Source organism: Mustela nivalis, assembly GCF_964662115.1.
Source record: "Mustela nivalis genome assembly, chromosome: 7".
Classification (NCBI taxonomy): domain Eukaryota; kingdom Metazoa; phylum Chordata; class Mammalia; order Carnivora; family Mustelidae; genus Mustela; species Mustela nivalis.
This window is the reverse complement of record NC_139026.1, coordinates 15,132,800-15,276,978: the sequence shown is the minus strand read 5'-3', so window position 1 is coordinate 15,276,978 and position 144,179 is coordinate 15,132,800. Positions and strand designations below refer to the sequence as shown.

At 47.4% G+C, this 144,179-nt stretch overlaps 2 protein-coding genes and 1 long non-coding RNA gene across 4 annotated transcripts in view; 1 reads left to right on the top strand and 2 right to left on the bottom strand.

Annotated features, from left to right (window-relative positions):
- LOC309868693 overlaps nt 1-7,992 on the bottom strand; it is a 151,415-nt gene extending 143,423 nt beyond the window's left edge. For both annotated transcript variants that reach the window (XR_014313787.1, XR_014313788.1), the window contains exon 1: nt 7,907-7,992. This is a non-coding gene — a long non-coding RNA (uncharacterized lncRNA). The remainder of the gene's footprint in view (nt 1-7,906) is intronic.
- Nucleotides 7,993-36,222: 28,230 nt separating this feature from the next.
- NUAK1 (NUAK family kinase 1) lies at nt 36,223-108,321 on the bottom strand. The gene is made up of 7 exons (XM_082740568.1): nt 107,511-108,321; nt 75,995-76,115; nt 57,926-58,077; nt 54,938-55,003; nt 45,679-45,798; nt 43,599-43,731; nt 36,223-40,851 (listed from the first exon to the last, which is right to left on the bottom strand). Exons 1-7 carry the CDS (start codon nt 107,769-107,771, stop codon nt 39,698-39,700), a joined length of 2,007 nt encoding a protein of 668 aa, XP_082596694.1. The 5' UTR covers nt 107,772-108,321; the 3' UTR covers nt 36,223-39,697.
- On the top strand, nt 107,770-110,335 carry LOC309870200 (uncharacterized protein; the record flags this gene model as incomplete). The annotated part of the gene is made up of 3 exons (XM_082742412.1): nt 107,770-108,045; nt 108,320-109,061; nt 110,256-110,335. The coding sequence occupies 3 exons, from the start codon at nt 107,770-107,772 to the stop codon at nt 110,333-110,335; spliced, it is 1,098 nt and encodes a 365-aa protein (XP_082598538.1).
- Between the last annotated feature and the right edge of the window lie 33,844 nt (nt 110,336-144,179).

Sequence of the window (144,179 nt, the reverse complement as noted above, 5' to 3'; positions counted from 1 at the left end):
ACACATGCAAACGTCCATGCAAACACGTGACAAACATGTAAACAGAAAGACATCCCCACACATTCACCTCTAGCGGAGTTCAGTAACCTTGGCACATTTTTTTAGTCAAGTTCATAAAACTGATGCCTGCATTCCTCCACTGAGCCCAGTCACTGAGCCTGTAAATCCCCTCCCTGCACCCCCCAGATTCCAGTGATTTCATCCAGGATGAAGATCTGAGGGTTGTTTTTTGTTTTTTGTTTTTTTTTTTTTTTCCCACTTACAGCCTCTCACTGATGCTCCAAAGATACATTCTGTCATGACAGCCGGAACAAAATCTGTCACTAACATATGTGGAAATGCAACAGAGAGGAGGTAGGATCCCTTGAAAAGATGAGGGACTCGCTTGTGCTAAAAACTAGACAAGGAAACTACACAAATAGAAAAAAAACCATAGTCCATATTCACCAAAAGAGATCATAAATGAATGAATTAATGTTAACAGATCAGATTCAGCACTGTAATAAGAGAAATACAAGAATCATGAAGTAAGATGTCTTTTATTGTAATTCACTCCATTAACATTCAAAAATGTTTATTGTGCTATTTGAATACACATTCTTTGCCAATGTACTATTGGCCCAATTACAGAGAAGTAGAGCAAAATAGATGGATGAACATGATTGATCCTATAAATATATAAATGGAACAGGAGATTCTAGACATAGACCCATACGGAGAGAGTAACTTCAATGGTAAAGGTGACAATTAAATCAGAAAGAAAAAAGGAAAGACCATCCAGTGGCACTGATACAACCCCTCATTTGCAAGGGGAAAAATAAAATTAGAACCTGCTCAACGTCATTGTAAACAATAGATCCCAGATGCATGAAGCTTCAACATAAAAACCCAAACCAAGAAACAGACTCTTAACCATAAGGAACAAACTGATGGTTACCAGAGGGGAGATGGCTGGGATGGGGTTGGGTGAACTGGGTGATAGAGATTCAGGAGTGCCATTGTGATGAGCACTGGGTTATGTATGGAAGTGTTGAATCATGGTATTGTATGCCTAAAACTAATACTACACTGTATATTAACAAACTGGAATTTAAATAAAAACTTTTAAAAATCCAAAAAACCTGAAACTGCAGAGTATGCCCTATAGCAAATGAATTCATATAACACAACTAGGGCTTGCCCATTAGTTCTCCCTTTCAGCACGGTAACACTGACCCCACATTTTGAGTGATAATACATTGGGCCCCACTTCCAGCATTATGATGGGGTTTTAGGACACTAGGAGAGAACATGGGAAAACATTCTTACAAGTTTGAGAGGTGGAGAAGCTCTTCCTAAGCAAGATGCAAAACTCAGAGCTACAGAAGGAAGATTAAAAGATGTGACTAAATCAATAATTAAAGTTCTATTAGGGGCATCTGGGTGGCTCAGTGGGTCATGATCTCAGGGTCCTGGGACCAAGCCCCACATCAGGCTCTCTGCTCAGCGGGGAGTCTGCTTCTCCCTTTTACTCTTCCTCTGTGATCTCTCTCTCAAATAAATAAATAAAATCTTAAAAAAAAAAATAAAACAAAGTTCTATGAAATTAAAGACCAAGTGAAAGTTCAAATGTGAAACACTACAAACATTCCATTTTTTAACAGAAAAATCATTAATCACTGTGATTACATTATTTATCATAGATACATTTTTTTAAAGATCTTTATTTATTTATTTGACAGACAGAGATCACAAGTAGGCAGAGAGGCAGGCAGAGAGAGAGAGTAGGAAGCAGGCTCCCTGCTGAGCAGAGAGCCTGATGCGGGGCACGATCCAAGGACCCTGGGATCATGACCTGACCCGAAGGCAGAGGCTTTAACCCACTGAGCTACCCAAGCACCCCCATTTATCATAGATACGTTTTATGGAATCTTAAGTAGTCATTACGAAAAAAGGAGCAAAGCTACACATACAGCTTTGGTAAAAATTCCACAATACAGAGCTAAGGGTCCAAGACAGGTCCCGGAACTGGCTCCATAGACAGAGGAATCCCATTCATGTCTTAAAAGTGCATGTGAAATTTCTTATAAAACATCATGGAAAATGAACTACCCTCCTCTGTAATGAACTATTCATGGTGGTTTATCTCTGAGGAGAAGGATGGGGTCCGTGGGAGAAGGATGAATTTCACTTCCTAGCCTATAAGCTTCTGAATTGGCAAATTTTTGCAAGGAGAATGAATTCATGCGTTTCCTTTGTGTCATATGTAAGAGACAAAGAAAATCATAACATTTGGAATCAGATCATCAGGCTGTCGCCCTGGCTCTCATGTACTTCAGATTTGTCACCTGTGGCAACTGGTTCAGTCAAACTCCGGCAACAACACCTGCCTCATCATAACGTTATGAGCACTGAGTAAGATAAATTGTAACTACTGTTTACTGAGCACCTACTGTACACCAGGCTTTTTAGATGCACTACTGCCTTTTTTTTTTTAATCTTGAATTTTGTTTTCATTTTTGTCACCTATTGTTATTAATCTATTTGATGGAATATTTAGTATTTCCTTTTTTTTTTTTAAAGATTTATTTATTTATTTGACAGAGAGAGATCACAAGCAGGCAGAGAGGCAGGCAGAGAGAGAGGAGGAAGCAGGCTCCCTGCTGAGCAGAGAGCCCGATGCGGGACTCGATCCCAGGACCCTGAGATCATGACCTGAGCCGAAGGCAGCGGCTTAACCCACTGAGCCACCCAGGCTCCCTAGTATTTCCTTTTTTATTATTATTATGTTAAGTTAACCACCATACAGTACATCATTCCTTCTCTAAAGACATTATCATGGTGATCCACAATGGCAGCCTCATAAGTAGCTATTGCTAGTGATTCACATGTAAGGAAACAGAGGCCCAGAGAAGTGAACTAACTTGTCCGAGGTCAAGAGCGGGGGTTGGGGGATGGAGACCTGATTCTTTGGACTCTAAGACCAAGCCAATATTCCCCATGTTCCTCACTCATGGTCTCTTCATTTTCTCTCTCAAAATGGTGCTGGCCCTGGGCTTAGGCAACACCCAGGAATCAACTTTGGACCAGCTCCCACACAGCCCCCAGGCTGGACCCTGCAGAAAGGGGACCAGGAATTCCTGACTCATAGCCGCAGCCGATTGCTCACAGGCTGTGTCTGGAAGTGCCCATCTCCCACTTCCTCTGAAATAGATAACAGCAATCGTAACCTCAAATGATCCTGTTCATGAATTACATGAACAGTAATAAATCTGGAGTGGAAAAAAAAAAAAACCCATGTCCTTGTAAAATAGCTGCCAAGGACTTGCATTATAATACTCTCTACCTCAGTGCAGCCTGTGGGGACCCCCACTCTGAGGACTCCTGCCAAAGAAAGGGAAGGAAGAAGAGAAGACCAGGAGACAGTTACCACGGTCAGTAAGGGCTAATTAGAACCATCAGTGGCAGAGACTAAGCAGATGCTAAAGATGAGGAATGGATAATTGGGTGTTTGAATTGTTGACAGCAGGGTACACAATCTGATTTCTCTCTGTGAACCTGAAATTTTCAGTAAAGCCCAATATACCTACAAATATTAGCTAAGCCCTTTTAAAGGCTTACTATGTGGGGTGCCTGGGTGGCTCAGTGGGTTGGGGCCTCTGCCTTCCACTTAGGTCATGATCTCAGGGTTCTGGGATCGAGCCCTGCATCGGGCTCTCTGCTCAGCGGGGAGCCTGCTTCCCCTTCTCTCTATGCCTGCTTCTCTGCCTGCTTGTGATCTCTGTCTGTCAAATAAATAAATAAAATCTTTAAAAATTAAATAAATAAATAAATAAATAAATAAATAAATAAATAAATAAAGGTTTACTATGTGCCAGCAACTCTTTTGGAAATTTCCACAAATTAACCTGGGAAATTGTTTGCCTTGAGATCAAGGAAGGAGCTGGAAGTCAGGTCTGGATTTACGTAGTGAGAAAGGTTAACCTCAACACAAAACTGACCTTGAAGATATCAAGATACGCAGAACTCTGAAGAAGAGAGTTGGACTTCCCAGGGAGTGGAATGAACTTTCAAACTGATCTGATCTAGATCAGAGGATTCCCAGACCCAGCTGTCATCTGGGTTATTTTTTTGAAAGATGTTACCACTTCCTCTCCCCCAGATCCTGCTCAGGGGTCAAGAAGTCCAGATGTGTGCTGAGCCTGGCATCCTCTGGTCCTTGGCGGTTGGGGTTCTGTCCCAGTTCTACTACTGTCTTTGCTTGGTTGCACTGGGACTTAATCTCACCCCTGCCCTGCCCCATCACCCCAAAGGCAAAACACATCTAGAACTATAAGTGCAGAAAAGTCAGGCAGGGGATCAACTGCCAGCTGTATTACTGGGATTGCCTGAATGGAGAACATGACTGATACTCTCTTGGCTAATTGGTTTCCGTCACCTTTCCTGGAAGTCAAGCCCAGTGCTGTCCAACAGAACTTTCTGTGATAAAGACAATGTCCTATATCCATTCTGTCCAAGGGGAAGCCACAAGCCACTTGTGGCTATTGAGTAGCTGAAGAGTGTCTAGTGCAACTGAAGAAGTAAATTTTAATTTTGTACTTAATTTCAATTCTACATGCTACACATGGCTAGTGGCTACTATTTGGGACAACACAGCTCTAGACCTTGGAGCACACCCTCTGGGGAGGAGCCAGAGAGCATGGCAGCAAGAAGGGGAATGAGTCTGTATTTGTTTCCTATTGCTGTTGTAATAAATTACCAAAACATGGTGACTTAAAGCAACACAAATATATTACTTATGGTCCTGGTTGTCAGAAACTCAACACATATTTACTTCACGGGGCTAAAACCATGGTGTCACAGGACTGCATCCTTTCTAGAAGCTCTAAAGGAGAATCTTTTCTTCATTCCTTGTCCCATGGCCCCTTCTGCCATCTTCACAGCTAGCAGCACTACGGGTTCTACTCTCTCTCTTTCCTTATCACATCACCTTCTCTCATATAAGTATGTTGTGATTATACTGAGCCCACCCACAGAATCCAGGATAAGTGTCTCATCTCAAAATCTTTAACTGAATCATATCTGCAAAGTTCCTTTTGCCATGTAAGATAATATATTCAAAGATTCTGGGAATTAGAATATGGACATCTCTGGGAATGGGAGGTCATTATTCTGCCTACCACAGAGCCCTATACTGGGACAGTGAGAACTGGACTTCCAGATCTGCCTCTGAAGCCAGTCTCTGGGGCCTGACCCAGAGGTGTTTACCACTTTGGGGGCTGGAACTGGAAGAGAACGCAAGGCATCCTGGTCAACCATAGGAGGTGCCATTTGCTCCTTTTATGCAGATGATACCCCATGGAGTTTTGCAGTGCACAACCTGAGCAGCTGTATATGGGGCTCTGGGAGAAAGCTTCTATCTTGCAGACAGGCCATCATAAAATGGGAGAGAGAGGAAAGGTGAGCATATATACTCAATTCCTTCTCCTGGTTTGGATAATCGGATTAGGCTTTCTTCATTCTTTGGTGGAAGATTCAGTGAACAAAAAGTAGGAAATGATTCATTGCCAAGTACTTTTCACCTTCTAGAAAGTGGGGTAAAATTTCCTCATAGAAACATGAGGATGGGAGAAGAAGTTTCCCCTAGGGCTGTCTAGCTCACAGCATCCAGCTCCTAGTTGGCTGGAGTAAAAATTCCTCCCCACACCACAACACATATCCATCATCTCCCCAGCCCAAATGTTTCTGGACCGATGCAACCAGAAGACTGATAAGACCAAAAGTCCCTCCTGGGCAAGGATTGCCCTTTATAACAAGACCACAAAAATGTCCTGTGAGGTTGACCTTTCCCCACTGTGGAGGGCTGAGTGAAATCAGCATTCTTTATGGCTTTCTCTGACTTAGTCCAGTTACCCATGCCCCTGCTCCCTTAAAGAAGAGGATTTGTCATTTTAGCCACAATTTTCCCCTTTACCTAGTACCAGTAATATAATTTCTCTGGTTCTACCCCCACACAGTTGGGGAAGCCCCAACTATCATTAGACTTCCCCCAGGGAGTTCTGAAAGTCCTGGGGTGGGGAAGGCAATCACGTGTATTCACCAATGTCACCTCCCAGCCACCAGGTAGCATGGGACATTCTTTCTCTGCTGCTCCAGCAATGGCATCTTGCGGTCCCTCCAATGGTCTGGGTAAATTCCAGCCTCTCCTACTTCTCTGAGGGTGTTGCAAGCGGGACCACTTACAGCCTGACCACTCTTTGTTCCAGCTCTTCCTGCAAAGGCTACCACCCCAGGCTGCCTTGAGTCACCAGGGTCTGGCAAGAGCAGCTGGCATGGTTCCCTTAACATTGCCTCCTACTTTGTTACCATCGCCTCCTCCTGGGGCTCTGCTTTAGACAGTAATGGGTGTCAGGAAGATGGTGAAACACAGAGATATGTGTGTCCCTTGAGGGTCACAGGAGGGGAACTTTAATGGGGTGGGCATGACATCTTTGAGAAATAAGGTTTGAGCTCTCCCTTAACCTGATGGATGAGAAGAGCCAGCTGTGCAAAGGGCTTAGAGCAAGAGTGACCCAGGCAGAGGAGAGGTTGTGCAGAATCCCCAAGGCCAAGGCAAGCTGGCTTTTGTCTGAGGAACAGAAAGGAAAGCAGTGTGACTGGCACTAAGTGATCAAGGCCAGGGGCCCAGAGACAAAGTAGGAAAGTGCCAGAGTAGAAAGGGGTCAGATCATGAGGGCTTTGCCAGCCATAGCAAGACATTTGAGCAACTCCTAAGTTCGGGGGTCTCCAAAACTGGGTAGATGTGGCACCATTCACTGAGGTGGAGAAGTGGGAGAGGAGGGGAATGGGCTTACAAAGGGTATGAGGTAGAGCCAGCAGGACTGGCCATCAGGAGGCTGGACACTTGGAACCATTTGCCCAGTACAAGACATGATTTGAGCAAGTTGCATATTGTCTGCCCGGAGATCTCTCTGGAAGTGGCCTAACAGCCTCCTGGCTGCAGAAACAGAATGAGACTCACAGAGGCACTGACAAATGACATTCTCACTCCCTTCATTAATCCCACACTCACTAAGTCAGCTACAGACTACTGTTTTCGAAATAGTATATCAGCCACAATTTAGATCAGGTGGTATTGTTCTCCTGCTGAAAATCTACTACTGGGCTCCCATGATATTTAAGGGGAAAAAAAAAATTCATGTTCCTGATCCAGGTGTTAAGGCAGGACTAGCACCTGAATCAGGGGCATCCCCAAATCTCAGCAGCCAAACCCAATAGAAGTTTGCTTCTTGCAAATATGCTTTGGACTGAATGTCTGTGTGCCCCCAAAAGTCATATGTTGAAGCCATCATCACCAGTGTGATGGTATTAGGAAGTGGGCCCTTTGGGAGGTAATTAGGTTCAGAGGAGGTCATGAGGATGGAGCCCTCATTATGGGATTAGTGTACTTCTAAGAAGAGACTAGAGCTCTCTCTCTCTCGCTCACTCATGCTCTCTCTCTCTCTCTCTCTTTCTTCCACAAGAGGATACAGCAAGAAGGCAGCCATCTGCAAGAGGGCTAGCACCTGATCTTGGGCTTCCCAGCTGAGAAATAAATATCTTTGTTAAAGCTACTCAGTATGGGGGTGCCTGGGTGGTTCAGTTGGTTAAGCCTCTGCCTTAGGCTCAGGTCATGACCTCGGGGTCCTGAGATCAAGCCCCACATTGGGCTCCTTGCTCAGCAAGGATCCTGCTTCTCCCTCTCCCTCTGCCCCACCCCCCTGCTTATGTGCACGCCATCTCTCTCTCTCTCTCAAATAAATAAAATCTTTAAAACAAAAAAACAAAACAAAAAACCTACCCAGCATGGTATTCCTTATAGCAGGCCACGCAGACTAAGATAATACATAAAGTCCAGACAAGTGATTCTGATGAATGGGCAACTGACCTTCTAGCAGTGATTCAAGGACTCAGGCTCCTGCCCTCTATGGCTCTACCATCTTAAACAGCTTACTTTTAAGGTCAACATATTGGAGAAAGACCGGCAAGCACTGCACCATTGAAAATCCATTGGCTAGTATTGTCACATGACCACACCTGACTGCAAGGAAGCCTGGGAAATGTAGTCTAGCTCTGTGGCCAGGAGGGTGAGGAAGACAATACCTAATGGGCTCTGCCCTCCATGCTTTCAGAGTTCCTCACAATTTGGCCCCTGTCTACATCTCCAACCTCACCTCCCACAATTCTCCCCTCACCTGCCATCTTTCTTTCTGCCTTCTTTCTGTTTCTTGAACACCAAAACCCAAAACTCCCAAGCTTATTTCTGCCTCAGAACTTTTGTACTGCCTGCTCGTCTGACCTCTCACTGGCTGATTCTTCCCATCATGCTCCCCTTCATTCGGAGATCACATCCTTCACCCCATGAGACCCCAACCTCCCCCATCAGTTCCCAGTCCTTTACCTGATTTTTATTTTCTTTATTCCATTTTGCACTATCTGAAACTATATTATTTATTTGCTTATTTATTGTCTTTTCCCTATTAAAATGGAAACATCAACTTTGTGTTGTTCTCTATTGTACAGAGATTAGGGACTCAATAAATATATGTTGAACCAAAGGAGGAATATCGCCAGGATTGCATCTCTATCAATGGTCCTCTCGGCTGTTTCAAGGCAGCCGGAAGCACGGTTTAGCAACCCGGCAGCCGGGAATCAAGTCTCATTTCCACATGATCTGGAATGATAAATTCACAAGGCTCTAAAGTCTTAGTTCCCTCAGCTGTAAATCATAATTATCCTGACCTTGGTTGTTGTGAAGATTAGAAATAATGTCTCTAAGATGCCTGAGACTTTGTAGGAGCTCAAATAAGTGGTAGGTGCCTGCAAAGGCAGGTGTCAAGAGAAATGAATTGCTATTTTAATTAACTTTTATAGAGGTCCCGCTCCATGCCAGCCACTGGGCTGCTGACCTCCATGGGTGATCATGGTGATCATATCATGATCATGAGAGTTGGGGTTGCTGTTATTTCCTCTGTACAAAGGAATGGGGTTGCCAAATTTAGCAACTAAAAACACAGCATACTTGGTTAAATTTGGGTTTCAGACAAACAAATGATTGTTCAGCATAAGTGTGTCCCTACATACATACCCATGTTTTTTAAAAAAATGAAGCATGATTGTATAACTGTGTTTTATAGTGAAATATGTATTCATATTTCTAATAGATGCCAGGCATGATCCAGTAAACAAAAGTAGTAAAACAGAATACTAACCCTGGAGGACTAATGTTGCCCCAACTGAGAGCATATGGATCAGTCTTTTTTTTTTTTAAGATTTTATTTATTTATTTGACAGAGATCATAAGTAGGCAGAGAGGCAGGCAGGGAGAGAGGAGGAAGAAGGCTCCCTGCTGAGCAGAGAGCCCAATGTGGGGCTTAATCCCAGGACCCTGGGCTCATGACTTGAGCCGAAGGCAGAGGGTTTAACCCACTGAGCCAACCAGGCGCCCCCAGTCTTTTGAGGGGAAATTTTGCAATGAATGTCAAGTGTCTTAAAAATATTCTTATTCCTTGACCTAGAAATCCCACTGTATATGAATTTCTGAAGTATTAGCTGATGTTCTATGTCCTTAGTATATTTCACAATTTTTTGGCACAGCAGGTTACAATTGCAAAACATCACTAATTTCATCAAGAAAAATAAAAAAGAAACAATCTGGAAACAAATGGACGGCTGCTTGAGGGGAGGGGGCGAGGGAGATGCGGTAACTGGGTGATGGGCATTAAGGACACGTGATGGAATGAGCACTGGGTGTTATATGCAACTGATGAATCACTAAATTCTACCTCTGAAACATACAAACAAATTAATAAACTTTCAAAAAACAAAGAAATGATCTGGACTAATGTCCTTATGGTGATAATTGGGAACTCTTATGGATTAAGATAGAATCTTTACAGAGGCAATCAAGGTAACATGAGATCATTAGGGTGGACTCTAATTCAATATAACTAGAGTCCTTATAAAAATGGAGACCCAGAGGCAGACACAGGAGAGGGATGAGGATGGGGAGAGTCACAAGGAGAAGGTGGCCATCCACAAGCCCAGGAGAGAGTCTGGGTCCTTCCCTCACAGCCCTCAGAAGGAACAACCCTGCTGACACCTTGATTTTGGACTTACAGCCTCTAGGACCATGAGACAGCAAACGTTGTTGTCTAAGCCTTTCACTGTGCAGTATCTTGTTATGGCAGCCCTTGGCAACCTAACACCAGAACATTGTAGCTCAATTTTCAAATTCTGGAATGTAACAGATCATGAGTTTCTTTTTCCTCTATTTTGTTTAATTTGGCACATGATTTGAAACCTGTCTGCCCCTTGGGTTAAATGAATTGTGGTACGATAGAAAACTTCGCAGCCATGACTATGAACAAAAGATTAGGATGGCAAGATATTCCCGTCTATCATTAAATGAAAAAAGTTTGGGTTCAAGCTGCCAAGATTCAAATACTGGCTTCATTGCTGATGGGACCTTATTTAACCTCCCCATGACTCAGTTTCCTCATCCCTAAATTGGGGATGGTCATATTCATCCCTACCTCATAGTATTATTTTTGAGGATTAAGCAATCTAGAACAAAGACATTAGAAAAACACCTGCACATGGATGGTCCTCTATAAATATCAGCTATTACAATTAGTAGTACAGTTTGATTCCATATCTGGAGTCAAAAATCACTTATATAAATTATATAGAGGGTGTCAGGAAGATAAATAGATAAATAACAACTAATAATTCTGAATGGTTAGGTTATAGGTGATTCCTTTTTTATATCTTCTTTTTCTTTTATTTATTAACTATTCTTTTTCTTTATATTTATTAACTATTCTACAAGAAGCATGTGTTATTTATATGACACGTTTTAAGGAATGTTTTTATTATTTTAGAAGTGTTCTGTGTTTTGACAGTCTTAAAATTATATTGCAACACAATGATCTACAAGGAGTTGATCAACAGCCAGTTAACGAAAGAACATTTTCATCCCGGTGACCTGAGCGTGGGCTTTTGGTGGCAGGGAAGGAGAGACCTGCAAGTTTGCCATTGACCAAATTTAGCTCTTCTTCCTGTTCTGGTCCTGTTTAGCCCCCGGAGGAGGGCTGCGGTTACAAAAGGAAAGAGCTTATAGACCACAGCCCATGAACAGAGGGAAAAGGTAACCTCTGCCAGTAGGTGACTTGACTTTTGCTGATGGCTTTGTCTGCATATGGTGTGTGTCTCAGTTAGCAAGGCTCCACGTGTTCACTCAACTTCGGTTCGTTCTATTGATGCATTCAAGAAACATTAATGAAGTACCTACTACACACCAGGCCCTGTGTAAAGGATCCAAAAGATGATTCAGAGGTAGTCCCCACTCTCAAAAAGCTCACAGCCCAATGCCAAAGACAGATGACAGATCCTACACCATGAGCAGTGACAGTACACACAGAGAGCTTAAGTGATGACCCACGCAAGAACACAAAGATACTTAGCAAGGGCAATTGAGCCACAGAAGCTGTGGCCAGACTTACTTCTCCAGGACCCCTTCAGAGCCCGCTTGGTTGATTTTGAGTTGTTATGCCCCATATCAAATCTCCTGCACTGCTAGCCCAGGGGAAGGGTCAAACATTGCCCTTGACAATTTGGTCTTTGATATTTACACAACCAGAGGAGGGGAGGAACCCAGACATCTGAGAATAAAAAACATTCCCTTCCCACAAAACACAAATGTTCCATTTTCTGACACAGGTATTATTATTAACCTGTTAGGTTAATAATAGCTAATTTAAAAAAATTGTAAAGAGCTTGGCCAATTCCATAAAAGGCATTAAAAAGCCCTGCCAATGTTGAGAGATATGTAAATTTAATAACTAGATAGCATTCTATAAACTCACTCCAGAATCTCAGGCCTCAGGCCAAGAAGACACCACTGCTTCACCTCATCATCTCTGGGGCCCTACCTTCCTCCCAAAGGCTGAGCCGCCTCCTTCAAAAAAGTTCCCCCTGCGGTTTGTGTTCTTTGCAACCCACACTGCCTGTTATCCTCAAGATGCCTGCAAGGCCCAGGGAGGGGCTCTGAAGCTGAGGTACGTCAGAAAAGAAAAAGAAGAGAAAAGAAAAGAAGAGAAGAGAAGAGAAAAGAAGAGAAAAGAAAAGAAGAGAAAAGAAAAAAGATCTGAGCTTGGGAAGGAGGGAGATCAATGAGTCCTCCTCATCACTGCCAATGTCCTTGTCACCTTCACCATCGTCATCCTCTCCTGGAGGATTTCATTGAGCACCAACACGGTGCTCAGCCCTATTGCATGCGCAAGATGGAGAAGCTTTCTGCCCTCGTGGAATTCCCATGCTCATGGAAGAGAGACAATAAAAAGTTTTCAGAAAATTCCAGACAGATGATAAATGTTTGAGAAGAGGTAGGACAAGGTGATGTGTTAGAGAAGAGCTTGGGCAAGGAGAAACTTCAATAAGGAGATGAGAAGTATATCCTTGGAGGTAAGAGCCTAGTGATAAGAAGGGGCCATGAGGCCAAAAACCCAGGAGGAGAGCTCTCAGTATAGATGGAACAGCATGTGCAAAGGCCCTGAGGTAGGAAGAGGCTTGGCATGTTTGAGGATCCAAAGGAAGATTATTGTGTTTGCACAGTGCACAATAAACTGCTAGGAGAGGGTAGGAGACAGGGCAGGGGACAGACACAGGGCCAGATTACGTGGGGTTTGTAGACCATGACCAGGAGATTGGATGTTGCTCACAGCTTTATTGAGCACACCTACTGTGTTTCAGGCCTTTTACAGACACTGTCTCTTTAAATCCTCACATTAACCACCCAGTTTTGAGGTAACGATCGCCACGTTAGAGATGACAACACTATGACATAAGAGCTCACAGGATGTGTCTTATCTCCTGCAGCAAATGACAGAGCTGGAATTTAAATCCACATTTGTCAGACTCCAAAGCCCAAGCAGCTAACCACTACCTCCTGCTTGGTAAAAAGGTGGGATTTTCACGGTGACAGGGCCTCTGTGGGTTCCTCCTCCTCCCTCCTCTTCACAGCCCTCAAATGCCTGCCCCTCCTCGTTTCCCCTGCTCTTCCCCTCAGACGTCTGTGGTATGTGAATAATGGGAGGGCCAGGGCAAGACAGCCTCCCTAGAACCTTACATGACTCCCAGAGTCAGGACTCTGCATCAATATACAATCCTGATATTTCTCACCATTCAGTGCAGGAGCTCCCCTAGGGTAACTCTCTCAGCTTCTGTGGACCCCTCTCTCCCCTCCCTGCAGGGAAGAAGGGGTGACATAACATGCCCAGAGAGGTTGAAAAGAAGCCCCGTTCCTTCCCTTCGCTCCTCTCCCCTCTCACTTCTCCTTCCCTTTCCTTCCCCCACAGGGCCCTTTGGTCATGCACGATATCCATTCTGTTCTCCTACAACACGGTAGGCTCTCCCCTCAGCAGGCAGGTACTCCTAGCTGCCTGTGGTAAGTGGGTAAATTTGTCTGGTGCATGGTTAGTATCAGGACACACGAGTTGGCCATCTGACCCACAGCTAGCTCACTTCATGCTGCTTCCTGAGGAACAAATAGCATAGGAGACAATTCATGTTCAAGGGTGTGATGCCATTATGAGGCAGCCACTGCAGGCCATCATCATCCACGGGCCTCTGCTTCGGTCCCCTGAGCAGTAGGTGGCACAACAGTAACAGTTGAGTTAATAATCTTAGCTCTGCTTACCTCCCTAAGTGATTGTGAGAACCAGCTGAAACAAGATAGGAAATGACAAGGTGGTCCATGAACCAAGAAACCCTATTAATTAGGGTGGAGGGAGAAGAATATGGTTAGTACAAAGATACAGACATCCTAAAAGGAAAGGATCTCCAAGCCAGAAGTAGCCAGAGAGTGTGAGGAGGAGAGATGAGGGGCAGTACTACATAGCAGAGCGGCGGAACATTGGGGTTCAAGATCTGGGTCAGCAGTTTGGTGGCTTCCCTTATCAGCTGTGATTTAAGATAATGGTCTAAGTCTCGGTTTCTTCATCTGTGAAATGGGTGAAGCATCTGTTCTTCTGCCCAGCCAGCATCCATGCCCCTCTTCTAGTAAGAGGCTCCTGATTATCCTTGAAAACTACCCACCCCCACCCCCTCAGGCCATGGTCTAAAGCTGATCTCACCCTCGGGTCCAAGGTGGACATTTGACAGAGATCTGAACTTGAGCATGACATTATGCCCAAAACCAAACTGAGCAGCTCAGAAACAGACACGAATGTAGTTTCATTCTGAGACTTTTACTGAAACTCTTAAGAAGAGGGAATGTCTTCTGATTTTGAAGTGGGTGGATTATAAAACTGGAGCTGCTGGAAGAAAGTTTGTCAGCCTGATTGGGGCAGGCAGCCTGATTGAGAAGCAAATCCAACGGATGAAGAAAATAAGAGTAGGACTTGATGACATTTTCTAACATCTTGGATCTAGCCATACCTAAAGCACAAAACTTTTCCAATGCAAATAAATAAATTATCTTTATTTTGATGAAACCAATTGAAGATGTCACCTGTTACTGAAGGTTTCAACTAATAAAGCATTTAATTTAATAGTAGATTCCAAGTGCTTAAAGCCATGCCTGGTACACAGAATCCACTCAGTATCTGCAAGCCATTATCCTCAAGCTCATATGAGTCCACCTTAGTGATTAAAGCCTGAACTGAAGGTCTCAAGGAAACTTAAGTCTGTGTTATATAAAGCAAAGGGAGTAACTACGTGGAGTCTGTGAAGCATCTTTGATCCTGGAGCCCATGGCAGCCGACTGAACACTGTCACACTACGTTTTCCCATCCTCAGGTCACTGAAGGAAAGGTCTCACCCCTTCTCATGCCCCAAAGCAGAGCCAGGGACTTCCTTCCTCAGTTGCCTCAAAGTCAGTGTTTCTTAACTTTGGCACAATTAACGTTTCGTGCCAAGTAATTCTTTGTTATAGAGACCTTCTTATTCCTTGTCGGATGTTCAGAACATCTCTAGCCTCCACCCCCTGGATATCAGTAGCACCCCTAGAACTGGGACAACCAAACTGTCTCCAGACCTTGAAAAATGTCCCCTTGGGCAGAAGTCATCTCTGTTGGAAACCACTAATCTAGGCCAAAGATATGAATGTTCATTCCACTGAGAGTAACCTTGATGGTGAAATGTACAACCCAAAGACCCCACAAATTCCAAAGACACAAGCAGTGTGAAGTTTGGAGAGTTTAATGGACAGCTTAGAAATGCAAATTACATGATAGTGATGTGAACAGCAATATGGGCAAAAAATATACAAGTTTCTAAAGCAGCGTCATTGTCTGACTAAGTAGGAATTCAACAAACACATAGCAAGGAATGACTATCACAGGGAAGAAGACGCATTTTAAGTATTAGCACAGAGATGTGGAAGCAAATAATGTATTAAGAATGCTTGATGTGGCTCTGTCAGTTAAGCCTCTGTCTTCGGATCAGGTCATGATTCCAGGGTCTTGGGATTGAGCCCTGAGTCAGGCTCCCTGCTCAGCAGAGAGTCTGCTTCTCCCTCTCTCTGTGTATGCGCTCTCTTTCTCTCTCACTCCCTTTTACTGTCTCAAATAAATAAATAAAATCCTTTTTAAAAAATTAATTTATTTTTTAAAAAGGAATGTTTGATACAATGTGTTTAGATTGAACACTAAGGAAATAAGACTAGAAAGGCTGATTGGAAATGTGATAAGGGGCCTGACTTTATCTGGAAAGCCAGTGGTTCCCAAACTATTTTGCCAACACATCCCATCAGGAACAAAATTTTGAGCATGCACCCACCCCTAATGTGTGTGTGTGTGTGTGTGTGTGTGTGTGTATTTATATATTTATATATACATTTGTTTATGTATAATTAAATTATACCAAGAACTACTTTCTAATATGCTACACTCATTAGGAAACAAACACAAAAAGAGAAATGTGTAGAAGATAAAAATGAAGTAAGTAATATTTTCCATCAATGGAATTATTTTTCATTAATTAATATCTATTAATGTAGACCAATGTTACTGATCAATAACTTGTGTAACTTCCATAATCAACAAATGAATATGCTATGCTTCTGTTAACAAGAAAAATTTAAAAATTAAAAAATAAAGACTGTCATTGTCACCATCATTATCATCACAAACTAACATGTATTGGGTGTTACCAGACACTTTCCACTTACTATCTTTTATAATCCTCACAACAACCTCATAAGAGGGACAAATATTTGACATAAATCACAGATAGGTAAACAGAGGTGTAGAGAAGTCAAGTAACCTGGCCAAGATCACACAGCCAGCAAGGACAAAAGTTTTAACCACCATGCCATCCTTAGATTTTTTTCCTTCCATCAACTGAGTTCTAAATTTATTTGATAATAATCATAGGTAACATCTAAGGAATTTCTGAGACATAAGCCCAGATAAGATGGATGGATGGATGGATGGATGGATGGATGGATGGATGGATGGATAGAGAGACAAATAGAACCAGAACTATGGAGCCCGAAAAGGTGCTAGATGTCATCAAGGTCTGTGAGTCCCATCTCAGAGTGTGGGCATGCTGACAGCTTACCAGATGCTGATTAGAAGCCCCATTTGACTATCAGAGTCATCATAAAAATTCCTAAAATGTGATTTTATTATATAATGAGAAATATTTTTATATCTGAATAATAGATAGCTGGAAAGAAAATTGGTTACTATGTAGCAAATAGCCCAGAAGACAGTATCTTTCAAAACATGGGAAGGAAAGGAATCAGGGAAAAAAAAAAAAAAGGCCCAGGGACTAAAAAGTTTGGGACCTTCTTCCAGTCCAATCTTGTTACTCCTAATGAAGATGGGAAATTATGTGAATCACTTGGACAAAACCATAAATGGGAAAATACAACTTTCCTAAATTCGTAGTTCTGAGGACACTGTCAGAGGAAGAAGTGTGCATATAAATGTATTTCTTTTTTCTAGTTCTATGTGGATAGAACTTTCCAAAGAACTTCTTACTGGGGCCACCCAGTTGGCCAACCTCTCTAGAAATGGAAACACTCCCATAGAGCCTCATAAGATGATCATGGGACCAGCAGGTAGATCTGGAGAAGGCAAACCAACAGAATCACCAGCCTCCTGCTTCCTGCCCAGACAGGGGCAAGAGTCGGAAGAAAAGCTGTCTTGTCCAGTTCACACAGACCACCCGTGTGATACACACATATCTAACAGAAGAAAACTATAAATCCTAACTGTTTTGCCTGTTTACTGATCTCCCCTCTGTAGGAAGACTATAGCCTCCTCTTTGTATCTCCAGTGCCCAGCACATTTCTTGCCATAGAGAAAGTACTCCATAAATGTTGGCTGAATAAACTCATTTCCGTAGAAATGTATATTGCATTAGTCAACAATGATTAATATGGACTTAAAGGCCCAGGGATTCAAAGCCCGACTCTTACTGGAAAATTCTGTGATGCCATCAAGGCCTCCTTGCCTTATCTGCAAAATGGGTAAATTCATAAAGTAAAAACTCTATGGCATTTTGGTGGAAAGGTCAAGGATTACGGACACTTCAGGAAGCAACCCACCAGCCCTAAGTGAAATAGAATGTGTGTATGTCCCACTGCATACATATATCCCAGAGAAATTCTGGCTCATGGTAATGGGTGACGCCGGAGGGGGGGTGGGAGGGAGGCGGGGAAAGAAAGTTAAATGTAATGAATATGGTCTGTAGGAAGCAGTGGTGCAAAAAGAAACAAGGAACTAGAGATTCCTAGACCAAGGTGGAGAGATGTCAGCTCAGTATTAACGGGTAAAACAGGCAAGCAGCCAGAAACATATGGAGAACCCTATACGAATAAACAGATCAGAAGCAACCCAAACTCCAACAACAGGAAATGGGGGTAAGAAACGATCGTGCTGTGTCCCAGTGCAGCACCAGGCAACCATAGAAAGAATGAAGATCTCAATCTACCAATTTGAAGTAACTCCAGGACATATGAAGTGGGGGAAAAAAAAAAAAAACCATAAACAGTGTTTATATAAGCACTACATTTCATATAATAAGAAAAAGAAATATGAATGTATATATACACATATGTAGATGTGTTGCTTTTTGCCAAAAACCATCACCACAAAGAAAAACCAATATTAATAATGGTTACTCTTCATGGGAATGGGAGCCAGCAGATAGGATCTAGGGGGAGGAATGGAAGGAAGATACTTCCTAGTGGAATTTGTAAGTTGCTTTTGTCTTTTCAACCATGTTTTACATAGTCAAGAAATAAAGCAAAAAGGTGGGGGAGACACACTTCAAAATGGAAAGCAGGCTTTTAAACACAATGTCCTAACTCTTCATCCTGAGTGGACTTTATTCTAAGAACCACAACAACCCAAGAACTTTACAAAGAATTCTTAAATTTTACTCAGTAGCTTTATTGTGAGTAATAATATTTGTGTTTTTTTTTTAAATAACATAGTTGAGGTGAGAAAATTAGGAAAGAAGAAGATTTATAGCATAACACCATTTGTGAAAATTAGAAACACATATACTAGTACTATTTTACAAGGACATACCCCCATTTGAGGATGGAGTTAGACGGGATGCCATTGTAGGAAGTGAGGAGCTCACGGGTGTTAGGAAAAAGGGGGGAAATGGATCAAGAGAGTCTTTGCACGGACTACTGGTGACCATGTGCTATGCGCCGAGAGGAATGACTCATAAGAGTCTTTGAGCATGAAGGGAGAGGTAGGACGGACATGAAATCAAGTGAAATGGATGAGTTGACTTGAGTATTGGCTGGAGTAATTTCTCCTTGCTCACATCTAAATTTTAAATAAAGAAAAATCAAGAAGGCTGTGAGCAACATCATGTCATTCTTTTGTTTCCAGAACCACAACTACTCATTACATGTTCATGGAGTAGATGTACATCAGCTATGAAGTGCACTTGACTGCCACACAGAAGTTGTCTAGAGGGAGGTGGTGAGGGTCAAGGAGGGTGGATCCCTGGTCATGAGGGACACAGACATTTATCTTTCTGCTCCACTGACCCCATCCTATAGTTTTGTCTCAAGGTCCCTCCTTGGCCCAATATGAATGCCAGAGTACCAGCCATTTCATCTACCTTAGAGCCAGACAAAGGGGGAAGTGTGAAAGACCAAAAGGAAAGAACGGTTTGTCCACTCCCTTTTAAGGAAACTTCCCAGAAGTACTAAACAATATTTTCCATTCCATTTCATTTGATATAACTTAGTCACTTGGTCACCCCTAGATATAAGAGAAGTTGGAAAGTAAGGGAAGTTGGAAAACATCGTCCCTTATTCTGGATGATGTGCCCAGCTGGAAACTGTGGTCTGAGGAAAGATAGTGATAGTTAATAGGAGTTGGTAGGCAGCCAGTAGTCTCTGCCTCTGGAGAAGGAAATAAGACTTTTTTGAGTATCAACTATGTGCTAGGTGTTTAACAGAATTCATACACCCATCATACAGTCATATTGCATGGGAAAACTTATACTAAAAATTTGTTTATCTGAAATTCAAATTGCACTGGACATGCTATTTGGTTAGCAAGATCTGGTAATCCTATACCTTCAAGATGTAGTAAAGGTTAGCATTGACTGGGAGGTGAATGGCCTAGTGGTAAAGCAAGAAGCCTCCAGAGTCTGAATGCCGGGGTTGAAGTCCACACTGATGATATGAACTTGAGTCATTTCTAATTCTTGCTGGTACTACTGGTCACCCTCTCAAATGGCTTTTATTGGGGTTGAGCATGGCTTGTTTCCACGTAGCCTGGTACTCACACCAATGTAGTCAACTCAAGTCTCTTCTGATTAATGGTCTGTGCCTGGAGGTGCTCCAGAAAGATCCTGAGTCCAGAAATGGGCTCCAAATTAGAGCTTTTCTGGTTTGTTTGTTGGGGTTTGTTTGTTTGTTTGTTTGTTTTGTGGTGTTAGCCTGGCTCAAAGCTAAGGGGATATAGGGCAGAAGAGATAACTGCACGAAGGTTGTCAGAGGATGCTCAGAGCACTGGACGCACCATGACCCACGAATGCTGGGATTTGGTGCTGGCATGACCAGGCACAATCCTGACTGAGTGGGCTTCTTGGGACTCCATCTCACCTCCTGTGCAAGGCCAGGTGGAGAAGGATAGTGAGCAGGAGAAGAGAGCTGATATCTGGCGTGGTGTGTGGGGCGGAGAGAATAGTAAGACCTCCCCATGGCGGTCTCACCAGAAGGGCTCAGACATCCCTTGCCTACGTGTGGGGTTGACAGAGGGCAGACCTATGTCACACAATAAATAGTAACAAAAAGGGGACCGATTCAGAGTAGACGTTAGAAGGCCTATTTCATCAAATATGGAAAATCAAGTTCTGCCATGCCTGGGCTGCACAAGCAAACAGGTCAGGACCCCATTCCATCCTTCTCCCCAGAGTCCTCTGAGCCAAGGGCGAAACAGAGTCCACCTAGCTCCCCTTTCCTTCAAAGGGGATCTGAACCTTGACTTTCACCCAGCTGAAGTCTGCAAAGACATCCCATGTGATGAGCTCAAGACTCAGGTGAGCTGAATTCAAGGAGCTTTATCTCCCCAATGAGACTCAGTTCCTCCCCTACTGAATGGGGATAATAAGAGCCCCCTGCTGGGTCATTAGGTGGATTCAATGAGAGGACATTGGATGATGTATCATTCCTTGCGGGTCATTTTTGGCTTCCCAGCACCTGAAACTTCTAAGTCTATGACCCAGGTCAGACCAAGCAGACACATCTGCACAGGATTTCAAATCTCAGAATAAGGATCCCCAGAAGTAGGGTAAGGGAGGGGTTTGCTTTGTCCGTTCTGACCTGGGCCATCTCATTTCCTAGGGCAGCAGTGCCCCATGGCCAGAGGTCTGACCTGGGGTCCAATTTTGGCTGAGGTCTGACTATTTGCTTCCTTTATATCCCCAGCCTTTAGCTTGCCAAGTCTTATTTCCCAGACTTTCTGGAGATTCTGGGGAGCTGCTTCATATTCTTTCATAAATTCCTTTTCTGCTGAGATCAACTGGAGCCCCTTTCCGCTGCTTGGTGTTCAGGGCCCGGTCTGGCCCAACAGTGGGAAGGACCGGCCACAGCGCCTGGTCAGCAGCAGGTGGGCCGGGTGCGCTCCTTTCCCTGGGAACTGGCCTCCTGTTTGCATGACTTTGCTAGGTCTGCCAGAGCAAAGGACCACAAATTGAGGGGCTTGACACAGCACCCATTTGCTGTCTCACAGCTCCGTCGTCCCGACGTCTGGCTTGACGTGGCTGACCTCTCTGCTCAGGGGCTCACAAGGCGGTAGGCGAGGTGCTGACAGAGCTGCATTCCTTTCTGGAAGCTCTAGGGAAGAACCCACTTCCGAGCTCATTCGCAGTGTTGACAGAACACAGTTCCTTGCAGCTGTAGGCCTGGGATTCCCATTTCCTTGACCTGTGGCCCCTCCATCCTCGAGCCAGCCATGGCGGCCACTGAATCCATCTCCTACTTCACATTTCCGTGGCTTTCCCTTAGACTTCCTCGGCTGCTGGGAAGGGTTCATGTGATCGCCCCCAGACCCACTTGGGTGGTCCAGAATCATCTCCCTGTCTTAAGGTCAACTGATTCTCACCTAAATCACATGTCCCAGTCGGAATCTCATGGTGGGGGGGCCCCCAGTGTGTCCACCATACCCTCTTTCCCAAAGCCCACTTTGCAAGGTGTCAAATTCCCCTCCTTGCTAAGACTGTTGATGTCAACTAGGAGAGGTTTGGAAGTGAGGTCTGATCTGTGTTCTCGAAAGACAACTCCCTCCCAAGGCAGCCTTGCAGGAGAGAGGGGAGAAGGGGTACAGCAGTTGGGGAGATCAGCTCCCAAGAAAGAAGATGAAGGTGGAAACGAAGGTGGTGGCAGTGTGGAGACAGAGAGGGGGAGGGGGAGGAGAGGCAGGAAGCAGGACTGGCTCTCCCTGGGTTTCTATCCTGTGCTCAACCAGGGCCATTAAGCAAAATGGGAACCCAACAAGAACTCGGAGCAGGTTCGCTGAGTGGGAAGAAGAGATTTTGATTTGAATGCAAGGAACTGGAGAGACCTGAAGTATATCAACGTGAAAAATGCCTCCCCGAGCCCTGGGAGGTGCCTGGGAAACCTGAGAACACCAAAGCTAAAGCAAGAAAGAGTGGAAGGAAAGCAGGGAGGGAGGAGGAAGCAGGAGAAAGTGCAGTCGAGGCAGGAAGGAGGGAAGCGGCTCAAACATATGACAACGCTGCAAAGGCAGATGCTGTGGGGGGCCCCCCGTGCCAACGACGTGGGACTTGAGGCTCCCATCTGCGGCAGCGCCGTGCATGCAGGCCTCTTCCCAGAGCCCTCACTCGTCTGCTTCCCCGGGAAGCTGCATCCCAGCACGGGCCTGCGCTCCTGATTTTGTAGGAATAAATGCTGCTTTGGGACTTTATGGCACTCCAGATGGCACTCCGGGATTCCTGCCCACACGCTTTATGCTTCCCAGGCCCGAGAGGGTTGTCAGCACCTGAATTCTTCTCCATTCCTGCCTACCTTCTCGAAACGTCCCACACGACAGCCACTTCTTCATCGGGTTCTCCTTCCTCCTTCCTCTCCCTCCGCATGCTCCTGCCCCATGACACAATGCAAAGATCGTGGACGCTGGAATCCGACAGACCCGGGTTAGTATCTTACCTAACCAGCTATGTGACTTTGAGCAAGTTACTTAACCTCCCTGAAACTGAGCTTCTTCACACGCGGGATGGAATCGGTGATACCTGTTTCAACAGGCCTGTGGCGAGCACCTGCCTCGCACCCTGGAACAAAGCAGAAACCCAGTCGATGTCAGTCCCCATCCTCCAGTCTAGCGCGCAGGCCTGTGGGTCTCTTGGCAGAGGTAAGGAGCTGCAGCCAGAGGCCCCAGGGCCAGAATGACTGGTAATTGTGAGCTTTATAGTGAGAGGAATGAGTTGCCATCTGTCTATTCCACTTCTTACGGATATCATGGTGGGCTTGTTATCAATCCAAAATCTCTGAGCCTTGGTCTCCTTGTCTGGAAAATGGGGACAAAAAGAGCCTATGCCTCTGCCGGGTACCTCCCATTTGCCCTCCAGGTCTACTCTCCACCTTGTTTCACCTGCGCTGGGCCCACCTGCTCAAGTGACGTGTGTCAACTAGGCCAAGGCATATCTCTGCCTTCTGGCTCCAGCTCAACTGAGGGGCCCACCAGCAGATCAGAGGAAGGGAGAGGAGTGGGCCAATGTTGTCATCTCCAAGTCTCCTCCTCCTCCCTCCTCCTCCCCTCTGCAAAATATCATGCACCAACTCCAATCCCAGCAAGGACTCGAAACACTTCCGCCCACCGCATCTTGGTATCAGAATTGCAAGAAGAACACGACACGAAGAGAAGAGACAGAAAAGGTCAACTTCCATAGTGGGCACGGGTCCCTCGGGGCCAGTAGGTCTCTCCCAGAAGCTGATACTGGGAAACTGGCCTCCATGTACCCCTCTGTGCCCCAGCAGAAGAAAACGGTCCCCTCCCTGCGAAGGACGGAGAATAACAGTGGGATTGGCCAAGTGCCACAGGACACACATGCTTTGGACAGGAGTATCCGTCATGCCTGAAACCAGGGAAGATATTCCCACACAAGGTGATAACCTGGCACAGGCCGTATCAGGTCCTTATCTCTCAAGACAGAAGTGTTCTGGCCCCAAGAAGGCCTGTTTGTCCATGGCCAAGCAGGGCTTGAAAAACTGCATGGGAGACAACATTTGCCCCTGGTCACCTCTGGGCGGCCGCTTCACCTGGTGACACCTCTTGTCCAGGAGGCCGTCCTGACACCGCTGTGCCCTTGGAGCCCAGGACCCGCCCCATCCTCGCCCCTTCCCCACCGCCCCCGGGTACCGCGGCTCCCGGGCATCTGCCTACTCCCTACCCATCCCTTTGGAAATTGTCCTTTTATTAAAATCTCCCCAAGTTCTCCTATTTCATGCCAGAACCCTGCTGGTGAGGAATGAATGAATATATGCCAAGGGCTTAGAACATTTGCTGGCACAAACACTAAATAAGTGTTAGCTCTTATGGTGTTATTTCATCAGGTTTTCATGAAAATTCAATGAGATCCCTTTTATAAAGTGCTCAGTAGCATGTCTGAGGCAGAGGGAGACCCCAATTAATGATGGTGCCAGGAGAGCACTTACTGCTGCTGTTTTGACAAAGGAGAGGGAATGACCTTCCTCATCCACAGGAGGGAATATTTTTAAGAGGGGCACATCCTGGCCTTCTCTTTATTCCTCTCTCTTACGGTGCACTATGATTATCTGGCCGGTAAGACCAGAAAAAGGGCATAAGACAAGCTCACTCCATTTTGCGTGACTCTTGGGCTCACCACCTACCCACAGGAATTCCAGTTCCTTCCATTGGTCCCAGCGATTCACACTGCACGGCGGAGGCTGGGTTCATCCAGCCTCTCCTCCCCTCTCGGCTTTGCTTGAGAAGAGAAAGAGCAGTAAAGCCCCATATGGCCTGGGATCCAAGCCATAGTCTCTAATTTTGATTTATCAGGAATAAAGCTAATAATAAAGCTAACACCTGGGTTGGTTTCTCACTAGACTTAGAGCCTAGAGCAGAAAACATGAAGATGACTCATTACCTTATCAGTCTTAAAGGGGAGTCGATTTGCCTCGTGTTTATTAGGATGATTCCACTAAAAGGTGATTTGCAAGCAAGAAAGAATCAGCGTTTGCCGTGTGGGCTTCGCGGGGAGATCGACCACATAGGCCCACTTTGCAAAGCTTGTTTGCAAACCTCTCTCTTTCCCTCTCTATTTCTCTCGGTCTCTCCCTCTCCTTCATTGTCTCTCTGTCCCCATCCCTCTCTCTCTCCCTCCCTCTGACAGTCTCTCTGCCTACCCCCCACCCCACCCCCTCCACACACGCAGACAAGGACGAGGTTTCAAGCAGCCCCTGTAGCCCTAACAGGGACATGGCTGTGAGGAGCGATCCCAGTATTACTCGGGGGACAGAGCTAAAGTCCTGGTTACATCAAGAGGAAAAGGAAAATCACGAACTGAAGGATAAACTTGCAAATTTTAAGGACCGTGATTGGGGGCCAGAGAAAACCTCCTCGTCCTCCAATAGACCATCATCTTCAGGAAGCCTTCAGGACATAACCTGCTACTTTGACATGAATAAAGTGAGAAGAAGCAGGCTGTGCTGCCCCAGGAGAGGCTGAAAGAGAAAAACGAAGCTCACTTCGGGAGTCCCTTTCTGTCCCCGTCCAAACTGAACTTGAATCACCGCCATGAGCCAAGGATCATATTCTCGAAAAATCTGCCAGACATTCCTGCCATTGCAGCTTTATTGAATTACTATGGAGTGCAGGCTGAGAAAGATAAATCATGGGGAAGCAGGAAGCGCATTTATTTCATTAGCCCACGTAGCCTCCATCTAAGGTCTGCCGGTGCCTCTCTTAGAAACAGCCTTGCAACCTCGCCCTGCAAATATACTGTGTTTTGTTCAGCAGCAGCAAGCCCGGGGCTCGGCTATCACTTTGTTCCCGCTTCTCCTCGAAAGTTCTTTCTGCCCAGTTTAGTTGCACAGATGGAGCACAGAGCTTTAAGAGGAGAACATCTTTGTGTCCTTTTGTTTGTCATCTCTTGGTCTCCCGGGCAGTCGTTGGCCAGTCCTGCTTTTCACTTCCATTCCAACCCACCAGCCACGCAGGGGAAGAACTCATTCCCAAGATGGGCCACAAACATCTGGAGGACATGCGAGAGCCCGGATGACCTTCGGCACAAAACGCAGTGCTTTGTAGAGGGGCTGCCCGTGCAAACGGCTTTATGGATGGCCGGGGTAATGGAGGCAGAGATGGTCTGGCCAAAGCAAGCGACTTTGCATGCTAAGATGACGCAGTGGAATTGAGGATCGGAAGCCCCGGAGTCAGATGGACTGAGTTCAGATTCGGGCCACGCACTTACCAGCTGCGTGACTTGAGCCCATGACTTTTCTCCTCCAAGCTTCCATTTCCTCAGTGGTATTAAGTTTACTTCCAGGGATGATTGAGAGGTGGCTCGGAGGACAAGAGGAGTGTGTTGAGGTGGGGGGGGGGGGGTGCTGAAATCTACAAAACACTCCTCACCTTTCTTGCTGTTATAACCCCCCAGACCAAAGAAGGCGAGAGTCAGATTCTGAGGCAGTTTGGTGTGAGGCAAAAGCTCTGTCTCTCTCTGTCTCTTTTCTCGTGAGCATTCCCTTGCCTTCGCATCCTGTCCTGTTGCCCGAGGGGCCTGTGCTGTTCTCCATTCTTACTTCCAGTTCACACTTAATAAATATCTCCTGAAACATTAACAGCTGCCTAAGGTTTAGCTGACAATGGCTTCATGTGTGGATTCATCCCAGGGGTACTGGTATTTGTTTTGATAGGGAAAGAGGCCCTAACTTCTCTCCTTAATCACTCAGAAGCTCCCCCAGAGTCCAGGGAGACATCCCTAAAATGTCACCACCTGGGCCCTTCCCACAAGATCATGTTGAAGGTTTGGGAGAGTGAGTGAAGAAAGGGGGAAAATAGCAAAAAAAAAAAAACCTTTAGGAGTTTCTTCTTCTTTCCCAATGTGAAGAGAAGCCTAGTGCCTGGAAAGTAGTCAGTGTTTCACAGATAAGCATGAATGGGGGGCGCCTGGGTGGCTCAGCTGTTAAGCGTCTGCCTTCAGTTCAGGTCATGATCCCCGGGGTCCTGGAATCGAGCCCTGTATCAGGCTTTCTGCTAAGTGGTGAAGCCTGCTTCTTCCTCTCCCACTCCCCCTGCTTGTGTTTCCTCTCTCACTGTGTCTCTCTCTCCCTCTCTGTCAAATAAATAAATAAATCTTTTTTTAAAAGTGAATAGATAAATAAATGATAAAATTAGTGAATGAGTCCGTAAATAAAGGAAGAGTTGCCCCATACTTTCTCCACTCACTCCCCAAGGAAAAAATAAATGAAATCTCACTTTGACAGGGCACCTCTGAGAAGTAGCCTAACTATAAGAGCACACTCCCCAGCTAATCCTTTTTACTGAAATTAATAGCAAGCGGATACCCAATTTATGTTTTACTGATTGGGTTTTTACCTGACTTCTTTCTGGTCTGTGATTGGGCAAATGGCTTAATTTCAACTTTTACTTCTATCCATGAAGGAGAAACTCCTATGAAATGTCCCTTGCTCCCATAATAAATACAAAATACAAGAACAGATTATATGAAACAATTGCTGTTTCAGGCAACAAGCAATATAGAACTACGACCCTCAATAGAGAAGAGAAAACAAAGCAAACCCTCCAATTGCACCAGGTTAACCTAGGAGCAGTTTCTGGTGAAAATCTTCTCACCAGAGGGAGGAACCCAAACAGATCATGGAGGCCAAGGGCAGCCAGATTTGGGGGCACAAAGCACTGGAAAGGAGGGCACTATGCAAAGAGCTCCAGAAATCTGCATAGGGACACTCTGAGCCTTTAGCTAAATACTAATCTGCTCATGTATAAGGAGAAAACACATGAAGCTGGGCAAAAAAGGAGATCAGAAGAGAGAGAGAGAGAGAACTATCGATCACTGGGGAGCTGCAAGCTGAATAATTCTCAGAACTCACCCAGGGCTGGAAATATTCAAGTTCCCACCAAGTAGAGTACAGAGACATTGCTGAATGCATATGTATACCAAATGGAACTTTGAGGGATGAGAAACACAATATATGAAATATAATTTCACTGGATAGAATTAAGAGCATATTAAACACTACCAAAGAGAAGATTAGTGAATTTGAAGACAGACCAAGAAAAAAAAATCTGAAACAAAGCACAAAGAGAAAAAAAGACTGATTAATGTCAACAGCCTTATTTATTATCAAAATTATCAACAATATTAAGTGGTCTAACATGTATGTAATTGGAGTTCCAGAAGGAGAGAAATAAATATTAAAAGTATTTGAATACACAATGGCAATTTTAAAAATCCAAATTTTGGTGAAATGTATAAACTTAAAAATGTAAGGTCAGTGAACCCAAAGAAGGGTAAAGGCACAAAAAAACACATCAAGGGAAAAAAATAATCAAATTGCCAAAGAAAAAAATGATAAATAGAAAGTATTAGTATAAAAAAATGTTCACACAGAGAACAAAGAGGAAAATTATCAGGGACTTCTAATCAGAAACTACCCAAACCAGAACATAGTCGAGCGGTAACTTCGAGGAACAAGAGAAATAAAGTTTATCACCTAAGGTGTTATAACCAGACAAAATATCTTTCCAAAATGAAGTCAAAACAAAACTTTTTATTTCAAACAAACAAAAGCTTAGAGAGGTTGTCACCAGCTGACCTTTACTACAAGAAAATGTTAATGCAAGTTCTCTATGAAGTAGAAGAATGACGGACAGCTTAGAGCACAGAGGCCTGAAAACACAGCAAACATACAGTTATGCATAAATATGAAAAATATTATCTGGTTTTCAATTTTTTTTAAAGAAAAGTGGATTTTTAAAAAGATTTTATTTATTTATTTATGAGAAAGAAAGAGCACAAGTAGAGGGAGAGGCAGGCAGAGGGAGAAGAAGGCTCCCAACTGAGCAAGGAGCCCAATTTGAGGTTTGATTCCAGGGATCATGCCTGAGCAGAAGATGGTTGCTTAACCGAGACACCCAGGCCTCCCTGGTTTTCAACATTTAAGATAATTCAATTTTTCTCTTATTTAAAAGATCATCTTAAGGTCATTTAAAACCAAAATGGTAATAATGTATAGTCTTTTCAACAAACTGCACTCCAACAACTAAAGATCTGTATGTTAAAAAAAAAAAAAAAATGAAACTCAACTCTTTTCCCACATGGTAAACAAAAATTACTTCAAAGTGGATCATACACCTAAGTGTAAAAAATTAAGTGTAAAGCTACTAGAAGAAAATGGAGGAAATCAGTACAACCTGAGTATAGGCAAAAATTTCTTAGAATATAAAAAGCACAAACCATTAAGTATTTGATGAAACGGATTTTGTCAAGACTTAAAGTGTGTGCTTTTCAAATCATTTTGTGAAGAAATAAAAAGACAAACCCCACAGAATGGGAAAAAATATTTGCAAATATATATCTCACAAGAGCCTCTGTCTAATATATATGAAGAACTCTCACAGTGAGATAATATGATAATATGATGATATGATGTGATGGGATGATATGAAGATGATCAATCCAATTGATCGTATGAATAACATGATATGAATCATACGAAGATGATCAGGGGCACCTGGGTGGCTCAGGGGGTTAAAGCCTCTGCCTTAGGCTCAGGTCATGATCCCAGGGTCCTGGGATCCAGCCCCGCATTGGGCTCTCTACTCTGGAGCCTGCTTCCTCCTTCCTCTCTGCCTGCTTCTCTGCCTACTTGTGATCTCTGTCAAATAAATAAAATCTTTTAAAAAAAATACAAAGATGATCAAACCAATTTCTAAAGTGGTGGACAAAATATTGGGGAGACACTTCACGAAAAGAAGATATTCAGTCCAAAAACACATGAAAAGATATTCGCTATCATCAGCCATCAGGAAAATTCACATTAAAACTATAAAGAGATACTACAAACTCACTAAATGACTAAAATTTAAAAGTCTGACACCGCCTAGTGCCGGAATGTATGGGGAACAAATGGAACTCTCCCCTGTATGTGTTTGGTGATAATATCAAATGGTACAAACACTATGGGAAACTCTCTGGTTCTTTTAAAGTTAACATTTATGTAGAATATAACCCAGCCGTTCCACTCCTAGGTGTTTACTCAAGAAAATGCTAACATATGTCCACATAAGGATTTTCACACAGATGTTGAGAGAAACCTTCTTTTAATATCAAGTTGTAGTGTGTTCATACAATGGAACAGCACGTTGCCATAAAAAAGAATGAACGACAGCTACTTGTAACCACACGGATGGATCTCAAAAGTACTGTGCTGGATGAAAGAAGCTAGACACAAAGGAATACATGCCATATGCTTTCATTTGTATGAAGTCGTGTCAGGAGGCAGGCTTCTAGTTGACCCGAGACCAAAGCTGCGGAGGATGGACAAACCGGGAAGAAGCACTAGAAAGACTCTTGGATGGTGAAAATGTCCTAGATCTTCACTGTAGTGGTGGTCACAGGCACAAACTCCCCAAAACCAAACTCATGTATATTTTATTATATGTAAATTGTGCCTCAATAAGGTTTATTTTTAAAAAGACACCTTTTTCATAATTATGTGGATAATGGAATCATAACCCCTAGACCTCTAAGTTGTAGTGTTGAAGAGAGAAGGAAAAGGCGTGCAAAATACAGTAAATGCCAGGATAGAAAGTGAGGTTTTTTTTCCTGTCCAAAATGATCTCTCAGGAAAGAGATGGTCGCCTATTGTGCTGGTCACCTGGCATTTCCACTGTCCCAGATTTGGACTGCATTGCCCTGTCCCTCTTCAAAAGATTGTATTTCCTGTCCCTCTTCAATGACGGGATACGTCTGTGTAACTTGCGCAGTCCCATGAGACCTGAGCCCCACACCATGTTATCACTTCCAGTGGAAATGTGAAGAGCCAGGATGCATTTACCCCACACTCCCTTTGCACTGGTGCACTGGACACAGAAGCACATTTCCAGATGCTCTCTCATTAGCTCCAACTTAGCCCCATGGGAGGCAGCATCCCATGATTCCGGATCCCAAAAGTATCTGAGCATGTGCTTATGAGTTGCTTCTCTGAACAGGGGAGTCAATGTTTCCCAAGCATCCATGACTTTCCTTTATCACCACGGTGCCCAGAGTTACATGTTTATGAGAAGCCATCCCAGCAGCTTCCACTGCCAGGAACCATCTGTACCTCATAGGGATGGAACCCACAAGCATAAGCTCTTAGTTGCTGACCAGCAGGCCTGGTCCAGAGGTCTGCATCTGGTCTTCTGCTCTGCACACATTCTTCTGTCTGGGCGCCAAAGCCCAATGGCTGAAGCTTCTGGAATACTCCAGAAACATCAGATGTTTCTCAGCTTCAGTGATTCATGAATGCCTACTTGAAGGACTTTTTCAGAGTAGCTATATTTTTGGAGCCCCTTTTCTCCAGCTGACTCGAAAATGAGCTCTATTCCACCCTCAGTTTCATCTGACAGTGAGGTGTTCCTCTGGAAATTGGATTTGAGGCCATGCCTGTATCCTCCCCCTGCTCTTGACTTTGAAGACATGGCAATGTTCTGTTTTTGTGATGAAGTTGTTGCAATGCTGTGTTTCCATATGGCTCCAGAGCAGTAGACTGGCTATGATCTCGATGCTTTGAACTCTCAGTACCCAGAAGTGGGTCTCCCCTGAGACCCATCAGCACAGGAAAGAGTGTGTAGAGCACAGTTAGGTGTGTGTAAGTACACAGCTTTGGACAGAAGAAACCCAGCCACTGGAGCCCTACTGCCCCACAGCATGTGCTCAGGATGGAGAAAGACTCATTCCTCCATCCCATTCCACTCTAGAGGAGTTAAGAATCCTGAACCAACTCTATTCATTTTATCTACTAAGATTGAATCTTCTAGAACCTGATACCATATTTGTTTTGGACAGTGCATTGACTTGGGTAAATGTCATCATCCTTGATGGTGTCCACAGCTCCTGCAGGAAAATGTCATTTCCATGGACAAGGATGGTGTACAAGATGGGGCTTATGATCAAGGAGTCTGACTTAAGGATTATTCCAGGGGCACAATGGAACAGTTAAGAGCTTGGGCTCAGAAGCTGGTCTGTCAGGCTTGTATTTGAATCCAGCTCCACATTTAATAGTTTGCACCCAACTATTAAACTTCAGCGAGATACTGCACATTCCTAACACTGTTTCCTCATCTATAAAAATAGAGATCAGGGAATATTAAAACATGAAAGGAGCATTAGAAGAGAGGCCGCATGTAAGGGGTAAGTCCACTGTCCGCAGCTCAGTAAATGCTCAGGTAATATCTGTTGATATTATGCTGCCCTTCCCTGTGGGAAGCCGAAAGAAGCTATGACAGAGCCATTGTGATGTGTCCATCTGACTCCATTATATTTTCCACTTTTTAAGTCCTACAGACTTGAAGACTTCCCAGGAAGTCAGGTTGGTGTCAGGGGATTGAGTTGTGGCCAGTGGGAGGAGGGTATATGTGATATACCCACATTCAGGTCCGACCTTTGAAAGGTGCTCGCTTGTGCTCTCTCTATCTCTCATTTGCACAGCTAGAAACAGAGGGCCCCAAGGTGGCAGGCTCACGGGATGGAGGAAGCTTATATCCCTGAGGGCCTGTGCAGAGAAGACACGACAAAGAGGGCTGCCCAATGCGTGCTAGACTTGGTGATAGTGAGAAATAATCATTGATCACATTGAGCCACTGCCATTTCAGGGCTTGTTATTTTAGCAAGCTAGTTACTTTAACAAAGAGCCTATCCAGACTACTACACACATGAAAACTAGCACGGTTAGTGGATGGGGAAACCAGCAGTTCAAGACACAATGCATCTTCCCGGTCAGGTGGAGATGAACACCACAAATTTTTCATCACTAGAACAAAAATTGGCACAATATTTTAAAAATTGATTGCTCATTTTCCCCACAAGCCCCCACTGGAACCAGACAGTTGTGACAGCTTGGGGCAGGTTTTGTGACATGAAAACCTTAGTCTGCATTTTCTGGTCTTCATAGAGTACCACAGCTACTCCACTTTCATACCCCAAGCTTCACAGCTTCGCATCTTCGCACGATTCTGTGGATTAAAAACATCTTCTCCATAAATTTCAATAAATTGTCAGTGAATTTCTGCTGTGGAAACATATTCTTATTTAAAATTGCACGTCATGGCATGTATCTCATCTGGGGACCACCTGTCAAAGGAAGCGGTCATTGTAATTAAGGGTACACGACATCCTAAATGATCATAGCCAGTCCACATGAGAACTTGGCCACATATGTTTAGCAAAGTACCACCTTCCCTGAACCGTGGTTGCCCTATGCCAACAGACCCACAAATTAACCCTATAAAGCTCTGTTTTGAAGAACCCAGGGCCTTGGCATATACAGTTCCCTTTGCCTGGAATACTCACTCTTCATACAGCTAGTTCTTCAAATCTCTACCCAAATGTTACCTCTCCAGAGATGGCTACCCTGACTACTCTTGCTGTAAGAGGTACCTTCTCCCTTAATTCTCTATCTCTGCACCCTATCCATTTCCTTCATATCACTTACTATAATCTGTAATTTTGGGGGAGGGGTTATTAGTTTGTTTATTGTCCATTTTCTCACTAGATCTAAGTAACCATGAAATCTACCTTATTTCTAAAATTCAAGGTGTATGAGCTAATAAAAACCTTTTAGTGTTTAAACCAGTTCCAGCTAGATCTTCTCATATTATTACAATAAATTTGACAACTAAAATCTTCTTAATGAACGTATTTGCTTTCTATATTGTTAACATTTATATATATAATATAATATAATAATGTTATATATTATAATTATATATTATATATTACATATTATAATTATATATAATATAATATGTATAATATAATATATTTATATATAATATAATAACTATATAATATAATATTATATAATATAATATTATATGATAATATTATACTATATATAAATATATATTATATATAAATATATATTATATATAAATAAAATATATTAATATATAATATATATTAATAATATAATATAACAATTTTATATTGTTGTCTTCCCTGACACTATCAGTATAAATTAGAAATCCTCTGATGTCAGAACACTTGGATGGCTCAGTCCATCAAACATCTGACCCTTGATCTCAGCTCAGACCTTAATCTCAGGATCATGAGTTCAAGCCCCATGTTGGATTCCACTGCAGAGCATGAAGCTTACTTAAAAAAGGAAAGAAAGAAAGAAAAGAAAAAATTTTTTTCTATGTGTCAAGCCCTGTATTAGGTACTTTATTTTATTTAATTTTCACAATAACTCTGAAAGCCAGGGATTTTTTTTTTAAGATTTTATTTATTTATTTGACAGACCGAGATCACAAGTAGGCAGAGAAGCAGGCAAGAGAGAGAGAGGGAAGCAGGCTCCCCGCTGAACAGAGAGCCCGATGCGGGGCTCGATCCTAGGACTCTGGGATCATGACCTGAGCTAAAGGCAAAGGCTTTAACCACTGAGCCACGAGGTTCCCCTGAAAGCTGGGATTATTTAATGCTATTTTATAGGTGAGGAAATTGAGACCCAAAACGTGTAACTTTATTTCATTACCTCTGCCTCCCTTCTTTTGGATGAGCCGCCTCCGCGGACTTCCTGCGATTCTGAAGGCGCGGTCATTCAGGTATGCCAGGAGGGTGGGCACATGATCCAGGCAGGCCAATCAGAGCATCTCTCCATCTGGCCCCTACGATGAGGCAAGAAGAAGAAACGAGAGCCCCAACAAAATCAGTCATACTCCTTCCTTGGCACGTAAATGCTGGAATAGTGAGCATCCCTCTCTGACTCCAGGATCACATGCTAAAAAGACCTTGTAGTACTGCTACTACCAGAAGCTGTCTTGCTGCCATGTGGCGAGAGCCTGCCGAAGAATGAAACCCAGATCCAGGGAGAGTGGGTGCAAAGCAGGGCCTTGGCATCTCATGAAGCCTGGATCTAGCTGTGCCTGACTGAGACAGACCTTTACACTTCACAGTTACATGAAGCAGTAAATTTGTCTTGTTACTTAACATGGTCTGAGCTGGGTGTCTGCCACTCACCACTGAATAAGGATAAAGTGAGCGCCCTGTAGCAGCTCCATACATACTGTTCTCTGAGTCTTCCTCCATTGACCTCACCAACCTATCAGTTAGCAGGCACGCCATGACAATCCAGCTGCTCCTGTTACCTCCCTAACCTTTACATGTCCGTGGATGTTGCTCTGTAACGAAAGGATTATGGACTCCCATTCATAATGAGTTTTACAATCAAGGCATCTTCATATTAGTTCTCTCATCCCTTCTTTACAATAAAGGTAGCAATTCATGCACCCGTCAGACAGACGAGAAAACAGAGGCACAGAGACGCAAAGCAGTTTGCTTCATTAGCAATCATTAAGTCCAAGTTGGAATTGAGAGTCCTCCCATGGCAGCTCAGCTGCAGAGGCACGGAGAGAGGTCCTAATTCGGCAGGCCGCCTCAGAAACATCCATTCCCCAGCCCTCCATCTTATCAGGTATGAGGCCATTTTAGCCAAATTAGCTCCATCAGATTGGGTTGCCAGATAAAATACAGGAAGCCCAGTTAAACCTGAATTTCAGATAAATAATTTTTTTTTTTTTTTTTTTTTTTTTAGTATAAGCATGACCCAAATATTGCATGGAACATACTTACACTAAAAAAATCATCTATTGCTTAACTGGATGCCCTGTAGTTTTACCAGCTAAATGTGACAAGATGTATCAGATGTTCTCCCAGTAGACCAGATAAGGGGTTTAAGTTGCAATTTCTTTGCAAAGTCAGACTTCTTGCACAGATCCCCAAACACTGCTATGCAGCATAGAGCATGACTCTATTTGATACTACAATAGGGTTTGATGTCATTTGCTATTGTGACTGGGATCCAGTCTTACCCTATTATTCATTCCTGTAAGAGCTTCCTAGAGGGTCTGTTCGTGCAGGGAATAATGGCAAAATGGGACTCCAGATGTCATTTTTATCAGTGACAGAGTAGTGACTTTTCCCACTGGGAAATACGGCCCATTGATCTTGGACCCTGAGCAATCAGATTAGCAGTCTGGCCGCCCTGAGGACAGAGGGGGTTGCTGAAGAAAGGCCAGGCAGAGGGAGCTGAGCCAGGAGGAGAGAGCATGCCTGGGTATTAACCTTCCATGCTGTCTCTAGTCCAGTTTGAAGGAACCCATTCCATCGTCTCTTTTGGAACCAGAGAACGTGTAAATTTGGAAGCTGTGGGGTAAACCAAACTGGGTCATAAAATCAGGGAGAAAGCTAGGCTACAAGAGGAGGAAGAGAGGAAAGCCAGTGTGCGAAGAGGAGCAGGAAAAAGGGCCTGTAGTTCCCTCGGCTCTGCCTTCTCCAGTTCTGGTTCCAGCTGCACCGCTAGCTGCATTTCTTTTTCCAAAAACTTCAAATAAATTCCCCCTTTGTGTATAAACTAGCTTGGGTGGGTTTCTGCTACATAAACGCGTTCTGTCACTTACTTGATTAAGTAAGAGGAAATCAACCAAATAAAGAAACAAGGTCCCAGTTCGGTTCAGTTCATTGCAATTTATTTAATTTAAAAATAAAAATGGAAACAAACAAACAACAAAAAAAAAGAAAAACAAAACAAAAGTCAATTTCCAATGAAAATACAAACACTTTGGGTTGTTATCCAGCATTTTTCCCCCTGTAGGCTGTTCTGGGCTCAAACCAATCAAATGAACAAAAACCAATTTTGACTGGAGCCATAAAGCATGTTGCACCAATTAAATTACACCAATATATTATTATAATACCTTTGAAATGCCTTTCAGACCAATAAATAAAAAAAGACAAATTCAAATAAAAAAAGTCAACTTTTTATTACCAAAACAAAAAAAATAGAAATTAAATAAAAGTCACAACACGGATTTAAAAAAAAAAAATGTGCAGTCAAGTTTCTCTCTCTCTCTCTCTTTTTTTTCTTCTAGGAATGATACCATGCCAGTAAATCCCTACAGAACATTTCCAGTTTGGCAAAAAGCAGTCAGTTGATCATTCACATTTGTACTCAAGACAGCAGGCCAGGGCGACACTCCCCTGAATTTCCCCCTGAAAAGTGCTCCCCATCATCCGAAGAAGCAGCACCTTATAACAGGGATGGAAAGTTAGGGAGCACTTAGCATTTTCATTTCGCCTAGGGTCTTGAAGCACTTCCTGAAAACTGATCATGCCTTAAAATTTACCTGTAAAAAGAAGTATAACTCTACTCCTTTGGCAAATGTGTAAACTAAGACATGGCAAGGCCAACAGAGGCCAGGAAAGGACCAGGAGAGCTGACATGGAATCTCCCGCTTGGTCCACCGGGTCATAAAAGTGTCTCTCACTTGTAATTCCATGGAAATGAATCACGCAGGACTTCCTTGTTCGGGGATTGGCTGGTAGGGATGATAGGACTTAATCAGGAAGCAGGGAGCTGCATGTCAGGGCTTTTCTATTCCAGGTTTTTCCTTGAAAGGACAGAGTCAACACAGCATGTAGAATCAAAAGGTGTTAGCAGAATGTCACAAGCAGGCAGGGGGCCTGAGAGATGGGCTACCCCACCCCTCCAGTCCTCATTAAAGGGAAAACTTAGCCGCCCAAACACTGCAGGTGTCTCAAGCCACCAGCTAGTTAGCAGCACACCAGGACTCAACTCAGACCCTTTGCCTCTGAGTGGAGGACGGTCTTTGTCACAATCCACGGTCTGGGTTGATGGACAAAAGAGAACATGCATGTGGGGGTAGGGGTTTCGGGGGAAAGGGGAGAAGTAGAATGATTTTCCTTAATAGTGTCATTGTAGAAGGATGGAAAATACTAAACGGACACAATCACTTGGCAAAAGGAAAAAAACATCTCACCAAGTAGGTAGGTGTTAAACCTTAGGCATATTGACAGCAACCAACGAGGCCAGCTGCCATGCATGCGGGACCAGCAGTGTGGCCATACAGGCTGTCCAGAACAGATTACACAAAAGACACAAGGAATGGGAAGCTTGGAGGCTGCAGGATGCCCTCCATGCACCCACACTTCCCACACACACAATTGGCTATCTACAGATTTTTTTTTTTCCCTTTGAACCTATACTGGAGCTCAGGAAGGAGGTATAATTGAATGAAAGACACCAGAGAAGCTTCCCATAACACACCACCCAGGTGGACCTGAAGGCATGCACAAGCCACACCACCAGAGCTGGTGGCAAGGGGAGAAATGGAGCCATCTTCTTAGGGCAGTTTTACTCCAAAGAATGTTCTCAGTGCCTTACGGTGAATTCTTTTGCATTCTCCCTATAAACTACTATCTGTGGGTTTTCCCAAAAATACCCCTCAAGACTAGTCCTCCTTGTATGCCTTTGTGGCTAGTAGAGGCTGACCATCTTGAAACAAGCCTTTCTATTTGCATAGCCAGTAGGATCTGAAGTCATCTCAAATTCCCCTATGAGACATTACTTCCAAACCCAGTATCTGAAGATGTCCCATTGTGGGACTGACATCTTATCACCTGTAATCTGGGCGTCTAGATGTTAAATACCTAGTTATATTACTTTTTATGATAAGAGTCTTGCTATACCTCTTTTCTGCCTCCTCCAGAACCATCTGGATGGCTTCTTGGGACATGTTCCCTCTTCTATATGCTTCCTCCCAACCCACTCTCCTCTTTCAACACCTTATTTATTTGAATGGGTGGAACTTTCTTTTCCCCCAAAGTCTAGGACTTCAAACCCATGACAGAATCCCTAGATACAGGGGGAGCACCTTATACCTACCTTTCTTTTCCTCATCCAAATATCCCACCTACACACTAACTCCCTAGAAGCAAACTCGCCCGCCTCTGCGGATGCTACACTTGGTGGATGGGAAAACCATTTGCTAGTAGTAAACAGGGTAAATCGTTGAGCCAGTTATTCCTTTGGAGACTGTGGACAGCATCACATCCCATTCATGCAGGTGAGAGCCCAAGAGGCAGCATTCCAGTTAATAATGAGATGTTAAAGAAATCGACAAATTGCCCTCTTGCTGGTGTGGACCAATTTTCATTCACCTGCCCAAAGACCTCAGAGGGTCCCAAGTTCTGTTACACACCAGAGTTTTGATCTCTGACATCCTCCTCCTTCTCCCTGACCACCCTTGGGGGGTTGTGCTAAAGAGCAAGGCAGACATTGGAAAAGAAGTGGAAGACAGCAAGAAGCCCAAAAATCACCACGGGCTGACTCTTAAACCTTAGCGGTGTTCAGAGCATTCTCTCCCTGCCCAAGGCCCTGTCTTTCATTCCAGGTAGAGTAGCAAATTAACAAAGGACTCACTAGAGGCATGAAAGACAAGCATAGATCCCACAGGATGCCTCGACCCAACACTTTCAGGGCTTAGCCATGTCAGGGATGGCAACCACATGGCATGGATGTTACTGCGCCCCTTCCCATTCCCAAGGCAGCCTTTGCTATTCAATCACAGCACTCCTTCCCATGTGCCTAGGGTACTGGCACCAGCACACCCAGCAGCCACTACCAATCAATCACCGATTCAGATTCAGGTGGCTGAAATCTACTTGTCTACCCCATGCAGTCAGACCAAGCCTGTTCACGTGAGGAGGGAAGAAGCAAGGTCTGAGCTCACCCCAGGCAGATGGCCCCAGTCTCTCTTGCCTTTCCTCCAGGAGTATTTGGACAACTTTTAGGTGTATGTTCCCTCTCCCATATGCTTCCTCCCCCCCTCCCTCTTAGTGCTGGCCAATACCACCTCGCCTGGACAGCTGGTCCTCTAGGAAGTGCCACAAAGTAAATGCCAATTAGGACCTAAAATCTGACTGGCAGTGGGCAGGACTGGCAGACAGCCCACTTCTCCCTTTCAGGTGCTGGCTCAAGGCTGCAAACTGGGCCAACCAAGACGGCACCGATCCTTCTTCAGTCTATTGTCACGGCCAGCAAAGAGGTAACCAGCTCACTAGCACAAGTCATCGCTCCCACGGCTCCCCCAAACCCACCCACCACCCAGCCCCACACCCTGGGGAGCTAGTTAAGCTTGCTGCAGATCTCCAGAGCTTTCTTGTAGACCTGAGTCACATCGTCCATGTCCATGAGGAGGGAGAAGCTGCTGTCTCCCAGTCGGTTCCGGTACCGCTTCAGGTACTGGGGTCGGGGCCGGTTCTGGAGCCCCTCAAAGTCCTGGATCTGGAGGAAGTTCTCAGCAGAGACGCAGCTACGGATACGCTGGCGGGCAGGGCGATTCTCCTGCAAATCGAGCAAGTCAAAGGAGTCGCTGGACAGGACGCTGTCGTCACTGATGACGCTGGAGGGCCGGCTGTAGCTCCGGGAGAGGCCCTCGGCGGGGACGCCGGGCTCCAGCAAGGATTCCAGTGTGGGCATTTCAGGGCTGACGAGGGCCGGGTCCATGGTCCCTGCTGAGTACTTGCTGCTGTGTTTCAAGATGCCCTTCCTGCGGCAGGAGAGGCCATGGGACGTCCCCCTGGCAGGGTCCGGGGGACTGGGGGAAGGCAGGCCACTGCCCAGCCCATCGTTCCCGTCCAACAGCTCTGAAGACTCACTGCGCTCTGGCGATGAGTAGTAACCCGACTCTCTCTGCTGGGTCTTCTTCAAGATGCCCTTCTTGGGCATCGTGGACGACTGCTTGGGGCTGAGCTTGCCCGGCCCCTCCGCCTCGGGGGAGCTTGGGAGGGGCACAGCGGTCCGTCCCAAGTCGGGCTCCATCTTGAAAGCCGAGGGTAAGGCAGGGCCCACGACACCCTCGATGAAGCCGGTGCTGTGGGAGCGGTGTTCGCTGTTGCTCCGTTTCTTCAGGATCCCTTTGGGCCTCTTGGAACTCAGCTTGGATGGGCTCTCGGGCACCGAGTCCTGGCCAGACTGGGCAAAATCGTTCTCTTTCTTGGACTTTTTCAGGGACCGCTGCCGTTCCAGCATGACCTCGGAGGCCCCGGGCTTGGCCAGGCCCTTGATCTTGGCCTCGGCCTCGGCCTGCAGCCCCGTGGAACGGTGGTGCCAGTCGATGATGCGAGCCAAGAGCGGCGACTCGGAGTTGGGGAGCGCATCGCAGTCACAGACGCTGCTCTTGTAGCCCCAGTTCACCCACCAGTGGTTGGCGATGTCCTCGATGGTGGCCCGGCGATCGGGGTTCACCATCAGCATCCACCGAATGAGGCCTCGGGCATCTGCAGCACAAGAGAAAGAGAATGATGCATCACGCAAGCCTTTGGCCTCGATGGGGCTGACGCTGCTGGCGTGGGGTGACGTGCTCAAGCAAGTGGGAGACCTGGTCCTGCCACCCCAGGGAGCAGGAGCCAAAGTCTTCCGGACCGTCCCCGGAAAGCATCATCAGGACATGGAACCACAGGCTAGGGCATGGTCACCCTCTGGCATGTTTCTCCATGCAAAGGAATGTCCTAGAACTACCGAGCTCTCCGTCAACTCAGATCTTCCTTAAATGGGGAAGGCTAGGTAACTGGAGCAGATTCCAGACCCGACCCCAAGCAGGGCCCCACCATTTCTTCAGTGGATATCATTTTACCAAAAGGGAAAACAGGGGGAGATGACCTTGGCTTTTCTATAGGCCTGTGAGGTGGTCTCGTATAAACACGCAGTGCTCAAGGTCATGGGGAAAGTGTGTCGGCATGAAAAGGACATCTAGGGCTGAGACGGTGAGAGCGAAGCTCTTTGTCAAAGAGGCAAAACGAGAAGGTTGGCACATGTGGGCAGTGCGAGGGGCCATTCTCAAGGCTGGCCTGACCCTGAGCCTTGGCCAAGTCCTGAAACCCATGCCCAGTGAGCTCACCTCCTCCCCCTCTTTGACATACTCCGCAGCCTACCGAGCCATCAGCTCACACAGCTCATCTAGACCCGCTATCTGCTTACAGCCTAGACATTCCATGTACACGTTTTTGCTGCCAGAGAACTAGGGGAAAGCCCCGAAGGGATGTTGAGGAGGCCACCACAGCTTATAAATTGACTTTTAAGATCAAACTGTGCTCCCCCAACGGGAGGTGAATTATATCCTGGGAAGGCGCCGCCTCCCCCTCAGCCACTTATGTGGGCTAATGAGTAGCGGGCAGGGGTCAGGCAATGCGACCATGGGTGAGCTGCGCCCCTGAAAAGTAACAGGATGCTCCTTTAATCGTTCAGTAAATATTTTCTAGATTCCTGCAATGTGCCAGGAGCTGTGTTGGTACCAGGTGAGTCACCTGAAATGTCTCAAAAAAAAAAAAAAAAAAATATATATATATATATATACACACACACACACACACACACACACACACATCTAATTGCCTACCTATCTATATGCGTATGTGTTCATTATTCATAGGATTCTGTATTATAAATTCTCCCGCTCACTAAAATGTATTTATACCCCCAAATCAATGTGTGGGCACTCTCCCTGTCATTTATGTCCATTTGCAAAGTGGCAAAAAGTCCGAGTCACCGCCAGCATGCACGTATGCTCCCCGCCAAGGTCGAAGGAGACGACGCCTCCTTGCTTTCTTGTTTCCACTCTCATACTGCAAACAGGTGTAATTTTCACAGCCTGCATTGTCCATGTTTTTCACATTTTTGTCCTTTTTGTTTGTCCTTTAAAGTGGCCCAAAGCACTAGCTCTGGTTCCCAAGTTCGAGAAGGCTGTGATGAGGGACCTTACGGAGAAAACACATGTGTCAGATGGGTTTCGTTCAGGTGCGAGCCATCGCACTGCTGGCTGTGTGAGTCTGATGTGAAGGAGTCCACAGGATAGTTTAAATGAGGTGTCTCTGGACAGAAATATATGTAAAACAAGGCTATGTACTGATCAGTCGACACCAATACACTGTGACCAGAGCGCGGGCCCTGTATTTGCTCTAGGAACCATGTGGCCTCGGTATTCACTCATTCCATGCCCATAGCAACTTTGTGGAATGTAACTACTGCAAAGAGTGAGAAATTGGCTGTGTGTGTGTGTATGTGTGCACACGCATGCGTGCTGTGTGTCTATATAGGAAGGTCTGTGTTAAGTACTTTCCAAAGACGGCCAGGTGGACACACTTTTCAGCCACACAGTACACTCTCCTAGCAAGAGATGGAGCTTATAATCTTGGTTGCTTTGACCCATAGAGCGGGGTAGAAGTGACGTTATCTGCCTGTCCAGCACAGAAGGCCCGGAAGCTTCTTCTTCCTCCATCTTAGAACCCTGAGCCACCACGAAAGAAGTCAAGGATGCCTCCTGGAAAGAGGGACCTGGAGAAGCAGCTCGTGGAGAGGGAGCCCATGGGGAGGAGCATTGAGCAACTGTCACCCAGTCAGACCCAGCCCAGCCACCATCTGGATGCCACTGTAGAAGCAACCCAAGCAAGGCTAGAAGAGTTCTAGCCAACCCAGGGAACGGAGAGCTAGGGTACCTAGCTGTTGTCTAAACCACCAAATTGACCCAGGGAGGTGGGGGAGGAGGGGGATCGAGTTGTTATAGCAATAAATAATGAATAATCCAACAGCACCTGTGGGCCATGCCCCAGCTGGGGGCACAGTGGTGAAAAAAAGCAGTTGTCCCCCTCATGGCACTGGGTCTAATGACAGTGGTTTATATGACCACACAGACTAGAAAGGACTTCATGTGATCTCTCTTCCAAAATGTGAATTTACAGTGGAGAAATTGAATCTACATGGTAAAGACTCGCCCAGGTTCACCCAGCAAGCGCACAGGACTCTCGGCTTGCCTGGTGTAGAGGACATTTGTTCTAGAAATTCCATTTGGGAAGGTTTGGGCAAAGCAGCCTAGCAAGCCAGCATTGCCAGAAGGCAAAAATCTGGAGCAAAAAAGAAGAGGAAAAGCAGGGGACTCCTTACAAATGTTAAAACAGAAGCAAAAAAGTGTGAGCTACAGAGGGTAAGCCAACCACTCCCGCTCAACCACTGACCCTCTCAGGGCACGCACCTGATGGCTGCGTGGGCTCCCGGTACTCTCCGCTGCTGATCTGCCGAATGAGGTTTTTGTGATCGAAACCATCGAAGGGCATCGTTCCGTAAACGAGAGTGTAAAGCAACACGCCCAGGGCCCAGCTGTCCACCTGGAGCAGAGAGATGGGACATACAGGAGCTGAGAAGCCACCCTTAATGACCCCAGGAACTGAATTTAGCGCGTGGCAGATGGGTTCCCCCCTTCCGAAGCCTGACAACTGATATGTGGAGCAGTTGTGGGCTGCGGCAGAGCCTGACCTTCCCATCTCAGAGACCAGGAGTCCCAATCTGTAGAAGGGCTAAAAAGATTATCTCCTTAAATCCTCAGGATGATGTTATGAAACAGGGAGGGCCTGGATTATTTTTGGCCTCATTTGACAGACCCATCTGAGGCACACGAGGGCTAAATGATTTCTCCAGAGCCCCTCTGTGTTGCCAGGGTGGGTGCCAGACTGGGACACGGGACTGTTCACTCCAAACCCAGGCACCAGGGCCTTCCAGCACCTTCTTCAAATGAATCAGGGGCTGCCAACTCAAATGCTGACAAGAGCCAGGCCTGCAACCAGGATGAACAAAGCAAGAGAGAATGTGAGGTACAAGGTGGGAGTGCACGGACCCCCCCGACAGCGGCAGCCTCCCCTCAACTAACGGCTGCCACACCGTAGTGTAGACCCAGCACTGCCAGATCCTTTCGGGAAGTCAGAAACCAGACTTGTATGCGAAATTTCCCAATTATTGAATGCTTTGTCCAGTTTCTTTTAGAAAGACTAAACGGGGCCAGATAAGACATGCTTGCTAGCCAGATCACAGGCCGCAGGCTTAGAATCCCAGAAAGAGATCATCAAAGATCAAAGAAACATTCATTACCTATGATGAATGGACAGTGTCAAGTTTCTAGAGTTTTATAAATTGAATCCGATATTCCTCCCGTACATTCTTATTTTAGAAAGACTTTCTCTTCACTGCAACTGGTAGAGCCCATTGGCATCCTTCTCTTCCCCCTCCAGCCCTGCCTTCCAACACTGTCCAACAGATAAATATTTGGAGGGAGACATTTCCACCTACCGAGCTGCTGCTAGTTAAAGGAGATAAGGAGTGGAGGCCTCTCTCTGTAAAGAGAACCATCCTTTCAAAGAGAGTAATGACTTGCAACTCATCCATTTTCAAAATAGCATTTTCACATACACATCTCTTACCGTGGCCCGAGAGCTTTAGGCATATAAAGAAATGCGTTTCTCATGCATTAGAAGGTGTGATTAAAACTGTATTTCCTTAGTGGAACCTCGCAGTCGGTTGAGCTGGGCCTCTTGGCTCCGGCTCAAATCATGATCTCATGGGTCGTGAGGTCACGTCCCGCATTGGGCTCTGCGCTCAGCTCCGAGTCAGCTTGGGATTCTTTCTCTCCCTCTCCCTTTGCCCCTCCCACTCATGCTCGCTCTCTCTAAAATAAATGAATAAATCTTTAAAAAAAAAAAAACCCTGTATTTCCTTAATTGAAGATACATGCTGTCAAAGATATATACAAAAAGATACTCATTGCAAAGTTAGGGGGGTTTTTTGCTTGACTCTTTGGTTTGTTCTAATAGGGAAAAACTAAAAACGATCGGAAGTGATTAAACTAATGTATATTCATACAATACAAGATTATATCATCCTCCAAAACCACGTTTTTAATAATAACATATTCAAAATATGTCAGAATATAATTTTAAGTCAGTAAAAGGCCACACGCATGTATGTATACATGTATATATAATGATTGCTATTATTTTTTGAAATGTAAGAGATCAATACTGGAAAAAAGTATAAAAGAGAAGTTGCAAAAATATTAAGTGGTTATCTCTTGTAGGGGAGACTGCAGGTAACTTTATTCTCTAGATTTTTCAAATTTCCTCCCAGATATCTATATTGTGGCTTTTATAATCATATGAGGAAAAACTTTCTTCGCTTGCTTGTTTTTTTTGTTTGTTTGAAGTATTTCTTACATCCAGTTCCTGCCATCCATGCTACCTTTCCTCCCCTGCCCACACCCCCATACACCCCAGCAACTTGCTCACCTCAGGCCCCCGGTAAGGCCTCCCATTGACAATCTCAGGAGAAGCGTAGAGTGGGCTCCCGCAAAAGGTTTGCAAAAACTTGTCCTTCTGGTACAGGTTGGAAAGCCCGAAGTCGGCAATCTACAAAGAAAAGAAAGACCCAGAGAGGCCGGTTAGCGTTCCGGGGGCACCTACCTTGAATCATCTGAGCACTAGAGCACCTATGTGGGTCTGCCAGCTGGGTCACCATTTTTTCTCCGGTCCTCAGTTTCCATCAAAGAACCAGCCCACAGGACCAGACCAGTGACTCCCAGCTGCAGCCCTTAGCATCACAACAGAGTCTGCTGGATCTGCACCCTACACCTTCTCTTAGTTACTCCAAACTGCTCTCTGCAGGGACCTGACCTTCGGTTTAGACCTGCTCTGAGAAACATCCACAGAATCACAGGCTTGACGTTTCCGATGCACAGGACAACACACAATTATTAATCTGGAAACAGTCCCCCTAAAATCACATCGTACCCCCAGTGACTCTGGAAAACTGTGGCCAGTGCCACTAATTCGACCCCCTCCTCCTCCACCCCCACTCTACCAAGAATTCCATTCTGCCAACTTCATGACCCTAGGTAAAACAGACCCAGCGTGCTAGTTTTTGAGTCACCAGATATCAGCCCAAACTCTGCCACTAGCCATCTGTGTGACATAGGACAGGTCCCTTAGGTACTCTGAGCCTCAGTTTAGCCAGAAAATGGGAACCCGGGATCCTTTCCTGTTCTGGATCACAGGATTAGTGCGGGGTAGGGAGGAATCAATCACTCAAGATGACACCATGAATATTAATCTGTTAAGTCTTCAAATTCTGTATGAACGCTCTGCCTAGCCCTCTTTCTCTGTGCAATCACTCTCTTCTCTCCTGGATTCTTGAAGTGTTTTAGTCACTATCCTTTATGGCAGCACTTTTCCCTGTGTGAGCATGTGCGTGAGTGCATAGGTGCATAAGCACATAGAATCACATATATACATGTCACACAGACACGTGTCACGCTATGTATGTACATATACACATATGGAGCATATATCAATACATATGCATACATATAGATACACACGCACATATATATAAAGAATAAATTCTCCTTGTCCATCTGACTCTGAGTCCCCTGAAGCAGTGGCACGTTCCACATTTCCCTCATCTATGTTTTATCCACGACTTCATACCTGCCTCCAACCCAAGAAATACTTGTCACTCAAAATATTTTGAAAAGCACAAGACAACGAATAGAATATGCAGAAGAAGAAGAAACTTGGTCCCCACGTATGGAACAACTTCCAATTACCAGGCACTGCTCTGAGCAACTCACCCTTTCGAATCCAAGCCCATTTACAGACAACGCGAGCATACATCACGCCACTGAACGGTAGCACTAAACATGGTTCGAATGGCAAATTTCATGCTCTGGCTATTTTGCTGCAATTTTTTAGGCAGATCAAGAAAGTGGGGTTTCGGGAGATGTGGGGAAGCGTCTCAGGAGATCTGGCTAGCAGGTAGCAACACAAAGCCGCACCTCCAAACCTTCATTCCAGCCTCCCGAGATGAGCCGCTGCAGGCTTCTGCCATTCTCTGACCGGATTTCCACTGGAGGCTTATAAATAGGCTGAGCAATTCACATGCCCAGAGAGCAGCCCAGCCCCAGTGGCGCTGAGACTCTGTTCTGAATGCAGCCCCAGAATAAGCCTATTTTCTAAAAGTCGCCCCTGAATGAATGAATGGAATGCCATTGAAAGCAGCTGGTGTAGAACTGCCTTCAGAAAACGCGTTCTCCAGGCTCAGATTGCATTTAATTGCCCTGAATTCCACTTTCTTATCAAGGCCTCTGATTCGCTTGCAGGAAGTTGGTTAGAAGCTTATGAAGTGTGCCCCGTCCATCAGAAAAGGAATGGAAGGCCACAGCAGCCCCAGAGCACACCCCAGGGCTTTGTCCTCAGTGAGCAGAGCCAAGGCCAGGCCCCAGCAGAGTACGGGGTGGGGGTTGGGGGAGACTTCCCCTTCCCACCGCCAGTGTCCACGGCTTCCAAATACATGCACCTGTGAAAGGTGCCCACCGCCGTAGCGTGCGGATCCCTGCACACACACGATCACCCCGGAGTGCTCCCAGTCCGGGCGCCTTGCTCTCTGCATCCGTCCTGAGAAGGGTGTTTGTGTTAGGGCCCAATCCAGTCCCCACAAACTGATGTTTATCAGCCTCTCCCAGTAAAACTGTCATTGCCGCTGACAGAAGATTAATAGAAATGTAGATTAGTCTGTGTTCTCGGCACTTCAACGGAAAAGGAGTATTAATCAACACACACACACAGTTCTCAAACCTTGAACCACCTAAACTCGGGCAGCAGCTCTAAGATTTCACGCCATAGGGAGCCGCCGTCGACCAGAAGCACAGCAATGGCCACTGCTTATAAAACTTCTCAAAGCCTCAGCTTCTCATCTGCAAAGTGGGAGGAGGAAGAGGACTGACCTCCACAGTGTCGTAGTGAAAATTAAACGATGAAAAGTATGTAAAATGCTTAGAACCGTCACTGGCACAGAGTTGGGGCTCGAGAAATCTTTGCTTCTCGCCCTTAAATCCATATTAGTAGCTTTATCAACCTCGCAATACTCAAAACAACACTGGTTTTTCCATTTCAGGTAATTATTTTAAGGCTTCTTTCTCAAATAAATATACTTTTTAGAAGCGAACTGAGCTAAATAAAAACATTTGAGTAAAAGAGCACAGAAGATTTGAGGGAAAAGGCAAAAGCCAGGAAGAGAGTGAAAGAAAAGAAATTTGGGAAATTTGAACAAAGCTGAAATTTGGGAAACAGTGATTTTAAACATAGTAAGGCAAAAACAACTGAATGAAAGTCTTACACTGCTGACACATGGGTAACCTCTGGAGAAAGCTAACGACTCCACATTTTTGCTGGTGATGGGACTGTACCCCTGCCCATTATGGGCTCCAAATTATGTCCCCACACTAGGCTGATATCCCATTCAGCCTGGGCTCTGGAAAGGAATCTGAGAAGCCAACTCTCAGGTCCTTAATTTTTGGAGTTTTTGGTATTACCAAGCTGCTCTAGAGGTGTGCGTTGCTGGATAAACATCAGAGTTAGAAAGTAGGAAGTCATTATTCACTCGTCCAAACAATGAGCCTCCCTACAACACAGAAGCACCTTGGAGACCAGAGCTAAGTGAAGCGAACCAGACGCGGAAGGATAAATATCCACGTCTACGTAGTACCTAAAGGGGGTTTAATATCGGATCTCTGTGAATAATCGCTGTGAGCTCACCGGGTGAAAAAGGAAGTATCCGGTTGCTGGTGGGTAAATGCTGGGGGAAAATACTGATGAGGTCGGTAGTGAGTGACAGACTGATGGCCATTTGCAGGGTCTGAGGGGAAGTGCCGCAGACTAGACAGATCAGAAGAACCTGGGGCTAGCCTCCGGGTTGGCCCTACTGGGTGATGGGCGGGCCCTGCTACGCCACTGGGTCTCCTCATCTGCAAGGTGGGAATAATCATAGAACCCAACTCCGAAAGCTGTGTGGAGACTGAAGAAGAGGCATGAAGGGCCCTTGTAACGGCTCCCATGCCAGCTGGCTCTAGATGACAGCCGTTACGACACTGCTGGTGGGTTGGTCTGCTTAACAATGGTTCGCTAAGAGCCAGTGCCCACCCCAGAGCCCAGAGGAATTATCATCCCCACTTCTGGAATAGGCATGCCCAGAGTGAGAGGCAGCACTGCATGATGGGAGAAATAAAGGATGCAGGGTTTGAAGGTCTGGGTTCAAATCCCAACCCTGCCTCTTACCAGCACTGAACTCAGGCAGTTAATTGATCCTTCCCTGCTCCACTGAGGTCCGTGGACCTGCAGCTTCAGCACCAGCTGGGAAATGAACCACCCCAAGCGATCTGGGGAAGCTCTTAACTGAGGGCACCTCCACGAAGCAGGGTCTCAGAGGACCCTAATGAGTAACCCATCACAACTCATCACACATTCGACTCAGGCATCCCTTCGTGGGTACTCTGGCCACCACGACTCAGGCAGCCTGGCCATCGGCCCTCAGAGAGACCTCCCCGGGGAGAAACCTCCCCAGGAACAGCTGTCCGCAAGCTGCCTGCAGACAAGGTAAGGCAGACTGAAGCAAGGACCAAAAACGTCCCCACGTGTGATGCTCTCTTAGATTTGGGGCAAGTCTGGGTGGTAGCAGTAGAGAGTAGAATTTATCAGGTGCCCAGGCCTTAAAGTCGAAAGGCCTTAGGTTTGCAGTCAGCCCCATTGTTAATATTAGCTGCAAAAACCTCCCCATCCATAAAATGGGGCATCATCAGACCCACCCTGCTAGAAACATTCTGGGATCCAAATGAGATAAGGCACATGCAAGGTCTGGCACAGGACTCTGGCTTCTAGCAGAGGCTCAGGAAAGGTTACTTTCCTTTTCCAGCCTCTGTGCCCCATTCCTGTGCTTGCTGCTGCTTCCCTGTAGAAGGCTGTCAGCACATTTCTTTCTGTCAAACTCCTACCCAGCCTTCAAAACCAAGTTCAATCACCACTGCCTCATTAGAGGCTTTTTGGTGCATTTATAGTTAACAAAGGCAGCACTTCCTGCTCAACGCTTCCAGAACACAGGACCCAGGGCACTATGAGGTACAGAGCAGGGCCGCTCTGGCCCTGCCAAGAAAGGAGGATCAGGGAAGGCTTCCTGGAAGAAGAGGCATTCAAACTAAGACTGAAAGGAGGAGGCAGGCAAAGAGCAGTGGGATGAGCATCCCAAGCGCAGGGACCCAGGTGTGCATAAGCCAGGAAGCCAGAGAGAGCTCACTGGGTTTGAGGAGTGTGAGTCCTACACAAGTTGCTTTCTCTCACCGCCTTAGCTAAAACAGCACCTGCCAGTCTCCACTCTCTGCACTGACTCTCTTCACCACCAGACGATTACGTTCTATATTTCCTGGTTTGCTACTTGTGTCCCCAACTAGAATTCTAAGTCCACTGGAGGGCAAGTGCCTTCTCTTCCTCACTCACCTCCGTATCCTTCTCCCGGCAACGTGTTACTGCTGGCTGGACAACTGTGAGATTCCAAGCTCAAGAAGGACCTGGCCGTCTGGCTCACTGTTCAAGGCCAGCATTCAGCATGGGGCCAGATGCACGGTCGGAACTTAGTAAATATCTCTTGTCTAGTATATCCTGCCCCCAGGAGATACACAGTTTGCTGACTGCGTCAAGTGCAGGAATAGAAGAGTGAATGCGGGGGACGCCTGGGTGGCTCAGTGGGTTAAGCAGCTGCCTTCGGCTCAGGTCATGATCCCAGCGTCCTGGGATCGAATCCCGCATCGGGCTCCTTGCTCAGCAGGGAGCCTGCTTCTCCCTCTGCCTCTGCCTGCCATTCTGTCTGCCTGTGCTTGCTCTCTCCCCCCCTCTCTCTCTGATAAATAAATAAAATCTTAAAAAAAAAAAAAGAAGAAGAGTGAATGCAGGTATGCATGAACACACACGTGCACACAAACACATACATAAGTGGATGGATGAACAAACAAATCCATCAGTGCATTAGTTCCTGAATGCAGACTTCTCACACGCACATAATCAAAGCCCAGGGGCCATATCCCGAGCTGCCCCGAGTGGCCTCGGAGATTTCTAGCTCCTCTTAGCCGGGACCATTCAAAGCTCCTTTCTTGTCTGCAGCTGTGGCGATTCCATTGTCATCAGAGCAACAGGCCCTTTCCCCGCTCTCCCTCTACGCTGAGCCCTGGGAGCTCACCCAGTTCCCAGCCCTCTTTGAGAAGGCGAGCTGACCCCAGTGCTTAGACCTCTTCTTATCGTAAGACATTTTCACAGGAGCCTTCTATGGGAATTGCCGGCATTCTCCCAGAGAGGGGGATGGGGATCTAGCCCATTTTTATTAATTGCAAATTAATGCTATGCTGGGTGTCTATTTTAGTAGACACAGGCTTCCTCCACTGAGGATTTAGCGGGCTTCTCCGGAGGACGGAATGCAACCCGAAGAAGCACACTGCTCTCATTCCTTCTGCCAACAGACTATGTGAATATTTTTAGAAGCCACACCCTCTCACACTGGCCAGATAAATACTTTCCAATGCCAGATGTGCTCTTTGCAAATCAACATCAGGCCCAGAGGAGGGGAGAAATGAGCTACACAGCTCACACCAAAGTACCAGGACATGTGACCAGTTTAAACCAGTAACATTTTTACAGGCCTCCCACCCCCGGAGTACAGAAGACGGAACCGCTGCTAGAGAGGCAGCAGAGGGGGCTCCCAGAGGGACCTGGCTGCCCATCTCCCGTGGGCTTTCTCTCCCCTCCCCGGCCTGAGACCAGACGCTGATGCCACGGGTTCTCCTAAACACGGAGGCTGGTGTGTGGCCATGTGTCCACTGCCTTTGCCACCCCAGTGCCCTTTATAAATGTGCTGCCAACAAAATGCGGAGTCAGGAAGAGCCAGGCAGATACAGCCGGAAGGCAAATCAACACCAGCTGAAATGCATTTAAAAAAAAAAATTCTTGGAAGTGCGTGTAAGATGATGAAAGAGGATTTGCCCAGAAGTCAAACATGGGAGTTCTCCTCCTGGCTGTCATCCCTTGACCCCAAACCCAAACAACTTAAGGGTACCTACTGTGTGGCAAGCGCTGGGCCACACCCCAAGGAACCAGAAACACAGTTAGCCCACTCTGATTCCCTGCACGTGACCTAGACCTACAGGGCCTTCATCACTTGAACAAGGGGGCTGGAAAATGACCCTCAATGTTCTTGGAGCTCTAGGATTCTCAGGTCCTAGTGGTATTCCTTGAACAGGCAGAAGGAAGAATCCGTGTTGGGGAATAAGGAAGGTTTGGTTTCTGTTCACGTGTGCATATGTGTGTATGTGTGTGCGCACACGCGCTCCCAAGAGTTTTTTTTTACCTTGGGAAAGGCCAGGAGGAGATAGTCCTAAGGAAAAGACAAGGAGGGAAAAAAATGACCGAAAATTCAATTTTTGTAATGTTCTATGTATCTGTTATTTATCTATACAACAGACAGGGAGCGCAGATGGAAGGACTGGGTCCTGGGAGCTGGGAGGCTCCGCACCACTGCCCCACTGCTCCCCTGCTCCTGCAAATGCTCCCTTCCCCAGGGCTCCTGCCCCATTGTTCCCAGCACAATTGCTTTCAGAATTCTAACTATTCTTCTCCTCCATTGGGAAATTCTATGACTCCATAGGAAGCTATGTGCCTTATCACTTCTGGGACTACATCATGGGACCAAGAGGTCACACTGTCCCACAGAACCCAATCCCCAAGCCAGAGGCTCACATTCCAGGCCTTGTAAAGACTACATTTCATTTGGAGAGCTCCAGGGGGCAGGTGGCAGGAAGAATCTGCAGAGAAAGTTACCAGGGTGGATGACACAAACCATTAGAAATGTGCCCCTCGGACCAGAATCCAGTTCTCTAGCCCTGGCCTGGCCAGGTGCCAAGGACCCAGGCACCTTCACAGCAGCTGACTCCCTGTTCAGTGTCCTCTCTGGTGACCAACTGCTGGCACAGGGACCTTGGATACTAGGAGTTGAGTGCTAGGTGCTCTGCATATGAAAATCCCCACATTTGCCCTTGACTCCCCAGGCGCCCCGGGCACGGGGCACGGCACACATAACTGCTCAGGAAACTATTCACTGAGAAAATGAATCCATAGACAACTACCCCCAGAGGCAGGACTGGCATCCCTACTGGACACGTCAGAAAACCGAGGCTTAGGGGAGTCATTGACCCAAAACACTGCCATTAGTCAGGGACAGAGCCATGATTCAAATCAGATTACAGGCCCCCCAGCTCCAAAGCCACCGCTCTTGATCTTGACTCACTACACAGTGCTCAGCAGTGTACAAAACTAAACACAGGGTATCTTGTTTAGTCCTGAACACAAGCCTGTGAGCATGACTGCTACCCCCGTATTACGTCGCAGGAACACAGTGAAGTGGCTCTCCTGATGGCATGCAGCGGGGAAGCCACACAGGAGGGAATTTTCTGACTGGACACCAAGTGCTCCTGCTAGAAGAATCCAGAAAGGGAGAGACCTTGAGCTCTCACTTCCTGATCCTAGGAAGAACTGCTTTGACCAACCATTTCCTCCGTATTCTATGGACTAACACAGAAAGAGGTCAACCTCTGGCAAAAACAAGAGGTCATCCCCAACGTGACTTCGAGGAGCCTCTCAAAGGAAACAATGGTGACTAATGGCGGCCACCATGATCCGCAAACAGAATCCAAACACGGAGCAAGGGAACAGTCTCCCTGCGATGCACCCCCTCTACTGAGAGCAAGAGCAACCGGGAAAGGGGACAACAGAAGGTCATTCCCATGCCTTGTCCGGGGACCAGGGATGAGGCACTAACGTCACCAGTGGCCAATTACAGGGATCCCCTGGTGTCAGGAGTACTGAGGCCATTTCTTAATGAAACCCATGCGACGAGCTGCGTTTATTTTGAAACTGTATTTGCTTATTTTGCAGCCGTGATCAAAAGGACATCCAGAGTGCCCCGTGGGAGGCGCTTGAACCCCTGTGGGCCAGGAGAGTTTGCTTCAACTCCAGCGGCAGCCAGCAAAAACACTCTCCGTGGAAGCCAGCCCTGTCACCGGATGGTATGCTCCTTTCCCAGCAGCACACACCACCACAGTCAGCTTCCCAGTTCCTGGGCTGGTTTGAGGGGTGGGAGGGTCTAGAGAGACAAGGAGGCGGCATGGCACCGCAGTGACAGAAGGCTGGCAGGGAGGCAGTTCCAACTCTTACATAACCTGGGGCCCTGCTGACAACTCAAACCCTCGTGAGTCAGACACACGTTGGGCTCAAACCCCAACTCCACTTAGGTACCGCTGTGTTACCTCGGGTTGGTTACTTAACCTCTCTGTGCCTTGTTCTCCCTATCTGCAAAATGATGTCAATAACAGTGCCCACCTCATAGGGTTGTGAAGATTAAAAGTAAGCGATAGCTGGCAAACATGCAATATGTTACGGTCGTAGGGGTTTTTATGGTGATGACTACTTCCTGAGGACAGGGATGGTATTTTCATCATCTTTTTTGTGCCAGCACAAAGATGGAAGTCTGGCACGTTGCTGGAGACAGATACATGCTGGTCGAATTGGAGGACTGGGGCTGGACTGAGGTGACTCCCCACACCCTCCTGGTTTCAAGGCTGCAGCCTGAGGCACCTTGAGTCCTCGCCCTGGGAATCCGTCCACCAGGCAAGAGCCTTACCTTAATGTTGCAGCTGTCATCCAGCAGGATGTTTTCCAGCTTCAAGTCCCGGTGGACCACGCCGTTCTGCAACGAGAAGACAGGCGCGGACATGAACGGGGCGGCCGGCCCCAGAGACAGAAAGAGGGGGCAGGCGGGTGAGCCAAAGGGGAAGTTTGACAGATTAAAGAAACGCGCCAGCCCTGGTGGTCTCTGCCTCCATCCTTCAGGGCTCCCCTCGCTGTCATGACGCTCCCTGCCAACCAGCGACCAGCGACAGGAGAGCATTAGTCACTTGCTGTGTGGTGAGGGGAAAATGACTGGAATCCATTCTCCCCCAGAGCTTGTAAAACAGCAGGGGGATTCTTCGACGGAATGTCTGTCATTCCACTGCGTAAAAGCAAGAGAGTCACGGGCGGGGGCGAACAATGTCTGTCTGTGCTGCCCTCCTCGGCGAAGCAGCAGATTTCTCTGCTGGAGACTCAGAATGTGAGGTTCACGGGTCCCGCTTGTCTGCCTGCCTGCCCCACCCCCGCAATGGACATTTCCGGAACAGTTGGGAGGGATGTTCTGCAAGATCCACTCTGCTCAGCTAGACTCGAGGGTGAAGGTGGATGGGCTGGGCTAGGGCTGACCCAGCAGGGCATTGCCCTACCGTACGACCTCTCTGTTCTAGCAAACTCTGGCAAGTCTGGAAACAAACCTGCACTGACAGGCAAGCAGCCCCGCTGAGGCTGAAAAGGAGTCATTAACTAATAGCCTGCTGGTCTACCCCACAGTAACAACGGATACACGCAAATCTTCGTAAAACCCAGTGATCTTTCAGTGGGGTAGGGGAGGGCATGGGCAGAGGTCGAACGGAAAAGAACCAGCTATTTCAGGCTGAGTGGACCAGTAGCAGGGAGTTAGTTCTCCATGTCATTGCGCATAAAGGATATCTGAGATTGAAGCTGCTCTTTCGAGCAAACCAATGGGCTAGAACACTTCTGCCTTTCAATCGATATTTCTTTAGTTCACGATCAGCCTGTTTATTATAGCTGGTGCTTTCTTGTTTATTTTTCCTTTCCATTTGACAGTCCCTACTATCTCCAAAAGCACCGGCTGAAGAGATGAAAGCTATATTTCTACTCTTTTTTATTTCTTCCTTTCTTTCTTTCTTTTAAAGATTTTTATTTATTTATTTATTTGACAGAGAGATCACAAGTAGGCAGAGAGGCAGGCAGAGAGAGAGAGGGAAGCAGGCTTCCTGCTGATCAGAGAGCCCAGTGTGGGGCTCCATCCCAGGACCCTGAGATCATGACCTGAGCCAAAGGCAGAGGCTTAAGCCACTGAGCCACCCAGGTGCCCCTCTACTCTTTTCTCGAATGCAAACCTTCCTGGATGTGTTTTGACCTCAGAGAGGCACAAACCAAGGCTCTTGGAAGAAGGATACAGAATCTAAAGTCCCCGATTTGTTTACAGTTTTAAAGACTGGGAGCAGTTTGGGTTTATATTATTGCATTCCTACTTTTCAGAGTAAGAGGGAATGAGCTTGATAAAGCTCCATTCGTACAAAATCCCAAGTGTTCACCCACCTCAGATAATGGAAATCTGACCTGTAGAGCTTTATGCTGATGCGTGCCTGAGGATAATGTACAAAGCACCATATGATCTGAGTCATCCGTGCCTTTTGAGTCGGCAAAGAGAAGCCCAACAGGGTTCACATGGGTAAAGGGTTTGAGATTTGAGTAGTATCTTCTAATTACGTACGGAGCTTCTTTTGATTAACCGGAATATTTAGCAAACCAGAAGGCCCCGCGTTGCAATCATTTGAACGAAGAAATTTGACTCTATTTTGGATGCCATGTTGGATTCAAGTCATTATTGTCCTCAACGTGAAAGACTATTCCAGGTGTGACTGTTGGCGGAAAGTACAAGTACGATGGGAATCGTGACTAACATGATGAACAATGACGATGGCTGACATACGTCTTGGGAATTAGCTGTGTACTTCATTTCCCCCTCAAGAAACAAATGGTAAGCTAACCTGGCTTTATTATGTGTGTGTAGATAAAATGTGTGTGTAGGTACGGAACCTATGTGGAAGTGACCTATGCAAGGAAAGATACCAAGAGCACAGGAAGGTTCACAGCCAGTGACTTCACTTCTGGAATTTCCCTCGGGTGAATCACTCAAATGAGAGGAAAAGGTTAGTATATAAAGAAATTGGAACCAGCCTTAAATGTCCAACAATGCCAATAATTGCAGAGAATTTTTGGTAACATAGGAACGTGTTTAGATTAAAATACTAAGTGACAAGGCAAGACACAAATGTAAAAATACATGTACTGCGGTACTCTGGGTCCTGAAATGGAGGAAGGTCATTGGCAGAGAAACTGGGGAAAATCTAAAAAAAAAAAACTGGAGTTTTGTTAATAACACCACCCGAATGTTGGTGTCTCGGTTTCAACAAATGTATTATAGTAAAGTAAGCTGTTCCCATTAGGATAAAGCGAGTGAGAGGCATACGGGAACACTCTGTACCAGCTTGAAAACTTTACTGTACACCTAAAACTATTCAAAATAAGAAGTTCAATTAAAAAAAAATGTTAGGGGGCGCCTGGGTGGCTCAGTGGATTAAGCCGCTGCCTTCGGCTCAGGTCATGATCTCAGGGTCCTGGGATCGAGTCCCGCATCGAGCTCTCTGCTCGGCAGGGAGCTTGCTTCCCTCTCTCTCTCTCTCTGGCTGCCTCTCTGTCTACTTGTGATTTCTCTCTGTCAAATAAATAAATCTTTAAAAAAAAAAATGTTAGGAGGTGGAGATGGGAAAGAAACGAACAAAAATGTCCATCATGGGTTATGCTGGGGATCCGGAATTATGGGTGATGGTGATTTTCTTCTATTTCATAAATTCTCCATGCAGACAACAATGGCTATCACCTGTATACTACCTGTATACTGTGGTATCACCTGTATCACATGACCATCAAAACCATCGGTGACCAAAGCTGTGGCGGGGCTCGGCCGTACCTTGTGACAATAGTGCACAGCGGAGACGATCTGCCGGAAGAAGTGTCTGGTCTCCCTCTCGCTGAGGCGTCTCCGCTCGCTGATGTAATCGTACAGCTCCCCCTTGCTTGCGTACTCCATGATGATCACAATCTTATCTTTGTTCTCAAACACTGTGGGGGGGGACAGCAACACACAAAACCCTGTTTATCCAACAAGCCCGCTTATGGCTCCAGAGGGTGCAAGGGGGGACAACGGAGATGTCACTGAGCAGGGGCCAAGGGCGACCGGTCAGGACACAAGTCAGGCCATTCCACGTGACGAGGAGCTGGGCGAGTGTTCCAGCTAGGTGGACAATGACATCACCGCTCTTGTTACCGGACACACCTCGGCAACCTTAAGGGGAAGGTGCCTCTCATTCCTGAGGGCCCCACACCCTTCCCCAAGATCATTGTCCTGAGCCCCGCCTCCAAGAACAGGTCCCTGTCAACAGGACAATGGATGGTAACACCTACCTCCTATGAACCCTTCGATATGGACCAGCTACCCAGACCTCACAAGCTACTCGGAACCCAAAATGGGTAGCTGGACTTGTCACCTCTTTGTTCAAATCTTTCTAGATTTTCCATCTCCTCAGAATAGAACCCAAAGTTCCAAACATGAACCCGCAGGTCCTGTTTGAACCCGTGGATCCATCCCAGCCCTATTCTCTGTATTCTGTGTATTTGTTCAGTCTGTCTCCCCCACTAGAGTGTACATGAGGGTTGCTCTGCTTCATTCACAGATGTCTCCCCAGCACTCAGAATGCTGACAGAAGGGCTCCATTTGCAATTATCAAATGAGCGAACTCAAAACTTCCTAAGTGCATTCTGGACAATTCAGGAAAGAATTACCTTGCCCTTACTAGGTGCCAAGCTCCTGTAGGGTTTTGAGTACCTGACATGTCCTGACTCATGTAGATCTTGCAACAGACTTTCAGAGAAATACCATTAATTTTACCATTAAAAACAATGGGGACACTGAGGCCTGAAGAAGTTAAGAGACTCACACAGTTTGGCTGAGCCCACCAGACTGGACGGGGCTCATCTCTGGCTTCCAGCGTGGACAGAGACCCATGATGCCACAGCCTGGTGGCAGGTCAGGACATAGCAATCACCCCAAGCTGGGTTCCCTGGCTCAGACCCTTCCCACCCAACCCCCACACCACCATGGAAATTGTTTTCCCAAATGCCTGTAAATGCGCGCACACACACATGCACACACACGCACACACACGCACACACACGCGCACACACACGCACACACACACACATGCATACACACTGCTGTTTCCCACCTCCTTCCCTCTGCCTTTACTACCTGCCTTACCTGTAGGGGAAACTCCAGCCCACCTGTCAAGACTGAACTCAAATATGGCTTCTATTTGCCGCCCTCTCCCTCTCACTGTGCTGCCCCATACTTGTATGATAGCACTTTCAAATACATGGATTTGTTTGCTGGTTTACATACCCATTTCTTCTGTCTGGACTGTGAGTCTGGAACTTTACGTGTAAAAAGTTTACTTTTAGAACCAGACCCTCCTCAGTGAAATTCCTGGATCTGCCTCTTACTTGCTGTGTGACTCTGGGGGAGTTGCTTGCCCTCTCTGTGCCTCAGTTTCAGCAACTCTAAAGTGTAAATAATACTGCTTCTTAGCACTTCTACTACTACTCAGTACTTCTTAGAACTGTTGGGAGTGTTTATTGATATTGGGTATGTTAAATGCTTAGAACAAGGCCTACACTTACGGCATGTACGCAGTGACATGAGCTATTATTGTTACTATTGATATTATTGGACCCCAGGGCTGTAGCACTGAGCCAGACTCCTAGACACACTCAGTGAGAACGGAATTGAGCTGGAATATGCCCCAGGCCTGGGTCCTCGGTCCTCCCACACCTTGTCACTGGCTGTTAGAAGCGCAAGTCCCTCCAGTTCCTTCTTGGCTCCTTCAAGTCCAGCCAAACCTCTCTGATAAAAGGAAGGGGGAAGGAGGAGAGCAGGGAGGAGGAGGAAAGAGAACAGCCAGATAAAATTGGCTGCTCCTGCGTCGGCTGGCCTCGGTGTACCCTGAAGCCTTGGCTCCTGCCAGGGATTTCAGCCCATTGTGCCCTTTTCATTAACAATAAACTTTGGAACCTAGGAAAGCTGCCTCGGGATGCGTGGCTCAGGCTCCGAGAACGATGGAATGATAGGCCGGGAGAGGGCAGCGGGCTTTCTAATTTTTAAAAGCAGGGGAGGAAGAAAAGAGAGTACTTTGATAGAGAAATAAGCAAAGAGGCTCATACCCTCAAGAAGTCCAATGCAGGGGCGCCTGGGTGGCTCAGTGGGTTAAAGCCTCTGCCTTCGGCTCAGGTCATGATCCCAGGGTCCTGGGATCAAGCCCCGTATCCGGCTCTCTGCTCAGCAGGGAGCCTGCTTCCTCCTCTCTCTCTCTCTGCTGGCCTCTCTGCCTACTTGTGATCTCTGTCTGTCAAATAAATAAATAAAATCTTTAAAAAAAAAAAAAAAAAGAAGTCCGATGCATCCCTAAAGGAGGCCAAAGTCACAGGTCCCTTCAGTGACTCCCAGAAAGTATGGCTTGCTGGTCTCACGCGGACAAAAGGACTGTTTCGGTGATGGGATTCCTCCCTTTCCAATTGGCCAGCACAGTGTCACACAGAGCCAAGCAGCATTCGTTTCAACACCAGGTATTTGACTCCACGAAGAGTCTCCATCAGTGAGTCCTGCTAGGCCACCTCTAAAATGCAGCCTGATTTTGTCCTCCCGGCTGACGTCCTGTCCCTGCGCACCCCTTGCTCTGAATCTCCATCCTGGCTGCTTTCCTGCCTTTCTCTCCTGCCCCTTGGCTGACTTTCTGTATTTAGAAGGGGCTGGGGAACAGCTCCACATGCACGTGCCATACACATGGGCCCTGCAAGATATTCTGCAGGGGAAAAGTATCCTGTGTGCAACCACTCTGGAAAACAGTGTAGAGGTTCCTCAAAAGTCTGAAAATAGAGCTACCCTATGACCCAGCGATTGTACTACTGGGTATATATCCTAAAGATACAAACGTGGTATTCTGAAGGGGCACGTGCATCCGAATGTTTATAGCAGCAATGTCCACAATAGCCAAACTATGGAAAGAACCCAGATGTCCATCAACAGATGAATCGATAAAGAAGATGTGGTATATATACACAATGGAATACTATGCAGCCATCAAAAGAAATGAAATCTTGCCATTTGCAATGACGTGGATGCAACTAGAAGGTATGATGCTCAGTGAAATAAGTCAATCGGAGAAAGACAACTATCATATGATCTACCTGATAGGAGGAAGTGGAGATGCAACTTGGGGGGTTTGGGGGGTAGGAAAAGAAAAAATGAAAGAAGATGGGATTGGGAGGGAGACAAACCATAAAAGACTCAATCTCAAAAAACAGACTGAGGGTTGCTGGGGGGAGTGGGGACCGGAGAGGGTGGTGGGGATATGGACGTTGGGGAGGGTATGTGCTATGATGAGTGCTGTGAAATGTGTAAACCTGGTGAGTCATAGACCTGTACCCCTGGGGATAAAAATACATCATATGTTTATTTTAAAAATAAATAAATAAATAAATAAAAGTGTCCTATGATCACGCATCAGCAAATTTTTGGGGGGGGGGGGGAATGCTAATACCTGATTGCCCTTGGAGGGTCTGGCTTCTTTGACTCTGAATTTTGCCAGTTGATTTGGGCATTTCAACCTCCCTCCTGATATCAGGAGGAACAACCAGGAAGCTGGTCTGGGAAGCAAGGGTGAATGAGAGGAGAGGCAGGCCTCAGTGGCAGCCAGGTGAGGGAGCTGTCCCAGGGGCCACATGGGGCTCTGAGTCCCCACCACCACCCCTCCCACAGCCAAGTCTCAAGGTCAAGACCCTCACTCTAACCCTCGATTAACTAAAGACAAATAGCAGTTCTGGACGTGGTACACCAGTGATTCATCAAGGAGACCCTGGTGTTAGGTATGAGGCTTCGAGTCCTTTCTGATAACGGCGGCCCTTACTGAAGGCCTACCGTGTGCGGGCACTGAGCTAATAAGCTCTTTGCTTGAATTATATCTTATGGCTTCGGTCCTGTGAGTATCCTCATTGTGCCCGTGAGAAATTCTGAGTACAGCCAGGTTAGTGACTACCGTGGCCAGAGAGCGAGTCCGAGGCGGAGGCAGGCCTAAGCCTACAGTCGGACCACACGTGCCACACTCCTAGCCACTACGCCATTTTACACAAACCTGACCGCCCCCCTTCCCCCCCCACTGAACCTCGGTCTCCTCATCAGTCAGATGCAGGACACTTGGGGAGCTCCCAGGACCCGCTCCTTCGGCAGGGTGCCACAGCCAGTGCTCAATAATGGGAAGCTATCCTCAGAACTCCCCATGTGCCTCTTAGCCAGCTCCTGCAAAACAAAACCCTAAGACTTTTCTCTCCGGGATGCCATCCCTCTTTAAAACATGTTGTGGCTGGAACACCTGTGTGGCTCAGTCGGTAGAGTGTCTGACTCTTCGTTTCAGCTTGGGTGGCGATCTCAGGGTCGTGGGATCAAGCCTGGCTCTGAGCTCAGCATGAAATCTGCTCAGGTTCCTCTCTCTCCCTCTGCCCCTCCTCTCTGCCTGACATGAGCACACACTCAAATAAATAAATAAATCTTAAAAAAAAAAAAAAAAGCCTACTTCTAAGAAACACTTGTACATTAAAAAAAATAAATTTTAAAAAAATGTTGTGTGGCTACCACAGAATCACAAAATTTTTGATCAGGAAGGGCCTTAGAGATCAACTATTATTTCTCCAGAATAGCCCAGGATTTCTAATGTGTAAGAGCAAGGCCTTGGGAATTTGTCCTGAAGAATGACCAACTTCCGCACTCTTGGCCCAAGGCTCCTTGCCCACTAAGGTCACTATCAGGGAGGTGATAGGAACCCTCCTGGCCATTCTTCTGGCAAAAAGGGCTGCTTCCCTTGGGCACTTTTACAACTGGTTATTTATAAGCCCAGAAATCTTGTCTGTGTTTATGTTATTAGTCACTAAGCAAAAGCTTATTTTCCACCAGTTGGGAAGGGTTTCCTTTCTGAAAAATGAAAGCCTGTGTCTCTTGGCCAGACAGTTTTACCCAGAAGCCCAGTGGCTCCAGAACGGTAAGGAAAACTATGGCCCTTGACATGCCAGGCCCTACCAGGAAAATCAAAACCCTGAATAGAAACTTAGCTCAGCGTGAGTGAGCCCACAGCACGGGGGCCATGCCCATGTGTGGCAGATTCAGGGTTTAGTTCTAACAATACACTCGTATAAAGAACTCGCTATGGGCCTGGCACTGGGGCTACTGAGAGAAGACTTTACTAGGGGAAGAGAGGGGAAGGCAGGCCCGGCAGAGGCAGCAGCAGGAGCAAGGGTCGAAGCAGGAGCAGAACCACCAGGGGTTGGCAGGGGCTGGGGACGAAGAGACAAGAAGGGAGAGGCAAGCTATGAATGAGCCACTGAGGCCTTGAACGCCCACAAGGAGCTCTATGGGGGGAGTCAGATGGGCCCAAACATTACCAAGAACAACAAAGGACAGGGCAAGCACCCAGCATCCTGGGCTATGAAATAGCCCAGAGCACCCTTCTTCCCAAGAGCCTTCTATGCTGGACAATGATCTCTCCCTCCTCCGAAGGCTTATTTACTAGTAACAATAGGTAACACGTATTGAACAATTCCTCAATGCCATGGATTGTCACAGTTAATCCCAACAATCCTAGGAGGTAGGTATTAACATTATCCCTGCTTTGGAAATAGGGAACGGCACTTAGACAGGGAAACAACATGGTCAGCACCCGGCAAGGCCTACCTTCCCTGTGTCCTCTTTCTGTCACTAACCATCTTCCCAAGCACATCTATAAGCCAATACCATGAATAGGATGATTATAAGTCAGTTCCATAGATAGATTCTACCGATTGTCTACACATGGAATCATGCTGAATATATTCCTTTGTGTCTGGCTTCATTGGCTCAACAGTGTAAGAATAATCCATGTTTGTTCCGTGTAATGGACGACTGTTCACTCTGCTATAGAGTAATCCATTGTATGAATGTACCGAGGCTGTATCCATTCTACTGTTGATGGATATTTGGGTCGTTTCCAGGTGAGGGTCATTATGAAGAGTGCTGCTATAAACTTTCTTTCGAAGCTCATCTGTACATATTTCTATTGGGCAGATAACCAGGAAGGATTTGATCCCAAATGTATAGGACTCAAAAGCTTCTGTTCTTCCCACGACTCCCCACCACCTGCCTCCATCATCCATTTAATTTCCTTGCATAATACTCAGTAGTCTCCTTCGTTAAAGACACCAGCATCACTATTTTTTTTTAATGTTTTTTTTTTTAATCAATCTGAAGCATTTTCTGCTTTGTGTTAAAGGGGATAAGAATGCAACATGAGGCAGAGTCTTTGCCCTGGAGGGGCTGCAGTGCAGTTGGATAGCATAGTAGTGTTCATAAAATAAACCAAGTGATAACTTGTATGATACAGATTTTAAGGACCAAATGATCAGAGAAAAAAATAAGTGAGATAATGCACATGGCCTGAGAAAGTTCCTAGAGAAACAAGCATGCAAGCGAACCACCCAAAACGCCTTGGGTTTTGCTTGCCTAGGATGGTTTTACCATTGTTTCTGCATAGACCGATATCCAGACTCTGTCCGCTCTCTTCCACTGTCCCACAGAAAGGCCTTCTTCCCAGACACCAACTTGAACGATTTTTCTTGCTTTCTGTTTATTTTGCATTTCAAGGGAGAGTGGGGATTGGTTCCTATAGCAACAGCTACTTCTCCAAATTAATTCTGAATTTCATCAGATGTTCAGTTTGACGGTCCAGCTCTGCCTTCTGATTGTCTGGCTTTCCCAACCATGCTAATTACCCAACTCCTAACAACTCCCTCCTGTTGCCCCCGGGGTGAATAACACAATTTGTATGACTTGAGCAAATGAGGATTACAAAACAATGCTCTGGCCCAGGAGAAATGCTGATGAGTGAGGAGATCTTGGGGTTTTAACTGTCCGTCAGCCATTCTGGAACCAAAGATGCGAGGCCATTTGGACAAAAATGGGCTTTAGGAAGGGAGAGAATGGAAATCCCTTTACAGAATGCTGCATGGACAGCAGGTTACAAAAAAAAAAAAAAAAAAAAAAAAACGGAGGTTGTCTTTCTGGTTTACATGTAACCTCAGAAGAGGAAGATTCATTTGTTGGTTTAAAGCAAAAAGGCCAACAGCCTAGAGTGGACCAGTCAAGATTCTCCTCATGCCTTTGCTTTCAATCAACCCCATATCTTAAGTTAGTTCATTCTTTCCATGTGGTTGCCTCCCCACATGACAGCATTTTTACTGCCTTCCTGACACCTCGGACAGATGGACCACTCCACTCCTCAGGGGTGCACTTTTCTAGAGGTCATATGATCCTCATGGAAAGTAGCTTATTTTTCATTTCAGAAATGAGTGGTCTTTCCTTTGCAACAACTGTCTGCAACCTAATTAGATCCTTTAGTCAATGCAAGATCCATTCTTCAAGAATTTCCTCCCCAGAACTAAATTTCAAGCACCTCATAGGCTCAGGGCTTCACAAAATGGTCTTCTGATCCCCTAAGTCTCAAAGCCCATGGCAGTGTGAGTGACGAAATTATACTGGGCTGGCAGCTCTCCCACTGACAATGAGTTGGTCCAAGTTGAATCAATGTGTTTCCTGGTCAGGACAATGAAAGGCTCTTTGGTTCACTAATTGTCTTTTCTTAAACCAAAACTCTCTCTGGATGTTGGTTGGCATGTGCAAGGAGAACCATAGCCAATAAGGCCACCCACTACCAGCAGTGGACTCCACAGAAGGCAGAAAAAATGGTAAGAAAGTATAGAAGAAGAGAGGATGCAGATGTCTTGCCAAGAACCACTCATTCCTGCTAAGACCAACAGTGTTATCTGGGGGTCCAATAACCAATCCTAGGAGGGCAGGGGATGTGGCCAGGATAAAGGAAGGAGCTACATGGGAGAGAGAATCAATGGCACCATGTTTGTCAGGCCATTGGATTCCACCCTCCTTCCACAACTATCCCTGGGGATATTTCCATGGGAACAAGGAGGACTGTGAGGTGATGTGGACCATCGACCGTCACCACACACTCATCAGCCACATCCCATGGTCTCCCCAATCATTTGCTCTGTCTGGCCTTTAGTCTCACACACACACTCACACCATGGGAATCTGAGAGCACTGACAATTGATCAGAACACCTCAGAACCACCCCCAGGCTGACGCTAACCTTCTTGTACTTGACGCAGTGAACTCTGAGGGAAAAAAAAAAAGGCTTCTCCAATTCAGGCAATGAACATGGTAGAGACCCATCACCTGTAAAGCCCTACTGCTGCCCTCCCCACCCAAGGCTTTGCTACAGGGGCTCATCCCACACTTACTAGCAGCCAGGGTGGGAAAGTCAGCCTTGTGCTTATCACACCTCTGCTTCTCACCATTGCTTGCCCCACCGTGGATGGCTTAGGACTCCCCTGTGAACTCTAAATTCAGGTCCACCTCATCATGCAACACAGTGTTGGCGTGAAGAGCCTGACTCCCCGGAGCCAGGTTACCTGGGTTCAAATCCAGGCTCTGCCACATACCAACTTAGTGACCTTCCGAAACTTTCTAAGCTTCAGTTTCTGCATCTGTTAAGGTGAAGACCACTGATCCTCATTGTGAAGGTTATCACAGCACCTATCTGTGGGTTAGCCTGTTATTAGCAGGCAGCAATTAGTCATGATTAGTCATGCCTGAATCAAATCCAGGATTATCAAGGACAGATATTAGCAAAATCTGCACCTGAGATCACAATTGTGCCCTGGAGGGATGACAGGGAAGTGGGAGAACAGAGAAATAGCAGACTAAGTCTCGGGGATGTCAAAGGACTTGCAGCCAAGCCTGAGGTGGAGGCAAGCTTAACTCTCCTAATTAGGGTCCGCTCTTTAGATCCCAGTGGTGTTCCAAAGCATGGATCCCAACCACAGAGCCACCCCTGCCAGAAGAACCTGCTGTCAGAAATCATCAGGGGAGGGGCCTCTTCCATACCCTACAAGCATCCTCCATGCATGCTGTCAACCCCTGAGACAAATTAACAGAGCCATCACACTCAAGTTCAAAACGATCCTAAATTACACAACAACACGGTTCCATTTTTTTTTTTTTCCTTAAAAAATTAACTTCAAGGGGCACCTGGGTGGCTCAGTGGGTTAAGCCTCTGCCTTTGCGTCAGGTCATGATCCCAGGGTCCTGGGATCAAGCCCCACATCCGCTCTCTGCTCAGCAGGGAGCCTGCTTCCCTTCCCCCCTGCCCCGCCTGTCTCTCTGCCTACTTGTGATTTCTCTCTCCGTCAATAAATAAAATCATTTAAAAAAATTTAAGTTCAAGTACAAGTGGTATTATTTGAGGCACTAGAAAATGTTGAATTCCAGGAAGCCCGAGAGGGCGAGGCGAGACAGCCAGGGAGCAGCATGCGTTTTCAGTTGTTTCATTTCTAATCTCCAGCCTCTAGAAAAATGACTTGGGTGTAATCAAATGAAAACAATGAAAATAATACACTTGAAGGTCAAACAGCTAACTTAATAGGAAACTCATTAGAAACGTGGCTGGACAGATTCACAGCTGAAGAGCTCGCGTGTGTGACTGAAAGTGAAGGGAGCTCTGGTGCTGTGTTATTAACCAGGGCGAGTCCTTCCTCTTGGATGGAGCCTGCAGAGACTTCATGTGGAACTTGTGGGTCTGGCAGCAAGGGGAGTGTGTTAAAATGCTCAGCGATTCGCCATGGGTTCAAAAGAGTAAACACAAGCATAATACACCCCTTTGCCAAGTTCAACAAACGGTTTCATGGGGCTCTGAGTCCCTGATGAGGGCAGCAACCAAATGGCCAAGTAAGTAAACCCAGCCCGAAAGGTATCACTCCCTGCTCACTGGTGATCACTGCCAGACATAACGTTCTTCCCTGGAATTCACTGATGACAAATGATCGGACCAAGACAAGTTTCAAGAGCAGGGCTCATTTCCTCCTGGTTGCAGGATTAAGTCCATATTTCTCAGTCTGGCCAATTAAATCTAAATCCTCAGGGGTAAGGCTCAGGTCTCAGCATTTTTTACAGACGTCCCATGAGATTTTAATGTGTATCCAGCACTCGGAATCACTGGTGTATGCAATCTGGCCATGACCTTCTCTTCTATCACCTCCCCAAAGAAGGTGATACTCCAGTCATTAAGGACCTCTCAGAGCCCTAAACATCACAGCAGGACAATATTACTTATTGAGCATATGTAGCTGCCACTGCACTTAGCGATTTTATCCCTTATCTGATTTAATCCTCACAACCTTATCTACAAAGTAGTGAGCTACTGGCCCCCATTTTATAGGTAAGAGAACTGGCCCTCAGACAGGTTAAGTCACTAGCCCAAAGTCACATAATTGCAACCGGAAGAGCAGTTGGCTCACCCGAACCAAAGCCTGCTTGGGACGATAAAACATATATTCATCCTACTAGAACAGCACCTGGATCATAAGTTCTCAATACATTTTTGGAAGAGCAATGAATGATCACGTGAATGAATGAGAACACTGGGTAGAACTAACGACCAACAGCCCTTGTCAGATCAATTCAGTCACCCCCTGCCCTCGAAAAGGCCTCGATCAGGATCTGCTTGCTGGCTGAGAAGGCTGGTTTGGGGCATTTGAACCTGAGAAGAAAAACGTGAACTGCTTCAACTATAGTATTTCCATAAATAACTGATGCTAGAAATGAACCCTGCCTGGGTTTCTGCTTCACGGAGCAGCTGTTTCTCTAACACTGTGGTTCTCAAACTTGAGAGTGCATTTAGAGTCCCCTGGAGGGCTGGTTGTCACACACACGTGGAGCTAGGGTGGGCCCAAGGAACATGGATGCTACAGCCCCAGGGTCCCTCTGAGGACCGGGGCCCTCATGCCTTGTTGGGCCGTCGATGAGGGTCTGGCCATTCTCAAGGGGTTCCTTTACAGGGGCAGCCACACTTTGTGAGTGTGGGACCTCTGCTACATCCTGTGGACATGTCTTGTAGCAGCCCCACTGCCCCTGGCCAGAAGTTGAGGGGGAGGAGAAGGCAGGAGGTGGAATGCCCCATCATCCAAGCCTACGGCTCACCCTACAGCCTCTGGGCTCTCACACAGACCCCGTCTCTTGGTTTCTCCTCTGCATCTCTGCCTGGATTGTTAGAGCAGTGATTTTCACCACCAGGCAAGAACCATATGCCCTTCCAGAAAAATCTGTCAAATTCTCAGGAGGCACAGGTAGCTTGAAAAAGCATTTGTAAAGTATACTTCTAGGAAGACAGAAGGACCTTTTCACTGATAAAACACACACGCACACACACACACACCTCATCCAAAGTGTCTTTATGGCAGGAATTCAGAGAATTTTCTAGAATATAATCTCCTTTACATCTTCTCCTAGGCAACAGGTTTAAAGCTCAAAAGACACACAGGCTTATCAAGGGAGGCACGTTTGTTTGTTTCATTTGGCTTTTTTAAGTTTCAGAAACTCTTCCAAAGGTGGGAGATCACAGCTGACCAATGTCCAACAGGATTCCCACTTCGTTCCAGAAAGCCAGGATCAGCCTTCCCTAAAACAGGGGATGCAATGAAAGGATGAAAGGGTTGGCCTGTTCTAGCATATCATAATGCAAAGGGTCAATGAAGCTATGTAATCTCGCAGGGCCAAGAAGAGATATTTCCAGGAACAAAAACCAAGGGTATACAAGGGAAGGCACCAGCGCAATCTCCCCCACTCATTCCCGCGACTTTTCATTCCCCTCCCCCCTCCCCAGCGGGACTGTTACCAGATGGGGTGCTAAATTTCCCCAAAGTGTTGTGTGGCAAGACAGTTCATTCTCGAGATTTTACAGATTGGGTCTCCTAGGCTTTCAAAGGGGAAGCCAGGGCGAGACAACATGCCTTTGATGTTTACACTCAGGTCCTGAAATCAGAACCTCAGGCGAAAACCGTTTTTATCTCTTCCATCCTAGGCAGCCAAGTTGAAAGCTCTTGGCGGGCACTTCCTTTTCAGCTGTTCTTTCCATATTGTCAATTCCCACCCTGCTGAGAGAATGGAATTCCTTTGACTGGAAACAGGGGTCCATCTCAGAGATGGCGCTAGAGATTTTTTTCTTCCTTTTCTTTCTCCCTTACGTTATTACCCTCCAGTATCACACACTGCAAGGTGTACGTCTATCCTCTTTTATTTACTTAGCATTAGAAACCAGTTATGGCTTGTGTTTACACAGAGTCGACAAATTTGAGGGTTAATCACCTTTACCCTCAGGTCAATAGGAGAGTAACCCCAGGGTCTCATTCGAGAAAGAAACATTTGAAAGGAATTATTTTTAAGATTTGGTGAACAGCAGCATTAATTCAGTAAAGCTGCAGATTTCGTGAGCTTGTGGCATTTGTGAACAATGTTCAAATAACTTACATTTCCATAGACTGCAATTTAGAAAACACCTGATCTTTGAGTTGACGGGATTTGGGCCCCAAGCTTCTTCCTGAGTTGTATGCGAAATATTTTCTAAAATACCTATGAAGCTGTCATTTAATGCTCTCACGTATTTTGGACAACAACCCCCGTGAACGCCAAGAATTCTCTGTATCACAGGGTCCAGAATAATGCTTGCCCCCAGTTAGGGGTCACTGCAGACCACCGAATGACCTGGCTTGTCTTAGGGGCACCAACTTCAGAGTGACTAGGTTCAGCACTCAGCTCCTACTTCTTAGTTGGTATGACTTTGGAAAACGTACTTGGCTTCTCAGACAAAATTTCCTTACTATAGAATAGGGATGTTAACAGTCTGCATTTCATGGACATAAGGATTAACTGAGATAATATATGCCAGCACCCATCCTAGCGCAGGGTAAAACTCAGTAACTTCTAGCTATTATTAGTATTATTTTAAAGTGTAAATAAAAGCTACTTTCATCTTCAAAATCTGTCGCTTTGCCCGATTTCTGGTACAAAACGCACAGCTCTCCTTAGCCAATCTGGTCAAAACCTGGCCCTCCCGGACCTCCTCTCTCCACCACCCTCCTACGCACTCTCTCCCTCAGCCTCACAGACTCTGTCACTTTTGCCCACATAAGCTCCTTCCCTCCTCTGAGCATTGTTTGCACTTGCCGATCCTCTTGCCTGAAATGCCCAGGGCTTCGGGGGCCTCACTCCCTGCTCCATTAAGGCCTCCGCTCGGTAACCACTTCACTTCACTGTTTACGGGCCTACTCACAGAATGTCCACCCCATGAGACCAGAGTTTGTGCTGTTCACCCCAGCACCCATAATGCCTAGAACAGAGCCTTGCATGTAATAAGCACTATATATATATATATATATATATATATATATATATATATATATTTTTTTTTTTTTTTAAATGAATGAATTGCCTTTCCTCTGGAACTAGTATTTCAGTATCACTGGATAGTACAGTCCAAGATGGTGCGCTCCTGCCCAGGAAAACCCAAAGTTCCTAAACACACGGGGTCAGACGCATCCTTGCTTTGCCATGTGGCTGCTTTTTGCTGCTGTTACTGCTGTGCATGTGTGTATTTTAAATCACAGACATGCCGGCTGAAGAACTCATAAGTTCTTCCACAGTTCCATTCACTTGGCTGATATCCAAACAAGCCAGTTAGGTGCCTGGGCACTTATTTTTCATTCAGCAAAATCTGTGCCTTGCCGCATCCAGCGAAGGCTCCTGATTGGCTGGTCACACAACCAATCAGCTTCCAGGGAGAAGGTTCTCTTTCCCACTGCGATTGGCCCAGAGACCACAGACTCGGTCTGGTCCACACCATCGCTGCCACCACACTGCCCCTCCCACACCTCAGGGCGAAGAAGGAGACAAAAAGCCAGCCTGAGGGGGATGCCTGGGGTGCACAGGTGGGCTGCCCAGCCAGGAGAACAAGAACACCACAGGATCAGAAACATAGGGCTGAAGTCCCGTGGAGGAAAAAATAAATGAGGTCAGGAAGCCTGTGTGCCTGGGCCACCAGCTAGCCATGGTACCCGGTTTCATGAACTGAATGGGGTCGTCAGATTCATAGGTGGGAGTTCTAAAGCCTGGGACCTCGGAATGAGACCCTAGTCGGAGACACGGCCTTTAAAAAGATAAAGGTTAAATGAGGACATCAGGGTGGGCCCTAATCCAGTGTGATGGGTGTCCTTCTAAAAAGGGGAGATTTGGACACAGACACAGAGGGGACAGCACATGAAGACGTGGGGAGAAGACAGTCATCTATAAGCCAAGACGAGAAGCTTGGAAGAAAGCTACGTTCTGACACCTGGATCTCGGACTTCTAGTCTCCAGAACTGAGAAACGGCACATTTCGGTTGTGAACCCACCCAGTACATGGCGTTCTGTTGTAGCAGCCCTGGCAAACTAATACACCCCGTGAGTCTTAACATACCAGAGCCTCGATCTCCAGAACTGCAAAATGGGACACCTGGCCCTCCCCTCCCACAGGTGGCGGTGTAGGGATCAAATGAGGCTCGAGGTGGGGGAGCTTTGTAAACTACACAGAAATCCACAGATGAACTCAGGAGATCTAATTTCACTCTCAGGACCAGGTCCCCGGGGTCCTGGACAGCAAAGCAGATAAAGTCAGAAGCCCCTGGAGACTGTGGAGTCACATTTAGTGGTGTAGGAACTGGAACCTCGCCTTGGTGATCTGCTGCTCCAAACCTCTCAGGAAGGGAGGCGAGCTGCCTTCCTCCACAGTTATTTAGTGGATGTGGGAGAAACAGAACTTGCGTGGGAGAAGGGAAAGAGAAGAGAACAGAAACCAGAGATTTCTAAGAAACTGAAAGGAAAAAAAAAAAAAAAAAGCCACATCCCTGGGAGTTTTCTACATAAAAACAATGCATTTTATTTGTATGGTACTCTGCAGGTCACAAAATACTTGATGGAAAAAGAGGGGTTTTTTGGTTTTTTTGGGTTTTTTAGCCTCTCTGAGGTCAAGGATCTCTCTGGTAATCTGATAAAAGCTACATACCCTCTCCTCAGAAAAAAATCAACCCATATGCTCACCACCTAAAACATTATACACCAATATGGTCCTATTCTGCAATGATGAAAACATTTTGTATCTATACTGTCCAATATGGCAGCCACTAACCATGTGTGGCTATGGAGCCCTTGAAATGTGGCTAGTGGGACTGAAGAACTAAATTTTTAATTATTTTATTTTATTAATTTTAACCTAAATATCCATCTATGGCTAGTGCCTTCTATATTGGACAAGGCAATTACAGAATGTTCCAGAGGACTTGCAAACACCCTGCAGTCCCACTGACCCTTGCCAATGGGCCAAGTTAGGAACCTAGTTAGGAACTTGTCTTCACAATAATTATTGTGAACAAATTGTGAACCAATTGTCTTCATAATAACTATCTTTTCTGAGCTTACTACCAGAACATGTATCAGACTACTACAGAACATGTATTAGAAATCCTACCAACAACCCAAAGAGGTAGAACCATTATCCCCATCTTACAGGTGTGGTTATTGAGGGCCCTAAGAGATCCCCCAACTTCCCCAAAGTCTCATGTCAAGGCCACAATGAAGGATTTGGGACTAAAACCCAAGAGCCTGATGCAAGAACTTGAGCTCTTTTCTGATTCCCCAAAAACCTGCTGATAGTTTTATGAATGAGGCCCAACCTCCTACCTAAGGCCTTGATGGAAATTATTTCTAGTCAGTAATCCAAAGAACTTTAAATTACGTGGTACATGTCTTTAAAGTTATAAGCAACGATCCTTCTCTATGCCAAGAAATCCCAAACACAGCACTGCTCACAGCTCATGTGACCCACACTGATCTACACTATAGAGGTCATCCTTCACAAGTGCCTTCAGGTACCCACGGTAACCAGGCCACAGGGAGCAAAACCACTTGGAATTTTATAAAACTCACTCTCCTCCTGCATTGTGTATCTCCACTCACTTCTAACCTCTAGACGTTCCCCTCATTTGCAGGCATATTTGGATTTGTTTTCTCAACCAGGAATTCTGCTTTCTCCAATTCTTCCTCAAAATAACCCCTTCAAGGCCCAGTTTGTATGCCACGAAAACTCCTACTAAGCTCCAGGACTCCATGGTCCAAGAATACGTCGCTTGCCTATCTACAGAACAGTCTTCTGTCATGCCTTGTATGACATACAGGTCCATAGCCTGTTGTCTCTTTCAGTTTCTAACCACTTTGAACACGATGCTTAACCAGACACAGTCACTTGGTAGACCAGTGGTCCCCACACTTGTTAAAACACAGAAGGCAGGGCCCTACCGTGGAGCTGCTGATTCAGCGGGTCTTCAGTGAGGCCCTGAAATCTGCATTTCTATCCATCTCAATTTATATGCATGTCCCTGGTTCAGAGACTGCACTTTGAGAATCTCCACAAGAGATGTTTGTGGAATGAATACATGATTGAGTGAATGAAAATTTCCCTTAAGCACCCTCCCCCCAAGGGCTCCAAAAATGAGCTTTAGAGAAATCAAGATAAAAATTGTCACCAACATTTACTTCTAGATGAGGATCAAAAATAGAAGCAACAGGGGGGAAAAAATGGCCAAAAACGGCAGGGAACCAGAAGGAAAACTTAAGATAGATAACAGAAAAACTTGTAGGTTACCATCTGGTTTCCTCTTAGCCATTACTGTGTAACATATTATAATCAGACCATAATTAAAAATACTATGATGAGCCCAAGTTAAAAATAGTTTCATTTTCTGACTCAACCATATATTAAAAAATATTCTGGAGAAACACTCTGACTCAGTAAGATCAAGCCTAGAAATTTTTTTGTAAGACAAAAATAATAATTATCAGAAATGAACATAAAAATGATTACAAGGAGAGTCACAAAAGCCCTCCTTATAATCACCAGAAATTTGAAACAACTTAAATGTTTAACAAAAGAAATTAGATCCAATAAATTATGGTACATCCATAAGTGGGAGACTCTAAACCTTTTAAAATGTCCTGACAGGGAATATTTATTGAGACAGGAAAATGTGCAGGAGAGGTTAGAACTGAAATTATTTTGAAGGTTTTTGGTGTGTTTTTTTTTTTTAAGATTTTATTTATTTATTTGACAGAGATCACAAGTAGGCAGAGAGATGGGGAAGCAGGCTGAGCCGAGAGCCCGATGCGGGGCTTGATCCCAGGACTCTGGGATCATGACCCAAGCTGAAGGCAGAGGCTTTAACCCACTGAGCCACCCAGGCACCCCTATTTTGATGTTTTAACTTGTGTATCTCAATCATTTCTGCAATAAACACATATTGCTTGAGTAAATTTTTTTACAGACATTAAAAAAGAGAGAGAGAGAGATCGAGGCTAGAGGAAGTTTATACTCGCTATTTCTTCCCAGGAAGGAGTAACGAGTTGAAGCACGAGAGCTTTGGTAACTTTCTCCAGGCCCCCCTCTCCTACAAACACTGACTACAACTCGGATTCCAGTGGAGAAGCATCTGCCCCACCAAGAGATCCCTCTTCTTTCTTGGTACTTCCCAGACCTGCTCAAAGAAAATTCCCAACTCAAAGAGCCTCCACTTGGAGTAACTCATGACTCCACCACTGGGGCATCTGCCTTGGGGAGCGACATGGACAACGGCTCCACCGTGACCCTGGTCAACAGCAAACTGCCGTTTTTCAGAAACAGTGGCTGTCTCGCATACCGGCTTTTAATAAGGCGGGTTGCTTAGCAACCGCCAAGAACTGGCAAGAAGGCAGAAGAAGGCACCAGCCAGAGCTATTTTATGACCAAAGTGAGCTGTGTTACGTGTGTCTGGTTGCATGCAAGGTAACCAAATGAGAGATAACACCCAGCTATTTTTGCATCATGAGGAAAAATACTTGGCTCCTGCCCAGAAGGGCAATTACCTAAAAATCTTGGCAGGCCCCATGGTATGAAAAATGGTAACTGATACGCGGGTGAAAAAAAAAATCACTGACCTTCATAAATACTGATGATATGAGGATGGTTGAGGGATGACATGATCTCAATCTCTCGTCTGATGTGAACCATGTCTTGTTCATCCTTAATTTTGTCCTTACGAATGGATTTTATAGCAACCTATAAAGTCAGGAAATGAAATGTTACCCAGAGAACTAAACAGATGCAAATCAGCCATTGGGGGAGTTTGGAAAATAAATACAGATGTTACTTGTTGGCAGAACCGACAATAACCAAAACAAAGCTTCGAAATACCCCCGTCACATCTTTCTTTTATAGCAAAAACACCCTTCTCCCAACAACAGAAAACATCGGGTTTCAACAGCCGAGGGTTTGGAATGCTGGGTTGGTTTTTTTGTTTTATGTTTATGTTTTTGTTTTTGTTTTCCATAAAGCACAGGCTGCATCACGTGGCCAGATCCATTTACTCTAGGAATCCTGATCCTTTGCAAAAAAGGGAAAGGGAGAGCTCAGTTTACAGGGTATCGATGATTAAACATGGGTGGGTGAAATCAGTGTCCCTCTGCTCCACCGGGCAGCTGCCACAGCACAGGCTAACAAGAGCTCTCCTGCATGGGGCTTCTGGAGGCCAGTTCTGCTCAAACGTCCGGTTTTAAGACTCCAGCCTACACAGTGTTTGTGCAATTGCTCAGCGGCCAAATCCTTCCTTCACCCTTCCTCTTGCCCAAGGACCTTTGATACACATGACAAGACCAAAAGTCTCTGCTGTAGAAAAATCAGGACAAAACAAAGGGAGGGACACAGACTCCCTGCCCAGGCCCAGCTGATCCCCGCACCAGTGTCTGCAAAGCTGAACTGCACAGAGAGCTGCCTGGGCCAACGCACAGAGCATTTACTCAAAAGAAACACATACACAAAAAAGCATTAAATGACAATGGGAATCTACTAAGGAAGAATGGCTTTGCCAATGGATTCATCTTCGCTCATAAACAAGTTGCCTGGGCTCTAAGGGAGGCAAAAAGTACTCTGGAGTGGGAAGGTATCCATGGATAACAAGGAAGCCTGCCAATCAGTGTGTGCCCAGGTCCAAAAGCCTGCTTAGTCCCCTCCAAAGTAGTCCTCCTGTGATGTCAGCTCCCACCTGGACCACCCTCTCCTAGATGGAAGGCTCTTAGCGCATCCCACAGACCACAAAGCCATGAAGTGCTCCTTGTTACCACCAGGCCACTGTCACACCTGGATTAAGACAGGTTCCTATCAGCCTCCCTGGGAGCGCACTCCCCTCTGTGATCGTTAGCATCTCCTGGCTTAGACCAGGTCGCCGCCAAGCACGACACGTGGAAACATTTCTAAAATACAGTCGGTCCATCTATAATTCAGTAAGAACTGGGTAGCTATTATCATCATCATCGTTATTATTATTGTCTTTGCTGCTTGCTGACCTCCCAACAAATGGGGGAAATGGATGGGCAGATCCCCATATGTCTCCTCTGCAGAACCCTCCCCAGCTGTAATGAAATCAGTATTCACGTCCTCACTTGGCTCTACGGGGATTTAATTGGGGATCTGATTCACACATTGATCTCCAGTGTGTAACTCTGGGTTGGCACAAGGTAGGCCTGAGAAAAGCCTTAGTGTGAGCAGGTGGGCAGGTGTTAGGTTGACAGAAAGGAGAGCACAAGGGAGGAGGGAGGGGGTGGAAGCAGGGGTGATGTCTGCCGTTAGGTTAGGAGAGCCCAGATGGCCGAAGTGATAGTGGCCGGAGCAAAAAAGGAAGGACCAGCCTAATCAGACACCACCCCTGAGACAGGCACCCTGGGAAACTGCTTAGTTTTTCTCTGGCATCCTGCTGCAAGAAGAACCGAGGAATGGATAAAGCAGAGCGGAAACACGGGACGCTGGGCTGTAAACCCAGGGCCCAGCACCGTTCTCCCTCAGCCTCCCGAAGCTGCATAAAAGGGGGCTGCCCAGAGATGAATGAGCTTCCAGCTTCAAGGCCCTTTTCACCAGGGTGCTGGGCTCAAAGCCACCCCAGCCCCTCCGGGAGCCCCATTCTGTATGCAGCAAGAAAAGCCTCCCTGTGCTGAAGTGGAATGTAAAGATATGACTGGCAGGCTTTATTTTGTCTGAGCTGGGACTGTGATCCTGGGAGCTTGCTCTCGAAGGAAGCAGACAGGGAACACACACAGGCCTTGGAGGATGTGGGTGGCTGTTGGATCGACTCCTGCATTCCTCCAGGAACTAAAGACGGGCTAGGGGAGAAACCACCCCTTGGATTATGCAGCAGGCTGAACTTGGCCTCCAGGAGGCCCTATTGTCAAATAACAATAGGCATAAATTCTTTCCCCTTCCAGGGTTAGGGGAGGCTGGTGACTGGGGGGTGGGGGGGGGTAAGAAAAGAAGCTCACTTGTCAGTGGGCTCCCCTCAACAGTGGAGCAGGGGCACGTTTGCCAGGGGGATGCTTCCAGCCCAGTATGAAAAGCAAAGTGTTCACATTCTAATAAAACCCCACTCGGTGCTGAGGAACTAAAAGGGCTCCATAAATGTTAATAACCATGGTTGCTGCCCCTCCACAAAAGCTTCCCTCTTCCTGAAATGAATCTTCTATTGACAATGTAAAAGAGGGCTCATTCTGCCCTCTCTTTCAAAGGGTTGGAGGAAGTCAGTCGGAGACAAATGCTAGAGATCTCTTAGAGCCATGTAACTGTCAAGGCCAGGGCGAGACCCTCCGCCCAACTCCCAGGAGCAGGGAGCTGACGCGCCAGTCAGTGGCAAACCTCGGACACTGTAACACCACCGGTAAGAACAGCAGCCCGGCCCTTCCCACCCCAGATCTCCAGATCCTCGCTCAGGCCCCAGCTCCGGGATGCCTTCCGCGGATCTCCCTGACCCCCTCTCGCCACACCGTCCCCCCCCCTTTATCTTCTTGGGGGCCTGTCACACCACATGAAATTCTCTGGCTTCTCTGTTTGCTGCATATTCAGCCTGCGACCCAGTGCAGCTTGTGGCCTGTTTCTGGAGGACCCAGAAAGCTAAGAACGGTTGTCATATTTTTTAAAGAGTCGTTTATAAAAGGAGACAGAGATCTATCAATGAAGGTGCTGTAACGTAAGGTAGCGCCTGCTTCATGAGGTCGAGGGAGAAACGGAGGCAGCAGGCAGGGAAGCAGGGTTGCCTAATGGTCAGGGGCACTGGGGCAAGGCTTTGAGTCCTGGCTGAAACCACTCACTAGCTCACTAGCCGCTGTGTGACCTCAGGCAGGTTGCATAACCTTTCTGTGCTCCAGTTTCCTCATCCACCAAGGAGGAACTCCTGTGAGGATTAAGTGAAGAGGGGAATAAGAGATTCGCACTCGAATCAAAAGTCTGTCTCAAGATACCCCCTTCAGCATCTCTGGATTTGGGCTGTTTGTTCACTTCTTTCTTTGGAACACCAACCAGGTACCAAGCACAGCGCTGGCACAACCCAGAAGAGAACCAACAAGATTCCGTCCCAGCCCTCAAGGTTAGGGGGAGGGGGGGTGGTGGCAAAAATTGCACAAATAATTACGTAATTTTCCTCATGGCCAAAGGCCACCAAACAGACACAGAGAGGTGTGAGCATTCTGGAGAAAATGTGCTCTGCAGTTTTCCTCGTCCTCACCCACATCGACAAAGAAAGATAGAGGTAAGGGAAGAAAGGCCCAGCAGGAAGAGATTACCAAATGTCTGAAATCATACACCTTCCAAAAAAAAAAATCCAATTTGTTGCCGCAGGAGCCAAAGAGATGTCACCCTGCCTGCAAAGCAACGGCAACTCACGCGCAGTACGGCCGCATTCATAAATGTTCCCAAGTCTAGACAGCACCGTGCGCCTTATAAAATGGTCTGCCTTTAAATAAGGCCACCCTAGAGTTTAATGTCTAAACCGTATGCCGCAGCAGGTCTGGCGGGGGGGACCTGTGAATTCTGCCCTGCCTCTTTAAGCGGTGCTCTCAGCCCAGCCAGCCCTCAGCCCTCCTGAAAGGGAGCAGGCAATGCCTCCTCTTCCCTACAGGGCACTTTTTCGTTTTTTGGAAGAATCACCTGTTCTGCACCCTGCTGGGCGTCCTTTGCCACTGGGGCTGCCAGGAATGTTAAGGGCTTGGTGGCTGGGCAGGGATGGGGAGACAGTAGCTAGCTGACCTCAGGGGAGCCGGAGCATCACAGGTCTGTTCTCATCTGCAAAAGGGGGCTAGGAAGCATGGCCCCCCAACCCCCTTCTAACCCCCACCTCCACCCCACCCCCTCCTGGGGCTGTTATAAGGAGTGAGAATGATGTGAGTAAAGCAGCACACAGTAGGTGTTTACTAAATGGTTGTGATGATAGATGAGGCCTGGAAGATATGGGGTCCTGGACCGCGTTTCAGGAGTGATGAGCTCCAGCAAATCATCTTATAGGCCTCCCTCCCACCATGCCCCACACATCCTCTCCTTCCCCACATTTGTACTGAGGCCAGAGCGGGTTAAAATTCTGCCTGCCTGCCTGCCGGCAGAGAGTGGGGCCGCCAGCCGTCCTCCTGGCTTGCCCTGGGGCCTGGGGGTAGTTCTGGACAGGCTGTATGTTTGCCCCTAAGCAAGAGCATCACTGCACTCTTCCCTCCAGAGCCCCTCCCATGATGCTCAGTCACTGCCATCTCTCAGCCTGCAGGGAGCATCCTAGAACCCTGATTCTCAAACAGGGGTCATGGACACCTTGTTAAAATGCAGATTCTGAGTCCAAAGTTCTAACAGGGGGCCTGGGATTCTGCATTCCTAGCAAGCTTCCTGTGACAACAGTGAAGCCAGTCTGAGGGGCGAGATCTTAGTGCTCTGACTTTGGCCGGGACATAGCCACATTTTAAAATCAGCGGCAAGGGGCGCCTGGGTGGCTCAGTGGGTTAAAGCCTCTACCTTCAGCTCAGGTCATGATCTCAGGGTCCTGGGATAGAGACCCGCATCAGGCTCTCTGCTCAGCAGGGAGTCTGCTTCCTCTTCTCTCTCTCTCTGCCTACCTCTCTGCCTACTTGTGATCTGTCAAATAAATAAATAAAATCTTTAAAAATAAGTAAATAAATAAATAAAATCAGCAGCAAGATTCTTAGCATTTTTTAAGCGTCAACTATGCATCAGGGGAGATTATCTCATTTAATCCTAACTGCAACCCCATTTTACAGGGGAGGAAACTGAGATACAGAAAAGACAAATACTGCCCAAACTCAAACAGGTTGTGAAAGACAGAGCTAAGACTTCCACGGAGGCTGCTGATTCTAGCGGCTCTGGGTGAAGCTGGCATGGACAGCAACAGGGCAAGGGAGAGAATCTCTCCATGGATCTTAAAGAGTCTCCAAAACTCGCTGTGATGGGACCCCCTTCAAGCAGGTGAAGTTTTATAGGGTCAGAGGTGAGGTGCAAGGAGGCAGCATTTCGAGTCTGAGTAGCAGCAAAGAAATGCAGCCAGAAACACAGCATTAGCATCACTTAGTAGGAACAAGTCTGCATTCTAACCCCGGCAACGGGAGCTGGCAGCTTCCTTCCCTGCCATTCACAAGGTGTGATCTCACCCTCCGGCCACGTTCCACAGGAGCTGCGGGGCACAGAGGCAGAGGCAGCTTGGGGATCTTTGCTCACCCAGGGGCCTGGAGGCCACTTGCAGCAGAGGTGAGCTGCCAAATGAGGTTGGAGGCCAGTGGAGAGGTTCCTGCTCGCGTCTGGTTGACGGTCAGAGTTCAGGGCAGGACACAGCTCCACACCAGCCACACAAGAAAGGCTGTGCGCGGCCATGACCGCGGCAATGCCACCCAGGAGGCCAGCCTGCAGCCAAAGCCCCTAATTAATTAAATAACCTCCAGCTCCTTGCGAGGAGCCTGGCCAACTCGGGAGAACACTCGAGCAAGTTGCCATGATGCAACCGACCCCACAGGGACCCGAGCCAACTCCTCCACGGGGCCCAGGGGCCTCTTCCTCTCCGGCCTGTTGATTCATGTCACTACATGGATGTTTTTTCAGACAGAAGCCGACCGGGAGCCAAGAGTTGTAGCAACAGGCGCGGAGGAGATGCACCCCGACGCCAGGAAGTGCGGCGTGTGGAAGAAAGAGCTTTTTCTTCGAAGAACAGAATCCACCGTGCACCACCAGCAGCCCTTGAACCTCATCAAAGGTTCTGAAAATAGAGTCCTCTGTTGGAGGTGGTTCTCCAGCCTCGATTTCCCAAAACTCCCCATCAGGGGTGATGTGGCCTGACTGGTTTTTCTCCCGCCGTGAAAAATGTGTTCTATTTCAAGGGCGCCTGGGTGGCTCAGTCAGTTAAGCGTCCTACTCTTGATTTCAGTTCAGGTCTTGTTCTCAGGGTCTGGAGATCAAGCCCTGCGTCGGGCTCCACACTCAGCGGGGAATCTGCTTGAGATTCTCTCTCTCCCTCTGCCCCACCCCTGCCCTTCTCCTCTGCCTGCTCTCTCTCTCTCTTGAAAATAAATAAATAAAATTTTTTTTAATGTGTTCTATTTCCAGAATTGAATAGCAAATCAGATTTTTATCTGATGGGACTGCTCAGAGGACCTCAGAGAGGCCGGGACGTCTTTATCTTTACCCCCACAGCCCCTCTTCAAGGTCTGGGCTAAGCACATCATTATTGCATGGGGTGATGCCACAAGGGAAGTGGAATTCATGGCTCAAAAACTGTGGGCACATTTATACTCCCTCTACCAGGCCGGGGTTTGTAAACACCAGACAGTGGCCACGGCTGACCAGGCAGGAATCAAAGGAGCAGCAGGAAAAAAAAAAGAAAAAGGCCCATGAAAACTTCACAACAGTGTCAATGCCAAAAGCAAGCAGTGAGCCAGCTCGGAGCACATGATCTAATTCTCTGGGAGAGCAGTCCTTCCCTCAAAGAGTGCTGAGCACACCGCCTGCATCAGATCTTGGGGAGGGGGGGGCTGACTGTCAAAATGCAGCTTCCGACCCCTCCCAATAATCTACTGAATTCCAGCAACAGCCTTTTTTACAAGCTTCCCAGGGGATTCTGCTGCACTCTGATGTTTGCAAACCGTCGGAGAAAACGCGGCCATGATGGCACTTCTTACTCCAGAACTTAAACACTGCGCAGTCGTATTAAGCATGAGATGATTAATGAAAATTAATGAACTGTCCATCCCTAGAGAGGGGAATTAAAAACAAGCTGATTCCCTGAGGGGGACTCTGTGACAACTTATTTATTTATTTATTTATTGTTTATTTATTTATTTATTTTTTTATTTTTTTAATTTAACCCTGGCAAGGGAGGTTTGATCCCTGGGGACAGTTTGCTCGTGTGAGCCTGTGGCTGCTGTGGAGGCCCCAGAAGCTGGCTGATAATGATCTCCTCTCCATGCTCTGCACTCAACCCGGGGTTCCCACGTCAATGTCTCCAAAGGAAGAAAGAGGAAGTGAGCCCTGGAGCCTCCTGTCCGGCCGGCTCTGTGACAGAAGATCTATCTGGCTGGGACCTCAAGGAGCTTCCTCTTACCAGGATGCTCCAGAAGTCTCTCCAGGTTCCCCCCCAATAAATGACCCCAAGGCCCGTGGCACGCCAAGTCCTCTGGAAGCACAAGAGATGGGACCCAGGCAACAGCAGCGCCTACAGAGGGACTCAATTCGTAAGGCTGTTTAGCTGGAACCCAAACGGCCAAGCAGCTGTTTATTTTTGGACTTTCACATTTCCGAAAGCCAAATGCAACACCGACTCAGAATTCTACAGAGCAGCTGCTTTTCTTCCAGGTTCCAACTGTCCTGAGGAGGGAGAGGAAGGGCCGGACCTGAAGGCTGACACTGGACAGCCTCGACTGGTAGCATCTGATTGCTCTGATGCGGTTCATAACCCGGTCTGGATAAGCACAGAATTGTGCAATTTTTATTTATCAACTTCCGAGCCCAGCTGAGCCCCGGCCAGAACGGCTGAGAGACCACATCAGCACCTTGGCCTTGTTCTCGCTCACAGCAACGTGGCCAGGTACCCCTGCGCAGAGGTACCCAGGCCAGCATGCCAGAGGCTAAGTGCCCTCCTCTGCCAATGAGGATGTCAACAGTGCCAGCACCATGAGGTGGAGCGGGGGAGGGAATCATAGATTGCTTGCAGCATGGAGGGCGGAGAAGGCAAACAGTCGTACGGCACAAGGTATGATGATCCGCAGATGTTAGAGCTGCAAGGACCTCGGGATGGTCTATCCCAAACCCCTCACTTCATAGGTGGAGAAACTGAGTCCTGGGGACGTCAAAGCACAGGCCCGTGTTCACAGAGTTAATAGCGGTACTGGACCCCCAGTCTGGGACGAATACTCCGGGCTAGGGGTGCTCACCAACTCCCAAGCCACATCTAACAGCAGGACCAAAACTGCCACCCGAAGATTTACCATGCAGCTGGGAAGCCCAGCCCCAGCTCAGCCAGGGGCCCGGACTGCCGCACTGTGAACAAGCCGACATGGAGAAGGACAGATCCCCCTGGGCGTGCTGGCAAATTATGACTCGTTTCGCGTCACAACACTTCCCTGTCGTGCCAAGGGCTGTCCTCCCACAGACATGCCAGAGACATGGTATTCACTCCAATTCAGCCCAAACCATGTTCCAGTTTCTGAAGTCTTACTTGATATCACACGTGTGTGTGATATATCACACATATCATATCTCCCCAAGTATGCATACTTGGAGAGTTTTTATCCCCTTATTTCTTAATTCACTGAAAACACTGCTTTTAAATATTAACTTCGGGCTGCTACTAAGTCACTGACCTTGAGAACAGTGAACAAGGGACACAGAAGACCTAAGACCCAAAATTAGTTTTCCAAAGGGGGGGAAAAAATTTGTCCATTGAATTTAGCTGGTCCAGGTGAGCAGAACAAAGAAGAAAAGTTTTTTTTAATTTCTTAAGATGGTAAAATATATAGGAACATGCAAAAAAAAAAAAAAAAGTGTGGCTTTAAATTATATTGCATATTTTAACTGTGGATGATTTTATAAATAAGTGAAAGGGAAGATTCTTCAGATGTTATTTTTATCCCTACGAAACCCTTGTTGGGAAAGCTGATTCGTGGCAATGAGAGTGTGCGAAGACACACAGGACAGGTAAGGAACAGTCTGGCTGTGATCTGTCCCCCTGGAGGCCTCCTTCAGCATCTCATCACAAACAAGAGTTTCTTTTCCTTCCAAAGGAAGCTCTCACTGTCCATTGCCCAGAGAGTTAACAGGCTGGGCCCTGCTCCAGAGCCCTAGGGCAAAATCCCACACACCCCCATCCCTGGTGCTTATCAGCCCGCTAATGACCCCCTCCCCCTGCAAACCTGCCCAGGGAGGCTTGTCACAGCAGCTCCTCCAGCTTCGCAGGCACAGCCCCAGGCGATGCCAACCGGACCCCCAAAGAGCACGCGCAGCCCCCAGCGGGCATTTCCGGCCACCCCATGAGGCAGGTTAGCTCTGTGACCTTCATCCAACACCCACCACTCAGTTCCTACCCTCATGGAGTATGGGGGTCTGTGGCTCTTATGAGGACCCCAAAGAACAGCCTGGGTGGAAAGTGAGGCACTCCCGGACATTCGTGCTTGTTATTTTCTCTGCCGGGACCTCTCCACGCCCAATCATCTGCAACTGTCTTCAACTGACCGCCAGCACCTCCGTATCTGTCCCCCACCAGGAGCCCCCGTGACGCATGTACAGGTCCACTTCCCTAACCTTGGTCACCATTCACACAGAGACCATTTCTGTCTCCACGTCTCCAGCGCCTTGCAAGTGCCTGGCACATAGTAGACGCCAAGAAGCTGTGGCTCAAAAGGACTCCAAGTATTACACAGGACCCTTAACATTTTGTGAAAGTGAAATAAACCAGACGAGGAAGGCAAATCCTGTATGATCTCACGTACCTGTGGAATCTCAGACAGCCAACCTCATAGAGGTAGAGAGTGCACTGGTGGGTACCAGGGCCTGTGGGGTGGGAGAAATAGGAGATGTGTGTCCAAGGGCACCACACCCCCCAGCTCTAAGCTGACTAAGTTGTGAGGACCTCAGGTGCAGCATAGTGACTACAGTTAACAAATACTGTCTGAGGTACTTGAAAGTTAAGAAAGTAGATCTTAAATGTTACACACACACACACACACACACAAAATGATGATTAGGTGAAAGGATAGAAGTGGTAACTAACCTGATAATGGTAATTATTTTGCAATATACCAAACTGCAAATATATGGAAATGTATCAAATCATTGCACCATAGACCTTAAACTGACATACATCCTATGTCAATAATATCTCAATAAAGCTGGAACTGGGAAGGAAGGACCCTTAAAAAAATGGAAAACCACAGGAGAACATCTTATCATTCCACAGCCACCTGCCACTGGGTCTTTTTTTTACTCACTCATCTCTCAAGTGTTGAATCTCTACTTACCCTGAAATCACTGAGCCCGAACTTGTTCGTCTCTAAAATGGAGGAAATACAATGGTGTTTAGAAATGGAGCCTTCAGGGGTGGATTAGGTCCTGAGGTTGGAGCACTCATGAACGGGATCAGTGGCCTTAGTAGAGAGACCCCAAAGAGCTCCCTTGTCCCATCTGCCAAGTGGGGGCATGTGAGAAGATGGTCGTCTATGAACTGGGAAAGGGGCCATCTCCAGACACAAAACCTCTGGGTGCTCTTGATCTTGGACTTCCACCCTTCGAAACTATAAAAAATAAATTTCCATTATTTATAAGCTCCTAAAAAAATAAGACGGAGATAAGAGCAGCACCCACTGCGGAAGGCTGGGAGATAATTCACAACAACAGCTAACAGTGATGCTAATAATTACAGGTTATCAGGCCCTGACTGTGAGCCAGGCACCGGGCACCGTCCTGTTGCTTAACCTTTCCCTCATTAAATTCTTGCAGAAACATTATTATTTCTTCTTCTCCATGAATATAAACGGAGTCTGAGGCAGGTGATGTAACTTGCCCCAGGGTACACGACTCACAAGTAGGGAAGCTGGGTCACACAAAACCCAATAACCGTCTTCTTAAACTCTGGACCACACCCACGAAGCAGGTGCCGCAGCGCCTGGCTCAGTGCGGGGATTTGATGAAAAGGGGCTGAATCCGAGTGTCTGGAGATAACACCTCGTTTCCACCCTGAGTCTTGTTTTAAGCTAGTTTTTAAACTGCTTCCATCTTCAAAAGCACCTCCATTGGTGTTGCTTGCTTTTCTCTGTGAGGCCAGCCCATGCAACTGGACAAAAGGCGGAGCTGGAGAAGGGTGTGAGAGGTGTGTCCTTAAAAATGATGCGATCGTGAGTCAATTCTCCAGCAAGCAATCCGGGCAAATTCGCTCTGGACAAGGCACTGATCTAGGCCCTGTAGGACATGATCCAGACATTCCCTCTAAGGGGCTTACAATCCTACTGGAAAGGGCGGTGGACATCAAAGCTTCTCCCTGCCCTGCACCTGTTCACCCTTCTACTGATAGGAACACTCTGACGTTGCTCTGGGGATCCCACCACGTGGAGTTTTAAAAGAGAATGTCAGTCAAGTTAAAGCACTCTCCCAATGTCAACAGGTGGGCCCATGATCCTAGGACTGGGCTAAGAAGAGGCTGTTTCCCCAGAATTGAGTTTTGAGTGGTCTGAGAATGGCTGGGCCATTCATCCCAACAACAATCTCTGAAAAGAACTAGTTCCCTGGGGCTTCCTTGGGTTTTGTCTTTTCCCCAGCCTCATCCTCTGGGAACACCAGACCTTCCAAGTTCACTTCCTCCTTCATGAGTCACAGAGTCCATTTCTGTCACTAGCAACCAAGACCCCTAACTTCTACTGAGAGACGTCAATGGGTCAGCGTGGTAAGACAGAACAAAACTACTGAGCAGGGAAGCACCTGCTATGTTTGGGGCTAGAGAAGTCAGGGCAGGCTCCTGGGAGCAGGTGGGATGAGGGACTGGACCAGAAGATACACAGTCTTCGGCACAGACAAGGAGACTACCAATCAAGACATCTCACCCTCCTCAAGCCAACAGGCAAACACATAAGCCTAGAGTTTGGCCAAGATGATGCTTTTTCTAGGACTGTAAGACCCTTTCCAGCAAAGTGTCTTTTTGGGAGATCATGAACTGTTTTAGGTATGCAGAGTTGGGGCCTCCTAAGAAGTCCTTCCGTGCATCAGCCCCCGCCATTTCTACCTCTGTGTTTCACTCACAGTCCTAAATATGACCAAAATTGAGTCTCATTTTGCTCATTCATTTTTCCATCCCTAAAAAGGACATATCTGCTCTGTCCCCTTTGCTCACACATACTGTGTGCCTATACTCAGTCACCTCCTCCACGAAATGGGCCATGTCTCACTTGACTGGTACAAGTCAAAATGCCAATCTTCAGGGACCATCCAGATGTAATTTTTACAATAATTTCCTCTTGCACCAAAATAAAGCCATAGTAAATTGTTATGGAGTTTTGCCTTTAGTTTTTGTTTTTGTTTATGGGGTTTTTTTCCCCGTGCTGGTTGGGGGTTCAGTAGGGTTATTTTTTACCTATCTTGCAGAAAAGTAGAGAGAGTCTAGCCATATTCTCTGCCAAATAATGTTCATATCTATATTTACCAGTTCTTATAGACTGAAATGTGTCCCCCCCAAATTCATATGTCGAGGCCTTACCCACCAATGTGACTCTATTTGAAGGAAGAGCCTTTTAAGGAGGTAATTAGGGGTAAATGAGTCCATAAAGATGGGGCCCTGATCCAACAGGCCCGGTGTCCTTATAAGAAGATGAAAAGACACCAGGAGCATTCACATACCCATGACAGAACATGTGAGGACACAGCCAGAAGGTGGCAGTCTACAGGCTGGGAAGAGAGGCCTCACCAGAAACCAACCCTGCCGGCAGCCTGATCTTGAACTTCTAGCCTCCAGACCTGTAAGGAAATTAATTTCTGCTATTTAACCACTCGGTGTGTGGTATTATGTTATCCGACCAGAGCACACAAATAATCTACTCCTTGCCCAATTGACCTAAATCACAGTCGACATATAATCCAACCAAAGGGAGGGTCATTCACAGTCAATACCAAGCATAACAAGCAGAGCCTACAGTGCCTTGTTCAACTGTGTGTCCCCAATATCTACAATAGAGTCTGGCACCACAGCAAACATTCAATAAATAGTTGTTGAGTCGAATCAAGTGAATAATAATAATCAAGTCTTCACTTTTGTAAGAATAAAAACACCCACCCTCTCAGGCCACTAACCTGGCCCAGTACCTCAAGTTGTTAAAGTCAGACGACCTACCTAGATGATACCCCGGATTCCACTCTAGTCCACATCATCTCTATCCTTGCGGGGAAGATGGCAAACCCAGGCATGCAAGACCAGGATAGGTAAACGACCCCCAGGCACTATGCGCACCATTCTGTCCCACTTAACTGTACTTGCCCCACCAGCCCCTGAGACAGGCTCCTCGTGTTGCAGGAAAGGAAAACAGAAACTGAGAAAAAGGGACTCCCCACATCACAGGTCATGAGGGCCACACCCAATGGTCAAGGGGGTACTTGGATTTTGTGGCCAATGCTGCCTCTGTGGGGCCACAACTGTTCCCACGATTCCATCAAATCCCCAGAATGGCAGGACAAGGAAGGAACACCCTGAGTCCCGACACTGGGATGCTTCTTTTCTCGGGAAGTTAGGCCTGGGGGGAAACTAGCTCAGATATCAAACTGTTCAAACTTCGTGGACGATCCAGCCAGGGAGCTAATCAGAACAATTTGGGTGTGCGGCTAAACAAGGACACCCCTTCCTGGATCAAGCACCGCCTTTATGGCAACACTTCATAAGAACCATTCCCCTACAACAAAACTGTCAAACCCAGCAACCGCAGGCCAGAAACATCCCAGCTGAGCCCCACCAAGCTGCTTTCTGATGTACTGTACACACAAATACCAATATTCCCCAGATGTTCTCTATGTAAAACATTTGGTTTGAGACGCAGCCCTTTTTTCCCAAAAACCCTTACATTTGTTTAATGGACTCATACAGTTCAGCTAAAATGTCCTGGATCAGACATCTGAGGCTAGCCCGGCTCTGATGTAAGCATCCCATCTGCAGAAAAGACGAACAAGTAAATAAGACAGTCTTCCCCAAGATTTATGCTCCCTGCATCTTTAAGCAGGTCATAAAATGTAAGCTATGTATGGCTAATAATGCAAGTTGCTTTCAAGTGTGTTTCTGAGTCCATCTCCGAATTAATCGAAGACCGATGTTCCAACAGAGAGTGGGTCTGGCCTGCTGAACAGGAGGCCACGTTCTGCTTCTCACTCCCACAGGAAAGAAGTTTTTAAAAAAATCAGTCACCTGAGCCACCTTGAGGTAAAGGTAGGTTTTTCCTCGTTTTCATCATTCAGATACAGTGGTGTCCCCTGTGTTCCAACGCCACTTACCCTCTAAGCCACACTCGAAAACACAGGTAAGAGATGGGGAAATGGAAAATGTACTCCTCAAGGGACCCTGGTCAGCCCTACTCCCCCCACAACGGCTCATCCTGTCACATGAGAAAAACGGAAGTTCACGAGACTCGTGGTCAGGGCCTGTTCAGCTGGGACGATCATAAGAGGAAAGGAAATAAACTGTTAGAAAAGCCACCCAAGAAATGTCATTGAATCCATGCCCTGAGTCCCCACAGATGGCAACCCACAATTTTTCTTACTAATATTTATAATAAGCTTGGTCACAGCAAATCTTTGGGGAAGTGGAAAAATGGAAGGAGAAAGCTGTCAGAGGGGACCTCACTCACCGAAAGAAGTCCCAAGCGCCAGGACAACTGATTTTTACCTTCCATCTTCAACTTCTGTGTCTTGTGGGTTTTTAAGTATGGAGCAGGCATTATTTTTGCTATCGGGAAAGAAGGATTCTATCCTTTAAAAGGGTCACAGAAAGGAATGAAAGTTGATGAGGGAGAAGACAGACAGACTACAGCAGACAGGAGAACCCCAAAATAAAGTTCTGAGGACCAGTTAGGAGAAGTTCCCCAAAGACATCAAGGAGAGTCTAATGTTCCTGTCTTTTGTTTTAAGAAGGAAAGAAAGTGTATGTGCACTTGAAAAAGAATTCCAAAATAAATCCATTTCTTTGACTGAGACTCATGGCAGGTTCAACACTAGGAGCTTGCTTTTCCTTGCTTTTCCCTATGGCTACTCTCTGCCTTCCCTACAGCCTTCTTGTCCAGTCAGCCGACTATCCACCCACCGTCATCCCAGCCAAGTCAACTGCCCCAATATGGCAGCCTCTACAGCCTATGGAACTCCTCATCCTCCAGCAGGGCTAGCAAACTATGACATGATTATAAGCCCTTCCAGTCTAAGGATAAAAAGCCCCGGATTTCAGACTTTTCTTTCATCTCTCACTGCCAAGAAAAGGCAAAATGCAAGAAGATAACACAGAAAATAACCCCACAGGGGTCCCGACAACGCTAAGTGCTCCAAAATGCTTTTACGATTGTAGTTAACAAAGAGGCCTTATGCAGAGAGATACATAAGTAAGAAAACGACTCCAATGAGACCTGAGACCTTCCAAATCTTGCGAGGTCGAGGTCGAGAGGACAGTGTCCGGGGCAGCGTGAGAAGGGGCTGGGAGAAGGGGAGCAGCTGGGGCCACTTTCAAGAGGACATTTCAGGTCACCCCACCGAAAGAAGTCCCTCCGAATGTACTTCTGTAGCCCCCAGGGAATTGATTTTGGAGGATGGAATTATTTCGCTGAAATAAACAGACACACAAAGGTCGCTACCACTGGGGCCTAAAAAGAAAACAAGCCAGCTGCTGCATTTACGGGCAGCCTCTGATGCAACAGGAGCAAAAGGTCCCGGCCCAGATCCAGGCGGATGGCTTTGGACACACCAGTCCTCCCCAGAAAAAGCAAGCTTACCGGGGCAAGGTTGGGGGCTGGCGAGGGGGGGCCTTGCCTCCCCGTGGGTGAGGTCCCCACCTGGCCAGGCATCCATGAGGCATCTTCAGGAGAGCAGACCTCGGACCTGTACACTCAGTGTGCGCCAGCCAATAACCTAAGGGATGGTTTAAAACGCGGGTGCCTGGGCCCCATCCCCAGAGAGCTTTTAAAAGGTTATTCTACTGCTCAGCCAGGAACCAGCAGTGTAGCGGGAATTGCCCTCAGCGGGGTCAAATGGACCAGAGTCAACGCAGGTGTAGCCTTGAAGGGTCAAGATAAGGGCAGATCAGGCCAAGCGCCAGTCTCTCTGTACAGAGCTGGCACGTAGTGGGCCCAAGGGAATGTCTGCCTAATGAATGAGTTAATTCTGCTCCTTAAGGCCAGGGATGGGCATGTGTAGATCAACAGAGCTCATAACGTCCATCCGTGTTAATTCCCGAAATAGGCACTGCATAAACACACCTGAACTCTGATTCCAAGGAACTGGCAGAAAAAGATATGAAGGTCCATCCAACGTGCACAGAAGGCGGCTGCTCAAAGCCCAGTGACCGTGAGCAGCAATGTCACCCAATTTCAGGTTTTGGATCCTGCCTATGAGCACAGCAGGTGTGGACAAGTGACTTAATTTTCTATGCCTCAGTGTATCCACTGTAAAATGGGGATAGTCATAGTGTGCATGTCTCAGGGTTTCTGTGAGGATGAGTTTAGGTCAGTGATCTAACACACATAAGCTACAGCCAGCTACAATCACTGCTATGCAATTGTTTGCTATTATGATCACTCCATGGAAGGGACAGCAGGCAAAGACACCACACGCTTCAGGCCCACCCTAGGAACCCCTCTATGAACTCCAGACCACTCTATGAAGGTCTGAGGGCCCTCTGGTTATCACGAAAGTAGGTGTGGACTAAAGAAAGTGGAGTGCTCTATCCCCAGATAAATATAGCAACGAGCTTCCCGTTGTCCAGAGCTGAGTTTTTTGTTTTGGGGGTTTTTTTAAGATTCATTTATTTATTTGAGAGAGAAGCAGGGGAGGAGGGAAGACAGGGGGAGAGGGAGACAAAATCTTTTTTTTTTTTAAAGATTTTATTTATTTACTTGACAGAGATCACAAGTAGGCAGAGAGACAGGCAGAGAGAGAGAGGAGGAAGCAGGCTCCCTGCTGAGCAGAGAGCCCAATACGGGGCTCGATCCCAGGACCCTGAGATCATGACCGGAGCTGAAGGCAGAGGCCCAACCCAATGAGCCACCCATGCGCCCCGGGAGACAGAATCTTAAGCAGCCTCCCAGAGGAGCACAGAGCCCAAAGCAGGGCTCCATCTCACAAGAGCTCTAGAGGTCCAACCTGAGCCAGAACCAAGTCGGACGCTTCCCCTACTGCGTCTCCCAGGTGCCCACAGCCACAGCTGTGCTTCCCAAAGTGCAGACCATGGACCAATCCCATCACATTCACTTGAGTCGCCTGCTTCAAATGCTGTGGATTCCCAGGTCTCCCTACATCTCACCCCAGCCCTGCTGGATCAGACTCTCTGGGGCAGATGCCAAAGATGGTACATTTTGACTGGCACACCCAGCAGAGCCACAAGTCCCCTCAAAATTAAGAACCATTGGATTGGCTAAGCTAGAGGATCCGTGTCTGTATCCCCCAGAGCCTCACACCATGCCTGACACACAGCAGGTGCTTGACAAACACTAGGTGACTCTCGAAGTGTTCGTTCAGTGTTTTGAAGGCCCACTGTGGGTAAGGCCCATGCAAAGCAATGCTGAGTCAGACTTCATTCATTCACTCTAAACATCACTACTGGGTGCTGACAACATACCAGGCAGTGTTCTAGACACCAGATACAGAAAAGATGACAGATGGGATTGCTAATTACAGATAGAGACAAGGGCTGCGTACGGAACTAATAAAGCGAAGCAAAGGGCAGCATGTTTCTGTCATTAAACTCGGCACCTAGAGCAGCTCGAATCAGAATTTCTATGAAGATGGAAGAGACCTCTTCAGCCCTGCCCACTGGTAGGAAGACACTGGCCACAAAGAGTGATCAGGCACTTAAAATGTGGCTACTGTAAACAAGGAACTGAAGTTTTCATTTTAATTGTAATTAATTTTAACAGCCAGTCATGTCCTAGTTAGTGCAGGTCTAGAGGCAGAAGAAGAAATGGAAATGAGAAATGATAACACAGGCATTATGTCCTACGGGTGGCAGGTGGGGGGTGGGGGCAGTGTGCTTAGAGCAGCATGTGTTATCAAATGCCTCTCACCCAATTACCAGATGCCCTAATGTTCTCTGGCTCCAAGGACTGAAAGAACAAGGTCAGGTACAAGGCATTGTACTTGGGCTGGAATTTTTATAGCCCATGATCAGTTGGAAGAGGTATGCAGCCCCGCCAAGCCCCAGGGACCGTGGTTCGGGAACACACTGCCGCCCGCAAAGCCTGCCCACAGCTGCCAGAGAGATCTCTTTCGGCTCCGCCGCTCTGCGGATGGTCGGTCATTCTGTCCTTGGCTAGAACGTCCCACTGGGCCCAAGACACGGCATGGATTTTATGAGATTTCTCCGCTTCAAGCCTAAGTACGAATACAAGCCTCCTAAATTCCACCGGAAAATTGGTGGCTAATCCAAACATTTCATAAAATTAGAACTCATTGTGGGGCTGAAAGGAATTCAGGCTGTGCCGCCACCAGAGAAATGGAAGATATTTGTTATAATTTTTTCCTTCATGAGCTGTTTTAAGAAGCAAGTGCCCTTTCTGCTTGAAATAAAGCAAGCATGGGGGGAGGAGAGGTGCGGGGGGGGGGAGAGTTTTTGTTTTTGTTTTGTTTTCTCTGTGGTTTGCAAAAAGCATCACCCGATGACAAATGGGGGGAATCCTGCTGCCTTCCCTCGCCCGCAGCTCGCGGAGATCATAAACCTTCCTTCCCAGTCTTGGCTGCATCTCGCTTTGGAAAGACGGTGTTTTTCCTGGAAAAAGGGGGATTTTTGCTCCTTCCTTTTCTTCTTGGGCTTTAGCCCCAGAACGTTCACCTCCAGAGATGTCGTGAGCAAGAGGGATCTCCAAATCATGCACCCAGGCACGCGTGCATATGTGTCGCCGACCCTGATTCACCAGACACTGGACCAGGCACTTGAGATACATCGGCAAGTGAAAGCAATAAAAACCCCTGCCTGGCGGCAGCGTGCATTCTAGCGCGAGAAGACGAGCAAGGGAGGATTCGGTGACGGCTGCCTCGGAGTCATGCGGGGACAGGACCTGAAGACTCGCCAAGGACAGACTCTGGAAGAGGCGGGAAAAGGGGCTTTGGGAGAGCAGGAACCCCGTCGTCTGACCGTCCCTCTCCCCTTTCAGCCAGAGCAGAGCAACGTCTGACACACAGCTGGCCCTCAACAAATATTTGTTGAGTGAATAATGAAGCCTGACACCAAAATCGGTCCCAGAACTCTCATCACACAGATGAGTTAGGCGACGCTATAAAAGGGATGGATCTTGCCCCAGCTCGTGCAGCTTAAGTTGTGGCCCATGAGGGGACTGACCCCAAGTCTCCTGACACCATCCCCAGACTCAAGATGCCTCACAGCCACTCGGCAAGTATTGGCGGCGTTTACCGTGGGGCAGGCCCTGAACTAGGCACAGGGAGGACGTAATTGACTAAGACAGAATCATTGAGACTTTGGGACAGAGTTCCTCCAATTACTGTTTTCACAAGCTTGGAGACAACTTCTCTGAGCCTTAGGTCTGGGTTCAATGGGTACCTACCATCCAGCGTGCAAGTAAAAAGCCAAGAAGGAGGGTTGCCTAAGCTTCCAAATTCCCAGACCCATGAAAGGCTAAAGGAACCCAGTGGTTATGACCATGACCCTGACATCAGATAGCCCAGCCCCAAAATCCCAGCTCTGAGACTTTGGGCAAGTCACCTGAGCTTTCTAAAACTCCTCTTCCTCATGTTCAAAATGAACATCCTAATGATACAGGAGAGAAGGACAGAAGGCCTGTCAAGTACTCAGAACAGCACCTGGCATCCACTGGTCACTCAATAAAGGTTTCCTGCTGCTAACACTGTTAGGGAAAGAACCCTCCATCTGCTCCGGATGACACACTCAAGCAGATGCACAGGACTCAGGGGATATTTCCCCTTCATTCCTCTCCTCTCCAGGATTTCTGTTCCCAGCTGCTTGCATACCCACTGCACACCGACCTGTTCCCTCCCTGAACATCCCATTTGATTCTTCCTGGGAAACAGATACCATTTGACCATGAGGAAGATCCAAGGTAGGGTTCTCCCTAGAGTGAGCACATCCCTGTCCTGCCTTTCCACCCAGACACATTCACATACTGGGCTTGGAGTTCACCCAATCAATGGAGGGCTAGCCCGTTCCCTCCCGCTGCTTCTGCTAGTTGAAGGAAAAGTTCACTTTCAGCTCTACCAAGAACCATTATTACAAGCTAATTCCTTGGCGTCTAGGACCACTGAGAGTTTCTCTAAGTTTTTTGGCATCTTTTTTAATTGACTCTGAGAAAGTCAAGGGTACATGAGGGATGTACTTGAGGCCAACGGATGAAATTCCAACAGACTAAAGCTACAATTCCAACAGACTAAAGCAATACACACACACACACACACACACACACACACCAGAGAATCAGTCTCCTTAAATAGATCAGCTAAGAGGGGTAACTGTAGGCCACAAAAATCGGGATCTGAAATAACCAGGGGGAGCTGCAAGTTCTAGAGCTAAGAGGTGGTTGGGTCCCCTTGGGGCAGAGGTTGTGTCATCCTCCTTAGTATCTCCCCGGTGCCCAGCACAGTGCCTGGCACACATGTTCATCAACTATCTGAATACATATCTAAATGCCATGTGGGAGAGGCAGAAGGAACACCTGCCACAAGGGAAAAATGACAGCAGATGTTTCCATTCCTTCTTGGGAAGCTGTCTAGGCTCATAACTGAGAGCTGAGACAGAAATGAGTTAAATTCCTGCCATCATCCCCAGGTGACGAAGAGTGGGGCCCTGGGCCTCAGTTCCCTCCCCGGTTGGTGGGAAGAGCTGTAGCATCTCTCCCACAGAATGGCTCTAAGGACGACAAAGACATCAGCGAAGACAGCAGGTGACGCACTTACCCTGAGGCCTGGCAAAAATGGAGTGCTCCCTAAAAAGGAGTTTGATCGATTGATCAATTGTCTTCCTCTTTAAGGATGAAATAGTAGTAAACCCATGAGTCAGTCTTCCTTTTAAATGAAGCTGCCAAAAACATCTCTTGCCCTGGGAAGAGACCTTCCTTCTCTTTTCCTTAACCCTCAAGTCTTGCCTCCAGGATGAAGGAGCTGAGCCGCACCCCCTCCCCCGCCCCCCAGGATGCCGAATGCCCCCATCACTGCTAGAGCCACGGGGAGGAAAAAATGTTGTCTCCAGGAAGAGCCAAAGTCACAACCAAAAGCAGAGACAGCCATGGGCTCTGGCCTCACGGGGACCCATGGAAAGCCCTAGAAACGCTAGGTATCTTAGGAATAAGCAAAGATTCCCTCCAAGCAACCGCACAAAACATGAGCTAGACCACCTCCAAACCTTGAATGATCACAGCTAGCACTTGCCAAGGAATGGCTACATGTCAGACATTGCTCTCAGCACCGTTCCTGAATCCACAGGACCACCCAGGGGACATGTACTACTCTCACCATCCCATCTCACACATGAGAAAACGGACAGGTCCTTGGAAGGGGAGAGTCTTCTCTCTCACGAAGAATCTAGCGCAGAACCCACCTCGCAGACGTGCTTAAAAAAGCACCGCCTGCCTTGGGCTGAAGGGCATCCGACGGGACCAGGAGCCTGGGAGTAAGACGGCCTCCCCAGGGCGGGCTGACACTCCACATGGGACGACTCTCCTTACACTTGTCAAAGCCTGCACCAGACAACCTGAAAAGAGTTTTGAGAAATAAAAGATACTTCCCTTCCCCCGCAACACGCGTCCTTCTGCCAAAAACCAGGCAACAGGAAATGAAATCTACATTTCACCCGTTTCATTCATGAATTCCAAGATTCTCTTCCTGTGAGCCTAGAGACCAGTCTGTCTTGGCCCCTCGATTTACAGGTGAGGAAAGGGGGTTCAACACCGGGGTACCTACGACACGTGATGTCAGCCGACAGGATGTCCTGCTTTTCCCAGGAGGGTTCCTTCTAAGAGTAACACTTAAAGAGCATTTCGCTGTGGATCACACACGTGTCTAAGACCTTGATACCCAGTGCATGTAGCCTCACAGCCACTCCCATTTCACAGATGAAGAAACTGAGTCAGGCTGACCAACGTAAGGTTACCCAGGAGGCTCAGGCAGGCTCTCAAACCCAGGCAGCCTGGCTCACAGGCCACGCTCAGCACCTACCCTCATGCTCCCTTTCAGATCCACAGGTGGGATCACCCACTTCCCTTCCACCTCTGTCCTGTAGAAGACACGAGAACATCCCTGCGAACCATACCCGAGCAGAACCCAGTTCTTGATGAAATGACAAGAGCCAACAAGAACTCCCAAACCCACAGCAATCCTCTGTCTTTATGGGTTTGGAGCCACAGCAATAGGAGGCTTGAGGCAAGCAGAGGGGTTGGAAATGTGACAAGGAGGAGGGGATGAGGCCCTCAGGACATACCAAGACAAACAAGCAACTCCCCTTTATTTCCCTGGGAAGTTGCCCTCAGGCCCTGAGCCACTTGACTGCCACCCCCTCCCCTCCCAGGGACAGGGGACCCTACCACAGCTGCTCCCAGCTCCTCCACCCAGAAACCTCTTGCTGTCTCAGGATCGCTCATGAAAGTAAGCGATGTGGAATTCTTCTCTTGAGTTTAAAAGGCAAATCATGATGGTGTTTTTTCCAGACATACATTAACTCTGAACTCCAGCCGGCGTACAATTCTTAAAGTACTTGATTTACAACCCAGGGAGAAAATGTTTTGCAAATCTTTGCAGACATACTTTGCATCTAAAGCTTGCCTACTCCTGCGGAGCCTGCGGAGCCGATCACCAGGGCTTCTCAGATGGGGGTGCTGGGGTCTCCCGGGAAGATATGAAAGTGTGGGAGCAGCCGCCCAGGGTGGGAAACAGGATCCCTCCTCCTCTCCCGCAGGGGTGCAGAGCTGCAGCTCCCAACCCTGGGCTCTTAGGGCGCCTGGGTGGCTCAGTCGGTTAAGCATCCAACTCTCGTCTCCGTTTTGCCTCAGGTCATGATCTCGAGATGGTGGAACTGAGCCCCGCATCAGGCTCTGTGCTCAGCATGGAGTCTGCTTTGAATTCTCTCTCTCCTTCTTCCTCCTGCTCATGCGCTCTCTCTCTCAAATAAATAAATAAAATCTTTAAAACAAACAAACAAACAATGCTAGGCTCTCCACACTTGTCCACACAGCACTGAGGAGGGAGGTGAGCCAGAAGAAGAAGAGGGTGTGGACCCAAGGGGCCTTCCTTTCCTGTTGCCTCCACGGTCACAGAACTCCCCTTCTCAGGCTGGCTCCTGCACTTCTCATTCATTCATACTTACTGAGCACCTACTGTAGGCAGGGCACCAGGCCACAGGCCAGAAAGTGGTGAGGAGTAAGATGGGACCCCTATTGCCCTTCTAACGTGGGAGAAAGGGGAGGAGATCCGCAGACCAATCATCAAAGCCGCACAGTTCACGTGTTCTGAAGGAAACGCACAAAGGGCCAGGATAGAAGAATGAAGAAGTGGGAGTTTGGACCCCGGAAGGAGCCTTGAAGGATGTGGCAAATTCCCCCACACAACCCATGGCGGGGTTTCAAGCAAGGAGACTCATGTTCTAGGATAAAAGACCACCAGGTAGGCGTTGCTGGTACTTCTCACCAAAATCAATAATAACACCCACCCTGGTTTTCAAAAGCCTGCTAGGCAACCAGGCTCTGTGTCGGAAGCTTCTAAATCCTATTTCTCGTGGCAGTTTCACTTGGTAGGGTGCTGGGAGGGAGCTGCACTTTCCAGGTGAGAAAACAGAAGCTCAGAGAAAACATGTAGCTTGCTCAGAACCATCTAGCTGCCGCGTAGCAGGGATGAATTTGAACCCAAATCCATCTGGTCCTACAGCCATGATTTCTTCCTCGACACCTCATTTAGATACTATCTTGCATTGTTCCCAGATTATTCCAGATGTATGACTCACATGCCCCTACTAAAGTCTCCGTATCTCAGTACAGGACTTGTCATGTTCTCTGAAATGGCCAACAGTCCCGAGCACAAAGGAAACACTTGTCCATACATCTGGTTGACCAATGGATTCGAAGGAAAAGGTACGTCAACCCTCTACATAAGTTGGGTGTTTTTTGTGTGTTTTTAGTATGTTGTGTCTGAACGTTACTACTCAGCCATAGAGCAGGGATGAGTGGTGGCTAATAAAAAGAATGGTGAAGGCCACTAGCAGCACTGGTTGGACCATGGCACACAGGACACTGCTTTCCACTTCCGACACAAAATGAGCATGAGAGTTCTGGGGACCCACAGACTGGAATCTTGAAGGCCTGACTGATACGGGCTTCCATTCCCATCCTCACTCCCCACCCACTCCCCTGAGCCCCGCCTCGGTTTTTTGTTTGTCTTTTTTTTAATAACAGCTTTATTGTGATCTAATTTACATATCACAAAACCCACCCATTCAAAATATACCATTCGGGGACTTCCGGTATATTCACAGAGCTGTGCAACCATCACCACAATCAATTTTAGAACATTTCCCTCTCTCTGAAAGAAACCCCACCCCCATTAGCAGCCACTCCCCATTTCCTTCCAACCCACTCGAGCCCTACGCAACCCCTCATCTACGTTCTGTCTCTCCAGCTTTGCGAATCTGGACATTTCGCAGAAATGGGAGCATACAATATGTGATCTCCTGTGACCGGCTTCATTCCCTTAGTGTCACGTTTTCAAGATTCACCCGTGTTGTAGCGTGTCCATAGCACCTTGTTCCTTTTGACTGCAGAACAATCGTCCCTAAATATTCCCTAAATAAAATTACGGAAAGAATCACATGCCATATTCCATAAATAAACTGAGCATGCCACATTTTCTTTATCCGTTCATCAGCTGATGGACATTGGGGTTGCTCCTACTGAGGGCTCTTAGGAGGAACGCCACTAGGAACATCTGTGTTCCCGTCTCCGTGCGGACGTGTGTTTGCATTTCTCCTGGGCAGGCCCGGGTGGGGAACCGCCCATCCCCATCTTAAAAGGCAGTTACAAGTTTACCGAAGAGCCCCGCCGTGAAGTCAACATCTGCCTGCTCCTGGGCCGATTCCAGAGAATTTTATCAATACGGCCAGACTCCACTCACGGGCGGGTCATCTGGCCGAGCCCCTCCTCTTCTGGGGCCTGGGATCCTCTCATTCCTGCGCTGTACAGTGTCGTCTGGGCCAGCGCAATGATAAATGCGTTCTGCTTTAAAACAGATACTTCACAAATCATAACTTACAGATGCTCCAGGACTTTCATGTGGGAAACACAAATGAGACTTAGGCCGTCTGACTCCGGAGCCACTGAGGACAGGAAGCCATGGCCAGGAAGCCGACAGGCCCTGGACGGACATCGCTCTCCCTCACGAGTGCATGAGCGCATGTAACAGATGGGGAATCCATGCTCGGGACGGTTCGCCTGGCTTTGCAGACTTTGCCGTGTAAGCCGCCATTCATCCCCAGCCCTCGCTTTCCAATCCCAGCCAATCAGAGAGCTCCTTGGGGTCAGAGAACTGACCCCATTCACATCAGTGTCCATCCCACAAGCCTTTGTTGAGGACCTACTATGTGCTAGGCAGGCTGCTAGGCACGACAGGAGGTTTGAGACAGCAAGACAGGGGTTACCACCCGACGAGACAATGGCCTCAAACCTCACCTGCTGCTGCTTCCCAGGAGGAAGTGAGATGTCCTGCGCGCTGTGGGTGCATTTCTATCTGCAGGCAGGGAAGAGAACTGGCTGACCTCTCCAGGCCTGCTAGGGATTCCAGAATCTGGGCTACTCAAGGAACAAAGAACTCAGTGTGTGTCCAAGTGGAGAGATCCCTGACTTGATTCATTAAAACAGACTCATGGCCCAAGAAGCAGACAGCTCGCCAGAAGCAGACATATTACTGCGGTTCCGATCCTTATCTTCTCATACCTCAACTCTTGCGAAAACCTCCAGGCTCCCCACCCTGCTCCAAGCCAGCACACCAGACTCCTGGGCTCAAAGCCCCGTGGAGACCAGAACCCAGCTTAGTCCACCTAGAGGGTGGGCTCTCCACCTAGAAAAAGAGATATGGTCCAGGTCTCTACATTCACACTGCCCGGGTCCAACCTCCGGCCACTGCTACTACATGTGACCTTCGTGGTCTGTGACTCAGTTTCTTCATCTGGAAAATGGGATAATAACAGGCGCATTATGAGAATTAAATCAGTTAACAGGTACCTGGTGATGCACCTGGTAGCTGCTATTACTATTACTAAATATTATTATTACGACCCCATCCTATCTTGTCAATCTTGTCTTCCACTGCATCCCAGCACAAACCCTCCATTCATAAGTAATCTGACCTGCTCACCCTAGACTTCCCCTTTGCCTGAAATGCCCCGTATCTCAATCTTCTGAAGCCCAAATCAAGGATCATCTTCGACATCAGCTGTCTTCCCTAACCCTGCAGAATGTCACAGTCCCTTCTCTCTATCCATTTCCTGAATACTGCAAGGAACCCACCCCCCTCCTCCAGGAGAAGAATAACCCCACGGCTAGTCTTCCAACACCATGAGCAGGCAGCACACCCAAATCCAGAGGTCACCCGTTGTACAACATAAGAAAGGTTCTCCATTTCTCTAGCAGCAGTGGGTTTTGAAACAGACCACCTGACCCCCCAGCTGTATGACCCCAGGCAAGTTACTTAACTTCCCTATGCATCCTTTTGCCCATCTGTTAAATGGGTCTAACTTGAGCCCACACCTCTCAGGGTTGTTTCGAGTGTTAAATGAGAGAAGATGTCTGGAAAGCGGTTAGCCCAGCGTGACACACACCAAGCTTTCAAAAATGTCAGCTGGTAGTAATCACAGCACCCGTGGCAATACGGGGAGGGGGGGTGTTCCTGTCCAGAATGGAACTCGATTGAACAAACTAAGCTTCAGTGAGCTGCATTCCAACTGGAAAATCACCTGACACAACCCAGTCCCATAGAGCAGAGGCACTCAGACCTTGTAAGTGCTTAGAACCTCTTCCACCAGATGGGTGGTTTTGTGGGCCTTGGTCACACCTGGGTCCCAGCATTTTAACATGGAAAGCAGCATTCGGGAGACAGTTATAAATCTCGCACCTACATAGAACTAGCTCAATATCTGTAAGTACATTTTATCTTGGCTACTAGACTACAAGTCCCTTAAGAGTGAGCATCATGTCCCGCTCTAGTAAAGATTTATTAAAAGAGTGATGCAAAAAATACCAAACTGAGAATCAGGTTTCTTGGACCCAGCTCGGTCACTTACCAGCTGTGCAACCCTGGAGAAGTCCCTTAACGCTTCCATGCTTTATTTTTCCCATCCCCAAGATGAGGAATTTGGCCCATGTGCTGGCCAACGAGCCTTACTCCCTGAAACTGGCCTTCATTGCAACATGGCACCTGAGCCACCACAGATGACAGCCATCTGGCCCAGCAGGCCAGCTTACCATATGACAGCACCCCTCATTTGCAGTTTTCTAGCACCGACAAGGAGTAACTTCGGGCCAGTGCTTCAAACACCTATTTTTGGTCAACTCAGTTCCTTTGCTGAGTGAGGACCCCCCATCACCCATACTAGAGTTCTGGGACACCCAGGGACACCAACGACAAATGGGGGCACACTCTGCCCACTGGACCTGCTGCTCCCATGCCAGACCCCTCCCAGAGACCTCGCCTCCTGCCCACCCCACACAGCATACTGCTTGCAAGAGACAACCTGGTGCAGAGGGAAAGTTGAACTTGGCCCTTGGTGGGAAGGGGATCATATGACACGTCTCAAAATGGTGTTTGTTTTTGGGTTTGGGTGTTTTGGCAATAGTTTGCGCAGCCTGAAGGTCCAGGCAGTTTGGCTCAAAGAAAATGCATGCCGTGTTATGCCACAGGGGCTCCACTCAACAGCCCTGCCCAGAACTGTAGCAAAACAAATGTTGTGCAAGAAACAAAGCCCAAATTCAAGGCTTTAGAAATGCATTCAGATCCTATCAGAAGCTGGCTGATGGTCCTGGCTTCTTATGGGCACACTTTTCTGTGAATCTTGCCTTCCCTAATTAATCTGAAAAGTGGGTTCTTTCCCCTACCACTCTCTGAGTGAAAGCACACTGGTTTGTCTGAGCTTCCAGGTCTCCCTGGTGGTCTTAAAATCTAAGGGAAAGTCCACGGAAGGAACTAAACTGGCTAATTTCACCTTCTGAGGCTTTCCATAGATTATTTGACTCAATCATTACACAAGTCCATGCATGTGGTACTATTGGTAGCCCATTTTACAGATGAGGAAGCTGAGGTTTCAAAAAGTTACAGAGCTCGCACAAGCTCATAGAGCTACCAGAAAGTCGGGATCCGAATGTCCACCAGGGCTCTTAGCCCTTCTGCAAGAGTGCGTCCTTGTGGGGTGTGTTAATCTCCAGAACAAGCCACTTGGAGTCCTTGTGTCATGGACACCCTCCGGCCGTGGCCACAAACCACATCTGGGAATTCAGAAGGGAGCGTGCCTGGACGAGGCCAGGCCGAGGGCCACTCCAAGCTCCCGGTCCTACAGCCCTCTTCAGAAGTGGCTTTCCCAGAACACAGACGATGATGCTGCGTGGTGCTCTGTTTGATTCAGAAGGCCCTTCCAGATGTGCAATTAAAAGCCACAACATTTTCATTTTTAAACACTTCTCTGTCTCTGAGCTGCTTTCAGTAGGAGTGCTGATCCCACAGTGTCTCGTGCCCGGGACGCCAGCCACCCGCGCTGGCAATGCGGCTTAAAGCCGCTGTCCTCTTGAGAGGTGCCATAAAAGACAGGGGTACAAATGACATGAAAACATCACTTCGGAATTCTACTCAAAACCTGAAAAGGCAGACCTGAGACCGCCCTGTCTCAAATCTCTTCCACCGCACCCCAAAAGCAAGTTGTAGCTATTCAGTCCATCCCTAGAACCAGAAGCAAACTCCAAGTTCATACTTCAGATGAGAATGTCTTGCTGCTCTTGACAGAATCTGAGTCACCAAGCACTGTCCAAGCGACAACGACTTGCTAAACAATTGTTTTGTGTGTTTGCTTTATTTTCTGTTCAGCCAGGCACAGGGAATTTTCCACCTGACAATTCCTGTTTCTCACTTAAGTTCTTACGCCATCTGTGAGCACTGTACTCCGCAGGGGGAGGACCCAAGGCCAAGGAGGACTTCCCATTCCCAAACCTCAGTTTTCCCATCTGGTTAATGCAAGCCTTTCACCAGATGATTCTGCTAACGTTCTCAGTTTATCTATCGAATAGAAAGCAGTTTGAGGACTGCTAGTTTCTGAGCCTGGATCTGCTACCAGATTCAAAATCTTTACATAATGTTTGAGTAAAACAAGAGATTTCGCTGAAATTAATAACACAATGGGAACCGACCAGGGCTGGACAATAACGGAGCAGGACTCCAGTCTCCAGACGGAGAAACGAGCCTCTCCCGTTCTCAGGGCGCCCCCTAGTGGCCATTCTACTAAACCCCGCCGGAATGTTCAGAGTTTCTGCAAATAAAGGGAAAGACACCCACCAAAAGAGAAAGGCAGGCTCCCGACTACGGCTACTGATGCAATCCCTTCCACTCTAACCTCGTCTGTGGATCAGACGGCGAGCCGAAGGCCCGACAGGAAGCCTCAGCGAAGCTCACAAAGGAGTGGGCCCTAAGACAAGATTTCACTCTTTCAAACAGTTAACGGCAGGTCCCCAGCATTCAGGCTTCCGGGTCCCCTGGCAGATCCCAGACACACCCTTACCACTCAGCCCCTCACGAGTTCACATCCTCAACCTGCAGCTCTGACCGGGTCTGTTTTTCATTATTCCGCTTTCCAACTTCCCAGCGCGATTCTTCAACAGCTATTAAGACAACCCGAGCAAGGAGCCAGGCTTAGTCCTTGCTTATTCAACATCCAGCCTGGGGAATATCACCTCAGAAGAAAAGCATGAATGAAGTGCACGTTTCTCGGTCTGTTCTTCCACTGACCTGAAAGTGTGTTCCTCAGAGGACATCTCTACAATCATCTCCCTCTTTAACGTGTTCAACCTCTGGGGAAAAAATGGCACCTGCCCAGAGTGAATTCTTAACTACTGCTGGATATCGGATTTGTTTATTGGAGACAGCTTTAAAAATACAATGTACAATGTCTCAAGTTTCCAATTAACCTATCCCAGACATTTTTTTTAAGCTACAGAATACATTTGGATCAACCCAAACAATGGAGCTTAGATGAGGGAGTTATCCAGGGACCCAAGTGTTTGAGAATTCGGGGGCTAAACCTTCTGAATGGGGCCCAATTTTCTCCACAGAAAGGTCCCTGTACAGACTGAAAAGAAAAATAGCAACATCAACCCACCTACCACTTCATTCAACCCTTCATTTTGCTTTTACCCCGGGGTCATTCGTTAAGTTTATAAGCAACCCTGGGCCCCAAAACATCCCCCCCCAAAAGTGCACATGAGGCGTACCATAATTAGTTCCTGACTTGGGCCCTAAATCAATTAAAATACATCTGATATGCTTCAAATCCAAGAACCATGTTAATTTTCTGCCACACACCACACAAAAATCTTTCTGCAACAGTCAGTCACTTTGAACCCAACCCTCTGGCCACAAGCAGTGTGCATTTCAAGGGCCTGTTCCACAGAAAGGAAAAGGACAGCGCGCCAAGTTAGGGACAAGGCAGAGACCCCAAGGTACTCCAATGTTTTCCAAATGGGACTGGGACCCTGGCAGGGATTCAGCTGTCACAAAGAGTGGGGAGGCTGGCCCAGTCCCCTAAAGCAATTCAGCAGCCCTCCAACCAGGACCTGAAATGCAGTGAGGTCTGCTGCAATCCAGCATCTGTGCAGCTACCCATGCCCTGGGCATTTCGAACTGTCACCACCCTCAGGCGTGCAGCAGCCTTCACTTTTGCTCCCTAACCCACTCTCTTAAAAAACAGGCAGGAGTCCACCCTCTCTTGCAGCTCACAGCAGCACCCGGGGTGATGGAGAGTAGGAGTGGGAGAGTGGGGGGTCGCCCTCACGTACAGGACACGGGACTCCGGGGACCTGCTCCCCGATGAGAATGTGGGTCTGTTCGGAGTTAGAGCAATAAGGCATTCCAGGGCTTGGTCTGAATGCGTGCCCGGGAAGGAGACCTCCATGGTCCCAACGACTGCAAAGTGTTTGCAAATCATAAACACTACTTTGCTGCTGGGAGAAAAACCCCCAAAATATGCGCAGACAGGATGTAACAAGTGTTTCAAGAGAGAAACACGCCTGAGTCACGGGGAGCTGGGGGAGAGTGAGGAGTCTGTCTGGGGGTTCCCGGGAAGCCCCTCTCGGACAAGAGTCTCAGTGCTCCAGCCCCACCCCCTCCCCCGGCCCGGGCGCCCTGGGTCCGCAGCCGCGTCTGGCCCTCGCTCCGGGGAGGGGGTGGGGGTTCCCCACTCACCACTCGGCCCGAAAACCTCTCGGTGGCCCTCTTGACTTTGCCGTAGGTGCCTTTGCCCAGGGTCTCCTGCAGCTCGTAGCGGTGCTTCAAGTTGTGCTTGTGGTGATGCCGCTTCACCCCGTGCGGTTTCCTGGGCTCCGGGGCCGCCGCCGCCGCCGCGGGGGCTGCAGTGGCCCCCGCCACCACCTCCGGGGGGGAGCCCGGAGCCCCCGGCCGCAAGTCGGGGCCGTCCCCGGCCGCGGGAGCAGCGGCCCCCTCCATGTCGGAAAGCTGGGCGAGCCGGGCTGGAGAGGGCTGGACCGGGCACAGCGTTCACGGTGTCGGGGTCCCCGCCGAGGAAGCCGGGGCGCACTCAAGGTCGCCCCCGCAGCATCGGAGAGGCGGCCCGATCCCGCTCGGACTGCGGCTCGGTCACTGGCGGCGGCGCGGACTGCACATCTGGCGCCCCCGGCGCGCACGGTCCGCGCACCGCCCCCCGGCCGCGGCGAGCTGCGGAGCGTCGGGCGAGGTGGCGGCGGTGGCAGGGGAGGCGGCGGTGCTCGCAGGAGGGAGGGGAGAGGGGTGGCTCCGAGCGCAAGCGGGGGAGTGTTATGTGGGGCGCCGCGCCCCCCGACCCCTCCCCGGGAGGACGCGCAGACGGGGCGGGGGCGGGGGCGGCGCGCGCTCGGCCGGCCCCCGGGGGAGGGGAGCTAGGGGCGGCGTGGCCCGGGCTTCCCCACCTCCCCGCAGCCACCCGGGGCCCGGGGCCACCCGAGCTGGGAGGGGGATGGGTGCGTGTCGCGACTCGCCCTTTGTGCCGCGCGGGGTAGGCCTCAGCGGCGGCCGGGGGGCTTTGTCCTCGCTCGGCTGGGACCCGGACCGGAGGCTTCCAAGCCCGGGCGCCCCTTCCCCGGGCTCGCCCGCCGCAGCTACCGCGGGCCCGCCGCCGCCGCCTCCTGCTCCGGCTGCTCGGCCTCCCCGCCTGCTGGCGCCCGGGCGGCGGCGGCGGCGGTGGCGGCGGCGGCGGCTGGCCGAGCCCCGGGGCGGGAGAAGCGGGAGCGCTCCGAGCCAGAGGCCGCCGGGGCTCGCTCGCGATCCGGCCGGGGTCGCCAGGGGCCCGGGCGCCCCTTCATTTTGTTTTAGGTGTCGCCGCGGCCGCCAGGCCCGAGACGCAGGAGAGGCTGGGGGAGGGGAGCAGGGCGGGTGTTGGGTTACAGGCGGTGAGTCACGGCCGCTCCGCCGCAGTGCGCACCCCTCCCGTCCAGCCGGGGCTGGCACCCCGCCTCCGAGGCCCCCTCCTCAGGCCCGCCCGGCTGTGCTCCGCGGAGGACTCCAAGAGGGGCGCCTCGACCTCGGCCCCGCTCCCTCGCCGAGGAAAGGCAGAGGCCGGGAAGAAGGGAGGCCGAGAGGCTGAACCTGGGGACCGCCGCCGGCCCGCCGGCCGCCGACAATCACCGGGACTCCGGCCGCCTTGGAGGGGAGGACAGAGTTGGGGGCTTGGAGGACGTGGGGCGCTGTGGGGGCCGGGACGGAGCCGGGCGCCCACCCTGTCCTCGACTGCTTCCTTCGGAGGTGGGAGGTGGGCGAAACGGGGACCTCAGAGGGAGCAGGGCCGGGAGCCTTCTGAGCGAGAGGCGACTTGCAGGCCTCTTGGCCCCCTTGGGCCTTGGGAGTTTTCCTTGAACTGAAAGGACCAGATCCTGAAGTTGGTAACGGCGTTTGTACCCCACAAGCTGAGGCTCAGGCAGGAAGGAATTCAGACATCCACGAAGCTGCCCCCCCCCACCCCCAAAACACACACACCTCCTCAGAAGCTGCAAGGCCAGAGAAAAAGAGGCTTTAGGGAATTTTTTTTTTTTTTTAAATAATGGTGCAGTAGACTGGGATAGGGAGAGTGAGGTAGGAAGACTGTCTGCCTGGTTGGTCTTTACTTTTTCACCAGGGTGCCCCGCTCAGCCTTCCTCTGCAACTCTCTGGTCCATCCCTTCTGCATTCCTGCTGTCTTCGCTCCCATCCCTCGCTTATCACCTTACTCTGGACTCCTGCAACAGCCTGTCCTGCCCTTGGGCCCCCTCCCTGCTGCAAGAGAAGCGGCCTAAAATGCTCCATCATCGTATCCCCCATCCCCGTGCCTCTGCCCCAGTCCAGTTCTTATCTGTCCTTATCTGTCCAAGCTTCTCTCCTAGGGATGCTGACATTAACCCCGCTTGGCCCCTTCCTGCCTTCCCCAAGAGCACACGGGTTATTGCATGATACAAAGACAAAGGCCATTTCTGTTCCTTACTACGCTGTTCTCCACAATTGCAGGGCCTCCCTGACCCCATTCTGAAAGCGTATTGTTTTTTCTATGAAGTCTGTGGGCATTGTGCGTCCGCATTGTGTGGGCATTGTACGACATTGTGTGTGAAAATCAAAGAGTCTGGGTGAGCAAAGTGTGCATGATGCTGGCTCCCCGGTGGGTAAGCTGTGTGACCTTGGTCAAAGGACTCAACCTCTCAGAACCTCTGTTTCTTCTCCTTAATATAGGGAATAGCAGAACAGTGTTACAGGTAAACAGACTGTGTCTGTAGTGGGAATTGAAACTCTTCACCAAATATTTCCTGGTTCTTTCCCTCCTGAGAGATGTGGTAGTAATCCACTACCCTATATGACTCTCGTAGGCCAGTAGAATGAGAGCACAAGTGCTATGCATTGCTTTCAGGTAGAAACTGTTAAGGGCCAATGGGCAATCCCAAAAATTCAATCTTGGCACTCTTATATTCTCAGCCATTGAAGATGACAGCGATGACAGAGCCTTTCCCGGCCAGTGTGAGGCCCTGCAAAGACGGCCGAGCAGGTCTAGCTAGCCTGCATTAGAAAAGTAGTGTGAGCAGATTTTTAAACTTGGGTTATGTTCAACCAGTGAGATTTGGGGTTTGTTTGTTAAAACAGCATAACGTAGCTTATTCTGGCTAACAGCATTGCTCCCAAATGCTTGGGACTTCATTGGTATTTGTTGAATGAATAGCATTTTGATACGATTACAATATTATACGATTATGATATTATTCCAATACTGTTTTATCATAGTATCTGATACTATTTGATAATAGTAAACCCTCTGCTGGAAGGTGGCTGTGATAGTCCCTATTTTCAATTAAGTAATTTTCCTGGAATCACAAGGCCAGGATTTAAATCCTACCTGTGCATTTCCAAAGCTCAAGCTCTTCTTTCTACACATGTCATGCCTTGTCTCCTTAAATGGGAAGGATGGAAACACCCAGTACAATGCCTGGCACACAGTCCTACCCAGGCACTGGGAGTTCCTCTCCAGACTGAATTCCTATAGCATTTATAATCTGAGCCACACTTCAGCACAATGTTATCGTGCGTTGTGCTCAAGTGTTTTCACGTAGATAACGCATTTCCTCTGACAAGATCCCAGGCTGCTTGATTAAGAGCATGAGATCTAGAGTCAGACAGCCCAGGTTCAAATCCCTGTTCTGCCACTAGTAACTGACCATCTTGGACAATTCTTTTCGCTCTCTATGCCTCCCTTCTCTCATCTTCAGAACGGCAGGTGGTATTAAGGGTGCTAACAATAATATGCATGAGGGCTTGTGTGAAGATTAAGAGATATAATATATGCACTCAGTAAATCGTGGCTATTGATATCATACTTGATTTTGTTATACTTATTCTTCATGTTGCATGACTGCTGCTGGCATTGAGGCAATTAAAAGCCATTTAATCATATTACTTACATGATTTGACTCTGATTCCTGGCTTCCTTCTCATTACGGGACAGAGGTAATAACATCCAAAGTTGGAAGCATGACACCTGCACTGCCCTTCAACTCATATTTACTTAAGTCTCATTACTTGTTCTTTATTATACTTTTATATTTTCAAAGCAATTTAAAAGAAAGTATGTTTGCTTTTTGAGGAATATTTGTTCAGAAAACATCACCATACTAGTTATCCTGCCATCTACTGTCTGCCAGGACCTTTATATGTATTGTTTATAATCACCATCATAAAAATGGAAGGTGGACGTTGTGAGCCCCATTTGGCTGTTAAGAATAGGGAGCCTCAAGAGGTTAAGGTGCCTATGACCAGGCAGTAGCTGCCCGGGTCAGAATTGGAACCCAAGTCTCTGACTCAGGTTTTGCTCTGACTCCTATTCTAAGCTCCCTGACATCTTAGTTCATATCAATGAATGGCTGTGCTTTGGCTGACATTTATCTTCCATTTCTCTAGATGAGGTTCTAGAAGGCTACCTAAGATTGTGACTTTTTTATTTTTTTTAAGAGAGAGAGCATGTGCACGCATGCATGTGAGTGGTGGGGGCGGGGCACAGGGGGCAGAGGAGAGAGACTCTTAAGCAGGCTCCGTGTCCAGCGCAGAGCCCAGTGCAGGGCTCGATCCCACGACCCTGAGATCATGACTTGAACCGAAACTAAGAGTCAGAAACTTAATGGACTGAGCCACCTAGATGCTTCATCGTGCCATTTCTAATGTAAGTATATAGTCTGCTAGACATCTTACACTAAGGAACAACCCGAGAAGGTACGTATTCTTCCCTGGGGCAGGAGACTGCTAAGTAACCACCAGATAGTCACGCTTGTCCTTCCACAGGGTGCTGACTGACAGACAGCTGCTCAGCTGGGGATACATCTCCCAGTCTCCCCTGCCTCCAAGCCTGGCCATGTGACTTGTTCTCTCCAGTGGAATAGGAGCCAAGTGATGTTCACTTTTTTCTAGGCTGGGGTGTTTAAAAAGTGCCTAGCCAGAAGCCAAGGACTCCAAGACACCAGAGGGTGGTGGAGTCACTAGATAAAAGAAACCTGTTGGGGCACCTGGGTGGCTCAGTGAGTTAAAGCCTCTGCCTTTAGCTCACATCATGATCTCAGGGTCCTGGGATCAAGCCCCACATCGGGCTCCCTGCTCACTGGGGAGCCTGCTTCTACCTCTCTCCTTGCCTGCTTGTGATCTCTACCTGTCAAATAAATAAAATCTTAAAAAAAAAAAAAAAAAGAAGAAGAAGAAGAAGCAGCTTGTGTCCCTGAATCACCTTGAGGAATAAAGCCACCCTAAGGGCAGGACATTGGACTGGTCCAAGAGTGAGAAATAACCTTCTATTAAGTCCCTGAAATTAGAGGGTTGGTTTGTTACAACAGCTAATACTGCCCTAATACATACAGCTTACACTAAGTCTGTATTTATGCAGGAAAAGCAAAATGGAAGACACTCACAACCAAACAAAGAGTTGGAACCAAAGATGCCACGTGCATGTGTGCTGTCTACTTGCTGACTTCAGGAGAAAGCAGGTTATTTCGGGCAGAATTTTTCTTTTAGTTTTTCCTGGATTACATGTATCAGAGATCAAAACAAAAAGCGGTGTTTCTTCCCCTGCTGAGTAGCTAGAGAAACAGTTAGAAGGGTAGTTAAGAGCCTAATTTCCAGAATCAAAACCAGCTCTGTCCAAATCCTGGCTCTATCACGTTCCAGGTGTGTGATCTTGGGCAACTTGGTCTTTGTTTCTCCACTGTCTCCCCTTTCAAATAGGGACATTAGTAATACCTCCACTCAAAGGGGTTTTGTTGAGGATTGATTGAGTTAATGCAATAAAAAGCACTAAGGTCAGCAGGAGGTAGGGGTGGCACCCCATCAATGTTAGCTGTTAATGTGATTTGCCACCTTCCCTATTCTAGATTATATTGTATTTGGTGCGTGCAAGGATACACGGGAAGGCCAGGCACAGAATCATGAATGGAATCAGTTGCTATGACAAGAGTTCAACCGAAATAATCCAGACTGAGCGTTCCCTTGCACCCTGTCTCATCTACTTGGTGACTGCAAAGGCAGAGGACCCCGATGAGAAGGAAGAACATCAGTTTGGGCATCCACCACAGTACGGGGACAACCAACAGGTCAGGACAGGGTTTCTAGCCCCAGCTGTCCCCCAGGGGCTGCCAACTTGAGCAGATATCTTAGCTTCTGTGAAATGACATCACCAGGCGAGGTGTACTCTGATGACCCCCAGGACTGACAATTCTTGATTCCTTTTGGACATGGAAGTTTCACACTCCTTCACTGCCCGTGTGGGCAAGCAGATGACTTCTAGCAGTTCCATTTGCTTCGTATTCTCTGTCTTAAACATCATACTGAAAAATAAGATAGCTTTTCCCTGGGGGAATAAAACAGTGGGGAGGCATTGGAAAGTTCTCTTATAGACAAAAGAAGCCAAAATGTGATAAATTCCTCCTCCACAGCAGAAGCACCAGGAAGACTCCAGAGCAGGAAACACCACCTTCCCATCCCTGGAAAGGGTGACTGCCAGGAAATCGAGAGTAAACATGTCCCATGCAGGGACGCACTGGGGTCATTGCAGAGAACAACTCTGATTGGCTACAGTGGAAGAGACTTTGGATTTCATTGAGGTTAAATGGGGGTGGGGATTTCTAGGCAAGGGAGGGGGATAGAAAGGGCTCATTTCTATATGTTGCTCCCTGGAGGGGCAAATGCACTTGGCCATATTAGCTAAGTGCTTAACATGGGCCCATCACAATCTTAGGGACTGGGGATACAAAAGTGAACAAAAATGAAGTCCCCACCTTCATCAGGTTTACAGATGAGCCATGGACAAATAAATGTATTGCCCTGTTGGGTGATGGTAAGGGCTGGTGAGAACAAATCAAGTTAAAAAGGCAGAACATGTTGAGGGTGGTAAGGAGAAGACTTTCTGACAAGAGGACATGTGAGCAGAGGCCCTAAGGAAGCGAGCCTGTGTACAGTCTGGGTATCTGAGGGCTAATATGCACATCTCAGGAAAGAGCCTCACCGATATAGAGCCTCATAAGCGCAAAGGTCCTGAGGCAGGAATATCCTTGGCATGTTTGTGAAACAGGGGAGAATAGTGGGCACTGAGGCCAGAGAGTTACCTGAATACCAGATCCTATAGGCTCTGTGGAATGATGGCAGATCTCTGGGTTTTATAGTGAGGCAGGCAGGAAGCCATTGGTCGATTCTGATGAGAACAGTGACACCCTCAGACTTGGATTTGAAAAGTCTCCCTCCAGCCGTGATATTAAAAATAGACTTGGGGAGGGAGGGAAGTGATGGGGGTCCGGGGTTCTGAAAAAGGCTAAAGAGAGGTGCCTACAAAGACACCACAGCCTCCTCAGTGCCTCCCCTTGCACTCACTGTGGTTCATTCCTAAAACATGGATCTATCTGACTTCGTGTCTCCCCTTCCTAAGAGTCTGCTGATTGCCTGTGCCTTTGAGGGCAAAGTCCAAAGTCTCAGCCTGAGACTCACTGGGGAAAGCATTACAGGGTAGGCAGAGCATTGTCCTTGGCATCAAAAAGACCCGGATTAGAATCCTGGCCTGAGCGCTCACCAGCTGTGTGAGGTGCCCAAGTTGCTAGAGGTCTCTGACTTGTTTGTTCTCTTTCCTCCTTGTTCTGTCCTCTTTATCTTTCCTCCTGACCTGCGGGTCAGCTCCATGAGGGCTGGGACTCTGTCTGTCTTGTTCCTTGCTGTATATGCAACACCCAGAACAATGCTTAGCACCTAGCAGGCACTCAAGAAATGTCAAAGGAGTCAGCAAATGGGCTAATGTAGGAGAGAGCTTCTGGCAGAATGGCTGGTACCCAGCAATGGCACCTTGGTCTTGTTGATTCCTGCTCATTATCCTCTCCCCACGTGGCCTGACCCTAAGGGTACCCTCCTGATCCGTATCTGTGTCACCTCCTCCTACCAAGCAATGTGTGTTCTGGGGACACCTCCATTTCATGCTGTTCCACCTTTGCCCACACTGTGGCCAATGCCTGGGATGTCCCCTTTCCTGCCCTCCGGAGAACAAACTGCCACTCATCTCAGAGACTTAGCTTAAGACGTCACCTCCCCTTTCGAAAGAACTAAAGGCTCAGTTCTCTGTCCCCAGGACACTCAGTCCCCTGGGTGTCTTACAGCACATACCTCATGGTATTACAATGACTCAGTTATGTGTCCGGCTCTGCCCAGCTGCCCTGGAACTCCAGGATGGTCAGCCTGAGAAGGGCACTGTCCGACAGAAATATAATGTGAACCCCGTATGACATTTTTAACTTTTCTAGCAGCCACATTCAAAACAAGTTTTTAAAAAGGAGAGAGAAATTAATCTTGTTAATGTATTTTATTTAACCAAATATGCCCCAAATACGATCATTTCAATATGTCATCAATAGAAAAACCCATTGACAAGACAGTTTACATTCTTCCTTCTGCACAAAATCTTTGAAATCCATTGCCATATTTTACATTTATAGGAAACCTCATCTCAGAGCTGAATTTTCAATGGTGAAACAGAAATATACCCCTAGCGAAACAGTGAAATTATATTTCGCAGAAAAATGTTACACAGCTCCAGGGTTTTTTAACTTAAATTTCAGTTAATTGCATAAAACTTTTAGTTCCCAATTACAGAGCCTCATTCCTGGTGCCCAATAGCCACATGTGACTAGGGGCTACTGTTTCCAGCAATATAGATCTAGATCCTATTCCTTATTCTAATAGAAGTATAGATGTGGCTTGTAACATATCAACACTGAAAGGACAGATAAATGGATGGATGGATGGATGGATGGATGGATGGATGGATGGACAGACGGACAGATGGATGGATTTTACTAACTATACACCCTCCCTGGTTTACTTTCCTATTTCTGACTCTGGAAATGAACCCAGGGAAAGTTGAATCCATCAAAATCTTCCTTGGTCTCCAATTTTTTTCAACCCAGGGGACAAAGTTCAAAGGCATCAAAGTTCTGCTCTCTGATCCATGCAGCTCATTCAACCCTTTGCTTAGGTGTCAAAGCACCTAAGCATGGTCTTTCCTGACCATCCTGTTTAAAACTGCAGCCCATCCTTTCTTCCTCCCTCGAGACACTTGGCCTTCTTACCCATTTTTACCTGTCTGCCTCTTCACTGCTGCTTTTACCAGCACGTAATACATTACACAATCTGGTTCTTCGTTGTGTTTGCCTGGACAAAGCAGGGATTTTTATCTACATGATTCTCTCATAAATCCCCAGTACCTGGCACATAACAGGTGCTCAATAATTATGCATGGGATGAATAAATGGATAGATGAATAATTTTTGATTTCCAGCTATTTGATCTGCTAGCTCTATGATCCTGGTAAGTAATTAAATAATCAAACCTCAGCTCCCTCGTCTATAAAACAGAGGTATAGTAATATTCACCTTCCAGAGTCGTCTGATATGATCCTACAGGATTCATGCTTTATCTTCTAGGATGAAGACAATGTCTCTGAAGCATTTAACATAGTACCTACATTGGCACTGACAAAATGTAGCTGCTCTTCTTCTGTTTAAATAATAACATTGGATTCATTCTCTCAGGCCTGTGCCAACCAGGTAAAGCAATTTCAATGCCCCAAGTAATTCTGTCCCAAACAAAAAAACTAGGTCAGGAAAAAATAGTCTTGGCATCTAGATTTCCTGCACAATTGCCATATTTACCTGTCCTGTTTGTATTTGTATTTCTAATGCTGGGATACGGGTCCCTCAGCCCTGCCCTGCCAAGACCCAGGGCTGCTCCGTGTCAGGTCCACGGGCGCTCTGTTTGCTGTCACCAGGGACTTAGGCTCGACAAGCAGGCATGAGAGGCCGGGCATTCCACTCGAGCCACCAACCGGCCTGTGATGACAGACGTTCTTGGCCCACCTGCTCGGGGGCAGTCATCCAGGCCTTAGATGGCCCTGGGCCTGGCAGCTGGGCCCAGGCGGCCAGCTGGTAAGGGATCCATTAGCCACCTTCCCGGCAGAGGAGCCACAAGCCCCAGATTCCTCTCAAAAGCCTGCTTCTCCTGCTCCCTTCCCGGCCTCATCCTCTGCAATCCTGAATTTAACAGGCGCATCTCCAATCTGCCCACCCTTCATGACTCTCGGCATCCACCTGTTCATTCATTCAGCCGGCATGTGGTATTAGAGCGTCCCTAACAATGCCGTCATTGCGTCTGGGCTGGGGATAAAGGGTAATAGTGGACAGTCCTCTGCCCTCGGGATGCATCTAACACCAGCCACTGATGTGGTGCTTTACAGTTTGCAAAACGCTCACACCCTTGCAGTCTCTCCTAAATCTCATAACAGTATTTTGCTTGGGATTAGATGATTTTATCTGCCCCCCCTCCCCTGCCACAATACACACATTTCACCGGATGCACTAAGAGTTGGAGGGCCTTCCCTAAGGTCTCACAGTCCACAAACGAGGAGCCAGGACTCACACTCAGGTCTTCTGCTTACACCATAGGGAGTAGCCAAGTGATATCCCATCTCACAAACAGCAGTTCTAGAAAAGTCACAAAAAGGGGCACCTGGGCCACCCAGTCGGTTCAGCATCTGCCTCCAGCCCCGTTCATGATCCCTGGGTCCTGGGATCGAGCCCCACATCAGGCTCCCTGCTCAGTGCAGAGTCCGCCTCTCCCTATCCCCACCCCTCTGCTGCTTTCCCCTACTCATGCTTTCTTTCTCTCTGTCAAATAAATAAATCTTAAAAAAGAAAAATGTCACAAACAGCTCACTAAAAGACAAAGGCCAATTAATTTTATATTTAATAGCTTCAAAGAGGATTTCCATGTTATACGTGGGGCTGAAGGAGACAGGCTCCCTCCCCCAGCGCGACAGAAGGGGACAACAGGAATTTGGATGGATCAGGAGTCTCCCCAGATTTGTCTGTCCTTTGCTCCTCCAAGACAAGTCCCGGGCTCAGGATTCCTGAAACCTCTGACCAAAGAACCCCGACTGCCCAAATTAACATGGTATGGACAAATGCTGGAAACCCACACGAGGGAAAAACCACACCTGCTTCCCCCCTCCCAGCACCATCTCTGGCACCCCTACCTTTATTCCTGGAGTCTTCTGGGACACAGATCCAGGTGCCTTTACGAGGGGTAAGAAAAAAAAAAAAAAAATCTCCCCACAGCACCACCAAGTGGCTGAGTCTCTGCCCATTAAAAACTCCATCCAACAGCAGCTTGCTCCAGTGAGCCAAGGCACAAAATATCTAAGAACCAGAAGCGAAAAAAAGAAATTGGCAAAACTGAAGTGGGATGGAAAAATTCAGTGGAAAATCCAGGAGACAAGGATGCCCTCATGACAGGAAGAAGGCAAGCAGCCGAACCCCTTCATCAAGAAGCAACTGGGCAGAAATTCAGAAATTATGGCTGCAAGTGGCCAACCCTTCCCTTTTTATAGATGGGAAAACTAAGGCCCAGGGAAGTTCGTGCTCTTACAGGGTGACATAAGGGCGATCTTATACTCTGTGCAAAGCTCATGACAGTCTTATTTCATCCCTGCAAGTCTAAGAGAGAGGAATTACTGCTCCCAGTTTCATGGATAAAGATAGAACAGGAAAAAAAACAATCAAATAAGAACAATATTTTATGATATCTGAAAATTATGTGAAATTCAGATTTCAGTGCCATGAATAAAGGGTTATTGGAACACAGCCCCTCCCATGTATCTATGTCCATCTATGGCTGCTTTCAAGCTATAAGAACAGAAGTGAGTGTCGTGGCAGAGACTATATGACTCAAAAGCTAAAATATTTACTAGCCGGCATTTTTTTTTTAAAGATTATTTATTTATTTATTAGACAGAGAGAGATCACAAGTAGACAGAGAGGCAGGCAGAGAGAGAGAGAGGAGGAAACAGGCTCCCTGCTGAGCAGAGAGCCCGATGTGGGACTTGATCCCAGGACCCTGAGATCACTACCTGAGCTGAAGGCAGCGGCTTAACCCACTGAGCCACCCAGGCGCCCCTACTAGCCGGCATTTTATAAAAAATGACCAGCTCCTGGGATAAAGACTCAAAGAACTTGAGAAACCCAAGGAGAGAAGTCTGAATGGCTCATTCAGTTAAGTGTCTGCCTTCAGCTCAGGTCATGATCCCAGGGTCCTGGGATCCAGTTCTGCATCGGGGTCCTTGGTCGGCAGGGAGCCTGCTTCTCCCTCTGCCTGCCTCTCCCCCTGCTCATGCTCTCTCTCTCCATGCTCTCTATCTTTCTCTTGCTCTTGCTGTCCCACCTCTCTCAAATAAATAAATAAAATCTTTAAAAAAAAAAAAAGAAGTAATATGATAGGGAAAAAATGAAATATGAAGCTAGAGGACCAGGTCTGTCACTGTATGATCTGCAAAATGGGAGTTAATAATAAAACTCCCTATAATTCCTTTCCCCTAAGATGGTATGCTTCTCACTGTCTCCAATTAATCTGTTCCTGCAAAAGAAAAGTATTAAATAAAATTATGTATTACTTATTCTCAAGCAGCAATAATAATAATAATAATAATATTTGTTTGGTTTGTTGTGTACATGAGCTAAAAGACTAGATGCAAAAACTTCCCACAGGGCCAAAGGCTCCACATTTGTGAGATTAGAGTCGGTTTAGGGTCCCGATCTTCCAACTCCTGGTCCTCTATACTTTCCACTACGTCACATAGTCTCTCTGGGCCTTGGTTTCCCCTTCTATTAAATGGGCATAATGATACCTTTCGTTATATAGACAGAGTCAAACTTTTTTTAAAAAGAGCATGTTTGTGAAAGCTACTCATAAAATACCTTGTATATGGTTGGCCGCATCTCCATCTCCTGTTTATTTTTTTTTTTTTAAAGATTTTATTTATTTATTTGACAGACAAAGATCACAAGTAGACAGAGAGGCAGGCAGAGAGAGAGGAGGAAGCAGGTTCCCCGCTGAGCAGAGAGCCCGATGCGGGGCTCGATCCCAGGACCCCGGGATCATGACCTGAGCCGAAGGCAGAGGCCTTAACCCACTGAGCCACCCAGGCGCCCCTCCGTCTCCTGTTTATAATGAAACAGAATGCGGTGAGTTTTCAGCGTCCAGATTAGAGTACTGGAAGCCAAAATGGGGAACCGAGAAAAGGGCGGAACAAGAAAATCCAGCCTGGCGTCAGCTGGGCCTTGTGCCCTTTCCACAAGAGCAAACGGCTCAGTGAGCCTTGGAAAGGGGAGCTGATTGGATTCTCAGCACCTTCCTTTTGCCGGTTGGGTATTTAGGGGAATTAATGTGGCCTTGGGGTATTTCCACCCCGCAGTTGTCTCCAGCCTTACATTCTGCTTCTAACCCTTGGCCTTCTCAGGCTACCAGCAGGCTTTCTCCTCAGCTGTGGTACCAGCCGCTCAGAGCGGGCATACCACAGCTGATGCGTGGACTCCGGCCCAAGGGACCAGATCCCAACACGGTCAGAGCAGACCACGGCCGCCACCTGGGTAGTTAGGGAAGGGAAGCATGGACTTGCTGCTGAGGCAGGAGATGGTGACCAGCCCACTCCGTCCACAGGCAAGAATACAGCAACTGCCCACTCAAGAATACAGCAACAGCCCACTCCGTCGCAGGCAAGAATACAGCAATTGCCCAGAGTTTGGGCCCCAAGACCTTTACCTAAAATGTCCCAGCAGTTTTCACCAAGTTGCTTGGGGCATGGGCCCACCTGCTGACTCAGCTCTCCACTGGACTGTGTGGCTCCCTAACACCCAGCGGCATCTCTCTAAAACAGGCCCAGCCAAAGCCGAAGGGAATAAACTACAGAGAAAGCCCAATGCAGGAGCAGCTGTGTATATTGAGAACGAAAGCCCCTCAGTCTGATATGGGTCATGTCTCGGGCCCCTCCATTGCTAGCTGTGTGGCCTTGGCAAACTGCTTAACTTCTCTGAGCCTCAATCTCCTCTGTATCTACAAAATTGGAATAAGACCTAACAAATATAATTTAAAGAGCATCATATTAAAGTAGGTCGAGCACACATGAACGGTTCCAATGAAGAGGAGCATTGTCATTTTTTACTCTTGTGGCCCCAATTGCTCCGCAGACATCTTGGTAGCCCTTTGTCCCTCAAGTCAGGATACAGGGAACCACCTGCTAAATATGAATGAAGGAACTGACAAGGAAAACGTCGGATGCTTCATTCTGTCTTCTTGATAACATCCAGGAGAGTTGTGCTATCCATGATTGTGTCCAAATTACCGATGAACAATGTGGGGCCCAAGGGCCTACATCATCCATAGAGATTTGTAATCCAAGCCACGGTTTTAAATTTTGGCTTCTGTTGGGACCTCTGTTTCCTCATCAGTTAAACAGGTATCATTGTCGAGCCTATCTTACTGGATTGTCAAGGGCCACCGAAGACAGGAGGCGATGGGAAAACTTCCTTTTTGTGGTTATTAAGTGTAAAGGTTCACTCTCCAAGGAATGTACTTTAATAAAACACAATGTAGCCAAAAGGGTGAAACTCTGATTATAGAATCAGAGAAGCTTGAGAAGTATCCGCACAGGTAAAGGAGAGCTGCCCATTATTTGTGCCAGTAAGAGGCCTGTGGCAATGATGGCCAGGACAAGGGTGCCCTTGTCCCTGAGGGTGTTTTCCTGGATTCATAGAGTCCAGCATTGACAGTGGTCTCTTGAGCAAAACCTCCAGATGACAGAATTGCAGAGATAGTGGTCTCCACGAGATCTATGCTCCTTCCTCTAATAGAAGCATGTGGCATAGTCCCCACTTACAAGCATTTGTCAGAGCCACAGGGGTCTAGGGCTACAGTGAATTGTGTTTCGTTCATTCCACTGGCCTTGTCATAAGTAGAAACCTATCAGAGGCTACTCTTCAGATTACACACACACACACACACACACACACACAATTCAGGTTATTTAACCTTAAAAGATCTTCCAGGGGCGCTTAGGTGGCTCAGTGGGTGAAGCCTCTGCCTTCTGCTCAGGTCATGATCCCAGGGTCCTGGGATTGAGCCCTGCATTGGGCTCTCTGCTCGGCGGGGAGCCTTCTTCCCCCACCCCCACCCCCCACCCCTGCCGACCTCTCTGCCTACTTGTGATCTCTGTCAAATAAATAAATAAAATCTTTAAAAAAAAAAAAAAAAGAAAGAAAATCTTCCAATATAAATTCATCTAAACTGCCTAGACTAAACCTTCCTATTAAGGTGCATACATATGTTTCTTTGGGATAAAGGACCTAATCCGTGCCTTCACGTCCAGGACGGTACTTGTCAGAACTGCTCACCTGTAGGAACGGATGTCCTCTCTCCCACCTCAGCAGCTGCCTCAGCCATCGCTGTGGGTTGGATCTGGAACAAGAGTTCTTGTCAGGGCATGAGCCCAGAGCCCCTGGCCACAGACCTTCAGAGTTACTTAGGACAGTGGGGAAGGGGTGCAGACATGCCCAGCAGAGCCCCTGCAGGGCCACCAAAAAAAACGCCATCTAACTATGAAAGTTCAGTTCCTGGTAGCAAGGGGCTTCTTTTCTGTGATTGGTTTCCCTGGGGTATTGCTATTCACTGTAATTGACTATATGCAAATAAGCAAACTCGAAAATGTTGATCCTAGTTAAGTTGATTAACAGTGACTCTTCCTTCCTCACCCACCTCTCTGTCTTGTATAAATTAGGCTGCATTAATATGCTGATGCTGAAAAGATGCTGGTCCTTGCTGGGAGGGAGCAGCCCCCATGTGCTGGTGTTGGATCCAGAACTGGGACTTCCAATTGAAAGCATTTATACTCATATACTCCACACACCCCATAGTAGGGGTCCAGTACGTGTTCTCTTTCCCGGTTTGATTTCCTCCCCTCTCCCCTACCCCTACCATGTGGCTGGTTCCCCTCCTTTGTAATTCGATACCATCACTGCCCTTCCCATTTTATGAAATCGCCTGTTTATCTATTTGTTCTTTGAAGGCAGGATCTGGGTCTCCTTTTCTTTCTTTCTTTTGGTTTTTTTGTTTTTTTTCAAATTTTTATTTAAATTCTAGTTAGTGAACATACAGCGCAACATTGGTTTCAGGAGTAGAATTCAGTGGTTCATCAGTGACATACAACACCCAGTGCGAACCACAAGTGCTCTCCTTAATACCCATCACCCCTCTAGCCCATCCTCCCCACCCACAGGCTCTTACAGGGTGACCTATGGAAGTACTGAATTACTATATTATATACCTGAAGTTAATATAACACTGTATGCTAACTAAATGGAATTAAAATTAAAACTTAAAAATAAAAAATAAGAACATAGTGTTTATGCTCAATGACCCTGACTTCATGGCCATGGGAGTGGACAATAAACCCAAAAGGGCCCATCAAATCTCTCTTCTAGTTATCTGAAATGAGAGTTAAGTGATTTTAGATCAGTCTGGGCTGGTTACTTGAACAGAGAAGATATAAACTCAAGAGCTATGGGGTATCCATCTTCCACAAGTTAGAAGGACCAAAGCACAGAAAGTCAGTAGGTAGAAAAAGAATGAAGCAGATGAGCGGAAGCTGTATGGTCCCAGGTGAATTCCACACTCCTGGTTCTAGTCTCTTCCTAAGGCCCAGCTATAGATCTTTATCAAGTTCTGTAGAACATCTCTGGATCCTCACAATAATACCTCCTTTTGCTTCCATAGTTCAAATGGGTTTTTGCTACTTGCCAACAGTATTCGAAAGAATGCATGAGACCTGGGCTGCCTGGGGGATGCAATCAAGCATCCGACTCTTGATTTTTGCTCAAGTCATTATCTCAGGGCCCTGGGATCGAGCCCCTAGCCAGGCTCTATGCTCAGAGGGGAGTCTGCTTGAGGAGTCTCTCTCTCCCTCTCCCTCTGCCCCTCCTCCAGCACTCTCTTTCTCAAATAAATCTTAAAGAAAAAAAAAAAACTGAATGCCATGAGATCAGTAACATTAAGCAAGTGACAGAACAGACTCCCCTTCCCTCAATCTGCAGCGGTCTTTCTACAGCAAACCTATTTCATAGTTTGACTTGAAAACCTTCTCTCACTTCTCCCTTTTCCTTTCCGATGAACACATCCAGATAAGACAGGGTTCAGGACCTAAATTCCATTCTGATCATGGCCCCTCTAATTTCCCCCACTACTTTAAAGTAGGAGCTTCAGAAGCTCCAATGCATGTTAGGAACCTTTCTAATTAAAGTTCAAATTTTACTCACATCCCTGTCCTAAATAACCCATCAATAACTCCCATTTTCCACGGTTTGACCCCAAAGACCTTGACCGCTGAGGCCTATCCTCATTAGACTGTCCCTTGCCTGCTTTCCAGCCATGAATCCCAGCATGTAGCTCTAGCATCCCTGAGGTGTTTGTGGCTCTTTTGTCCTTGCTCATGCTCTTCCTCCCATTTCGTGATTGAGGGACGTTGGCAGATTACATACTTTGACTAGTCAGCTTTTCCTGCAGTCACAAACAACCCCCCCAAAATCTCAAGGACTGACGACAAGACATGTTTATTTCTTGTGTCTGGGCTTCCCTGTCTTCTGTGGCTCTGCTGGACCCAGCTGGGCTCAGCCCCAGGCCGCGGGCCAGGGGCAAGTCTGTCCCACGTGTCTCCTCATCGCAGGCCCCAGGCTGAAAGAGAAGTACAAGGGGGTACGTTGATCTCAGGATGGAGACAGACGCTCAGGGGGCCAAACCAAACAGAAGTGCATTTCAAGCCTCGGACCAGATGTGATATACATCGCTCCACTCCCTTCCGCTGGCCGGTGCAAGTCACACTGGGGAGCAAACATCCATGAGGCAAGAGTGTGCCCTCCTCCCATGGAGAAGTAGGGGGAGAGTGAAAATCTGATTGATCAAGATACAGTCCGTACCACTTATCATGTCTGCATGCGATCAAGGGGGCTTTCCCTCATCCTTTGGGAAAGAAGAGCATTGAAAAATCACTTCCTCCCTCCACACTCCCTAGCTGCCTGAGTGGGGAGGTAGGAAGATAGGGACGGTCCCATGTGGGGTCCCTCCCAGGAAACCTGCCTACCTGCATACTACCCAAGCTGATTTTCTCCTCTCCTTCCACCCTGTGATAAACTCGCCAGAGGAGGACTCAGCCCCAGCAAAAGGGTGAGGAAGCCAGTCTATTAGGGGAGCAGAGGGGCAGGACCGTCACACCAGCCACAAGCCCAAGCTGAGATTTCCAGTTTGACTTCCCTGATATGAAACTGATCTCACCTCTCTCTGACTGCTGTGTTCATTTCTCAGTTGGCACATGACATGAAGGGGAGAACTGGGTAGGGTCTCACCAAGGCCCCAACACTGACCATGCTCTGGCTTCTCCCAGGCCCCCATCTGACTACCAGCTACTAATTATGAGAAATAATTAATAATCATAGCCCACACTCATATAATGTCTATTATGTGCTAGTCCCTGTTATAAATGCTTTTGAAACATCAGTTCATTTAAAAGTCATGCAAACACTGTAAGGTAGGCACTACTTTTAACATTCACATGTTAGAGCTGAAGAAACTGAGGCACAGAGAGGTCAAGTGACTTACCCAAGGTCACACAGCTAGATCAGCACTGGATTTCAACTTGGGCAAAATGGCTGGAAACCATGACCTTGACCATTCCACTTTAATGCCTTCAGTTCCACTATACCACACCCAGCTGGATGAGGTCAATGCCCTTGTCTTTTTGGTGTTTGCAACACCTTCCACAAACTGTTATCACCACACTGACCACATGGCATTAGAATGAGCCATTTATGAGTCTGTCTTTCCTCTTGGCTCTGAGATTCTCCAGGACAAGAACAATATCTTATTCTTGCTACTATATTCTCTGCTTAATAAGATGCCTCTATGTATTTATTCAATATTTCCTGAGCATGGCCAATGGCGAACACTGTGCTGAGTGCTATCTCATTATTTCTCCCATAGCCCAGATGATAGCACACTTGTACAGTTAGAATGGTAGTTGTTTGGGGGGGAAAAAAGCCTCAGTCATTCCATTCATTGAATCTGGGCTGGCCTTAAGGCTTGCTTTGGCCAATAAAATGCAATGGAAGTAATGACACCTAGTTCCAAGCTTGACCTCAAGGGACCTTGTCCACTTTAACTCTCTCGAGGCCTTGGGCCATTGCCACAGGAACAAGACTGGACGGGGCCAGCCTGTTGGAGGATGGGATGCCATATGGAACAGACACAAGCCAACCCAACTGATGCCATTTTAGACCAGTCCACCCCCAGAGCATCTTGCAGCTGACCACAGATGCATGAGCCAACAGCCCTAAGTCCCACGTGCCCAGGAAGTGAAAGCACCGGTCACGTACAGTCTCGTAGCTAAATAAACGGCCACTGTTCTTAGCCGCCCAGTTCTAAAGTCATCAGTACGCTAAGATAGTGGGCAACCCTGGTGTGCACAGGATGGGTCGTGAAAGGTGCAATAACTGCACACAGACCCTGTTAAGGACAAAATGGCGCAATGACCCATTGTCGGTTGGTCCAAGACCCCAGTTCTGCCTCTTCCTTTTTTTTTTCTCACTCCAAAGATAGTCACAAGGTCTGCAAGGTGAGAAAGGACCACAAGGGTTCCAAATGCTCTGTGAAAAGATGCCCGGCAACAAAACAGGTCTTTCATTCCAGGCTCCCAGGATTTTAACGCACTAGTTCTCAAACCCTACAATAAATCCAACTCTACCAAGAGGCGATTATTGTGTCTCCCAGAATTAGAACATCTCAAAGGAATGTTCAATGAATCAAGCAAAGTGCCAGGAAAGCCTCTTATGTAATTCAAAGGGAGTGAAGCCAGTCCCTCTGGAAGGGCTTGGATCTTGGAGAGGACCCTTCTCCGTTTTTCTGGTTAACGACAAAGGACTCAGCGTCTGTAGAAAGGGATGAGATCTTTGAAGTCCTGGTTCCTCTGCCCCAGCGCTTTTGATTTTTCACCTGCTGGGTCCTAAGCTCAAAGAACTCAGATAGCTCTGACCACGCAGGCGAAGAGGAGCTGTCTTTTTTATTAGCTCCTTCATCGCTCTGCTGAATTCATGTAACCCGCCAGTCACCGGAAGGTGCATTTCTAGGAGCGTTAAGTAGTAGGACAGAGACAAGACTTTCCTAGGAATAACTTTTGTCATTTGTTCATTGAAAAAAAAAAAAAAAATCCTTGCCTGCTGGCACAGCGGGTGGGCAGGGGGTGGGCAGTGAACAAGTGAAAAGACAAAGGACTTGCCTTCCAGAAAAAGAAGGAGTTGCAGAAGAAAGACGGACAGAGAGAGAAGATCTTAAAACTACCAGCAATTTTTGGTTTGTTAGGTCTGAGGCTTTCATGTACAGAGGACCCGGCATTGTGCTGCGTAAGGAAGACAAGAGTGTTGAGGACATAAAATAAAATCAATAGTGATTGCTGTTATCAATTATTATAATTTCCTTGGTTTGGTTTTGTTACTTTTGGGTAACAGAATATATATAATATAAAATTTACTATATTTAAAAGATTTGTTTATTTGTTTATTTGAGAGAGAGAGTGCACACAAGCAGGGGGAAGGGCAGAGAGAGAATCCCAAGCAGTCTCCCCGCTGAGCGTGGCGCCGAATCAGGGCTTCATCCCAGGACCCGGGGATCATGACCTGAGCCTAAGGCAGATGCGTAATGACTGATTCACCCAGGCGCCCCTCTATGTTGAATTTTCTGAGGAACCACACCCAGTGCATCATCGTACATTCCCACAGCCCTGCACGAGGGCTCCCTTTTCTCCACATCCTCAACAACGCTGATTTGGGGGTTTGCTTGTTTGTTTTAATAACTGGGTGTGAGGTGGTAGCTCACTGTGGTCTTGGGCTGCATTTTCCCAACGATGAGTGCTGTCGAGCGTCTTCTTGTGTGCTTACTGACCGTCCGTGGATCTTCTTTGGAGAAATGCTGTTCAAGACCCTTGGCTTTATTTTTCGTGACTATAGGCTACTTCCATGACCATATGTTTTGTGCCAGGCATTCTAGGAAGCTCCGCGGGTGTCTTATTGTATTGCATTTAAACTCACACAAGCAAATTTGGAAATATTATTCCCATTTTCTGGGAGAGGAAACAGGCTCCCTTTAAGACCTACCATCTGTAAAGTGCCAGAAAGCAAAGCCAGGAGGCCTGGCTGACCTCACTGAGCCACAGCTGCTTTTCTGCATTTCTGTGGGAAGGTGGGGGGAGGGGAAGGTGCCCACCTGGCCCTGGGAGCGTTGGTCTTTGTGTCTCACACACTCGCTGTGCCTCTTTGTCACACTTCCCTCCTCCTCTCACTTCCTTCCTTTCTCTCTGCTCTCTTCTCTGATTTGGAGCCACTAAATGTCTCCTGCCTGCCAGCCAAGATCTGATAAATTCTTAGCACCTCGGTGAGAATAGCTTCCTTCCCAGGAGGATTTTCATGTTCAAAGGCATAAAGTTAGAAGAAAAGTGCCCCGACAGACCCTCTGGAGAGTCACCCCTGGGGACCTGACTAGGAAAGTGGAATCTAACCTGGGGTGAATCAACCAGAGAAGGGGGGCAAGCTGAATCCAGCCCCCCACCCCATAACCCAGTGACTGGTTTCTTTTCCCACAAGAAGATATGATCCAGCTACTCCTAGTTCATAATACAATGAGTTGTTGACAGAGCTACAAACTGAGCACCTACTATGTGCCTGGCACTGTTCCAAACACTTTACACAGATTCACTCATCTAAGCCTCCCAACCACCACTGGGCCCATTGAGAGATGGGGAAACTGAGTCTCACAGAGGTGGAATAATCAGCTCAGTCTCTTGGCACTGGGCAGTGGGCCAGCCAGGACTTCAGCTCACATGCTCTGCGTCCTAAGCCTGCACTTAGCTGCTACATCGCCTTGCCTACTGTACTCTCTTACAAGAACTTAGAGACAGATGTACATGATGGATACATGAATGGATGGATGGATGGATGGACGGACAGATGGCTGGCTGGATGGACAGGGAGTTGGAGAGGGCAGGGAGGAGGCTTTTCCTCCATTCCTGACTCTCATTTAATCATAGAGTAGCTACACCTTCAAAATCAGCTTCCTCCAGCTCCTTATCAGGCTCTCCCCTGGAAAGGAAGTTTCTGTTTGTCTGTCTGTTTGCATCTCTCACCATCACCAATCCATTGTGCTCTTTCTCCAGGAAAGGGAGCCCCAGGGCTGACCCCTGCAGGCTATACCACCCAGGGTGCCCTTGACCTCTGGCTCTCCAAGGGCATAGGCAATGGAAGGACCAGCAAAGGCCAGTGGGTCCCCTATTGCTGGCAGTTTCTATATCCTTCTATGCCCATGGATCCTGCTCTATAGCCCCCTCTAAGGCTATAGCTTTTCCAAATCGAATCCCTCTGCTGGGATCTCCGGCAGATCCTTGGCCCCTCCAAACATGGGCACAGATACATACATTACATACATACGCATGCACACACACATATACACATATGTACATGTGTGCACACAGGTACCTGTCTACACACACACATAAACACATGTATGTACATATGTACATGTGTGCACATAGACACACACACCCTCAAACACTGGGAGAACACAGCCAAAATGTTCATACTGGTTTTCTCTGGGCAACAGGATTATAGGGGATTATTTTAGTAATGCTTTTCTAGATTTTCTGTGATATTCACGACTTCAAATTTTTTTTTAGCATTCTTTCTGTTTTCAAAGAAATGCTGGTCCATGGATGGGAAGGCAGAACCAAAGGTGGGGCAGGCAGTTGTGAACATAAGCGGGGACAGAGTTCTTGTTTCCCCTGAAATCATACCAGGGAGGGAGGCCTCCACTGCCTCTGCAAAGACCCCTCCCCAACCCTCTTACGGCTATCGCAGAGCTCTGAGCCCACCTCTGAAGAAACAGCCATGGAATCTGGCGGGGGTTGGGCCCTTCCTCTGAATGGCACAAACCTAGGAGCAGGTTCTGGGGGAAAGGGTCTCCTGCCTGCCGTGAGGTCTTGGGCTTTGGAAAGACCCTTAAGAGCCCTTCCATACCTCCAAAATGACCAGAAGTGTCAGTTAGCCCGCTGTCCAGACCCCCGTCCTCTAGGAGCCTTCCCAGCCCCCGGCTTTCCATCTATAGGAGGAGACCCTTGACGTCCCAGACAGATAAAGTCACAAGTCAGGACAGGAAGGGCAAATACCCCCTCCATAGGCAGAGGCCAAGCCCTCAGCACCCACAAGCCCTCCCCGGAGTCCTGCAGTGAGAAAAATGTGGGTCCCAGGGACCAGGGAAATGGTCCTTCCCTTATTCTCCCCATCACCCACCCCCACCCGCACGGGAGTTTCTTTCAGTCCTCTCTCAGGTCCTGCCCGAGATCCAAGACACACTCAGGCAACAACAGCAGGTCAGATGGACAGGAGCTGCCACTCCCAGGAGGGCAGCAGTGTTACAAACATTTTAAATAGGGAAATTCTAGAAAGACAAGCCTCAAGAAGGCCTTTCATGGAGGCATTTCAGGCAGTGGTTGGGGCAGCCGGCAGAGAACCAGAGGGGGTCCACGCTGGCCTTGCACCAGATCAGAACCAACTTTCCTCTGCATTTCAAAGTAGACCTAACCCGGGTCCCCCAGGTCACTGCCCATGGCTGGCTGCCTCCCTCGGAGGAGAAGCTGATCTAATAAAGATCTAGCAGCCCCGGAGGCAGGAACCAGTTATTGAGATGGGAAACTGGATTCAAGCCTTTCCAGCCCTTCTGCCCTACTCCCCCGCCCCGTGGACCCTCTGAGGGAGCTGTAGTTAACAGCCTCTGTGGGTGGTAAACAGACCCAAGCCCAGATGTTTAAACATCCTAGATTCTGCCCCTAGCCAGCTCCCAACCTGCTATGTGATCTTAGGCAAAATACTAAACCTCTCAGAGCCTTGTGTTAATGGCTAGCAATATGAAGAGGTTAGGGGCTCTAGGGTCTCCTCCAGCTCCATTATGCTATGATGTCCCCTGCCCTTCCCTCTTCCTCGCCTTCCTGCTCTCTCTCACACACACACACACACACACACACACACACACACGCCAGTCCCAAAGAACACATACCAAGACAAAGGCAGACTTTGGGTCAGTTCAATCCACAGGCTTCTGGGAACTGCAATAAGCTGGCAGCCCACATTAGGTCAACTGTGGCCAGCTGTCTTAGGGACTGAAAGAGCTTCTCTCCCCAGGTCAACCAAAGGTCCTGGCCCAGATAAAGACCTGCCCCACACCAGCTAGTTGAGCTGCGAAGCCCGCGCCCAGGATTAACCAAGTCTCCTCACTGACTCTCCAATTTCAAAACAAAACTCAAAAGAAAACCACGTTCAGTGGAAAATCCCCCAGTAACAAGGCCCCCGGGAGCATTCTGGGAACACCATCTGTCAAGCATCACTTGCTCAACCTGTGACCACAACAGCCTTTCAGTGTCAATACCAATCACAATCATTGCATCTTGTGTGTTTAGACAGTGGTACTGACCCTTCAAAGCCCTTCATCTGGGCTCAATTTGGCCTCATGCAAACTCTCCGAAGTAGGCAAAGCAAGGGACTTTCAAATAACTTAGTCCTCTGTTAGGAATGAGGGGACTGGGAGCACCTGGGTGGCTCAGTGGGTTAAAGCCTCTGCCTTCAGCTCAGGTCATGATCCCAGGGTCCTGGGATCGAGCCCCACATTGGGCTCTCTGCTCAGTGGGGAGCCTGCTTCCCCCCCCACCCCCTCTCTCTGCCTGCCTCTCTGCCTACTTGTGACCTCTGTATGTCAAATACATAAAATCTTAAAAAAAAAAAAGAAAGAAAGAAAGGCAGGAAATGGAGATCAGAAAGTAACAGAGGTGAAAAGAGAGATGTCCAGAATAGGAACGGGGTCCCCTAAGTGAAGTTCAATGTGTTTCCCCACATCAGGGCATCCCCAATGCCACCTGCAAATGACTGCCCAGAGATGATGTTAGAGGTCTTGGATGTTACCACAAATCTGTATTCTTCAGTCTCCCTAGTGATGCACAGACCATTGCCCACTACGCCATGTGCACAGAATCTGGGCGCCCTGGAAACTGCAGGCTAGAAGGACCAGCCGAGTTCATGGAGTGCAGCCACCTGCCCAGGGCAAATCCTTCCTCTGCAGTGTCCAGGACTGCTGAGGACATAAGTTCTGACACAGTGACAGAGACCAGCTATAATCAAGGCTCGAATGAAGGAGCTGCTTCTTCCTCCCATAATGCTCCAGGGCATAAGGTTCCAGACACAGGACTCCTCTGCTTGAATTTTTAGAGCGTACTATGGTTTGGGCTCCCCGGGAAGCAGACTGCACACTGGAGGTTAGCGGGCAGGATCCACACCTGTGGAAAAGGGTGGGACTGAGCGGAGGAAGGAGTTAGGCTGTGATGTAGTAATAGCCAAGCCTCAGCCAACCCTTTGGGGATCCCTGAAACTGTGATGTCCCTTCAATGTTGTCCAAATTTAGGGAGGGAGCCAGACCTTTTACACACAGAGACTAGCCATTGGATACTGGCTGCCCCTGGGGAAGGGCTATGACCTTGGGCCAGAAGACTCTCTTCAGCTGAGAGCAATTCTCAACATGGGCTGATGGCCGAAGGCGGGCATCTGTAGGAATAAGCCCTTTGGTCCTGAAAGTGATCTGAGCAGCACAGCACAGCCCCCACTATGAGGTTGTTACGTGTTGAGTTGTGCCTCTACCAAGAAAATTCATATGTTGAAGTCCTAACCCCCCGTACCTCAGAAAGTAAACTTATTTGGAATAGGGTCATTGCAGATGTAATTAGTTAAGTTTAGATGAGGTAATACTGGAACAGGGTGGACCCCTAATCCAATATGACTGGTGTCATATTACCAAAGGGGGAATTTAGACACGGAAGTGCACACAGGGAGAATGGCATGCAGAACAATGATTGGAGTGATGCTTCCATAAGCCAAGGGATGACAAAGATCGCAAGCAAACCACCCACCGCTAGGGAGGAGGCACAGAACCGCTTCCGTCTCACAGCCCCGGAAGGAACTAATTCTGCCAACACCTTGATCTTGGGTTTCTGGCCTCCAGAAGTGTGAGAAGATAAATTCTGTTATTCAGGCCACTAAGTCTATGCTATTTTGTTATAGCAGCCCCCAGAAAAACTAACACTTTCAAACACAGGGTCCAAAATGGCTCACCACCATGTCTGCATTCCAGCTGGTATAAAGGAGAAAGTAAAGCGGCAAAGCAGACAGACCTCCTTCCTCACCTCCAGCCACATCCCATTGGTCACACAACCTGATCACAAGGCCACATTTGCTGCTAGGGAGGTTGGAAAGTGGAGTCTTTTTTCTGCACAGCCACATGACCAGGTAAAAATTCTATTACTAAAGAGGAATGAGACCATGAATAGAAAGAAGTGAATCCCTTCAGGAAGCTCAAGCAAACGGAGGAGGGGAGGGAGGTGTTGGAGGGGGGAGAGGAGAAGGTGGACATAAAATCAAACACTTCACTTAGTATCTTTCAAGGAGCTCTCCAACCAAGAAAGCATAAAGGATGGTGAGAGCAGAAAAGAAATTCAGTCTCATTCTGCCTGAGAGTGGGAGAGGCTTCCAGGAGGAGGTGACACAGGAGTTCGTCCTGGTGGGACAGAGAAGACATTCCCAAAGCATGGTCAGTGGGCAGTAGACAAGGAGCTATACATCTATGATCTCATTTCGTCTTCAGGACAACCCTGCAAATTAGCCATTCTTATCTCCATCTCACAGAGGAAGAATTTGAGCTAAGTAGAGATTCAGTTACCTCAGCAGGTTTCTTGTTAAGGGTCACAGGACTGCTAAGAGGCAGAGCAAAGGCACAAACAAGGTCTTCCAATTCAAAACAAAGGTTCTATTTGTAATCAAGATATGAATTGGAGGCCCCCATCCTTGAGCTCCATAGAGGACTGCTGTCAGGAGGCACAGACACAGTTAAGGACACAAATCCTGTCCCATCTGTGGGTCTTCTCTCTCTGCCTTCAAAGTTCTGAGCCTTCACAGCTGTCTTGGCCCATTCTGGCATCACACTGGATTTAAACCCTTCTCCTGTTTCCTAAATAAGTAAGTAAAATGTTTAGCTGGCAGAAGTAGTAGGGAAGGGTCACAGTTCTCCCGCATGACAACTTCCTGACTCTGACCCCAGCTCCCTGTGTCCCTCCCCAATACCCTCCTCACCCAGCTCCCTTTCAAGTTCCACCACTTTCTTTCAAGCCCTGGTGATCCAGGAACCCCTTGTTCAAATCCCCCATTGATAGCCCATAATTTACTTAGTGATGCTCCGTCCTGCAACTACCTTTCTGTGTTCCTTTCTGTTCTGTCCCTGGGGGCTAGGTGTCTGCAAACTACATTTCCCAGGCTCCCTTGCCAGAGGTTCCTGGTTAGTTCCATCAATGGGAGGTGCTAGTGGGAGATGGGCAGGCAGGTAGAAGGAATTGAGAAGTTTCCTCCACCTGACCCTACGGACCTCTGAGGGGTTGTCGGGGAGGGGTTGTGACCACAGGGACTCACCAGTGACAACAGCAGTTGGGTGATGCTGGATGCCAGCCACCCTGACAGAAGCAGACTGAGGAGGCCTCCCTTCAACTGACCAAGACCTCACAGCAACAACAACACCCCTCACCCTACCCTACCCCCCACAGGGCAGCTACTCCCGTCAGGGGGCTAAGCTCTGGTGCCAGAGCATCTTCCCTTTTTTTCTTCCAGCCCCCCACCTCCTCCTCGCTTTTGTTTTCCAGCCCTTCTAACATCTTTATAACAATACCCTGAATTAAATACCCTCTGTTAGAAACACCTAGCGTGTTTTTTATTTCCGGATGCAGTGTCTTCAAACTCAACATACATGTCAAGATATTTTTTTGTCTCTATTTTTTGTGAAAAAGATGAAAATTATATTAGACTGTTTCCCTATGCCTCCAGTGAGTCACACTAAGAACTGTGTACACGTTTGTCAGAAATATATACTTTGAGTTATTAATAATTGGAACATACAGTACTTGGAATATTACTACAAATAATAGTCATTCAATAACTGAGCTGTTCTCGTTGTTTAATATTAATTTTAAATTGCTAAGAGGGACCCATTAAAGCCACCTCAATTGAAATTTTGGAGTTATGATCTAATATCATCTCTCTAATAAGTTTGCCCAGGGCACTTTGTAAGAATGTCACCTCCCTGTTCAAAGCAGGTATACTTTTGTGGTCTGTCCATAGCTAGGAGTTCTCTTTCAGTCAGATCAAAAAGGAATTCATGTCTCAAGCAGAGGACCAACAGTGGTGTGGCGATAGCCAAATGTAGGTCCAAGTTGATGTGAAAGGGCAGGAGAACGATCTTTGAGTGTCCAGAAGCTTCTGTTTCTTTGCTTATTTTAAATGATTGTGAAGTTGTGCCCAGCCTAGATAAGGAAAGCAGCCTGGATTCTGGTGAGTTCCTAATACTATTGGTGTGCATCCCAAGGGGTCCACCCCGGTCAGTTTCATCAATGCTTTCACAGTGGTTCTCTCCCTACATGGAATTCCTGTATCAGCTCTCACTTTTCTCCAGGGTTTTACTACTGCTTCCAGGTAACATCCACTGCCTCAAGCAAAGCTCTTTAAAGGGATCTGGAAGTGGTTCAGCGGCCGAAATCATGAACATCATGGCCAGTTTGGATTATGCTGTGGTCAGTAAACACACATCTCTCCTCTACTCTAAGACTTCCCATCCTATAAGGGTCTGACAAAGGCACAGCTCTGTTTGGATAAAGTCCTTACCTTGTGTTGAGGGGTGCAAAGAAACCCACTAGAAATTCAGTGTAGACTGGTGGTCAGGGTACCTTTGGTGGGGGGTCTGGCTATCACTGCTATTGAAGTAGGAGGGAGTTGGGCAGCCAACAAAGTACCAGGACAGGCTCAAAACATACTTTAACCAGGATCCGGGGAGGACCTACGTGTAATCAGAACATACAAGCCTCCACAGAAGCTGGGGAAAGAAACATGACCTTCCCCTGTTCTCCTACTTCTCTCAGATAGTGGTGATTGAGTCACTCATTCCATAACATCCCCAGGAGCCACAGATGCCTCTCAGCAATGCTGCCTGGTGGTAACACTGTGCCCTCTTTGCACTCAAATAGACCTCAGTTTGAACACTGGCTCTGGCTCTTATTACCTATGTGTCTTGGGCAAATGGTATAATCTTCAGAGTCTCAGTTTCTTCACATGTTTAAAAAAAAAAAATGGGGGCACCTGTGTGGCTCAGTCATTAAGCTTCTGTCTTCAGCTCAGGTCATGATCCTAGGGTCCTGGGATCGAGCCCAGCATCAGGCTCCCTGCTCTGTGGGAAGCCTGCTTCTCCCTCTCTCACTCCCCCTACTTCTGTCCCCTATTTAGCTGTGTCTCTCTCTGTCAAATAAATAAACAAAAATCTTTAATTATACAAAATGGGGGTAGGAATACCTCCCTCAAAGGGTTTCTGTAAGGACGAAATGAAATCATGGATCAAGGCATAGTGCCTCACTTACAGAAACACTGGACTAACTAATTTAAAAAATTTGAGCAGGTCTTGGCGACAAACACAATGCCTTGAACTTAAAGGCCTATGAAATGCTTGTTGGCCCCTTGGCACATATCCCCATGGCGCCTCTCCCAGAACCCTGACCCACACTGGGCCAAATGGGCTTCGTCCATCTCAAATGTATAAGAGCAACAAGAAATTCTGGTTCTTCTCTTCTCGGGGCCTGAACCAAGATGGCAGGTAAGAGCAGAGGTGGTCATTCTGTATCCTGTGTCCCGAGAATCACAGAAAGCCTGTGGGAGGAGGGCAAGAAGAAAACAGAAAGGCAGAGTGAGACACAGAGATGAGAAGCCGTTGCCAGGGGAGTGACAGTTGGGGAGAAGGAAAAGAAAGAGGAGAGAGGGAGCACGTATTTGCTTTTTATAAGACCCGCTAGGATCCTCCCACTCTATCTCCTTTGTGCTGAAGTGACTTGCCGAGCCCAATCTAAGACATTCCTATCCTTCCCGTCTCCCCTCAGCTCACTGATTCCTCTCCCGTCCCTCTGCTTACGGGCATCCTGGTTCTGCCCTCTGCAGATGACAACATGAGATACAGAGAACTGCAGTGTCTTGTCAAGGGTGCACGTCTGGTAAGCATCCCTCCACCGGTCTGTTTCCTAACGAATGAGCAGGGGTCCAGGAGTCAGAAGCCCTGGGTGGCGGGGGTGGTGCTGCCACTCACCAGCCACCAGACCCAGTCCGGTTGCCCAGTCGCTGAGCCTCCCGCCTGCCTGTTTTGCAAAATGGGAATCACAATGTGCCCTTCCCTCCCCTCCAGGATCACGGATGAAATACCATTCATGAACTCACTCTTAGATGGCAAAGGACTGTACACATCCTAGCCTTTATTCCTTCATAGATTCCTTCATAGATCTTTATTCCTTCATAGATCTTTCTATATATCGTTGCCTGCCTTATTAGACTAGATCTTAGATAAGAGCCATACCTACTTGAAAGCTCCCCCAAAGCACTTAGGAGCCTGTCAGCCCTCGGAAAATGTTAAATAACTCTAAGTTGAAGAATAGCAAACACATTTATTTTCCTGACGTAGAGGATACAGATTTCGTAAGGAAAATAAATATGTTAAGAAATTACTCAGTGTCATAACTCATGTTCCCAGCTGTTCTTTGGAAATACTGTGGATGGCATTTGGGGTGATTAAGAAAGAAGAAAATAATTTATGTGAGTTTCTGTGTGTTGTTTTTTTCAAGTAGCTATTAAAAACACAACGGAATAGCATGTGTTTTTCCATTCTCTGGAAAGCAAGAAATATAGAGCTGTTTGTACTCAAACTTTTCCAAAGCAAATCACCTTTTGTGATGGAAAATGTTGCCCTAAGGAGAGAGCTTTTCAGAAAAATTCTGAGTAAAAGAAAACAGCACCAAATAGAAGCCCTGTTTCCCGAGAGCGAGAGCCTTGCTAGACAAGGCTGAGTCCATTCGCAGCCCATGTCAGTCAGCTTTCTCTCATCGGCAGGAGCGTGGAAGTCAGACAGACCTGGGTTCAAATCCAGCTGTGCTTGCTGTTAGCTGAGGAGCCCGGGATATCTCATCACCGCCCGAAGCCTTGGTGTCCTCATCTGTAAAATGGGGATGAAGTACTTCCTTCACAGGCTTCTAGAACGATTAAATGAGGTTACATATTTAAAGTACTCACCATGTTGTAAACTCTGAATATTTCACTATTTCTATAGTGGTTCCCGAGGTGTGTAATCCCAATAAGCATGCAACAGTGCCCTGTATGACACCTCCCAGGTCTAAAGACCATGCTCTTCCTACTGGCAGTTACTAGAATATTCTAGTCCTTGAAACTGAGATTTTAGGTCTCTCATCCTAGTATCTAACAGAACAAGGATTGGGTATAGAAAGGCCACCTGGGTGGCTCAGTTGGTTAAGCATCCTGACTCTTGGTTTTCAGTTCAGGTCATGACCTCCTTGAGGTTGTGGGATCGAGGCCCATGTTGGGCTCTGTGCTCAGTGTGGAGCCTGCTTCAGGTTCTTTCTCCCTCTCCCTCTCCCTCACTCTCTCTCAAATAAACAAATAAAATCTTTAAAAAACATTGCCACCGGGGCACCTGGGTGGCTCAGTGGGTTAAAGCCTCTGCCTTCAGCTCAGGTCCTGGGATCAAGCCCCACATCAGACTCGTCTCAGGTCCTGGGATCAAGCCCCACATCAGACTCTTCTCAGCAGGGAGCCTGCTTCCTCCTCCTCTCTCTCTCTCTGCCTGCCTCTCTGCCTACTTGTGATCTCTGTCTGTCAAATAAATAAATAAAATCTTTTTTAAAAAATCGCCACCTATGAAAGGAAGATGGGGAGGAAGCCCATTAACCCCCACGATACTAGCACCTGTAAATGCATGGGCAGGAAACGTGGGGAGAAGGAGGAGGAAGGGGGCGCCTGGGTGGCTCAGTGTGTTGAGCCGCTGCCTTCGGCTCAGGTCATGATCTCAGGGTCCTGGGATCGAGTCCCGCATCGGGCTCTCTGCTCAGCAGGGAGCCTGCTTCCCTTCCTCTCTCTCTGCCTGCCTCTCTGCCTACTTGTGATCTCTCTCTGTCAAATAAATAAATAAAATCTTTAAAAAAAAAAAAAAAAAAAAGAAGGAGGAGGAAGGAGAAGTGGACTGAGAAAGAAGGAAAAAGAGAACCTCAACTTGATCGGTAATTTTTAAAACTTCACTCATATAAAAATATTTAAAGTAAATAAGATAAAATGTTAACAGGGTGGTGGATACACAGATGTTTGTTACAGTATTTTGGGGGACACCCTTCTGTATTTTCCACTCTCAAAAATCATTTCCAGCTAAACAAATGATCCGTTAACCACAATAGATTTCTAAAGCAGAGAACTTCATCAGCATCCTGGCTACCCTAACAATTGATGTCATTTATATCCTGGTGCTGCTTAGATATTTTATAGAGCACAGTGTATCATCCACTTGGGGGTCTGCAAGGATGGCGGAGTAGCCTCCTGGGGTTCGGGGGGGCGGTTTCATTGAGCAGTTTGCTTAACACACATAAAAGGGCACAAACCTGATTGTGCTGATCACACCTGAAAACCTGATTGTTCTGGTACCTACGGTCTCCAGGGCAGGCCGCCTCAAGGAGTTTTGATGTTGTTTTTACAAGCCTGGTCCTTAAATTTGCAAGTTCTGCGTCATAACATACCGTCCTCCTGCTCTAGTTCATCCTCACTCACTGGACTCATTCCGGATGTCTGTCTGTCCTGCACCTCGCCCCTGGCCCCGTGCTGGGCTCCAGGAAAGGGAATGAGTGGGGACTGGGCGGCCCCCGCTCCAGCAACTCAGGGACAGATGTGAGAGTCAGACAGGCACACACTGTCCGCACGGGGGCCTTCACATGCTGCTCTGGATTCTCACAACTTTGAGAGAAAGACCAACCTTGGCTCCTCCACAGAGAGGAGACTTGATTCAGAGAGACTCCTTTCCAGGATCTCCAGAAACAAAATTCCAAACTGTACTTCCTGATCGTATGTCCAGAGCCCTGGCCCCCAGTTCTCCAGCCAGTTCTCTAGGCCGGAGGAATCAACGGAGAAGATACTGGGCACCAAGAGAGGCCAGTCGGGGAGATAGTTCAGGGGAACAGATAAGGTGGTTCTCTTTAGACTATACCCCAAGACCCACTTCCTGCCCTGTGGCCTCATAGAGAGGTGTGCCTGGGTAAACGAACAGAGCAAAGAGGCTAATTAAGACATTCCCAGGGGGTGACTGGGTGGCTCAGTGGGTTAAAGCCTCGGCCTTTGGAACAGGTCATGATCTCAGGGTCCTGGGATCAAGCCCTGCATCGGGCTCTCTGCTCAGCGGGGAGCCTGCTTCCTCCTCTGTCTCTGCCTGCCTCTCTGCCTGCCTCTCTGCCTACTTGTGATCTCTCTCTGTCAAATAAATAAATAAAATCTTAGGAAAAAAAAAAAAGACATTCCCAGGGCGAAAATGAGCTGAAAAGAGGTGACAGCTGGGAAGAATAATCAGGAGGAGGCCTTGACCTATTATTGATGAAAAGCTAGAGAATGTCTGAAATATTCATAGACTCCAACTCAATAATGGAAAATATATCGTGGTGGCTCAATCCTACGCACCAGGCCTCATTTCAGCACTTACCCCTGGATCCTTACGTTCTCTTGACAGGGAGGCTTTCTACCTATAGCTTAGAGATGAGAAACCAAAGCTCTGAGACGGTATGTGACCTGTCCAGGGCCATCCAGCCACAGACAGACAGAGCAAGGATACGGGCCCTGGTTCTCTGACTCAGGGGCCTGTGATTTTCTCACTAACATAAGCAGCTGCCTCTAATTTCTGGGAACCTAGCCTAAGAAGATAATCTCAAACTTGGAAAAAAAAAAACTTTATTATGTATAAAAATGTTCATCCCAGGTCTATGTAAACTATTATAAAAATGGACACAACCTAAGTGTCTAACAGGTCATATAGTGCCTGGCCCAGCCTGGGCCCTGGACAATCCTCTTTCAGATGAACAGAAAGAAAATAGTTAAATTATGAGTCACCAGTCTCGATGGAGTATTTGATACCCTTCACCAGGTTCACTTAAGAAGAAGTTGTGATGGGGCGCCTGGGTGGCTCAGTCGGTTAAGCATCCGACTCTTGGTTTCAACTCAGGTCATGAGCTCAGGGTTGTCGAGCCCCACGCTGAACCCCTCATTGGGATCTGTGCTTAGTGCAGAATCTGCTTGAGATTCTCTCTCCCCCTGCTTCCCCTCCCCCCACCCCTCCCCCTGCTCACATACTTTCTAAATAAATAAGATCTTAAAGAGTTTGTGACAGTATCTTAAGTGCTTGTTATGGGAGAAATCAGGATACACCAGTATTTGTATTCCAGGATCCCAATTATATCCAAACATATTTTGTATAGACAAAAAAGATGCAGGAAAATATAACCTAGGGCTTCAGTCTCTGCACGTGGCTTCTTAGTTTTAAACTAATGAAGATTTCATTTTTTTTTTCTTCTTTCCCTATTTTCCAGAGTTTCAGTTATAAGTATGGATCACTTTTATGATAAAGAGGAAACACTTTGTTCTGTCTTGAAGAAAACCTGCCTTCCAGAACTCCCATCGCAGGCAATGAGGTCGTGGAACTGGAGCTCACTGGGGAAACTGGAACCCTGGGCCTGCCAAATGACCAGCCCAATAGGCAGGCTCCCGGGGAGCCTCCGCTTAGCAAAGGGGCCAGGCTGAGACGCAAACCTTCTTGTAACCGCTGTGCTGTACCGTCTTTGCAAGATATGGCTGAGGACCCAGAGCTGCGGGGAGCACAGATCAGCTGAGGTTGTCATCATAAAGGAGAGCCTCACCCCCAATAATCCCCAGATCCAGCACCCCAAGCCTGATCTCACCAGCAGTCCTGAGTTTTTAACCGTGAGTTTATGTATCCTGTGCACACACAATAAGCTCACAGTTGTGGAATATTAGAATCAGAAAGCATCTTAGAGATGACTTAGTTCAACCCTCTGTTTGACACTGCCACCCAGGGAAGTGAAGGGACTCGCCCAAGGTCACACAGCTGAGCCCTAAGTCTGTGTTAGCTCTGCTGGGACTAGAACCTGAATGCTCCGGCTTCAAGGCCACTTTCTTTCTTTTTTTTTTTTTTTTAAGATTTTATTTATTTATTTGACAGAGAGAAATCACAAGTGGGCAGAGAGGCAGAGAGAGAGAGGAGGAAGCAGGCTCCCTGCTGAGCAGAGAGAGCCCGATGCGGGACTCGATCCCAGGACCCCGAGATCATGACCTGAGCCGAAGGCAGCGGCTTAACCCACTGAGCCACCCACGCGCCCCAAGGCCACTTTCTGTTTTTTCCCTCTCTACGCCAAATTCTCCCCGGTTCCGCTTCATTCTTCTGAGGAGAATCAGTAGTCCCACATGGCAGAGAAAGCAAGCTTTTTTGGTTCTGTAAAGATTTCATTTCCAGCATTCACGGGATTATTGCAAACAACAATCATATTAAGTTATTAAAGCAACCCAAGTAAAATGAAAAAGTCTTCTCAGAAACTGGCTGCAAAGTCATTTTTCAGAAATTAAAAAAAAAAAAACAAAACCAAACGGAGACTAGACGAAGGCAAGAATAGCACAATTGATCCAAACTAAACACATTTAAGGTCCAGGGCTCCGCCAAAGGGAGGCCAAAGTAGCCAATTTCTTTGAATTACCCCCATTTTCCATCCCCTAATTTAAATGAAGACTGTCATTTTATTGGCTTGTCGGTCTTTAGGAAACGTAACCCTGTTCATTTATACGGTTGCCTCCCCATCCCCTGCTCTCCGGCCACAGGAAAGCAGGTGGCCCAGCAACTCCTTTGCTCCCCGTGGGGCTCCTCTGTTTACATCTCGGCCAAGGAGCCCGCTCCTTTCTCCATTTGCTTAATTTTTGTTTTTCTGACATCCCTAAAGTCCAATTCCTACCCCCAACTCCAAGGGCAGAAACTCCAGTCAAACTGAACTTGGTTTTAAACCCAGCAGGGCCATAAACTACCTGGATAGCCCTGAATATTTGAGTTCTCTGAGCCTCTGTTTCCCTGTCTATAAAACGGGGATAATAAAAGTAGACATTACTTTTGTGAGAAGGAAATAAGATTATGTGTGCAAAGTAACTAGCACAGAGTAAGCGCTCATTCAATAAATGTGAGTTTTATCCCACAGGACACCTTGCGTGACACACATATCAATCATCCCTTTAGCTAGGGAAAACTTACTGGTTAACATTCAAAGTACCACAAGAAGTTTCAGGTTCTTTAAAACACAGAGGACACAAAGGGGAAATATTTACCAAAACATAAATGAGTAAGTAAAGTTTCCTCTGAAAAAGAAAGCAGAATTAGTAATCCTAAGAAACATGAACAGAAGTGGAGTTGGATAAGAGCTAAAGGCACTGAGAAGTACTGCAGAAAGAAATCAATGTCTCTTGCTTAGCTAAGCATGTTCTAAACTTGCTTTTGAAAAGTAATCCCTATTAATTCCCAAAAATCCCGCATTTTCTATTATTATTATTATTATTATTATTAACATATAATGTATTATTTGCCCCAGGGTACAGGTCTGTGAATCATCGGGCTTACACATTTCACAACACTTGCCATAGCACATACCCTCTCTAATGTCCATAACCCAGCCACCCTATCCCTCCAGAACTCCCCAGCAATCCTCAGTTATGTGAGATTAAGAGTCTCTTAAGGCTGCATTTTCTTAACACACTTCTGGAACATGTGTTCATTATCTTAAGAGTATTAGTAGCTACCATAGGTCAAGTTGACGCTTACAAGTGGAGTTGTCTCCGCCCACTTTTGCTGTTCGTATGAGGTGGTGGTCTCTAAGGAGTTGCCTATCATCTGCAGGCAGTAAGGCAGCTGGTCCCCAAGTCTGCCCAACTCTGCAGCCCATGA

Coding starts and splice junctions, on each gene's coding strand:
- NUAK1 (XM_082740568.1), bottom strand. CDS start 107,771: ATGGAGGGGGCCGCTGCTCCCGCGGCCGGGGACGGCCCCGACTTGCGG. Junction 58,078..75,994: donor TATCATCAGTATTTATGAAG/GTCAGTGATTTT, acceptor CCCCCCCCACAG/TGTTTGAGAACAAAGATAAG. Junction 43,732..45,678: donor GGCCTTACCGGGGGCCTGAG/GTGAGCAAGTTG, acceptor TCTCTGCTCCAG/GTGGACAGCTGGGCCCTGGG.